Consider the following 139,848-nt stretch of genomic DNA (forward strand, 5'->3'; position numbering starts at 1 on the left):
ATATATGTGTGTGTGTATGTATGTATTACTTACATACAGCAGGTTTTGTATTATTAGGGGGTATAAACAGCAACAATTGGAGATTCTCAAGCCTTCTTCGAGCCCATTAGTTCATTCATTCTGATAGTGAGTTTTGGAATGCAAATATTCCTCGGCTGGGTTGATAAGCTATTGCTCTTTGCTCACTATCCCACCTTGACTCCTTAAGTTTATTTTTCTCAACTCAGCTGTGGCACACATCAAAGATCCCTTGCCAAGTGTCTAGTTATACTTGGGAGGTTAAGACAGGAAGAACATAAGGAACACAGGCCTGGCTAAGGCTGCATAATGTGTCCAAGGCTAGCCTGAGCAGCGTGCTAAGACCCTTTCTCAATAAATAAATGAAGTGTTGAGGGATGGAACTCAGTGGTAGGGTACTCAGAAGCATGTGTAAGGCCTAAGGCTCAATCTTTAGTTAAAACCAACAATAATAGATGTGCATACTTCAAAATAGTAACCCCAGCAGAAGGATCACATCTGAGTGTAGCTTAGGCTATAAAGCAAGACCCAGTTTATATGTCTGTGTGTGTACATACATGTATACATACACAATATCACCTTTAGAGAGAAAACACTGTCTACTGTTATCTACTTGATGTTTTGGATTAGGTTGAGGAAAACAAACTAAAACCCAGGTACCACTTCTGAAGAGTTTTCTCCAGCTGTAATGCCTAGACATCTATTCACCATATTCTTGCACAAAGTCCATGGCCAAAATCCTCCAAAACGACCACAAAAGCTCCTGAATTTCTAGGTACCCTTAAGTCCAGTGCCCTCTGGAAGGGGTCTTTAAATGTGTTCGTCACAGGATTGCTAAAAGGCCATAATATAAGCAATGAATTTTAAAGGTGCTCTTGGAGTGAAATCTGATGAATTTTGAACCACCTACAAGGGTCCTCTAAGGAGTCAGGGACAAGTGTCTCCTTGTTGAGACTAATCAGTGTCTACATTGAGGGAATAGCTGTCCTGCTCTCTAAACCCCTTCTTGAGTGCTTTCCAAAATGTTGATTGGAAGTTTCCAGTCAGTGTGAGGATAATTAAGCCTGCTCCCTGCTTCTGTCTTTGAGTTCTTAGAATGAGGATAATTGAGCTTGCTCCCTGCCCGTCTTTGAGTTCTTAGAATGAAGATAATTGAGCCTGCTCGCCTGCCTCTGTCTTTGAGTTCTTAGAAAATTTAAGTGAGTTAATATGTAAAAAGGTGTTCAGAGTTCTTTCTGAAAAAGAACCCACACTGGGTACATGTCAGTTGTAATTGTTCCACTTTGGGGGTAGCCAGGTATCGCGATGCCCATCTGCAATGCCAGGACTTGGGAAGTGCAGTCAGGAACATTGGGAGTTCCAGGTCAGACTCAGCTACATAGTAATTAATTTCAAGACCATCCCAGGCTAGATAAGACCCTATCTCAAAGAACAAACAACCCACTGAAAACCAAAGATGAGCCAGCAAGATGACTCACTGAGTAAAAGCATTTGCCACGAAAGCCTGATCATCTGAATTTGACCCCCAGATTTCATCCAAGGTGGAAGGAGAGAACTGATCTCTACTCAGAAGTGCTGGAACACATGTATGCATACAGACATACTGACTAATATTTTAAATTAAAAAATAGCCAGGCATGGTTGTTGTAGGAGGCCGCTTGTTCGTTTCCCAGCTGCCCAGCAGCTCAGGCCCAAAATAATCACACAGAAACCATATTATTTGCAATACTGTTTGGCCAATAGCTTAAGCATATTTCTGGCTAACTCATATCTTTAAATTAACCCATCTCGGGCTGGAGATATGGCTCAGTGGTTAAGAGTACTGGCTGCTCTTCCAGAGGTCCTGAGTTCAATTCCCAGGAACCACGTGGTTGCTCACAACCATCTGTAATGAGATCTGGTGCCCTCCTCTGGCGTGTGGGCATACATGGAGGCAGAATGTTGTATACATAATAAATAAATAAATCTAAAAAAAAAATAGGTTAAATTAACCCATCTCCATTTGATGTGGGAGTGATTTCTTACTAATAAAGAAATTGCCTAGGCCCCTTGATAGGCCAACCCTTAGGTGGGTGGAGTACACAGAACAGAATTCTGGGAGAAAGAAGCTTGGTCGAGGAGTCATCATGGTTCTCCCACTCCAGACAGACTCAGGTTAAGATCCTCCCTGGTAAGCCACCTCGTGGGCTACACAGAATATTAGAAATGGGTTAGAACAATATGTAAGAGCTTGCCAATAAGAGGCTACAGATAACGGGCCAGGCAGTGTTTAAAAAAATACAGTTTCCGTGTAATATTTCGGGCATAAGGTAGCCATGCGGGCGGCCGGATGCCGGGGACGCAGCCCTGCCGCTCCTATTTCAACATCCATTAATCTGTGTATCATCAGGAGACTGTGGTTTATCAGTTAAAGTTCCGGCGTCTGTCTCCAGAGGAGCTACATAGCTTCTCCTAACTCCACCTTCTTTCTCCCGGCATTCAGTTTAGTTTTCCCTGCCTGGCTCTACTCTACCCTCTCAGGTCAAGCCAGTTTCTTTACTCATTAACCAATAAAAGCAACAAATAGAAAGCCCTCCAACATCATGTGGTGACTTAGGCTTATAGTTCCAGCACTGAGGAGACAGAGTTTAAGATAGCCTGGTCTTCAGAGTTGGGGTGGTGGTGGTGGATGAAAACCTGTTTTTATTCAAGACTACTCTAAAAGACAAAAGTGTGTGTGTGTGTGTAAAGAGATCAAACAAAAAGTCTTTTTTGTTTTGTTTTGTTTTTGCACCTGAGACAGGGTTTCTCTATGTAGCCCTGGTTGTCCTAGAACTCACTCTGTAGACCAGGCAAACCTCAAACTCACAGAGATCCTCCTGCCTCTGCCTCTGGAGTGCTGGGAGTTAAGGCATGCGCCACCACCACCCAGCTGGGAAAGTGTTTTGAGACAGGGTCTCTCAGTTGGGCCTGAACTGCTGCTGTGTTTGATCCTCTATCTTCTGAGTGTTTAGATTGCAAAATAGAAACCTTTTACTTTTTTCTTTTTCTTTTTTTGTTTTTTTTTTTTTTTCTTCAAGACAGGGTTTCTCTGAAGCTTTGGAGCCTGTCCTAAAACTAGTTCTTGTAGACCAGGCTGGCCTCGAACTCATAGAAATCCTCCTGCCTCTGCCTCCCGAGTGCTGGGATTAAAGGCATGTGCCACCAACAACACCAAGATTTTTCATTTTTATTTATTTTTTTTTACTTTTTACTGTATATTATTTACTTGAAAACCTAGAAAATGAAAAGCAAATATTTAACAGCCGGGCGATGGTGGCGCACACCTTTAATCCCAGCACTCAGGAGGCAGAAGCAGGCAGATCTCTGTGAGTTCGAGACCAGCCTGGTCTACAGAGCTAGTTCCAGGACAGGCTCAAAAGCCACAGTGAAACCCTATCTCGAAAAAAAATAAAATAAAATAAAAAAAGAGAGAAAAAAACAAACTAAATAAAATAGAAAATGGAAAAACTATGGATTCCTAACAAGTTAGATTGTATTTCTTTTCGTTGTTTTTCAAGACAAGGTCTCAAGTGTCCCAGGATGGCCTTTAACTGGCCAGGTATCCAAAGATGACCTTGAACTTCTGGTTCTCCTGCCTCTTCCACTTGAACTTGGCTTGTGTCACCTCTCCTAGTGCTGAAGAGGACTTTGTGTGTGCGAGGCAAGTACTCGCATCAACTGAGCTATTCCCCAGTCTTGTCTTTACCGTTACATCTTTTTTTTAAACTTGAAAATCAGTTAGATGGTCATTTTTGTTTTGTTAAAAAGGGTTTGACGTGCCGGGCGATGGTGGCACACGCCTTTAATCCCAGCACTCGGGAGGCAGAGGCAGGCGGATCTCTGTGAGTTCAAGACCAGCCTGGTCTGGTCTACAGAGCTAGTTCCAGGACAGGCTCCAAAGCCACAGAGAAACCCTGTCTCGAAAAACCAAAAAAAAAGGGGGGGGGGTTGACGTGGAAAACTCTATAGCAATTACTTTTTTATGGTAAGAACTACTAAAACATATAAGAAAAGATTAAAGAGCTCAGAGAAATGTGCAACCAGAGAGGATATAAATGGGCACTATAAGGAAGGAAACCCATCCACTGACGACATCCCCACTTCCACAGTAGCCCAGTAGAGATGCTGGTACACCTCTTACCAACGTGTTTTCCTTATGCTTTGGTTAGAGGACAACTTCCAGGAGTGAGTTCTCTCCTCCTACCATGCGGGTCCCAGGAACTGACCCAAGGTCAGTAGTCCTGGTAGCCATTGCCTTTGCTCCCTGAGTCATCCTGCTGTCCTTTCTGTGGCCGGTACAGCAGCAAATCTACCAACAGCGGAATCCTTGGTGTGCTGGTAAATCTTCTGTCTCAAGAGACTACTCCCTAACAAATAAATAAAGGAAGGGAGAACACTAGGCTCAGGCCAGTGTCTAACCCTGTCCAGTCAGCTTTGCTTAGACGTTGGACTCCGGTTCAGTGATAAACTAAGGAGCAGAGTGATAGAGGAAGATCCTGACATTGACCTCTGACCTCTGCACACACACCAAAGTAACTAAATAAGCTGTGTACAAAGAACTAGTCCTTGCCTACCATGTGCAAAAAAAAAAAATGGTTTTTTTTGAACTCACAGAGATCCACCTGCCTCTGCCTCCGAAGTGCTAGGGTTAAAGGCATGAGCCAGCACTGCCCTGCCAAAAACTAAATTTTGAAAAAAAATCTAATTCAAAGTTGAATTGAGGTAAAAACTGGAATATACTATTTGTGGACAAACCCAATTTAGTAGTGGCTTAAATTGGAAGAAAGGGTTTTCATGAAAAAGTCCAGATGCGCACAATAAATGCCGAGACTCTCTTTTCTGTCTCGTGTGAGACAGAGCTCACTGTAGCCCAAGTTGGCCTCAGACTCATGTGCTGTTCCAGCTCAGTCTCCTGAGCGCTGTGATTACAAGCGTGGCTGCCACTGGGATCCGAGGCAGGTGCAACTGCCCTGATCCAAGAAGTCCTCAAACCCCAAACTCCTTTGAGTTCATTGCTGTTTTGTTAGCGGTTGTTTTCACTGCCATAGTTGAAGATGGCATTCTGTCATTTGTAAGTTCTAGAGAAAGCAGCCTCCTGCTGCCTGCAGTGGTGCTGGGCTTCAACCTCAAGAGACAGTTGTCTTTTAAGAAAGGTTCCCATAGCGCTGAAGAGACGGCTCAGTGCTTAAGGCCACTGACTGCTCTTCCAGAGGACCTTTGTTCAGTTCCCAGCACCCACATGGTTGCTCACAACAGACGGTAACTGTAGTGTCAGGCTACCTAACGCTCTCCTCTGGCCTTTGAAGACATTGTAAACTTTAGGTACACTTATATAGACACAGGCAAAAATCCATGCACATGAAGCAAGTTCCCAGAAGCATGTGTTACCCAGTCATAAATACAGGCAAAATGCCTATACACATAAAATAAAAGTAAATAAATCGTCAGAAACAAACAAATGAAACAAGCTATCCTGGAAGCTGTCGCACGACACCGCTAATCCTACTGCTATTTGCGGTGGGGGCTTGGGAATATAACGATTATTTATATGCCCAGCTAAATATTGTATTGAAATGGAAAGGTGGAAAAATATGTCAGTAATAATGGTTGGTTTTCTTTCAGGGCTCACCACCTGAATGTCTGACCAAGTTAGGGAATGCCAGTCAGAAACTGCAGTCTCGAGTCTGCCTAACCCTTGTATCGTGGCAGAACCTAGCACTTGAGAATTTTTGTGAACCTGTGGCAAAGGTAACACTCCTCTCCAGCACCTCAGGAGGGGACCAATGGTGAAGCCCCCCAGACCGTGGCTGTAATTTTTGCAGTTGTTTTTGGAACAGGGTCTTACTAGATAACAGGCTCACCTCAAATCCTTAAACCTCAGAGGAGGGATTATAGGCACGCTCCAACACACATGACATTTGTGTTTGTCATTTTTTCCAGTACTGAAGATTGAACCCAGGCTTCATGTGTGCTACCAAAGCCCTCTATCAACCACTTAGCTACACCCCCAGCCCATGATTGTCATTTCAAAGAGGTCAGGTTTTTCTCATTTTGTCCACTTGTGGAGACACCTATAATCTCAGCATCCAGGAGCCAGAGTAAGAAGAATTACCAAAAGTTCTAGGTCAGCTGGATCTACATAGTAAATTCCAGGTCAGCCAGGGTTACATAGTAAGACCTTATCTCAAAATTAATCAATCAACTAATTAAAAAATAGTTGCCAGGCTGTAATGGCACACACCTTTAGTACCAGCACTCAGGAGCCAGAGGCAGGTGGATCTCTGTGAGTTTGAGGCCAGCCTGGTCTACCGAGCGGTTCTGGGACAGGCTTCAAAGCTACACAGAGAAATCCTATCTTGGGGGCGGGGAGGGGGGGGGGCGGGGGGCGGGGGAAGAGTCACGGACTTGGTGATAGAGGATAGGTGGAATTTGGCCAACACGGAGGGAACTAAGTCAAAGGCTATAGATAAAGAATATATAGACGAGACCGGAAAGGTGGTTCATTTCAAGTCAGGAGCATTTGCAGAGCACATTGGTTCAATTCTCAAGCATCGATACAGTGATTCAAAACCGCCTGTAATTCCAGTTCCACGGAATCTGGTGCCCTCTTCTGGCTACTGTGGAAACTGCATGCACGTGTACCACAGACATATACATTCAGGCAAAAACCGCATACATATGAATTTTTAAAAGGAACCCGAGTGATTGTTCAATGGTTCAAGAACACTTGCTGCTCTTCCGGAGGACCCAAGTTTGATTCCCAGTACCTACATGGTGGCTCATAACCATCTATATATAACTCCAGTTCCAGGGAGTCCAACACGGTCTTCTGGCTTCTGAGGACACTGTACACATGGTGCATGGGCATAAACGTAGACAACACACACAAACACAAAAATAAAATAAATAAATATTTTAAAAGAACATATGTTTTAGACAGGCGTAGTGGTGTATGCTTGTTTCTCATTGCTTTAGAGATGGCAGGAGGGTTACAGCAAGTTTGAGGGCAGTCGGAGCTATGGAGTGAATTCAGGTTACCATGGAATAAACGGCAAAACCATGTTTTATTTAAAAAAAAACAAAAGCAAAAACAACACAGACCAGGAGGAAGTGGTGCATGCCTTTAATCCCAACACTTGGGAGGCAGAGGTAGGCAGTGAGTTCGAGGCCAACCTGGTCTACAGAGGAAGTTCCAAGACAGCAAAGCCTACATAGAGCAACCTTGTCTTGAAAAAGCAAATAAAACCAAAAAGACACAAGCCAGGCAATGGTGGGACACACATTTAACCCCATTACTCGAGAAGCAGAGGCAGGCATAGCTCTGTGAGTTCTAGGCTAGCCTGGTCTACGGAGTGAGTTCCAAGACAGCCAGAAACCCTCCCCCCCCCTCTCTCTCTTTCTCTCTCATATATATATATGTATATATATTGTGATATATGTTATATATAATAAATAAAATAAAACAATCACAACAAATACAAAGAGGAGAGATTAAGAGACATAAAGAAATTGTGTCTATGTCCTGATTTCTTTTCTTTCTTTGAGTGCAGTACTGGAAATCAAACCTAGAATCTCATGCATGTTAGGTAAGCACTGTACCACTAAGCCATATATACCCTGCCCTCCTTTTGCCTTTCAGTTTGAAGGCTGGACATGGTGATAACAAGCCTATAATCCTAGAGGTGAGAAGATCACTGTGAGTTCAAAGCCGGTCTCAACTACCTAACAAGTTGTGTGCCAGCTATAACTTGTGAGACCCTGTCATAAGAAAACTGCTGGGAGCCGATTTGAGTGGCTGTCATTACAAGATGGCATTTGGCCCTGGCCTCCCTTGATACCATAATAAAGGTTGCAGTTCTTCCACCAGAAAACAGGATGAGTTGTTGCGATCTAGCTGCCCACACTTCCCCTGACAGGCAAGGGAACTTCCTTGTGGTCTGTAATTGACAGGGATGTTCCCCTGCTTTCTTTCCAGCCCGTGGGTCTCCAGAAAAGCAATTAAAGTATCAAAGTTGCAAAGGTTGCTAAGCAGACTCCCTATATAAGCAGCTACAGCTCAGAGCTCTGGGCCCCTTGCTTTCTGCTCTCCCTTACAACCAAGAGGCTCCAATAAAGGGTGATTTGAGAAGAATCCTTGTCTGGTGGCTGTTCCTTCCTGCTGGTCAGGGAGTTCGCCGCAACTGGTGCCTAAACCCGGGACGCTGGGACAAGCTTTGGTACCGAGTGAGGGGCCAAATAGGATTCAGAACTCGACACGTGGAGCGGCGACGTCGGTGAGTCTCCCAAGTATGATGATTGCTGAGGTTGCACCTAAGGTATTTTGCTTGATCTTTGTGGCCCTCGTCATTGTCGTTTTTTCTGTGCTGCTTTTGGTTGCGCAGGGAAGGGAGGAGGGCACTGCAAGCACACCAGGACAGCCTATCAGAGTCTGATTTAAAAGGGGGGGACTTAGGCAGGTCTAGACCGAAAAGAATAAAGATAAAAAAGGATAGTAAAAAGGAAAAGGATAAAAAGATAAAGGGTATACCTAAAAAAAAAAAAACTCAAGAAAACCCTCAAAAGAAAGAATAGGATTTTAAAATGGGCGCTTCAACATCACACCTGATTTTTCTGGCTCTTAATGAGCTGTTACGGAGTGCTTTGGAAAGGTTTTTAGCTGAGAATGGCACAACTGCTTCTTGGTTTGCCATCTCTGGCAATCTTAATATGTCATCCTGGGATAAGCTTGGTAGAGAGCTAAATCTTGCCACTAAACAAGGTACGCTAAGAAAAGGAGGTATATTCATTTGGTTCGAATTACCGAGGCCTCCAGAGTTTGCAATGGAATGTGAGCAACTGCGGCTCCAAAGCCAAGGAGCTCTAAGCAGCTCCACAGCCAAGCAACACTGAGGGTCTGCAAAGCTGCAAACACCGGGTCTTGCCTCAGGACATAGAAATTTATGGAGATGGATAAAGCTTAAAAAGACTAGAGTAAAACATTTTTGTTTTCAGCCTTACCAGGAAAAAAGCTGGCTATTTTAAAATGCAGGCTTTCTGGGCCTTCCTGCCAGAAAAGATTCTGACTCTTTCAAGCAGGCAGTCCGGACTCTGGAGCTATGGATACATTGTTGCAGCTTGCTTCCTGGGAAGAAAAGGCCATAGGAGCTTTTGACTGTTGTTTACTAGTGCAGCTTGCTTCCTGGCAAAGACCTTAAAACACCATAGAGTTGTGGCAAAAAACTTCTCCATAAAGATTAAAGTATTCAAAAAAAAAAAAAAAAGAAAAGAAAGAGAGTAGCCTGGGAGGCAGAGACAGACAGATCTCTATGAGTTCAAATATAGCCTGGTTTACAGGAAAAATTCCAAGACAAAGATATACAGAGAACCTGTCTCAAAAAGCCAAAAGTTAAAAATAAAAAAACAGAGGTTAAAATAAAGCCACGTAAAGATAAAAAATACACAACAAATCTTGATACTGGATGTTATTATGCTCTCTTTAAATTATTTAAGTGCTGAGAAAGGAACAACAGCTGCTAAAAGATATTTGCTTATGGTTTGACAAAATATTGACTGTATTTTACTAATGTTATAGCTAAAAATCCCTTAAAGGATTTTATGCAAAAATTTTACAAATGGCTCTTCCAATGAAAGAACTGCATATATGGCTAATAAAAAATAAATAAATAAAAATTGTGGATCATAACAAGGCTCCTTAAAAGCAACTCATAAAAGTTATAGAAAGATCCTGATACAAATGAATCTGGCATGATAACACCAAGCTGACCTTTGCTAAGGCAAGGTGGAAAAGCCCTTGCAATGCATTATGAAAAAACCTGACCTATATATATTTGGGGTCGAGGGTATGTTTATGCTTTTTCACAGAAAGAAAAAATCTGGACCTGATGATGTCATGGCTACGGACATCCCACAGAGGAGTTCCAGAGGCGACTGGAGAGAGGTCCTTGGTCCGGACTTCCCTGCCCCCAACGAGAGAAGTGCCTCATTGGGTCCTGAGCCGCCTGACCAGAACTGTTAAAGTTCATGACTCCGCCGCTCTTCAGGATGCTAATACTGCTGATCCTGTGGAAGATGATCCCAAGCCGAGCGGAACAGAGATGGGGGATTCTGTCAGCCTACCCTAAGCCCATTCCTGAAATTGGTCTGAGAACTTTGATGTGACCCTGGAGGACCTCAGACATGCAGTGGTTCTAATCAACTCAACACACGTAGATCTAAGCCTGGCGGAGGGACTGCAATCCTGGATCTCCTTTGCCTTCTCCCTGTTTAAGGATTGGGTGGGGATGGAGATGATTTTTACATGCTACATAGGAGGGTGTGTGCTGTGCCTATGGTTAATTTGTCACCCCTGAGCTCAGACATCTCGAGATAAGGTTGTGGTTCTACGAGCGTTAGCCTCTTTGGAGAATGGCGATTCACCCCAAGTACGGTTATCTGTCCTAAAAGGCCAATAGGTTTGTTCCTTGCATAGCCTTTGCACTCTCAGGGAGAAATTCTCCATTGCACTGAGGAAGGTATGCATTTTTACTCTGAGTACTGCCTTTGCACCTCCCAGGAGTTTATTCCATTGCACGGGAGAAGGAGTACCAGGAGTTTTAGGCCTCCTTTGATCGGTCCTCACATCATGAGGTGAGGACCTGGACGGGAGTAAGACCTTCTCACTGGCCTACAGAGAAAAGCAGAAAGGGGGAACTGCTGGGAGCCGATTTGAGTGGCTGCCATTACAAGATGGCATTTGGCCCTGGCCTCGCTTGATACCATAATAAGGTTACAGTTCTTCCACTAGAAAACAGGATGAGTTGTTGTGATCTAGCTGCCCACACTTCCCCTGACCAGCAGGGGAACTTCCTTGTGGTCTGTAATTGACAGGGATGTTCCTCTGCTTTCTTTCCTGCCGGTGGGTCTCCAGAAAAGCAGTTAAAGTATCAAAGTATCAAAGGTTGCTAGGCAGACTCCCTATATAAGTAGCTGCAGCTCAGAGCTCGGGGCCCCTTGCTTTCTGCTCTCCCTATAACTAAGAGGCTCCAATAAAGCGTGATTTGGGAAGAATCCTCGTCTGGTGGCTGTTCCTTCCTGCTGGTCAGGGAGTTCGCCGCAGAAAACCAAAGAAAAATCTGCATTTCGAGACAGGGTCTCTCTAAGTTGTGCGTGAGGTATGGACCTTTCTCTTTAGCCCAGGGAAGACTTGCTGGAATTATAACTTGTTAAAATGCCATAACTTTAAAACTTCTCAATTGCACCACCACGTAATGATGACTGTCCTTCTGTATCCCATAAAGTTTATATATACATGTATATATGTATATATATGTGTGTGTATATATATAGTCTGGGGCCTTCCACATGCTAGGCAAGTGCACTGCCGCTGAGTTAATTCCAGCCCTCCCTTTTAGTTTGAGAGAGAAGGTTTTGCTAGGATTGCTCAACTGAGCTTCAACTCATTCTGTAGCACAGGCAGACATGGCGATCCTTCTGCCTTAGGCGTCTCAATAGCTGTTCCCAAGCAACTTCATATTTTCTTTTAAGACACGAAGGATCTTATGTAACCAAGAGGCTTCAAACTCATTACATAGCTGAGACTTGTTTTGCGCTACTGACTTTCCTACTGCCATGTCCCAAGTGGTACATTTATAGAAGTGCACAAGGTCAGAGTTACACAGTGGAAAAGATTGAAGTCATGATGTCATGCATGCTAGGCAAATATTTACCAAATGAATAGCATCTCAAACACTAATTCTAGTCCCAAGCATGTTTTTTGTTTATTTGTTTTTGTTTGGGGGGTTGCTTTCCCAGGCCCAGTTCCTTTAACATTTACTGTTTGTGTTTGTATTTTATGTGACACGGCTTCGAACACACTGTGAATCCCATGCTGGCCTTGAATTCAGAGGCAGCCTCCTTATTTGCCTTTCAAGTGTTGAGAAGGCAAGAGAGCACCACAAGTCCCAGGGGAGTCAATGCACGGCTTCATGCATGCTAGGCAAGCATCTATCAACTGGGCTACTCCCCAGCCCCGAAGAGTCCGTTATCATTATTAACAGCAAAGCTGGCATTTTAGAGGGCAGCAGGTTTCTTGCTGTGAGGAAGCTTTTTAAATATGAATTTTTTAAAATATTTATTTATTTATTTATTTATTTATTTATTTATTTATTTATTTATTTATTTATTTATTTATTATGTATACAATATTCTGTCTGTGTGTATGTCTGCAGGCCAGAAGAGGGCACCAGACCTCATTCCAGATGGTTGTGAGCCACCATGTGGTTGCTGGGAATTGAACTCAGAACCTTTGGAAGAGTAGGCAATGCTCTTAACCACTGAGCCATCTCTCCAGCCCTTAAATATGAATTTTTAAAAAGGCTTGTGGATTATGTTAGTGGTGACAGGAACAGAGACACTGCTCCACACTGTCACACTGCTTCAGTCTGATAAGTTCTTTTAATCTTTTAGGGACCTCAAATCAGGTTAAAACAGATCTTTGACTTCAGAATGGAAAAGAAATTTCAGGTCTAGCCCAGTGGCATTTTATTAAAAGTATTTTAATACAGATTTAAATATATATATATATATATTTATTATGTATCAATATTCTGTCTCTGTATGTCTGCAGGCCAGAAGAGGGCACCAGACCTCATTACAGATGGTTGTGAGCCATCATGTGGTTGCTGGGAACTGAACTCAGGACCTTTGGAAGAGCAGTCAGTGCTCTTAACCACTGAGCTGTCTCTCCAGCCCCTTTAATATAGATTTTTAAGCTCAAGGGTTAAGAGAAAGAAAGGTACTCAGAAGTGAATAAGACATATCCAAGTTCACTTAAGAGGCAGAGGCAGGTGGATCGCTGTGAGTTCAAGGCCAGCCAGGGCTGTATATTAAGACACTGTTAAAATAAAAGCTATATCCCTGCTTGGGTGCCAGCTCCTGTAACAGAGTCTCAATTAAATGTCTTAGGTTTGGGCATGTGTAGTGTTTTATTGGCTTGCAAGCTCTTACTGAAAGTGTTGCTATGAAATCTGACCCCTTGCTTTGGTAGGCAAAGTTAAAGGGTGGCTGGCTGTGGAGGCACCTTGAATGGGCCTATAATTTGATGAAGTAAAACCAGAACACCGGAGTTACATAAGACATTTAGGACATTTCTTTGACTGTAAGCGGGGTTTCTACTGAGATTCCTAGACAATCGCTGGTAAAGGAGGTAGGGTTTAAGCCAACTTTATTCTGGTAGAAGTCCTGATTTTCAGCTGGAGAGAAGCTTCAACCAGACTCAGATGAGCACTCCTTCCCCTTGCTATGTCTTCAGAATTTCTCCTCTCTCTATCCCGTCCTGAGTTCAATACAAGTGTGCACGGCTTTCTAATGTCTCAACAAACAGCTTCTTCTTGAGTGTGGGCTGTGTATATCTTATCTCATTCACATATCTGGTGAGGGTTTCAGATCTGAGGATCTAAAGACAAATGATCAATGTTTCTTTGTTGATAAAAGTGATTTACGTCTGGACTTTGCTGTGGTCAGCATTCCTGGCAAGTGCTGCTCTGGGTATGACATTTCCTTGGGACAGGGACTAGAAAATCTAGATGGGTCAGTGGTTAAGAACATTTTTGAGGATTTGATTCTCGCCACTCACATGGTGGTCTGCAATCTTTTGGGGGTGGGTTCAAGACAGTACTGGCTGTCCTGAAACTCTCTCTGTAGCCCAGGCTGACCTTGAACTCACTGAGATCTGTCTCTGCTTCCTGAGTACTGGGATTAAAGATGTGTGTGCTACCATTACCCAACCTGGTGGTCTACAATCTTAAGTAATTACAGTTCCATTGGATCTGATACCTTCAGAGGGTACCAAACACACCTGTTGCACTTATATTTGTGCAAGACCCAGCCTAGTAAAAATAGATATTCTAAAGAGATGTTTTTTGTGTCTCCATCTACCACACTGTTTGAACAATGTACCTCAAAGAAACGAGAGTTTCCCTGAGAATCTCTTGTGGAGAGAAGAAACACCAATAGCCAAACGGGGAACATTTGTCTCTGGGAAAGAGATTTTATACATGGAAAAACTGAGATGGAGAGACAGACTCAATTTCAACAGGACAAAACTGTTTTATTGGGACAACAAGGGCCCTCAATCTTTCCATGGGGATGACAGTTGAGCATACTTAGAGAGTCTGTGGCACAGGTACACACAAACCTGGGTAACTACCAGGAAGTTCCTGTTATTTTTTTGAGGCTTGACTAGGAGCAGGCTGGGTTGCTTTCTGTATCTGGACATACTGTTTCTGGAGGTGGAGCTGAACAGTCAGGCTGGGGCTAAGTCATTCTTTAAGGCTAGATGTTATTACTAGATACAGCCTGGCTCAATTCCTCATGACCTGAGAGTATTAGCCAGCTCCTTGTCAGACCTACAGGATGAGACTGGAGCCCAATAATGGTGAGTCAGTGCTGAGCAGGACCACACCTAGATTGGGCTGCTTAGATAGGTATTTCTTTCATCCTTTATTCAAACTTTGATTCCATTTCGGGACCCTGAAGACTGACTTGGGAGGTTTGCTGTACCTCTGTTCCTTTCCTCAGTGTGGCTATACTGAATAAATCTCATTTTCCACTTTAGTTTTTTTGTGTGTGTTTGTTTGTTTTTGAGACAAGGGTCTCTCTATAAAACCCAGGCTGGCCTGTAACTCACTATTTAGACCTGAATGGCCACGAATTCAGAGATCTGTCTCCTCTGCCTCCAGAGTGCTGAGCCACCAATGCCGGCTTCCTTTTTATTTTAATTGCCTTATTGAGGACGGGTGGCTGGTGCTGACTTGGGACACAGGTTGTGACCCCCAAGTTGAATAACACTTTTACAGAAGTGTACACAAGGCATGCAACATGGGGCACGATTGAGGAACTCCAGGAGCTGATTGCTGTCTAGTTCCGTGGGTTTCCAAAGGCAGTTTCAGTAGAAGAGGCTTTCTGAATTCACACAGTGAACAATTCTCAAGGGACTGCAGGGAAGAGGAAGCACGAGGGGCCCAGGCATCGACAAGTGACGAGGTGTTAGCAATGCCTATATCCTATTTGAAAGACGGTGCTTGCATATGAGGGCGGAATACAACAAGGAGAGCGAAAAGTTCGCTCACAAATGACAGGAAAATTCAGAAACCGAACACACCGGAAGATTTTGTGAGCTAAAAGCCCCAGATCGTCAACCTTTAGAATCCTCCCTGGGGCCATCTGAAACCCTAGTCTAAAACACCTAGCTTGAAGCGGGACCGGAAAAGTAGATGGACCTCCACCGGAAGCATGGAGAACCCGGTGGCAAAATAGACGGACTGAGCGGAAGGCCGTGCGGGGTCTGAGAAGGTGAGCTGACTCTTCTCACCTCTGGGAACGTCACGGTCTGGGAAGCCGAGAGAAGCCTGGCAGGTGAGGGGTGAGGAGCGAGGGGCTTCCTCCCACCGCGGCACCCGGTTTCCGGAGGCTGGGGGGCGGGTTCAGCTCCGCGCCAGCTCGGAACGCGAGCTCTGCATAGTGAGTGTTGTCTCCAGTGTCTGACCTCGAGTAGTTTAATCGTGGGCTCTCTTTTCCTTTTGTCTCTGTATTTGGAATAATACTAGTAGTATCCGTCTCAAGATTATTGTGGAAAGGCAATAAAAACACCCGCGGAATAGCTTCTGACGCACTGTACGCCCTAGATTTCCAGTCGTTGCTATACGTAGTAGTAAAGTGGTACTACTCTGAGCAGTGTGGATACCGTTAGCTTCGGACCGCTGTTGTCCGATTACTGGGTTTGACTCTGTTTATTACAAGAAAGTATTAAACAAAACACGAATTTGTAGTATAATTAGAAAATAAGACATCTGATTGGAAAACAGGATTAAATAATTGTTACTCAAAATCGCACCGTTTTACCTTAAGCCCTTTTCCCTCTCAAAAATTTTGCCTTAAAATTGTTATTATTTTTTTTTTTTTTGATAAGGTGCCACATAATGTCCAGCCTGGCCTTGAAGCTTCTGAGTATCAGAAGATGACCTTGAACTCGTGGTCCTCGCGTCTCTACTTCCCAAGTGCTGGGTTTTATAGGCTGCACCCATATCTGACCAGGACTTTGATATCTAAAAGGTGTTCTCCTTGCCTTAACAAGGCTTCACCCAGGAGATAGAGGAGTTCGAGACCAGCACGGGTCACTTGAGACTCTTACCAAAAAAAGAAAAAGAAATACAGAATGTCTTTGGCTGGGCACAGTAACAAACTCCTGTAATCCTAACGTGTGGGAGGTTGAGGAAGGAGGATTAGAAATTCAAGGCGTTTATCTACTCTATTAGAAACTCATTTTAATCAAAATTTCCAGGTGACTCAAAGGCACTTTACAACTTAAGAAGCCCCTTGCTAGGGGGAATTAGATAGGTGTGGTAAAAGCGGCAAGATTCTGAGCCCTCACACTATGACAGAGATACAGAAATGTGGAGCTCTTTGTTCAGTAAATCTTAAAAGTCTCAAGAATGCTGATTGTCATACTGGGACTTGGAGGGACAACATTGAATATTCAACCCTTAAGATAGTTCTAGTCTGAGCTGGAGGAGACTGACCAATGACCTGGTGAGTAAACTAGCCAGGAAATTCTAAGCCCAGGATTCACTGGGAGTGACTCAGAGGGACTTTGTTCTTGGTGGAACTGGGTAGTCAGGGACCATTATTTTCCCCCATAGTAACACGGTTAAGCTAAGTCTCAAGGGATACGTTTTCCAGGCAGAATCAGCTGAGAATGTGGACAGCAATTAACTAAGGCCTGTAGCCCAAGAGGTGTTGGTTAGATCACAAATATTCTGTCTGATAGCAGCACAGAATGGGGCGTGAGATGTGACGAAAGATGAGATTGGCGTGATGGCAAATGAGACCTGATGGAGCGGTGCCCAGTACACATTGTGCAGAAGGTGGAGCCTCTGAAGGAACCTGCCTATCGTCTCTTAATTATTTGGTGTTGGGGATTAAATCCAGGGCTTTGTGTGTGCTCAGCACACACTCCATCGCCCAACTATCTCTTTAAAGAAGGAGGGGGCTGGAGAGATGGCTCAGCGGTTAAGAGCACTGCTTTTCCAGAGGTCCTGAGTTCAATTCCCAGCAACCAAATAGTGGCTCACAGCCATCTGTAATGGGATCAGATTCTTTCTTCTGGTATGCATGAAGACAGCACTCCTATACATACATACATGAATAAAGAAAAGAAAAAAAGAAATAACCAGACTTGTGCTCTGTGCCTCTCTAGAAGCTGTGGCGATGTGAAGGGTGCAGTAATCTGAGAGAGAGGACCCGCCTGATGTAGTGAGGAAGGAGGCCATGCTGGAAACATGACTAGGTCTCTGTTGTAGTTGAAGTGACCTGGGTGGTCCTTTTGATCATGTCGGGAAAAGGTTCCACTCCAGTTCAGGCTGACCTACAGCCTCTTGTGTAGCCCAAGCTGTCCTGAAACTCATGTAGCTCATGCTAACCTTCACCTTATGATGCTCCTGCCCAGGCTTTCCAAATGCCAGGTTATGGGCACATTCTGCTATGCTTGGCTGTGGGTGCCATTTGATTAGAGTCAGTCACTAACAGGTGGGTGAGAATGTTGAGGACTTAAAATTTATTATGATTATTATTATTACTGTGTGGGGGTTGTTGGGTAATTTTATGGAATAAGTTCTCTCCTTCCACCTTTCTGTGGATTCCAGGATCCAACTTAGGTTGTCAGGTGTGTAGGGCCAGCACTTTTCCTGGTAAGTCATCTTACCAGCCACCCACTCCCTCTTAATCTTTTTTTTTTTAAATGTTTATTGGGGTTTGCCTACATGTATGAGGGTGTCAGAAGCCCTGGAACTGGAGTTACAGACAGGTGAGAGCTGCCATGTGGGTGCTGGGAATTGAACCGGGATCCTCTGGAAGAGCAGCCTGTGCTCTTATCTACTGAACAATCTCTTCAGCACCACCCCCACCCCGTCAGGGGCTAGCCTCGACAAAAATACCTTTCTCCAGAGTAGAGGCACGGAAATTTAGAAATACAGTAAAGAATATGAAGACGCAAATGAAAATAATAAAATGGAGAAACACATAGGACCCCCCCCCCCATTAAAATTTCTTGTTTGTTGCCATGAACTGACTGGTGCTGGAGACTTTTGTTTAGTGTTGTTTTGTGGTGCTGGAGATGAAGTCCACAAATTGCACATACTTGGCAAGGATTCTCCCCAGTCTCAGGTCTTAAATCTTTGCTTTTATATATATTGGACTGATCTCTGGGATTGGGACAGGAGAAAGACAAAGAAACTAGCATTGTATGTTTTATTTCCTCCCAGGACTGGCTGGAAAGGGAGGAAAGAAGGGCTTTTCTGCCTTTCTGGTTTACTCAGTAAATGTTGGGGTTATGGGCAAAGTTGTTACTTCATTAGAACCGTGGGAGTAATTGCTACTGTCTTACAGCAAGCAGCCGTATCTAGCGAAAGGACTCGAGGCCAGGGTTTCAGTTCCAGTTTGAATAGTGGACAACGTGTGACTTTAGGCAGATCTCTTGGTGTGTTTCCTGTAGAGAGGAGATACCTCACTGGTTTGCTTCACAGGACTCTTAAACATTATTTGTGAGCTGGGCAGTGGTGGCACACACCTTTATTCCCAGCACATGGGGGGGCAGAGACTGGTGGATCTCTGTGAATTCTAGGCCAGCCTGGTCTACAGAGCGAGTTTCAGGACAGGCTCCAAAGCTACAGAGAAATCCTGTCTCGAAAAATAAAACAAAAAAATATCAACAGCAGGGGGCTGGAGAGATGGCTTTTTGGAAGAGCATTGCCTGCTCTTCCAAAGGTCCTGAGTTCAATTCCCAGCAACCACATGGTGGCTCACAACCTTCTGTAATGAGGTCTGATGCTCTCTTCTGGCCTACAGGCATACACACAGACAGAACATTGTATACATAATAAATAAATAAATATTTAAAAAAATATCAACAACAAAAAAAATTATGAGCCAGTGGTGGTGGAAACGCCTTTAATCCCAGTACTCAGGAGGCAGAGGCAGGTGAATTTCTGAGTTCGAGACTAGCCTAGACTACAGAGTGAGTTCCAGGACAGCCAAGGCTGCATAGAGAAACCTTGTCGCAAAAAAAAAAAAAAAAAAATCCAATAAGTATTATTTATGTTATGCATGTATGCATAATGGATGTTTCTGGGCACATGTGCTGTGACGTAGTGTGGAGGACAGAGAACAGTTTTGTGGCGTTAGTTCTCTCCTTCCACTTTTATGTCGGTTCTGGGAATTTAACTCAAGTTGCCTGGCTTACCCAACAAGCATCTTTGTCCACTGAGTCATCTTACCAGCCCTTGTCTCACGTGAGTCTTATGTGGATTAAATGAGATGATAATGTCAGAAAATCTCTAAGTATTAACAATGAAGTTTAAATGTGGTGGCATTATTTAGGTCTACCATCTTTCTTTTTCTTTCTTGATTTTTTGGTTCTTCAAAACGGTATCATATTGCCTGGATTGGGCTTGAACTTGTTATGTAGCCAAAGATGACTTCCTGATCCTGTTTCTTCTACCTGCCCAATGTTTGATTACAGCCCTTAACCACCCTGCTTACGTATACTTTTGAGGTGCTCAAATAATAACACAAGAGCAGGCCTTGGCCTCAAGTCTGTTCCACACGAAGATCTTGGGAATCTCATGAAGTGTACTGAGTCAGAGAACCTCTTTGTGGCTGTCGTTCCATCTCGTCCTCAGAAGAAACTCTCAGATAGATAGGGCTGAATTCCTGAGGAAAAAGAGGACTCAGAAGATCACCTGGTTTCTGAGAGGGCAAACCGCTTCATTGGTTTAGAGTGTGAAGCCTAAATGCTCCAGTGTTCACAGCCTGTGGGTAAACAGCACCCGGTTCCTCTCCAGCTCTCTGATTCTGCAGTGCTCACCGCAGGCCCTCTTTTTACAGATGTAGCACTCGGGTCCAAATCGTTTGGCCCAGGCTCTAGATTGAATTACTTGACTATTTACTTTTTAGGACCTATTGCTTCTTTAAAACTCCAGAAGAAAAAAATAATAATAAATTAAACCCCCAAGAAAAACCTGCCTTAAAGTTGGCACGACCTCTTGAGGCAGCTGTGGCACACGCTTGAGTTATTTGGGGTTGATCATCAGTTCTGTGAAGCCGGGGCTTTGCTTTCAGTCATGTTGGTTGTTATTTGTTTAGTGATGGAGTCTCATGTAGTCAACTGTCCCTGAACTCACCATGCAGCTGAGATTGACTTTAAACTCCTGATCATCCTGCCTTTATCTCCCAAGTGCTAAGGTTACAGGCATGTGTCTCCATACTGAGGTATAGCGACACTCTTTTTTTTTTTTTTTTTTTTTTTTTTTCAATGCTGTTGGTTGTTATTTGTTTAGTGATGGAGTCTCATGTAGTCAACTGTCCCTGAACTCACCATGCAGCTGAGATTGACTTTAAACTCCTGATCATCCTGCCTTTATCTCCCAAGTGCTAAGGTTACAGGCATGTGTCTCCATACTGAGGTATAGCGACACTCTTTTTTTTTTTTTTTTTTTTTTTTTTGCAATGCATAGGATAGTATTCTGCTTCTAAAAGCTACTGCTGAATGAACTGGGGGAGGGGAGCCTATGAATTACACAATACATGGTCTCTGTTGAGTTTGAGCTTCTGATCCATTCATTTGTAGCTCTGCTGGTGACCAGTGTGTCTTTTGTTACAGGTGGAATTGGGCCAGTCGCTGAAGCTCATTTTCTCAGCCCACAGAAATTTTTACATTTTGATTTTTGCCCTACAATGGCTTCCATTCACAAATTACTGGCTGGTACTTATATTCATAGAAACTTCCTGAAGCCAAGGGCCGCCTTGCATCCATTTATGGGTATTCTCTCGGTAGACTATTCTTCCAGCCATCCTCAGAAACCGGTGACTTCTGCTGACAGAGTCTCCCAGCAGAAGTCTGAAGAGGTTTTACAAGAGGACCACCACAAAGACGTTGCTGTGGATATCACTTCCCCTGACAAGGCATCCGAGTACAGTTTTGATAAAGCGATCAGAGAGGAAGCATTGGAGCACCTCAGGCGCCTGAAGAATGAAATTGTGGCTCACTGGATAGGCCCCGAAGGCCGCCCACTACAAGAGGTCCTAATGGAGCAAGCCCGGGTTGTCTGGCAGTTTCGTGAGAAAGAAGATTTGGAGAAGTGGATGCTGACTTCTGATAAGACAATCGGAGGCAGGAGTGAGATATTCTTGAAGATGGCCAAGAACAACCAGAGTGCTCTGCTCTTTGGAACTCTGAGCTCTGAGGCCCCTCAGGATGGAGACAGCAGCCACAGTGGCTACTGTGCCATGCTATCCCGGGTTCGAAGGGTAGGCGAGACCTGGAAGTCAGTTTTCTAGTGTTTGGTTGTAGCATGAACTATAACAGCTTGCTTTTCTGTAAATGAACACATATGTTTTGTTATATTCTGCATCTTGCCTCTATATAGGGATAAATAACTACTTGGCCTGAGTGTAAAACGGGGCAGTCCTTGTTTCTGGGCACGGTTTTGAGTCTGAGAAGATTGCTGTGTATCTGAGGAATTCTGAGAAAATAGACTTTGAAAGGTGTCTGGGGAAATTTACATATCCAGCTTGGATGAAGTAGGAGCATCTTGTGGCCTTTGTTTTTGGTTTTGAGACAGGGTCTCAAGCAGTTCAGGCTGGCCTTGAGCTAATTGTGTTTCTGAGGATGACCTTGAGCTCCTGACACTCCTGCCTAGACCTAAATTATAGGATTAAGGGGGTGTGCCACTGTGTCTGGTACAGGTCTTAATATTTGACATTACTATGCTGGGGGCTGGAGAGATGGCTCAGTCAGTGTAGTGCCTGCCATGCAAGCTTGAGGACCTGAGTTTGGATCTCCAGCACACATATAAGAAGCTGCATGTGGCATCATGCTCCTGCACGTCACAAACGACTACATGTAAATGTTTAATATGTACCTGTTGTTGTTTCACTGTGTCTGTGTTATGCTAAATGCAGACACATACTAGTGTCCCTGACTCTAGCACCATGTGGTCCATTCTAGCCTTTCATCTCTTACTTGTGACTTCCCTAGCAGTGAGAAATCTTCATCCTCTCACCATCTGCTTACTTATTAATCCAACCCCAGTCTCAAAGAACTGCCAAGTCAAAGCAGGGCTAGCAGAGTGCTTGCCAGCCTGTGCCAGGCCCTCTACCCAGTCAGTACTCCATGTTACAAAACAACAGCAAACAGAGCAATGTTTGTTTGTTTTAGTTTTTTTTTTTTATAAATTTTTGTTTTTTTGAGACAGGGTCTCTCTATGCAACAGCTCTGGCTGTTCTGGAACTCACTTTGTAGATCAAGCTGGTCTCAAACAAACAGAGGTCCACCTGCCTCTGCCTCCCAAGTCCTGAGACTGAATGTGCTTGCTGAGAACACAGTATTTAAACACATAGTTTTTAAGTCTTAGGTTTCAGTCCCTGTCAGCCTCTGACTACTGTGGATATATACTGGCTTGTTTCAGGGCTCCCTGGACAGGCCTGTGCTTTAACTTGAGCCATAGGCTATGGATGTTCGGATGCTATGCATTAGAAAGAAGAGCAAATGCAGGAATAGTATTAGACTCTGTAAAATAGTGGGAAAAGAAAACATTCTTTTAGATGTAACCAGTGACAAATTTGTTTCTTCCATCCCCCCAAAATTGCATGTAGTTTTGGTCAGTCAGAGCAGAAAATAATTCTATGGCCAAACACCCTCCCCACCCTATGAAATAATGAAACTAGTAGATGATGTTTTTGTTTGTTTTTAAGATAGAATTCCCCTATGTAGCTCAGGCTAAGCCTTAAACTCACATCATGTTTCCTACCTCGGAACCCTAAGCACTGGGCTCACTGATGTTTGTTAGTGTTGTCCAGTGCTGGTGCTAAGCACTGTGTGTACATCTCTACTTAGCCCTTAAAACAATCCTGGGAAATGAGATCATCCTAGTGTTACTGTGAGGAGCTGAGGCTTTGGGTGGTGGTGATTCACTCAGAGTTACAGAGCTAGTCAGAGCGAGTGAGAATTAGTTCCTGTCTGAGCATCCACACCTTGACACCCAGTTGTCCTTGAGAGTGCTGTAAAGTAATCAAATGCCTATAGAAATGCACACTTATCCTTTTCTGCCCTGTGTAGAGACAGAGTCTTCCTCTGGAGCTGCCCTGGTGGCCTCAGTCTCAGGAGTCTCTTGCCTCAGCAGCCATAGTATAGGATTACAGGCAGGTGCCACCACACCTAGACCTAAAGTCCCACTTTTGAAGAGAGTGACAACGAGTTGGGACTAAGCGGTGCTTATAGTGATTCCCTGAGTACTCAGTTGTCTGTGAATGAGTAAGACATCCTGATAATATCTATATTGTAGGGCTGGGAGGAGGATTAAAGAAAATTATGCATGTGTGTGTGTGGAGAGAGAGAGAGAGAGAGAGAGAGAGAGAGAGAGAGAGAGAGAATGTGGAGGAGTTAGAGTGTCTTCCTGTAGCACTGTCTGCCTTGTTTTTTTTGAGACAAGGTCTCCCCTGAACCTGGAGCTCACTGTCTTTTTTTTTTTTTTTTTTTTTTTTTTGAGACAAGGTCTCCCCTGAACCTGGAGCTCACTGTCTTTTTTTTTTTTTTTTTTTTGTCTAGACTGTCTGGCCAGTGAGCCCTCGGGTCGGCCTCTCCCAGTGAGTGCTGGTGGATGCGGCCACACCTAGTTTTATATGTGGGTGCTGGAGATCTGAACTCAGGTCCTTACACTTTTGCAGCTAGCACTGAGCCATCTTCCCAGCCTCTTGATTTTTAAAACTTGAGCTTGATTTTGGGTGGGGTAAGACAGTTGTCATAAAATGGGCCACTTAGAAACCGTTGTTCCTTAGAACCAGGGAGGAAAAGTACATTAATTTCCATTCAGCAAGTACAAATGACTGTCTGTCACCTGGAATCATTGTCCTGGTTTATTCATGCCTTGAACATTGCCTTAGAAACATGTCAGTATTTTTTTATATGTCTGTATTTGGTACTAAAATATTGGTTTATTTGACTCCTTGTGGTAGAGAATATACATAGAATGCCCTATGGTGTTGGCAAGATACCCAAGTTCAGTCTCTGGAACCCACACGGAGAAAGAAAAGACTAGCAGATATTGTCCACTGGTGTCCATATATGCACCCCAATAATAAACAATGCTGCTGACTTGGTGATGGCTCGTGCTAAAGGAATTTAACTTTCTGTACTTCAGGGTTCTTTCGAGAGGAGGCTGTCTTACGATTGGTCCCAGTTCAATACTTTGTATCTCCGAGTCCGTGGAGATGGCCGGCCTTGGATGGTGAATATCAAGCAAAGCACAGACTTTATCCAGAGAAAAAGTCAAATGTACAGTTACTTCATGTTCACCCGTGGAGGGCCCTACTGGCAGGAAGTCAAGGTAAATTTCAATTCTTCACTGTTAGGAAAATGGGGGTCTATTGAAAATATGGCTACATTGTGTCATGCTAATCATTTTTTAAAAATTTTATTTATTTTAATTTTAGCATTAGTGTTTTGTCTGCTTGTACGTTTGTGTGAGGGTGTCTGATCTTCTGAAACTGGAGTTACAAGTTTGAAGTGCCATGTGGGTGCTGAGAATTGAACGTGGGGTCCTCTGGAAGAGCAGCTGGTGCTCTTAACCACTGAGTCATATCTTCAGCCCATACTAATCATTCTTTTTTTTCATACTAATCATTCTTATATAAAATAGAGGCAGAATGAGTAGAAGTAAGAGGACCTGGGGAGAGATTTAAAGGACAAATGGGGTTTTTTTTGTTTTGTTTTATCATTAATAAAAATGAGCCAGGCTGGGCGGTGGTGGCGCACACCTTTAATCCCAGTACTTGGAGGCAGAGGCAGGTGACGTCTATGAGTTTGAGGCCAGCCTGGCCTATGTAGTGAGTTCCAAGACAGCTAGGACTACATAAAGACCCCCTAAAGATAGATAGATAGATAGATAGATAGATAGATAGATAGATAGATAGATAGATAGATAGATAGATAGATAGATAGATAGATAGAAAGAAAGAAAGAAAGAAAAATAAGCTTATATATGTATGTGTCTTAGTTTGGGTTACCATTGTTGTGATGAAACACCATGACCCAAAGCAATATTGGGAGGAAAAGGTTTATTTCACTCACAGTCACTGTTCATCATAAAAGCAGTGAGGGCAGGAACTCAAGCAGGGCTGGTATCTGTCATCTTTTCCTTCCCTCTTCTAAGTAGCTGGGATTCACAGGCATGCTATGCTGGCTGGATTGTTGGCTGGCTATCGTGTGTGTGTGTGTGTGTGTGTGTGTGTGTGTGTGTGTGTGTCTTTGGTCTAAGGTAAAGTAGTAAAATGCTTCCTAAGACCCCAGGCTCAATCTATATCACTACAAAAACAAAACCCCTCAGGAAACTTAGTTTTAATCTAAAGAGTCAACCATTTCCTATACCTGTCTTTTTAAACTTATGAACTTACCTACTTACTGAAATAGTCTTGTGCTGTTTCTCGTGTGTTTAGCAGACTGGGGAGGACTATTCCTCAAATAGCCATGCTTCAGCTCTGAAGTAATTTGTCTCTTTTCTCAGATTCCTTTCTCCAAATTCTTCTTCTCAAATCAAGGAAGGATACGAGATACCCAGGGCCCACTCGTCCTTGACAAGGTAATGTTCTCCACTGAGAACGATGTTTTCTTTAGTGAAATACAGTGGCTGTTGGTCCAACTCAGTCTTTTTAGCAAGAGTGGCAGAGGAAAGATTAAAATTCCTATTCAGGCTTCTCTGTTGGGACAGACGCTGCCTGAAACCTCCATCCTGAGGAGCTGCCTCTGTTAGAACTGACACTACCTTGGACCTCTGGGAGGTGTTAGCGTGGTCTTTTCAGCAGACTTCGTTGTACTTTAGCTGTATAATAAGAGCTTAGAAGAACTTTAAGGAGACTCTGTTAAGAGTCTATGCTGTACTGACTGTCTAAGTGGATGACTCAAAGGGGAGAAGACAGGAAGTAAAACGTGTGGTCGGGAGGAGCAGTCGCTCAAGTGTGCTGGGACATCCTGCACATCCCAGCACTTGAGAGCTGAAGGCAGGAGGATCAGGAGTTCAGCGCCAGTTTGGGCTACATGCAACCCTATCTAGAAAAAAATGAACGCAGTCTTGTATTGTACTTCTCTAGTATAGCAAACAAAGAGTATAACATGCTGAGGGCCGATAGTGTGGTCTATTACAGGATTCCCTCGAGGAAGAACGTGGCTGCCTCAGTGCATAAGATTCTAACCCATTTCTCTTATTTTCCATTTAGATCTCTTCTATAGGATTCACCCTGGCAGATAAGGTGGATGGACCGTTCTTTCTGGAAATAGATTTTATTGGTGTGTTTACTGATCCAGCCCATACAGAAGAATTTGCTTATGAGAATTCTCCAGCTATTAGCCCAGGACTTTTCAAATAGAGAACTGGGGGCAGACTTGAGTAAAATTGAGTAGTGGTCACAAAATACAAAAATAAAGCTTTTCTGTCTCCCACCTCCCCGCAACCTTTTTCTGCTGTGCTCGGCGTAGGGTAAGAAGGGCCAGTGAAAGAACACCCTGGCCTTGAGACCAGAGCCAAGGAAACACACCCTGCCCATAACCAACGCAGGACCTGAAGTTCAGCCAACCGCTGAGCATGAGAACAATCCCTGAATACAAAATCCAGCTAATCTGAGTTTGTCCCAGACTCAGGAAGTGAGACCCTACCAACCCACATCACCTTGGAAAGTTCTAACCTTAAGAACCCTAGATAAGCCCTATGCCTGTTCAGTTTGGGGCTGGCTTTTTTCTACCCTGGCAGAGGCGGACACCCTCCTGGATTCTTCCCTCCCAATAAACTCGAGTGAGGTTTGTTGTAATGCCTTTCTTTCTCCAGAGCAGAGTGGAGCAGAGACTCTAACAGCCTCACCCTCGCTGGGCCTGGCTGTCCCCTGCTGAAGCAGTCATTACACTCCCGTTGGGGAAACCTTTCCTGGAGCAACGGCTGTAACACTTTGCTGGAATCCACCCCACTGGAATAGAGCTGTAACACTTCCTTTGGGTTACCTTTCTTTCCTAGCTGTAGGTATTCCTTGGCTTCCAACTTCCAAGTCACCTTTCCCTTAAGAGCTTTAACACTTGCACTGGGAACTGAAATTGAACCCAGGGCCTCATGTATGTTAGGCAAACATGAGCTATGTTCTTGTCCCAAAAATGAGTACTTTCCCCTCCTTTGTTTTGCTTTGTTTTGTTGTTGTTTTTTGAGACAGGGTTTCTCTATGTAGCCCTGGCTGTCCTAGAACTCACTCTGTAGACCAGACTGCCTTGAACTCACAGAGATCCACCTGCCTTTGCTCCCCAAATGCTAGGCTAAGAGGCGTGCACCACCACCCCCAGCTGGCTGAGCATTTGTTTAATGGCAGCGCGTGTTGTACATATTCCTTACGGTTAAATGCTGTTGTGAAGGGAGAGCAGGTAAGAGGAACCCAACATGAAACCAGGGCTGGGTTTTAGCTATGGAGGCACAGTGAAAGGAATGCATTTTCCAGAAAGTTCCTGAACAAGCATGTCCTATAAGGAGGCAGCTTTCAAAGGAGGCATCTCTGGGGCAGTTTTGGTTGATCTTATATCACTCTGCCCTCCTGTTTCCAAACTGACCTTTGAGGGAAGGAGTCTGCTAAATAATTTGAAGATAAAATGCCATGGAAGTCACTGGAAAATGGGATAGCTCAGTAGAGAGCTTGCTTCCAAAGACATGAACTTACTTTCAGGGGCTTCTTACATAACTTGCCAACAGGAGAGATAGACTGTGGGTGCTAAAGGGTCTTGTTCATTTAAAAACGTGAGCCTCAGAGATGGCTCGGTAGGTAAAACCTACTGCTCTAACAGAGTACCCAGGCTCTGTTCCCAGCACCCACAAGCATCTGTAAGTGGAGTTCTAGGGGAACTGAAGTCCTCTTCTGGCCTCCACAGGCACCAGTCACAAACATGGTACACAGATATACATGCAGTCAAAACACCCATGTAACCCTGTCTCTCATGAAAGTTTGTGGACCAGGCTGGCCTCAAACTCAGAGATCCGTCTGCCTCTGCCTTCCGAGTGCTGGAATTAAAGGTGTGTACCACTACCACCTGGCTTGAATGAAAAAAAAATTTTTTTTTAAAGATTTATCTATTTTTTATGTATACAGTATTCTGCCTGGATGTTTTGGATGTCAGAAAACAGCACCAGATCTCATTATAGATGGTTGTGAACCACCATGTGATTGCTGGGAATTGAACTCAAGATCTCTAGAAGAGCAGCCAGTGCTCTTAACCTCTGAGCCATCTCATCAGCCCTTAAATTAAAAATTCTTAAAGACGTATTTTTGTTTTATGTGAACTGTGGTTTTGCCGGCCTGTCTGGTCTATGTATCGTGTGTGCAGTGCCCATGGCAGCAGGAAGAAGGTATTGGATGCCCTGGAACTGGGATTACAGACTGCTGAGAACCAGAGCGCCCTGCCCTAGGAGACACAGTTCCAAATAGGATATTTTTTTGTTTGTTTGTTTTTCGAGACAGGGTTTCTCTGTGGCTTTGGAGCCTGTCCTGGAACTAACTCTGTAGACCAGGTAGACCAGGCTGGTCTTGAACTCACAGAGATCCACCTGCCTCTGCCTCCCGAGTGCTGGGATTAAAGGCGTGCGCCACCACCGCCCGGCCCAAATAGGATATTTAAGAGCATTTTTAGCACCTCTCCTAATGCCCATTTTATATATTTATATGTAATAACTCTTAAATTTTAGAAGCTAGGCTGTGGTGATACATACCTTTAATCCCAGCACTTGGGAGGCAGGATCAAACCAATTTCTGTGAGTTAAGAGGCCAACCTGGTGTACAGAGCTTGTTCCAGGACAGCCAGGGCTTCACAGAGACCCTGTCTCAACCTCCTCATCACCCCCCCAAATTTTTCTATTCAAAAATCAATTTTGAGTATCTTCATTTTAATCTCTTATAAGAGTCAGACATGAACTATATCTTCATTTAAACCTTTGGTTTCTTTTAGTAGTGTTTTATATTTAACATATGAATCTTCACTATATTTTGAGTATGAAATGGCTCTCAAAGGCCCATGTCCTAAAGGTTTGATTCTTGTCTGAGGTATTATGGGGTGTGATAAATCCTTTGGAAATTGTTGGGCATTGTTTTTGTTGTTTTGAGACAGTCTCACTATATAGCTTTGGCTGGCGTGGAGCAAACTATATAGACCAGGCTGGCCTTAAACTCACACAATCCTGCCTCTTTGCCCCAAGTGCTGTGATTAAAAGTATGAGCCACCATTAGTGGTTTAAATGGGTACCCAGTTGGTGGAACTGTTTGGGAAGGACTTGGGGGTGTGGCTTTGGTGAGGAGGTGTGTCACTGGGGGTGAACTTAGAGGTTTCAAAAACCTTAGGCTCTCTCTGCCTCCTATTGTGAATAAGGATGTAAGTAAGCTCTCAAGTCCTGCACCAGGAACATGCCACCATGCCTGCCTGCCTTGCTCAATGCTCCCCACCGTGGCTGTCATGGACTCTAATGACTGGAACTGTGAGCCCCAAACTGAACATTTTCTAGGAGCCTTGGTCATAGTGTTTTGTCACAGCAATCAAAAAGTAAAATAAGATGCCACTACACCCAGTTAGTTTATTATTTTTTTAAGATTTAATTTTCAGGTCAGGCGATAGGGGCACATACCTTTCATCCCAGCACTTTGGAGACAGAGGCAGGAGGATCTCTGAGGATTCTGTAGGCCAGCCTGGTCTACAGAATGAATTCCAGGACAGGCAGGACAGAGAAACCCTGTATCAAAAAACCAAAAAGAAAAACATTTAATTTTAAAAAATTTTGTGTGAGGGTGTATGCACATGAGTGCTGATGGCCATGAAGGCTAGGAAGGGTGTGGAATCCCCCCTTAGGTAGAGCACTCATATGTACCCACACACATGCACATAATTTAAAAATTAAATCTTTTATTTCTTCTTGGTTGTGAGCTGCATGACTTGGTTACTAAAATCTTGTCCCATGAGAGTTAGTACACACCTTAACCACTGGACCTTCTGTACAACTCTAAGGGTTTTTTCCCCACTTCTGGCACTGGAAGTCAAACCCAGGGCCTTTTGCATACTAGGAAAGAGCCCCCACCAAGTCACACCAGCTAGCACTATGGTTTATTTCTGAAAGGGGCTCACGTAGCTAAGGCAGGCAAACCTCCGATCCTTCTGCCCCTACTTCCTGAGTACTGGATCATAGGTTTATGCACCACACTCAGCTCAGCTTTATGGATTTCTGGTATATAAATAGAACTGTTGGCTATTAACCTGGTTCTCTACTGTTTCTAGTAGAAAGTGCAAGGCCTTCTTTACAGCCAGGCATGATGATATACACCTAACTCAGCAGGCACTTGGGAGGTAGAGGCCAGTGGATCGGGAGTTCAAGGTCATCCTCGGATACAAAATGAGCTTGAGGCCAGTATAAGCTACCCGAGACCCTATTTCAAGAAAAAATTGTTGTGGAAGAGAAGTGGGTGTGGAGGATGTGTAAGTACTTACAGGCCTTGGATGCCATCTAAATCCTGGACAACTTATATTTAAAAAGAATGAACCTATCACAATGAAAACATTTTATTTTATGACAATCATAAGCGTTACACACAACTCAGAATCTTCACATGGCAGAGCAAAGAACTCAAGGGTGTGTTTAGCTGCTCTCCTCTCTTCCTTACAACTAGGAAGGCTTAAGTCTGACAGAGATGGGAGCCTGGATAGCTGTAATTCCCAGTTTTGCTTTTGATGAGAATCTCAGTTCCTGAGATTGGTACCAGGGTCAAATCCAGGGTCCAATGTGTGGTACACAAGGCTGTACAACTGAGGCACACATACCCTCTGCCCTATGGCTTTTATTAACAAGTAGAAAGAGCTAAGGCATTCTGTTTTAAAAATATGAGTGACAGTTGGCAATTACATGAAATCATCTGAATAAGACTCCTATAAGCTAAGGCATGTTTTTTACCTTGATAAAAGTGATCCATAACCAAATTGACAGGATCGTTAGGTTTCCAGACAGTGAAGGCAGAGGTGGTCTCTCCAGCCTCCCTTCCCTGTGGACTGTATCTCACTCACACTTGCACGCTAAGCTTTTGCCATGGCTTGCTGCCACAATGGAACTGCTTCTGTCCAGAAAGGACGCGGGCTGTCTCTCTTAGAACTACAGGACCTTGGCATGGAAAACCCACGTCAAGAACCCCAAGGACAGGTCTCTTAAAAAGCAGAGTTCTACAGGACAATAGGTGAAAACCACTTTAGTTATGAACTTACAAGTGAGAATGTATTTTCAGAGCTATAGCACACAGAGAAAAGATACTCCACAAATTATGCCCGAAAGTTATGGTAGAAAGAGAGCTTTCGACTGGAGTAGAGGAGGTGATGAACATTTACAAAAGAGAAACAAGTTGGGAGTCAAGGGATTGGCGGATCACTGGGCTTTAGTCATAACCAGGTTTCTGCGAGCGTCCAGGACCTTTGCTTTCCTCTCCTTCCGTTCTTGCTCGTGCTTCTTCCGTTGCTCTTCCCTAAGAGGGACAGACAGGTTCTGTTAGGCTTGATGTAGGTGCTCCGGAAGACACTGTAAAGAACATACTGCTGAGGGGGTAGCTAGTTATAGCATCTACCTCAGGCTCCTCCCAACATCCGTCAGCACTGCATGCAAAGGCTGCAGGTTGCCATAGTAACTCAGCACTCTAAAGTCACGCATGAACAAGAACCAGAGGACACCTTGGTGACTGAATTCGGTGCCTGGACTTCAAAAAGCAGTTTTAAAGAATGAGAAGTCGAACATATAGTTTGGCCACAGTACTAGAACTAGGGTCCACTGACTAGAGACAAGAAAAGAAAGACCCCCCCAGGCTCATGCTATCTTATAGGGAGTAAAAGGTCTTGGTGGCAATGGATAGAGGCACGAGGTGGATGATAGGTAACCTGCATGGGGAGAGTCCTAGGCAGTAAATGTGATTCAGCCCAGACCAGCTGCAGCCTCTCAGGCCCACACCTGGCTTCGGTTTGCATGGGGCCTCACTCCTTACATGCCTAGTTTGCCTGAGAGTGGAGAACTTGTACCTGCTCATAACTGAGCACTAGTGTCTGCAGGGATAGTTACATGTGCTGTTGGGAACAGGTCCCACAGAACTTGAAGCAGTAATTCATGGTGCATTGCGAACCCAGTTTGGAATCCATTTTTCTAGAGCTGAAAATACTTAACAAAATTTATAATTTTAGATAGGTTACCATAGGCAGGCAGTGTGAGCACATGTCTTAGTCCCAGCACTTGGGAGGCAGAGGCAGATGGCTCTCTGAATTAAAGGTCAGCCTGGTCTACAGAGTGAGTTTCAGGATAGCCAGGTCTACAGAGAGAAACCCTGTCTCAAAAACAAAACCAACCAACCAACCAGACAAAAAACTTCAAACCCTTACAAAACAACAAAAAAAGGCACACTATGGTGTATTCCAGGCCCTAGCTCACTTTAAAGTAAGTTCTAATAGCGGCTGACTCTAAAGGTGACTTAAATCTGGTTTATCTAAGCTTGGTCCCTAATGTAACCAAGCTTAGATAAACCAGATTTAAGTCACCTTTAGGTGGTGGGATCCTTAGCAGATGGGGCCCTGAGGAAAATAAAATTAGGTTATGGAATTAGGTTATGGGTACCACCCTTGGAAGTGATTAATGCCAAGCCTCAGGAATAAACTAGTTCTTCAGGGAGGAAGCTGTTAAAAAGACAGCAGAGCCAGACGTGGTGTTGCACACCTTTAATCCCAGCACTCGGGAGGCAGAGGCAGGTGAATCTCTGTGAGTTTGAGGCCAGCCTCGTCTGCAGAGTGAGTTTCCAAGAGAGGCTCCAAAGCTACAGAGAAACCCTATATTTTCTTATTTTTTTAAATATTAAAAAAAAAAGAAAGAAAAAGAACAAAAGACAGCAGAACCCTTTCCCATTGCTTAGTCCGTACATCTCCCGCACAGTCAGGCCATTTGCCATCTTGTGACATAGCCTAAGATTCTACCAGCACCTTGGGCTTCCAGAACTTTAAGTCGAAACTAAACCATTCTCTGCAGAATGTTTAGTCACACACAAATGGCAGAGAGCACTCTCTTCTGACACTCCTTTGAAGCCTACCCCTCACTTTGGTACACTGTGGTTTGAAATTAGAAACTGAGATATTATGTACTCACCTGGTGTGGAGATGAGGCTGCTTGTAAGTTCTCCGGTGGAAGCTAACTCTGCTCACACCCTCCTTCAGAGAACTGTTTTCTTTAGATTGCCCCCAAGGTTTCAGCTTTCCTGGGTGAGGAAAAGGACAGGGTTAATACTCTGCTTGATAGATATTTACATGTATTTTCTGTAGTGTATCTTGATTTCACTGTGAATAGTTTCCTCTAAAAGTAATGTGCTTTAATAAAAACCTTTACCATTATTGTGTTTGTATGAGCGTGAGGACAGGTTTGGAGAGCTGGTTCTGTCCTCCTCCACCAGTTCTGGGGATGGAACTCAAGACGGTTGGAGTTATGCAGCTGGCCTCTACCCACTCAGCAGCTCACTAGCCTGGGGCATATATTGTTTTTGAGTACAAAGATTTTTCCCCCACATTTATTTGTGTGCATTGCCATGGAACACAACACGATTTGCTGCAGTTGGCTCTCTCCTTTCACCACATAAGTCCTAGGAATTGCAAATTTAGGCTGTCAGATTTGGTGGCAAGTGACTTTACCTGCTGAGCCATCTTTCTGGTCCTGGTGTCAATTTGTTTTAAACTCTGAGGAAGTCATGGGGAAAAGCCCTAATACAAGGGCTTGAGAGGGCTCAGTCCTCTCAAGAGTACTACTGTTCTCATCCCCACAGCTCCTACAACTCCAGTTCCAGGATATTGGATAACTGCACTTACATGCAGACAGAGAGTACACAGAATGTTTTTAAAAATCTAAACAAATACCAACAACTAAATTTGTTGTTAATTTAATTATACATCAGACTAAATAAAACAATTAAATCAAACAATTTATCTTAAAATTGTGCATTATGTTTATTAGCATTTAAAAATAATTTCACATGTTTAAGATTTTAAAGATGTTTTGAATTACTTGCAGACGTGTGTGTGGGTGTATAACACCTTGTGTGGGTACTGTGCACGGCAGCTCACACTAGTAATTCCACACCTTGGGAAGCTGAAGGAAACGAAAGGCCATGAGTTCACGGGTACACTGGGAGGGAGTTTCAGACTGGCTTGGGCCACAGAGTGAGACCCAGAATCAAAAGCCACTCTGCTCCCAGCCAGCACGACATGACAGCGTGGTCTTGTTCTCCTGCTGCCTTGTTGGACCGGATCTGCCTAGAGCTACTGTGACAGGCCAGCCTCATGCTCTTTCCCATCACCTTCACCAAAATGAACTGGACCCACCCCCAAATGGAAGGCACAATAAACCCTGTCTCTTAAAAAGTCACAATAAAGATCAAACAACAAAACACCATACACAAAATAAAGTCAGTCTGATATATACCTCAGAACTGCTGAGAGCAGAACTAAATATTCTTTTTTTTTTTTTTAAAAAGGGGGGGTTAAAAAATTTAAAAAGTGAAGAGCCCATCATTCTGAAGTTCAAAGACATTCATTCTTGGCTTTAAGCAAATTTGAGGACAGCTAGAACACTTGAAGTTCTATCTCAAAACAAAGGAAACTCAAACGGATATTTCTGTACCTGTCTGTCACGGGACAGAAAGGCTGCACAGGAGACCCTTGGGCTGACATCATCATCGACAAGTTATATTCTCAATCAACAAATGCCTAGCAGATCAGTTGGATTCTGCTCGGTGGGAACTCTTAAGTCAGAAACTCATGTGGAAGCAGGGGCACAGATTTCCATAGTAGGATTCTTCCAAGTCATAGAATTTTTTTCTCTTCTTTTGCAGTGTTTGGGGATCAAATTCAGAGTCTCATGACTGCCAGGAAGCATTTTGCTACTATATATCTTATAATAGTACACACACACACACACACATGCACGCACACCACACATACACACACACATGCACACGCACACCCCTCTAGGGTCTTTGATGTGTTTTGATGCAGAGCTGTTTACCATCACCCTCCAGCCTTGCCCTTCCCAACAATCCAACCACATACCTTTGTGTGGCTTGTAGTTGAGGGGCCGAGACAAGCTTGCCTGGAGATCAAAGACTGGTTTCTTACTAGAGCCTGGAGTCTGTGCTGCTTCAGCTGCCAACTTGAATGGGGTAACAACTGAAAACACAAAACAAAAACCCAAACAAATAAAACACCAAAGAACTTAATTTATTTTTTTGTTTTTTGGGACATGGTTTTGCTATGTAAGAGCCCTGGCTGTCCTGGAACTCACTCTGTAGCCCAGGCTGGCCTTGAACTCACAGAGATCTGCTTGCCTCTACCTCCCAAGTGATGGGATTTAAGGCATGCACCACCAGCACCTGACTGGATTTATTAATTCTTAATTTGGCATGATCTGATTTATTGCATTGGTGGAGAGACCCAATTCTAGGACACAGAAACCTTTCAATGGTGTCTCTTCATAGCAACAGAACAGGGACTAATACTAAGGTTTGCCATCTGAGCATGCGACTGGAACGTGAGAGGCCTCTACTAGGTCCCAGCCGCACTAGGATCCTGATTTAGCCTCCAGAGCTAAGATATTTCTTTCGCTATAACCATTTATTTATTATAAGAGGCAGAATTAATCTGTATGGGTCATTGATGTAGATGTTGGGCTCAAAAGCAGGAAAGAAGGGGTGTGAGCTCGATGAGGAACATAACCAGTGAGGTTTGTTCCCCGGTTAGCAGCCCCTGAATATTCTGAATGGTTCAACCTTTTCTAGGGTCACCTGAGTACAGAAGCCTTGAAATAGCTGAGCGCTGGGGAGATGGCTCAGCAGATAAAGGTGCTTCCAATGAAGCCTAACCACCGGCGTTTGACCCCTGGAAACCCACATGGTGGTAAGATAGAGTGAGCCCCACAGTTTGACCTCTGACCTCCAAATGTGTGCTCTGGCACACGTGCATGTGCATACATATACATACATGAGCCTTTTTTTTTTAAATAAAAAAGAGGAAAGCAGATAGCCATCACAGGGAGTGACAGGGTACGACTCTAACTTCACTTGCGAGGTGAAGGAGGGAAGACTGGAGTTCAAGCCAGCCTCAGCTGCACTGTGCGTGAGAGACAGACAGACACACAGTCAGAAACAGGCACAGAGAGATCACACACACATTTTGAGGTAAGATACACAATGGCCTGGGTCTCACCTATTGGTGACCTTAAGGGAGTTGGTCATTGTCTACATCTCCCTGGCACTGTCAACACATCCAGCTTTCTTTTGTTAAACAAAGGTTCTAGGATTTGAACTCAGGTCCCATGTTTAAAAGACAAGTGCTTCAGATGTGGTGGCACACATCTTTAATCCCAACAATGGGAAGGCAGAGGCAACCGGATCTCAGTGAGTTCAAGGCTAGCTTGGGCTATAAAGTGAGTTCCAGGACAGCCAGAAGTATTATACTGAAAAATCCTGTCTTGAAAAAAATAGACACGTGCTTTTACTCACTAAGCCATCTCCCAGCCCCGGCCCCTTGAATTTAATTTTCCTTCTTCCTATTCAGTTAGGCGATGACCCCATTAGAGGCCCTGTGTCTCCAGTCCGATTACTATCAGCGGTGACTTCTCCAGTCGGAAACCACGGATGGTTCTGGTCTAGCACCAGCTATCACCTGACATTTTCAAGGGATTCTAAGGAGAACCTTGATGTGTGTGAGTTTAGAGCTAATGTCTCTGGCATTTCCTGCACCATTGCAAATGAAGAATATGCTATGACTTTTTTGTCCTTGATTTTATACACATGAAGAGACCTTAGAGAAAGAGATATGCTTGGTTTCAGAAGTTCTAAAACTGTTTATGTATTTATTTATTACCTGCAGTAGTAGAATTCCTCTCTGTGGTCTTTAACTTAGGTGTCCTGAACACAGCCTGGCCTTTTGAAGCACTCCCGGTTAGGGTCACACATGGAGACTTTCTGGCTGGAGTCTTGGTCAGGGAGTACTTATGTTCATTATCCTTGGTAGCAGCTGAAAACCTAAATGCAGTCATGGAGAGAGAGCTGTGAGGACTTGGAACAAGAGTAACCAAGGTCACCGAGAACTTGTAGTAGAAACACTGGCCGGCACCAGGCGATCCATGAGCCTCAGGAAATACTGCTATGTGAATCGACCTCTCTCACACAAAAGACATGTTTGTGTCAACTTCCATTATTCGTAAAGTAAGTTTTGAGGGGCTGGAGAGATAGCTCAGCAGTTAAGAGCACTGGATGCACATACAGAGGACCAGGGTTCAGTTCCCAGCACACACATGGCAGTCCACAACCATCTGTGACTTCAGTTCCAGGGGATCTGACACCTTCGGGCTGGCCAGAAGCACAAGACATACAAGTGGTACACACACATGCAGCCAAATGCTTACACACATTAATAAGTCTTTAAAAATAATAAATAAAGTACGTTTGTGTAGTTTCTGGTATTCTTGTGTTGGTCGATGACGGACTTGGAGGGCAATGGGACTCAAGGTCCAGGGCAGGAATCCAGAGATGCCGTCCTTTTGCCTTTTCCTCCTGGCCACATCAAAGGGATGGGAGACTATTCTGCCAGGGATGCCATGGTAACATCTGCCTCGAACAACCTCATTTGGTGGAGTGGAGCATAAATGAACTCACTCTTTATTCATGCCAAATGTAAGACATGTATTTTTGTGATTGTGCTCTCTAGTTTCATGTCAAGTTGACACAAGCTAGTATTATCTAAAATGAGGGAAGCTCAACTGAGAAAATGCCTCCATAAAACCCAGATGTAGGGCATTTTCTTAATTAGTGATTAATGGGGGAGGGCCTAGCCCATTGTGCGTGGTTCTGTCCTGGGCTGGTGGTCCTAGTTCTGTAGGAAAGCAGACTGAGCAAGTAAGCAGCACCCTCCATGGCCTCGGCACCAGTTCCCGCTTCAGGTACTAGCCCTGCTTGAGTTCCTGTCCTGACTTCCTCCAATAATGAACAAGGATGTGAAAATATAAACAAATAAACCCTTTCCTCCCCTTTACAGCAATAGTAACTGTAACTAAGACATGATTCTACATTTCAATAGCTCTGAAAACAACAGGTGTGAGCCGGGCGGTGGTGGTGCACACCTTTACTCGGGAGGCAGAGGCAGGCAGATCTCTGTGAGTTCAAGGCCAGCCTAGTCTACAAGAGCTAGTTCCAGGACCCAGGACAGGCTCTAAAACTACAGTGAAACCCTGTCTCGAAAAAACAAGGGCTGGAGAGATGGCTCAGTGGTTAAGAGCATTGCCTGCTCTTCCAAAGGTCCTGAGTTCAATTCCCAGCAACCACATGGTGGCTCACAACCATCTGTAATGAGATCTGGTGCCCTCTTCTGGCCTTCAGGAATACACACACACATACACACACACACAGAGACAGAATCTTGTATACAGAATAATTAAATATTTATTAAAAAAAAAAAGAAAAAAAAACAAAAAACAGGTGTGGTTGTGTGGGTTTGTAATCCTAGTACTAGGGAGGTAGAGTCCATGATTCCTGGGACTGGTGAGCCAGCTAGACTAGCGTACTTGGTAAATTCTAGGTCAGTGGGAGATTCTGCCTCAAAAAATTTTAAAATAAATAAATAAAAACCAGGTGACAATTGGAGGTTGTCTTCTGTCCAACAAACCTATACGCACACACACACAAATATACACACCAAGCAAAACTGAACACTCGTAGAGCCCTTGTCTAGAATGCCCAAGGCCCTGGATTTAAGTCCCAGTGTGCACATGCACACGCGCATGCGTGCACATACACACACCTATGCAATCACTTAAGAAAGAAAACCTCTTTACCTGACATTCATCTTAGTTGCTGAAAGCACAGAGTGTTTGCCTGACCCCATCAGACACACAGTATCTTGACTTTCAGGGCCACGGAACTGGTCTCGTGAGAACTGCTGCCTGGCAGGAGTACAGGGAACAGAGAGTCTTCCTCTTGCTGGAACGGGGGTCCCTCTCCCTTTTTTCTCAAGCTGCTTTTGAAAGGAAGGAAAAAAACCCATTTAAAATCTCGGCCAGAAAAAAAAAAAAAATCTCGGCCAGCAAGGCAGCTGAGTGATTAAAGGCAGAGGCCCTGATGGCCTGCATTCCATCCCACAGCCCACATGACAGAGGCAGAACCAACTCTCTCAAATGGTCCTCTGACCTCAACATGAGCACACGCACACAATGTAACTTTCAAAATAAGAGCTTGTTCTCAAACCAGGTGGGGAGGTATATTCCCTGTAATCCTTCCATTTGGAGGGTAGAGGCAAGAAGATCAGGAGTTCATGGCCAGTCTTGTAAGCATGGGTGAGTCCGCGAGAGCGAGAGCCCGAAATAAAGGGAAATCAAATATTTATGGGGGACACTCATGAGTAGCAATAAGGTAGACAGCCACCGAGTCCTCGGCCCTGGGGGCGCTGGAAGCTGCATTCGGATCTCTGACCACCACACAGGATAGAAAGAAAGAGAGAGACCATTCCTTTCCTTTATGAGAAAAAGATCATGTCTGGTCAGGCAGTGGTAGCATACGCCTTTAATCCCAGCACTCAGGAGGCAGAGACAGGCGAATCTCTTTGAGTTCAAGGCCAGCCTGGTCTACACAGTGAATTCCAGGACAGGCCCCAAAGCTGCACAGAGAAACCATGTCTTGGAAAAAAGAGAGAGAGAGAGAGAAGCCACACTGCTGTAAGACTGGTACCCAAAAAACTATTGATGGAAAGGAATTTGTAGTGAAATTCCCATAACACAGTTTCATCCAGAGACAGTTCAAGACTAGCTTAGACTACATAAAATCTTATGACAATTAAAAACAAAACAAAACAAAAAGAACAAGAAGAGCTAAGATGGCACATGCGTTTAATCCTGTTTTTCCTGCTTCCTCCATGTCTGGCTTGCTGGAGGCTGCCTAGCTGACCCTGGGCATCTTCCTCTCTTTCTCCCTCATTCTCCCCTTTCTCTTGAGCCTAGATTCCTCCTCCTACTTATTCTCTCTGTCCACCAGTCCTGCCTATCTCTCTGCTGTTCAGCTTTTTATTAGATTAATTAGGTGCCTTAGGCAGGCAAGGGAAACAAATGTAACACATCTTTATATATAAACATTCTACAATACAGCCTTCACTAAACAACAAAAAGGCAGATAACAAATAGTTCAGTCTGAGAACATGAATTTTAAGAATTAACAAAATATTGGGGGCTGGAGAGATGGCTCAGCTGTTAGGAGTACTGACTGTTCTTCCAAAAGTCCTGAGTTCAATTCCCAGCACCCACATGGTGGCTCATAACCATCCTTTTTTTTTTTTTTTTTTTTTTGGTTTTGCGAGACAGGGTTTCGAGCCTGTCCTGGAACTAGCTCTGTAGACCAGGCTGGTCTCGAACTCACAGAGATCCACCTGCCTCTGCCTTCCGAGTGCTGGGATTAAAGGTGTGCACCACCATCGCCCGGCTTATAACCATCCTTAATGAGATCTGGTGCCCTCTTCTGGCCTGTAGGTATCACTGTATACATAATAAATAAGCATTTAAAAAAAAAGAATTAACAAAATATCATAGAGCCTTCATCCAGTAATTGATGGAACCAGATGCAAAGATCCACAACCAAGCACCAGGCCAAGCTCTGGAAATCCAGTCAAAGACAGGGAGGAGGGAATATATGAGCAAGGGAGGTCAAGATCATGATGGAGGAATCTACAGAGACAGTTGAACCAAGCTCCAAGCTCATGGAAACTCATGAACTCTGGACCGACAGCTGTGGAGCCTTCATGGATCGAACTAGGCCCTCCTTATAAGGGAGTCAGTTGTGAAGCTTGGACTATCTGAGGAGCCCCAGCAGTAGGACCAGCATCTATCCCTGGTACATGAGCTAGCTTGTTGGCCCATTCCCTATGGTGGGATGCCATGCTCAGTCTTAATGCAGAGGGGAGGGGCTTGGTCCTGCTTCAACTTACTGTGCCAGATTTTGTTGCCTCCCCGTGGGGGCCCTTACTGGTTGGGAGGAGTGGATTGTGAATGGGCTAGGTGGAGGTGGGGTGAGAAGGGACGGGAGGAGGAACTGTGGTCAGAATGTAAAATGAAATTTTAAGAAAATTAATTATTTTTAAAAAGAATTAACAAGAAACTGGGAATAGTGGGAATAGTGGCACACATCACTAATTCTAGCATTCAGGAGGTAGAGGTAAGTGGATCTCTGTGTTTGAGGCCACCTGGCTTATAGAGTGAGTTCCATGACAGCAAGAGCTACACAGTGAGTCTGTCTTGAAAAAAAAAAAAAAGAAAAGAAAAAGGAGATAGGGAGGGAGAGATGGCTCAGTGGTTAAGAGCACTAGATATTCTCCCAGAGGACTTGAGTTTAATTCCTAGCACCCACATGGCAGCTCACAACCATCTATAACTCCAGTTCCAGAGAATCCAACCCTATGTCTCACCTCCATGGGCACCAGCCAGGCATGTAGTACACATATTTACATGTAGGCAAAACACTCACACACACAAAAGAAAACAAATTAGTTCTAAAAAACAATAACAAGACATGCATTTTGTCTGCCTACCTTTAGTTCATTAAGTGAATTGTGTCCTTTAAAGTGTTTCTTTTTTCTCACAATATATTCATCAATGGATTCCATTTTCTTAAAACGAGCCTCATGAAGCTTCTTAAAGTCTAGAATGTTATCACAATATGAAAATAGTCAGATAAAAATGTATTTTTAGCCCTCCCTATGTTTTTTTCAACATTTGTTCAACTTTAATATCATCTTGACTAAAACATAATTCCAGAAGGCTCGGCCTTTGGAAACGCAGGGAATGCGTGTTCATCTCGGAAACCACCAAGTGTTCACATCTCACTGACCAATTCCCTGACGTCTTGGTTTGGAGAACAAGAGATTTGTCTTCTTCCACCTCAGCTAGTTAAAGGGCCGTTATTTAATCATTACAAGAGGGATCTTGTACACATGCACACATGAGTGGTAGGGACTAAGACAGGCCTCCTGCATGCTAAGCACACGCTCTACCACGTGAGGTGCTTCTCTAGCCTCTGAAACGGACAGCTTATGCCGAGAAAGCACTAGGTTAGACCTCTGTGAAGGCTCAAATAGTAAATATGTTAGACTAGTATGCTTTCTGTCTCATTTTATTTTAAATCCTTTAAAATTTTGAGCTGGGCGGTGGTGACGCACGCTTTTAATCCCAGCACTTGGGAGGCAGAGGCAGGCAGATCTCTGTGAGTTTGAGGCCAGCCTGTTCTACAGAGTGAGTTCCAGAACAGGCTCCAAAGCTACACAGAGAAACCTTGTCTCGAAAAACCAAATAAAATAAATAGATATATAAAAATTTGAAAGTTAAGCTGAGTGTGGTGGCACATGCCTATAAACACAACACAGGGTAGGAAGAGACAAAAAGATCAAAAAGTCAAAGCCAGTCTTGGATATACAGTAAATTTGAGGCCTCCTGGGCTACATTAAGACCCACCCAAAAGGCAAAAACTTTAGCTCAGAGAATTTAAAACTATCAAGGTGAGCAGAGAGTGGTTTTCCAGATCTACCGTATACTATTCCATTATTGAATTTCTTTTTTTAATTTACTTTATTTCATATGTATGGATGTTTTGCCTGCACGTATGTATAGGTACTGTGAGCATATCTGGTGCTCAAGAAGGTTAGAGAAGGAAGTTAGATCCCCTGAAACTGGAGTATGGATGGTTGTAGCCACTGTGTGGGTTGCTGGGAACTGAACTTAGGTCCTCTGAAGAGCAGCATGCTCTTAACCTCTGAACCGTCTCTCCATTCCCGATTATTGAATTTCTAACATATGATAACCAGTATTGTTATAAATCTATATGGGTCAGCCAGGCGGTGGTAGTGCACGCCCTTAATCCTAGCACCCAGGAGGCAGAGGCAGGCAAATCTCTTTCAGTTTGGGGCCAGTCTGGTCTACAGAGCTAATTCTAGGACAGGCTCCAAAGCTACAGCAAAATCCTGTCTTGAAAAACCAAAATAATCATCATCATCAATGTATCAAGCAACATAAGGCAGATGAGAAAATTGGGTTTTTTTTGGATGTATTGGAGATAGAATATTACACTATTAGACAGGCTGGTCCAAAGCCACATAACCAAGGCTCTAGTTACCAAGTACTGAGATTATAGCATGAACATAGTATTTCACAGTAAGTAGTGGAAAAATATTCTCCAGTTATATGCTAACCCATGAAGCCTGAAGTACAGCCATCGCCACTTTACACTGAGAAAGTCGGAGGATCAGGTTTCTACCATCTTGAGGCTAGGAACCCAAGACCGTGGAACATAAACCCTGGTCCCCATACCTGAGATTCTAGCTGATGCCAGCCACTACCAGCCACTGCCTATCCAACAGGAGTCTGAAGGAGGGCAACTACTGTTTTGTGTCTTTGTGTTCAAAACTTACTTGGTGTAGTGGCTGCAGTCCTTTTATTGTTTCCAAGTTTGGAAAACCCATCCATGCACAGAGATCTTTTTTCCAAAGGCCTCTTTGAATTTCTATTGTCTAAATATACAAACATAAAACAAATTAAAACTTTTCCCATTAAACTCTGTTGACTTAAATAATCAGAGACAGAAAAAACTTTTAAGAATGCCAAGGCCCTGGGTTCCATCTTTAGTACCACAAAGCCTAGACAAAGAAACAACAAAAAAGAGGGTAAATTTTTTCTTTTCTGAGACATGGTTTCTCTGTAGCTTGGGAGCCTGTCCTGGAACTCGCTCTGTAGACCAGGGTGGCCTTGAGCTCATAGAGTTCTGCCTGTCTCTGGTACTGAAGGTGTGTGTCACAACTGTCCAGCTAAGGGTAAATTTTTTTTTTTTTTTTTTTTTTGGTTTTTCGAGGCAGGGTTTCTCTGTGGCTTTGGAGCCTGTCCTGGAACTAGCTCTGTAGACCAGGCTGGTCTCGAACTCACAGAGATCCGCCTGCCTCTGCCTCCCGAGTGCTGGGATTAAAGGCGTGTGCCACCATCGCCCGGCCAGGGTAAATTATTTTATCTGCTTCTATGAGCTATGTCTTATTTGGTCTTGTCAGAGGCACAGTTAAACAGGAAGTGTATCTGATAGCTTTTAGTAATGGCAGGTATTATTCAACCAAAACATACCAAGTGGGAGTTGCTTCTTCTTTTGGGATAGGGTCTCTTTATGTAGCCCTGGCTGGCCTGAAACTCTCTATGAAGATCAGGCTATGAGACCAGGTTAGTCTTGAGATCGTAGAGACCTGTCTGACTCTGCCTCCTGAGTGCTGGGATTCAAGTGTTCACCACCACAATCGACAGGCAAGTCATGGTTTCTTAAATGTTGCAAGATAGAATATGGACTTATGTTCTTTGTACATAATGTAAGAACTCTCTTATCTAAGAACACCCAGAAAAGTAGTCAGGCATGGAGGTACATGTCTGTAATCCCAGCACTTAGGGCAGGGGCACAGGAGTTCAAAAAAATCCTCAGTCACATAGTGAGTTCCAGGCCAATATAGGCTACAGAAAACACGTCTTAGAAAAAGTAAATCAAAACAGGACAATAAAATAATGTCCACACCCCTCAAGCAAAGAAACACGTGTGGTAGTAAAGAGGCATCTATCTAGAATTGTTCTCAGGGCTCAAGGGGAAAAAGTGTGTGTGTCTGTGTGTGATAGAAACACAAATTAAGGGAAGAAAGGAGGGAGAGAGGGAATGAGGAAAAACTAAGGAAAACCTATCAAATGTTTACAGTTGGGAAATCTGAGTGGCATTTTGCACCATACTCTGGTAGGCCCTGTAATAGGCCATCATCTCCCTAAATCTTACTTCCTGTCTGTACTCCAGGAAGTCTCAGAGCCCAGGCAGATTTGTCAAGGGGAACCTATCACAGAGATGACCCCTGACAACTGGCAGGCTTCCTAAGCAATAAAACCAGAGAGCACAAAGTGCCGTCAGGATGGACTAATTGAATTTTTCGGTCTTCTAAAACTTAATTGAAGGCACTGCAGAGGCGGCTCAGCAGTTAAGAGCATTAAAGCTTTGGAGAACTTGGGTTCACTTCCCAGCACCCATATAGTAGCTCACAACCATTTATAACTCCAGTTCTAGGGGAGCTGATACCCTCTTGAACTCCATAGGTACCAGGCATGTACCTGGTAAACATATATACCTGCAAGCAAACATGTATACACATACATTTTTAAAGTATATTGAAAAATTTAAAGAAACAAAACCTGTTAGTTGAAAAAGTTTATAATGAAATCATTATCTATCTATCTATCTATCTATCTATCTATCTATCTATCTATCTATCTATCTATCTATCTATCGCTATGTTGCCCTGGCTGCCCTGGAACTTATTCTGCAGGCCAGACTAACCTTGAACTCTAGAGATCCACCTCCTCAGTCTCCCAAATGTTGAGATTACGGGATGACTAAGAAAGACAGGTATATACAGTGTGAAAAGTGGGTGTCACTACCCATGTAAGCACCCTAGTCGAAGCAGCAGGCAGTGACTACATCAGTCTCAAATTATGCAGAAAAGTTAAAGAGAACAAAATGGGCTCTTCTGTCACCAAGAAGAGATTAACTTTCCCAAGCTTTCAGAAACCTCTTACTCTGCTCTGGATAAAAGTTCAGGCCAGGCGGTGGAGGCAGAGGCAGGCGGATCTCTGGGAGTTCAAGGCCAGCCTGATCTACAAGAGCTAGTTCCAGGACAGGCTCCAAAGCTACAGAGAAACCCTGTTTCGAAAAAAAAAAAAACCAAAAAAAAAAAAAAAAAAGCCAAAGTTCAGACACTGAGCAGTTGTGTAGCACCTCAGGCTCCCGAGTCTGACCCCAGCATCAAACAACAACTACATATACTTCTAGGTTTTACTTTGACTGTAAAGCACATGAAAGGTCCCAGTGTGGTTACAGTGAACTGTGATCCTCCAAAGACAAGTTAGCTCCCAATCTAGCACCTATGATCTCAACTCACTTAGGAACTGGGTCTCTAGATACTGAACTAAACAGAGGTTGTTTGGTAGGCAGTAAACCAATAGGACCAGTGTCCTTAGAAGAACAGATTCAGATAATCAGTCCCAGAACTCTTAAAGTGGAGGCAGGAAGACTACAGTGTGTTTGAGGCCAGCATGGGTTACAGTGGGAGGATCTATCATAAGACAAATACATAAGACATATAAATGCCTTCCATATAACAGGAAGGGAAAAAAAAGACATATAAATGCCATGTGATAGCAGAGGCAGCAAGCAGAACATGTGGCAACAGGCCAAAAACAGACTTGCATTGCCACTACAAGGTACAAAAGCAAAGACGATACCCAGTGAGTCAGAAAAGCATGGCTTATTGACATTTTGACTTTAGATTTATAGCTCCCAAATTTAGAACACATTCTATTTCTGTTCTTTTTTTTAGGTTTTTTTGTTTTATTTATTTATTTAGGTATTGTTGTTTTGCTGGTTTTTAAAGACAGGGTCTTCTCTCTATTATGTTGCTCTGACTGTCCTAAAACCCACTCTGTAGATCACACTGGTCTCAAACTCAGAGATCTGCCTGCCTCTACCTCCTAAAGGCGTGCGCCACCATGCACGACTCAATTTCTGTACTTTCAAACTTCCTGGCTTGCATTCCTCGGACTAAAACGCATGACCCCGGCAATTTCAATTTGAAATTCCTGGCTGGCGTACCATCGGCCCCATTTCTTCCTGAGGAAGTTGCACTCCCGTCTTCCTGGCTCTGGTCTGGCAGAGAAGGAACTTGTGTAGTAGTTCTGAGGTCTTGGTTTTCCTGCTTTTCTTGATTCTGTAATGTAGTAGGATCGCTTCTTTTTATTGCAGAATGATCCTGCAACAAATTTTGAAAGGAAAAAACAAAACAAAACAAAGAGCAATTCTAAAAAAATAAGGTGTGTGGGGGGGTGAGGGTCAGTCAGAAGAACAATAGGGGAATAAGACTCCTGAGTGGTTTTGTTTGACCCAGTGTTCTGAGACTTTAATTTCAAAAATGGAGACCCTAGAGGCCACTAGGAAGAATGGAAGGTTTGTTCCCAGGAAGTAATACTGAGACGCATCTTCTTAATCCATGGGGCCATACAACTAAACGTGGGGGCAAGAATCTGGCAACAGGAAAAGCTGAACATGAAGTAACCCAAATTAATTCAAAACTGAATACGAAATAAACCTGAGTTTGATTCCTGGGAAATCCTGAATTTCTCCATGATGGAAAGAGAAAAAGACTTCTGAAAGTTATCTTCTGACTTCCACATGCAAGCCTTGGCACATGCCCCACCTCCACCACATCCCCTCTCTCCATGTGCGAGCCATGGCATGTAACCCAGCCCCACCCATCCCCTCCACATGTATGTCATGGCATGTACCCCAGCCCCACCATAGCCCCTCCCAGCACAACAGTTTAGAATGGTATTAAGGTTCTGGAGAGATGGCACAGCGGTTCAGAGTACTGGATGCTTTTCCAGAGGTTCTGGATTTGATTACCAGAACCACATGGTGGGTCAACATCATCTCTAACTCCAGTTTCAGGGAATTTAATTCCTTTTCTGGCCTTCAAGGGTACAAGGAATGAACATAACATGTGACATACATGCAGGCGAAACAGTCATACAGATAAAAAAGTAAACTTAAAATAATTAAGGCTGTGCATAGTGGCACACATTGTGATAGTTTGAAAGTAAATGGCCCCATAGGGAGTGGCACTATTAAGAGGTGTGTGGCTTTGTTGGAGGAAGTGTATGCATCGTTATGGGGGTGGGCCTTGAGGTCTCATGTGCTCAAGCCCCATGTCCCAGATTCCTTCTGTTGCCTGCGGATCAAGATGTAAGAACTCTCAGCATCTTCTCCAGCACTATATCTGTCTGCCCAACGCCATGTCCCACCATGACGATAACAGACTAAATTTTCTGTAAGCTGTCTCTTCAAAGCAATAGAAACCCTGACTAAGACATACATACATCTTTAAATACAGCAGCACTTGGGAAGCAGAAGCAGGCAGACCTCTGTGAGTTCAAGGCCAGCTTGGTCTGTAGACTGAGTTCTAGAACAGCTGCATAGTGAAACTCTGTCCTCCATTCCCCCAAAATTAAGAAAAAATAATTAAAACAACACTACAAAACAAAAAATAGAAATTAGCATAGGCATGTTGGCTCATTCCTATAATTCCAACATTTGGGTTGAGGCAGGAGAATTACTGTTGTGGGATATGTGTACACTGTGTGAAGATATATTGCTGTGATTGGTTTAATAAAGAGCTGAGGGCCGGGGGCTGGAGAGATGGCTCAGAGGTTAAGAGCACTGACTGCTATTCCCTGAGTTCAGTTCCTAGCAATCACATGGTGGCTCATAGCCATCTATAATGGGATCCAATGCCCTCCTCGGGTGAGAAAAGGGACATGCAGACAGAGCACTCAAAGAAATAAATAAATCTTAAAAAAAGAATTTTTTCTTTTTCTTATTCTTTTTTTTTTTTTTTTTTTTAAGTTTTTCGAGACAGGGTTTCTCTGTGTAACAGCTCTTGGCTGTCCTGGAACTAGCTCTTGTAGACCAGGCTGGCCTCAAACTCAGAGATCCGCCTGCCTCTGCCTCCCAAGTGCTGGGATTAAAGGTGTGTGCCACCACCGCCTGGCTAAAAAAAAAAAAAAAAAGAATTCTTTTAAAAATGCTTAAAAATAAACAATAAAATCAGTGTAGTCAAAGCAAGTGAGGAAAGTGCTTAGCTATTCATCACGACCATACACTACTGAAAGACTAAGCACAGGATGACGACCAGGCCAGGAGCAAATAAGAAAGAGAACTTAAAACTACACTTCAGGTTGATCGCAGACAACCTATGTGAACGATATATGAGCACCCACATTGATCCAATCAATTTTGGTATGAATTGCACATGGAAGTATGTATACATGGGATAGGAAGGTACTGTGTGTGTATGGACTCTCTATTACTCTCTCTGCTCCTCTGAGGCAGGCTCTCTCACTGAACTTGTTTCTAGGTTAGACTGGCGGCCAACAAGTCCCGAGATGCTGCGTCCACTCCCTCAGCGCTAGAGCTACAGCTGTGCATGAGACCACATCTGGCTTTCACGTGGGTGCCAGCATCTGAACTCCAGAGCAGCGAGCACTCTCAACCCCAGAGACATCTCTCACCTTCCTCCAGCCCCTTTAGTGAGTATTTAGTTTGTACTTCATACTCGTTATTTCTTCCCATGTGCTGGGGACAGAGGTATGGTGGGGGTACAGTAGACACAGGTATGTAACTTTTGAGGGGCTTGCAGCGTATTGTATGTTTCCAGCCATCTGGGTTGCCAGGGAAGGAAAGCGGAAGCTCACTAAAAATATGCCGGTTATGGAAGGTTATGGTCGTATGGTGACTTCTCTTCGGTTTACATAGTTCCACTCACCTGGAAGTTAGGAACTTCATGGTCTGTCTTGCGCTTCCTTCTTGTTTTGGTGACATGATCGACTGGTTCCCTCTCAGCTTGCTCCTCACAGCTAATTTGTATCTCGGCCTCATCACCGGAGAATGCAGAAGACTGATTCTCATCCTGGAAAACAAGACAGTGTGAGCCATATCCTGTATGTACAGTAGCAACTGCATCCTAAGCCAAAGTGACTTGTCAAAGTTAACAGAAGGAAGCAGCGTTTGCATTTTCATAAACGAAAAGTGAAACGTTACTATAGGTTTATAACAATGATGAGACAATTCAGTCCCTGTTCCTATTACTAATGATGATAACATCATATAATAAATAAACATATATTTTCATTTTTGCTTTGTTTTGTTTTGAGCTAGGTTCAAGATCTGGCCTATAACTCTAGTAGCCTGTGCTGGCTCCACCTCCCAATACTGGGCTTTCAAGTATGAGCCTTTACACTGTCTACTACATCTCAAATCATCACGAATTAAGTATTAATTGTTTTTTAACTAAACACAACATTTTACTAGCTAACAACTGATAAAGAACATTACTCACCTGATTTTTATTTTCTTTCCTTATTTCTGGGTTCAGGTGGGCTTTCAAGGCTCTTAACAACTTGTCTGCCTGTAGAGAGAAGAGTGTTTATTACATTCAAAGCCAAATAGGTAAGGAAGCAATGCGAGACTCCTCTTTTCTTCTGTTTACTGAATGTCCTTAGTCAGGCTGGCAGTGGCCTGGACAGAAATGAATTTCACACTCCAGGGACAAAATCAGGTCATGAAAACAGACATACAATGCAATACAATGGGGTAAGTATGTGAGCAAGCTTTGGATGTATGGGCTCGATAGGACCAATGCCAGCAGGTGATGGGACGCCCCAGATTTAAGACAGATGTCCTGGCTAGGGTTGCTGAGATCTTGAAAATGGAGAAGAGAGGTAAGAGAACAGGACAGATGATGGCCAAGTTCAGCATGGCTGGAACCCTGAGCTAATGGAAAAGTATTCAGGAGTGCAATTTTGCTAGATAGGCCTGCCTCTTAAGGCCCCTTGATAATAAACTTTGTCCTTGCAGCAAATAGCAGTCTCTAAAGGGTTGGCTTCAGGGCAGTGGGCAAACACTGGATGCTTAGGAAACCAGAACTGTGTCTGAACTGAAGAGACAGATGAAACCTTCAAAGGAATTAGCAGCAATATCAACTTGACTAGGGAAACTTCTCTGGGCCAGTTTCTCTGGTGGGCAGGTGTTACCATATAGTGAGGGTCTTTCAAGCCCTTGGGAAAAGGGAACTCACTTTCCGCTCTAGCAAAGCTTCCCTGTCTTTTCTGAAAGACAAATAATAACCTGACTGGCTTTCCTTTTTTAAAAGGTCAAATGGAGTCAGGAAAGCAATTTCCTGAGATTTCTAGGCCAACCTGGTCTATAGAATGAGACCCTATTTCAAAATAATCAAAGGTCAAGTATATTAGTTAGGTTCTTTTTTCCCCCTATTATACCCAGATTTATAGTTGAGGGTCAAACACTTTTTTGTTTTGTTTTGGTTTTTTGAGACAGGGTTTTCCTGTAGCTTTGGAGTCTGTTCTGAAACTAGATCTTGTAGACCAGGTTGGCCTTGAACTCACAGAGACTTGCCTGCCTCTGCCTCCCGAGTGCTGGGATTAAAGGTGTGCACCACCACCACCCAGCTCAACACTTTTTGAAAAATAAAAATTTTATTTATATTTTTTAAAAAAATTCTTAGCTGGGCATGGTAGCACATGCTTTTAATCCCAGCACTCAGGAGACAGAGGTAAGCAGATCTCTATGAGTTTGAAGCCAGCCTGGTCTACATAGTGAGTTCCAAAACAGTCAGAGCTGTATAGTGAGACTCTGCCTCCTCCTCCCCCCCCCAAAAAAAAAGAAAATAGAATGACTTAAACATTTTTTTTTTTTTTTCCAAACAGGGTTTCTGTGTAGTCCTGGCAGTCCTGAAACTAGCTCTGTAGACCAGGCTGGTCTTGGACTCAGAGTTCTGCCTGACTTTGCCTCTGACTCCTGAGTGTTTGGGATTAAAGGCATGCACCACCATCAACCAGCTTAAAAATTCAATTAAAATATAATTACAACCCCCGCCCCCAACCACTCCTTTCTCCTCCAACCTCTATTCATGTACCTGGACCGGCTATCTCTCATATTCATGTTGTTTTATACACACACACACACACACACACACACACACCTAAGTATATAAATACAACATGGTCAGTCCGTGTTTCTTGTATGTATATGATTCTATGCACTTAAGATAGGCTCAGCCTCTAAATTTGGCTTTCCTTCTCACACGATGTATCATTAATCAGTAGTAAATGGCAAAGCCTGAAATTTTTCTGCCCTTTAAGTACAGAAGTCTTGTTGGGGCGTGAGCCTAAGCCACATGTTTCAACTGTGCTAGAGTTCTCTGAATGAAGCCACCCAACTATTAAGAAAATTTCCCACTCAATGAACCTAACCTGAGGTTTCCTCTCAGAAGAGGTCATCCTGGTAATTTTTGTTGTTGTTGGTTTTTTTTCTTTGCTTTTTTTTTGAGACAGGGTTTCTCTGTGTAGCCCTGGCTGTCCTGGAACTCACTCTGTAGCCCAGGCTGGCCTCGAATTCACAGAGATTCACTGGTCTAAAGGCCTGCAGCACCACTGCCGCCCAGATTCACCGGTCTCTACTTCCCAAGTGCTGGGATTAAAGGCCTGCACCACCACCGCCCCGCTAGGTATACACTGTGTGTCACAGTGCATATGTGGGGTTCAGAGGACAGTTTCCTAGAGTCAACTCTCTCCTTCGGCCATGTGGGTCACAACCCCAGGTGTGTGTGCTAAGCACTGTTCTAGGAGCTGAGGACTGGTGAACAGAACAGGCAAGCCTGCAGCTGCTCCCCACTGGACTAAAGTGAAGATAGCGTATTAACCAAGTAAGCTAGAAATAACACCTCGGAGGCTAGGAAGCAAAACCTAAACCATGTGAGAGAGGTGGGCTGGGTCGGGATGCAAATGAGATTAGAGGCAGCAGATGTTGTGTGATAATTAATTACGGTCAGGCAGAGGTGATGTGGTACAAGCCTATAGACCCGAGGAGCATCTGTGGCCTCATTCCGTTCAAACCATTTAAAATCATTTGTGATGACCGAACAGATATTTAGGTTAAATATCAGTTTGCTGTACAAATCTCTGGGGTACACATGTGGGAAACCTCAACTCCAACACAGCAAGCCCCAATCTAACAAAAAATCACATTTTCCTCTACACACCTTGCAAAAGTCCTAACTAGTTTTGAAAAATACCATCACAAAAGTGATCTGTGTATGCGGGGATGGGTAGGCACCCCAATAAAGGCCCATGAGAATGAAGATACTAACAGAGTTTACTGAACAATGGTAGTTTGGAGATTTCCAGAAGCCAATTCAACTTTTCCTTCAACTGCCTAATAATCGGCATTAGTCAATATACTGATTATGTCTTATGGGCCTGCGTTTCCCATTTGGTACCAGGGAAGTATCATTGGAGTTTCCAGTAAAAGGTCTTTATGAGTTCCTGGAAAAAAAGCCTCCAAATAAAATAAGTCATAGCTTCTCTTTCGTTTAACAAATTCCAGCCACCGTGAACCAAAGCTACTCACCCCAAAACAGCGTCCCCGGGGGGTTCTCTCGGTCCCTTCGCCCCGTGTCCACCACACCCTAGGTCTCTTACCCCGCCCACCCAACTGCCCGCACCACCAGCCAGCACCGTACCCTCAGGTTAGCCCGGAGGCCCAGCTTTTTGGCTAAATTTTGCAGGTCACTGTACTTGAAGGAGTCCAGCTCCTCTGCAGAGGGGACGGTCATCGCGTTCTGCAATCCCGGCGACACCCAGAAAAACAGCCAGACAACTCAAACAACACCGTTCAAAACTGGCGCCACCCGAGGCGTTGACAAGCCGATTTTTATATTCAGTTTAAATGAAGACTGCTGTGCGTCCATTGGCTGAACGCCTCGAGGGTGGAGTTTCCGATGTTGGCCAATAAGGGCGGCTGAAACGCTCTTGTCGCACGCCTAACTAAGACGCAGACGCTCCACGGGTTGTGGGCGTGTCTTACAGGCATGTTGTCCAATGAGAACGCAGGAAACTTCATTTGGGTGGAACCTGGCGCGTGCGTAAAAAAACAGGGAAGAAAAAAAAAGAGGCGCGGGCTTCAAAAAGATGGCTTGCTCTCTGCGCAGCCCCTCGCCCCTGGAGACGCAGTCTTGCAGTGACTCTTGTGACTCGCCTTTGTCTTTTACTACCTCCATGGAGTGGGACACCCAGGTGGTGGCGGGGTCCTCCCCTCTAGGTCTGAGGACTGAGATGGAGGGGTCACCCGTCGACCTGCGGCTGCCTGTGTGGTTGGAACCCGAGAGGTGTGCCGTGTTCCATTGCGCACGTTGCTACGCGGTGCTCGCTGACACCGTGCATCTAGCCTGGGACCTGTCGAGGTCTCTTGGGGCCGTGGCCTTCTCCAGTGAGTGAGGCGAGGGCAGGAGGAGGGGCACTCCCGACGACTCGGAACGGAGAGGAAGTGGGTGAGGGAGGCGAGTTTTGTCTTCCCGAGCAGAGCCTTAAAGCCTGGACCTCGCAGGAGCTGAGCTTGCGCTTTTAACTGAGCCCCCATCCTTTTATGTTGACTTTATGACCAGGGTGAGTCTGGTGGGAGGTTTTCCTGTTTAAAACCCGTTTGTCTTTCAGGAGTCACGAACAATGTCGTTTTGTTCGAACCCTGTCTGGTTGGCATTGAAGGTTTTCTCAAATGCAGGTACGTGTGGAGAATTCCTGAGGTGGATCTATAGTTCGTGATTTAGTGATACTGAGGAGTACCTAATTATCATAAACAAGAAGAAAACTTATTTTTGTTGTGGCGTAAGTTTATTATATTCATAAATATGTTTAGATGAAATACTTTTTATGTATTTGAATCATATCAACAGGACATTAATGAAATGAAAATTAGAGTTGGGTGTATATTTTAACGTCTGAGAACCACATCCTATGAGATAATTAGGACTATTTAAATTTAACTTGGAGTTTATAGTATAAATCATGACAGGACTGATTCGGTAATAATCTCCGAAACCGGGGAACAGAGTTGAATGGTGTTTGAGTATTGGTAGTAATTTGCATCTTCCCTTGCTAATACTTTCCCATAGCAGTAAAGCACTCAGCAAATTTGTGCTTAGGAGGCTAAAACTCTTAAGACTTTGCCAAACTAAAGACACATTCCTGTCCTTAGAGGAGTCCCTTCTTACCCAGTGGCTCTTGCCTTTTAATCTCAACACTCTGTGGTGTGTATTTGGTTGGGCAGAGGGAGGCGATTCCCTGAGTTTCAGGACAGCCAGAGCTGTTACACAGAGAAACCCTGTCTTGAAAAACAAAAACAGGCACAAAATGATGTGTGTGAGTATGGTTGTGGGGTATGGCACACATATTGTGTGAGTGTGGTGGTGGGGTATGGCACACATATTGTATGTGGTTGTGGGTATGGCACACATTGTGTGAGTGTGGTTGTGGGTATGGCACACATTGTGTGAGTGTGGTTGTGGGGTATGGCACACATTGTGTGAGTGTGGTTGTGGGGTATGGCACACATTGTGTGAGTGTGGTTGTGGGGTATGGCACACATTGTGTGAGTGTGGTGGTGGGGTATGGCACACATTGTGTGAGTGTGGTGGTGGGGTATGGCACACATTGTGTGAGTGTGGTGGTGGGGTATGGCACACATTGTGTGAGTGTGGTGGTGGGGTATGGCACACATTGTGTGAGTGTGGTGGTGGGGTATGGCACACATTGTGTGAGTGTGGTGGTGGGGTATGGCACACATTGTGTGAGTGTGGTGGTGGGGTATGGCACACATTGTGTGAGTGTGGTGGTGGGGTATGGCACACATTGTGTGAGTGTGGTGGTGGGGTATGGCACACATTGTGTGAGTGTGGTGGTGGGGTATGGCACACATTGTGTGAGTGTGGTGGTGGGGTATGGCACACATTGTGTGAGTGTGGTGGTGGGGTATGGCACACATTGTGTGAGTGTGGTGGTGGGGTATGGCACACATTGTGTGAGTGTGGTGGTGGGTATGGCACACATTGTGTGAGTGTGGTGGTGGGGTATGGCACACATTGTGTGAGTGTGGTTGTGGGTATGGCACACATTGTGTGAGTGTGGTGGTGGGTATGGCACACATTGTGTGAGTGTGGTTGTGGGTATGGCACACATTGTGTGAGTGTGGTTGTGGGTATGGCACACATTGTGTGAGTGTGGTTGTGGGTATGGCACACATACTGAGGTCCAAAGGTAACCTGAAGGCATCTTTCTTCTCACCATGCTGGTCCCAAGAATTAAACTCGGCTCCTCAGGCTTGGCAGCAAGTGCCTTCACCTATCGAGTCATCTCACTGGGCCTGGAGTGACATTTTTGATATTTGTATTTAGTTACATAAAATAACTGAATCTTACAAAATCTTATATTTTTGTTTTTAGTAATAATGGTCTTGCCTTGACTTTATAATTCTGCCTCTGCCTCCCAAGTGCTGGGTTCTCAAGTATGGGGAACCTACACTAAACCTCTTTTAAAAAGCCTGATAAAAAGTTGTAATTATCTATTTGGAGATGTGCTATAGCTTAAAAATACAATGCTTGCCTAACTTGTATGAGGTGCTAGAGCTGATCTGTGGTACTTCAAGAAAAATACAAGAATAGAGTTAGATTTCTGTTTCACATTATAATCTAAGAGTAGTTTTATTATGTTTATTCCTTTAGTGTTTGTGGGGGAGATTATGTGTGTGGACATGTGAGGGTGAGAGGCGTCAGTCTCTGCTGTTGGGGTCTCCTGAGGATCAGACTCTGCTCACCACGCTTGGTAGCAGGCACCTTCACCTGTAAAGCTGTCACTCCAGCCCTGATTTCCTCACTGGGTTCATCTAATTGGTTTTTTGTTTTTGTTTTTTAATTGTTTTTATTGAGCTATATATTTTTCTCCCCTCCCCTTCTATCTACCCTCTCCCAATTTGCTCAGGATATCTTGTCTTTTTCTATTTCCCGTGTAGATTAGATCCGTGTATGTCTCTCTTGGGGTCCTCATTGTTGTCTAGGTTCTCTGGGATTGTGAATTGTAGGCTGGTTTTTCTTAGCTTTATTTCTAAAAGCCACTTATGAGTGAGTACATATTGTAAGCAAATGTGTTATAGTAGTGTTGCAGGGATACCCTGACTTATTGGGAAGCCAGGATATACTTAGAGCTGCAATAGGACAGCTCTGGGGGGGGAGGGTAGAGCCTCAGTAGGACAGCTCTGGGGGTGGGTAGAGCCGCAATAGGACAACTCTGGAGGCTGGAGCTGCAATGGGACAGCTCAGTTCTGGAGAGAAGGTGTCCTGACTATCAGGAAGCCAGGCTACTTGAAGCTGGGGCGCGGACGGGAGGGGTGGATATAGGGATCCTGTTCTCCTGGAGAGCACGGCTACAGCTGAGTTCTGCTCCATTCTCTTTAGGGAGCATCTTAGCCGAACTATCTGCTTCTTACTCCAGCCCAAGATGTTTCTTCTTACTAACACTCTGCTAAAGGAAAGCCCCCTGCAGTAATGTAGCAATCTCCTCCTGCTTGGCCTTGCTCAGCCTACCTTAAGGAACATTCTAGCAAGGTTCTTCTTTACTGCTCTGCCTTGCTGAGGTGCTCCTCCTAGCCAGGTTCTTCTGGTCTTCTGGTCTGCACTGGTGAATGAAGGTCATCACTCAAGACTCTTTTGAGAAAGAGATTTATTTGGGAAGGAGAAATCCAGGAGAGTGGCCTCCTCTGCCTCCGAGGCAGCTCCTAACTGAAGGGGTGAGAGGCTTTTATAGGGCTTCTTAAGGGTGTAGTTTTCCCAGGGAGAAGGGGGATTGGTTGATTTTTATTTTTTTGTACCTGCTCAGGGATTGGTCAGTTTAGTTGGTCAAGGGCAGAGATGTCTCTGGCTTTGTGGCCAAATTGTGTTTCTTTCGCTGGTCCTTTTCAGCTTTTTGACTCTAATCTTAGGACCAGGGCATATTTCTTTCACTGGCTCTGATTCTAGGAACAAAGTGTGTTTCTTTGACATTAGTTTCAGAGTCAGGACACATGTCTTTCGTCCTGGGTTCAGGGATAAAGATGTTTCTTTCCTGGCTCAGGCCTCAAATACAGGGTGTGTTTCTTTCACTGGCTCTGAGTTCAGAGTCAGGGTGCTTAGTGATTGGCTGGTTTCCTGATCAGTTGTCCCTTTTACCCTACACTATGATATTTGTCTTCCTGAGTCTGGGTTACCTCACTCAATATGATGTTTTCTAGATCTGTCCGTTTGCCCAAATTTGAAGATGTCAATATTTTTTTCTGCTGTGTAGTACTCCACTGTGTAAATGTACCACATTTTCCTTATCCATTCTTTAGTCAAGGGTCATTTAGGTTGTTTCCAGGTTCTGGCTATAACAAATAATGCTTCAATGAACATAGTTGAGTACATGTCTTTGTGGTATGATTGATCATCCTGTAGGTATATACCCAAAAGTAGTATTGCTGGATCTTGAGGTAGGTTGTTTCCTAATTTTCTGAGAAATCGCCGTACTGATATCCAAAGGGGCTGTACCACTTTGCACTCCCACCAGCAATGCAGAAGTGTTCCCTTTACCCCACATCCTCTCCAGCATAAGTTGTCATCAGTGTTTTTGATCTTGGCCATTCTTACAGGTGTAAGATGGAATCTCAGAGTTGTTTTGATTTGCATTTTTCCAATGACTAAGGATGTTGAACATTTCCTTAAGTGTCTTTCAGCCATTTTAGATTCATCTGTACCCCATTTTTGTTTTTATTGGATTATTTATTCTTTTGAAGGTCAGTTTCTTGAGTTCTTTGTATATTTTGGAGATCAGCCCTCTGTCTGTGGGGCTGGTGAAGATCTTTTCCCATTCTGTAGGCTGCCGTTTTGTCCTGTGACCGTGTCCTTTCATCTGCTTGTTTGTCTTCTCGTTGAGGTCAATAATCTTTTTTTTTTTTTTTGGTTTTTCAAGACAGGGTTTCTCTGTGGCTTTGGAGCCTGTCCTGGAACTCGCTCTTGTAGACCAGGCTGGTCTCCAACTCACAGGGATCCGCCTGCCTCTGCCTCCCCAGTGCTGGGATTAAAGGCGTGCACCACCACCGCCCGGCTGTTAATAATCATTTTTACTAGTACACTTGAGATCTTGAGATATCTTTTTTAGTATCTTTAAACTCAGTAGTTGATTATTACTTTATGTTGTATATGGTACAACATATATTGTAAATGAGTTTTGAAAGTTTTATTGGAGGGGCTGGAGAGATGGCTCAGCAGTTAAGAGCACTGATTGCTCTTTCAGAGTTCAATTCCCAGCAACCACATGGTGGCTCACAACCATCTGTAATGAGATCTGGTGCCCTCTTCTGGCCTGCAGGCATACATGTAGTAGACAGAACACTGTATACATAATAAATAAGTAAATGTTTTTTAAAAAAGTTTTATTGGGTTACAATGTACTGATAACTAAAGCTTTGGCCAAGCATGGTGGTTCCTTTAATTCCAGCACTCCAGAAAATGGGTACGAGTAGAGGAAAACCTTTATTCCACTTTACTGCCTCTTGCTATTATGTCTTCTTGTCTTCCAGATTGTCAGAATATTGTAATGAATTCAAATAAAATCTAATTGACCTTGTTTTATATAATTAAATAGAGGTACAGTTGTATATCTGTGTATATATTAGAAGTAAATGCCTTAAGTCCTTCAGCGTTCATGATCCAGTGGCCTAGCAAGCAATATTAAGCTAACTCTATAGCATGGAGCAACCCCAAACATCTTAAGGACAGTAGTAAACTTCTTTGTGAGGTAGGGAGACATTAACTATACAAGTGATCAGAATCAGTGCAGTAATTAATATTTTGTCATAAATTTTGTTCTGTTCTTTGTTGTTTCTTTGAGACAAGTCTTCTCTAGCCCAGCTGTCCTTGGAAGCCTGTGAATTTGAACTTGAGAGCCCCCTGCCCAAGCGTCTGAATGATGAGATCACCACCAAGGGCAGCAGTTTTTACTTGTTCTCCGGGTTTCCTCACGTTATCTTCTGCTTCTTCCCATTCCCAACAGCACATACAACCGTCTGTTCTGTAGTTCCTGTCGGGTTCCTATTGGTTTCCATCTGTATTCCACCCATGCTGCTCTGGCTGCCTTGAGAGGCCACTTCTGCCTCTACTGTGATAAAATGCTGTGGTGAGTAGACAGTGACATTGTTACCAAATAAGGGGTTCAAGTCTTCTAGCAGAATCCAGGTGTGGATAACTAAAGAAGATGCAAACGGCCAGGCACTAAAGACAAAATATAACTCTGTGATAAATACAATTACTTCAGATGTTTTATTGTATCATGTCTTAATGGTCATATGAAATAATTTAAGAGCATTCATTCATTAAGGGAAATTCTGGGAGGTATGCTTTTGCAAAATAGTGTCAGAGATAACTTGGTTTGCTGCTGTGCCTCATGCCCTTCTTATACATAGGACTTGGCCTGCATGGTACCCAGCCTCAAAGAAATATATATGTAGTTGGGCAGTGGTGGTGTATGCTTTTAATCCCAGCACTCGGGGGCAGAGACAGACGGATTTCTGTGAGTTTAAAGCCAGTCTGGTCAACAAAGCAAGTTTCAGGACAACCAGAGTTAAACAGTGAAACCCTGTCTCGAACAACGAAGGAAGGAAGGAGGGACAGAGGGAGGAAAAGAGGAAGATTGAAGATATATATATATTTATAACTCATCCAACTAAGCCAGTCAGATTTTCTATCCCAGGAATTTGAAATGAGGGCTGTATTGGTTACTTGTCTAGTGACAGGACAACATAGCATACCTGGCAAAAGCAACCTTAAGGGAGGGAGGGCTTACTGTGGCTCACAGTCTGTGGGTATAGTCCATCATGGTGGGAAGCCATGGAGGAGGTGGCTGGATGGATTGTGTCAGCAGGCAGGAAGCAGAGATTAATGCTAATCCTCAGCTTCCTTTCTCTCTCTGTCTTTTAATGACCTATATTTATTTTTTATGTGCATTTGTGTTTTGTATCATATATGTGTATGTGAGGATGTAACAAGTCACAGACAGTTGTGGGCTGCCAAATGTTTGCTGGGAATTGACCCCAGATCCTCTGGAAGAGCAGCCAGTGTTCTTAACCATGCTGGGCCGTGTCTCCAGCCCTTGCTTTCTCATTTTTTTAGTCCAGTACTCTAGCCTGTGGAATGGTGCTGCTCGCTTATAGAGGGCACCTTTGCATAGAGGCCTGTTCCCATGTCATCGCAGCTCTGTCTAGGTGATACTATTTACCACATGACCTAGAGTCATTTTTAGATGATACTCGTGCTGAGCTTGGAGAGTGAGTACTCTACACTCGGAATAACTATTTTCTGCACTTGACTCCAGACACAGAGAAAATCTTACCTGATTGAAAAGATGAATGAAATGAAGACTGGAGTATAGTAATGACTGTGTGATCTCATTTACTATTTTTTACATTGGCTATTTTATCATCTTCCTAGCTAATTAAACATTTGGCTTACAGTATTTTATTTACATGAAACTGAAAGGGCTGGAGAAAAGGCCCAGAGGTTAAAATTATTAGAGCTCTGTCAGAGTACCAGAGTTCAGACCAACCTTCCTCTTTCCCCAGTGACAGGACCAAGGTACACCCCACCCTGCCCAGCCTTCAGTGAATTGTTTACTCACGGTAGTTATTCATTTGATTCTGGGTTTGTTTTCAGTTCTCACGAGATAATTTTGTCTCTGAGAATATGAAAGGATAAGGCAGAGTTTGTGGTTTTAATTGAAAATCTATTTTTCCAAATAAAATACATCATGGTCCTTGAAGCCACTAAGGCAGGCTTTGATTCATGTGCAATGGTACTAATACTTTATATATTTTCTCTCTAGCTATGTCTTGAAAACAAAGACCATAGTAAATGCATCTGAGATGCATATTAACAACCTGCCTCTCCAAGAGAAGATTGCGGAGGTAAGCTTGATTATGTAGTTACTTAATATACACAACTTTTTCATTTTCTTTTTAGAGACAGGATTTTACTTTGTACCTGTGACTGGTCATATTAACTATATAGACCAGACTGTCCTAGAATTCAGCTATATCCTTTCACTTATATAGGCAAGTGTGTATGTGTGTGTTGTGATTTTATTTTAAAGATTTTTATTTTAAATCTGGTAACATAAGCAGCAAATTGAGGGCTGAGTGAGCTTAAGAGTATCCTCAATCTATGTCTCTTCCCAGCTGAAAGAGAAGATAATATTAACACATGCTCGTTTAAATTCACTGACAAAGATTCTGAAGGAAGTGACTCCTGATCAGTCTAACCAAGAAAATTGAAGAAGCAGGTATGAGCACAGAACTTTCTTCCCCCATCTTCAACAACAGGACCATTTGGTCGGTCTGTCTGTCTTTCTTTTCTAAGGTCTCTGCGTGTGTGTGCGTGCGTGCGTGTGTGTGTGTGTGCGCGTGCGTGCGTGTGTGCGTGTGTGTGTGTGTGTGTCTTTGGCAGATGTGTACTGGTGCTGGTGGAGACCAGAGGAAGAGTGGGATCCTCCAGCTGGAGTTGTTGCTGAGAATGAAACTCTGCATAAACTGGAAGTGCTCCTAGCAGCAGATCTGTCTCTCTAGTCCCTGCTGGTCTTTTCACTTCTTTTTATTGTTGATTTTGTTTCTGTTTTGGAGGTGTGGTCTCACTAAGTATCTCCAGTTGTCCTGAAACTCCCAGGGATCCTCCTGCCTCTGCCTCTGGAGTGCTGGAACTACTGGTGTGGCCTCGGCCCCTGAATGGCCTTTTATTTTTTTATTTATTTATTTTTTTTAAAGATTTATTTATTTATTATATATACTGTATTCTGCATCAGATCTCACTACAGATGGTTGTGAACCACCATGTTGTTGCTGGGAATTGAACTCAGGACCTTCGGAAGAACAGGCAGTGCTCCTAACCGCTGAGCCATCTCTCCAGCCCTGAATGGCCTTTTATTTTAAACAGCACTAAGGATGAGAAGACTGCAGATGTGGCCACACCGACTGTAGTTCCTGCCTTTGACATATAGGCACGAAGATCAGCAGCTCAAGATCATCCTTGGTCAACCTAAGCTTCATGAGAACTTGTCCCAAAATCTCTGCTTGCCCCAAATGAGTATTTTACAGTACACCTTTGAGCCTGTGACTTTCCCCAGCTCACCAGCCCACTCTTACTTTGGGGAGTATTGATTCTTTATTTTTTCTTTCTTAATAAATTGTGACTCTGATACTTTAAAAAAGTTGTTTTAGGCCAAGTGTTGGTGAGGCACACCTTTAATCCCAGTACATAGGAAGCAGAATCAGCAGATCTCTGAGTGTGAGGCCAGCCTGGTCTACAGAGTGAGTTTTCTGACAACCAGGGCTACACAGAGAAACCCTGTCTGGGAAAACTAAAACCACTAACAGTGCTTATCTCTGAAAACATCTTTCACTACTAATTACCAATTAGCATGCAGTGTCCCTTGTGTTCATGATGTAAAGATATACAGTTGCCATGAAAAAGAGACGGGGTTAACAGTGATGCTACTTCTACCATGCCATTTATGTGAATACTGATAAATATTTGCTTGGTTGTGTTTTGTCTTTTTGAAACAGGGTTTCTCTATGTAGTCCTGATTGTTTTAGAACTCGCTCTGTAGACCAGGCTGGTCCACCTGCTTCTGCCTCTGAAATTAAAGGCACTTGCCACCACCTCCAAGCCTTTGTTTTGAGAGGTTTTTCTATGTAGCTTTGACTGTCCTGAAACTTGCTATGTTGACCAGGGTAACCTTGAATTTATAGAGATTCACCTGATAGAATTAAAGGTGTATGTAGCCGCACCTGGCTCTTAGAAATCATTTTTGCAGTGCTGGAGAAATTAAGATCAGCAGTTAAAGAGTATTGCCTGCTATTCCAAAGGTCCTGAGTTCAATTCCCAGCAACCACATGGTGGCTCACAACCCTCTGTAAAGAGGTCTGGTGCCCTCTTCTGGCCTGCAGGCATACACACGGACAGAATATTGTATACATAATAAATAAACAAATATTTTAAAAAAGAAATCATTTTTGCAGCCAGGCGATGGTGGTGCATGCCTTTAATCCCAGCACTTGAGGGGCAGAGGCAGGAGGATCTCTGTAAGTTCAAGGCTAGCCTGGTCTACAGAGTGAGTTCTAAGACAGGCCCCAAAGCTACAGAGAAACCCTGTCTCAATAATCAAAAACAAAACAAATCATTTTTACTTATGTAAATAGATAATGCCGGTGGTGATGGTTCACTCCAATAATCCCAGCACTTGGGTAGCAGAGGCAGGTAGATCTCTGAGTTGGAGATCAGTCTAGAGGGAGTTTCAGGACAGGCATGACTACACAGAGAAACCTTGTCTCAAAAAACAAACAAAAACCCAAAATAAATCAACAAAAGATATGTAAGAAGTAACAATGAATAAATTGCATAACAAACAATTTGTACTGTTTGCTGTTTCTAGACAGGGTCTCACTGTGTAATAATCCTGGCCACTTTGAAACATGGTATGTGGCCCAGGGACTTCTTGAACACAAATCCACCTGCCTTGGCCTCCTACATTCTGAGATTAAAGATGTGCACCACAAGCCTGTTGGGCCTGCAGAAGCTGTCAGATCCCCTGGAACTATAGTTAAAAGTCAGATATGGGTGTTAGAAACTAAACTCCAATTCTCTGCAGTAGCAGTAAATGCTGTCAACTGCTGAGCCATCTCTTCAGCCCCACAGAATGGGACCTAATAAATTAATAATACATTGAATCTTTTTGCGGGAGGGATTTCAGGACAGGGTTTCTCTGTGTAACAGTCCTGACTGGCCTTGAACTTACAGAGATCCGCCTGCCTCTGTCACCACTATGCGGCAAACAATTTTGTTTTGTTTGTTTTTTGAAGATAAGGTTTCTGGATGTAACTTTGAAGCCTGTCCTGGTACTAACTCTGTAGACCAGACTGGCCTCGAACTCACTGAGAAACCCTTGCCTATGCCTCTCAAGTGCTGGAAATTAAAGGCGTGTGCCACCACTGCCCAGCTCATTGAATCCTTTTTGAGATAGGATCTTACTCTATAGCCTATATGGCCCTCCAAGGTGCAATTCTCCTACCTCAGATTCTTAGGTGCCTAGTGACCTACAGTGCTCAGCTGTGGATTTTTAAAACACATGTAAGTGTATTTACCTTAATGTTTGCATATTTCCTTAAAACTGTTGTCATTGTGTGTAGGTTTCTGGGGCCTAAGATATGGTAGGTGAAAGCTCTGCCACTTACCTACATTTCTTTTTATTTTTTATTTTCTGTGCATTGGTGTTTTGCCTGCACGTATGTCTGTGTGAGAGTCAGATCTTGGATTTACAGGCAGCTATGAACTGCCATGCGGGTGCTGGGAATTGAACCCAGGCCCTCTGAACGAGAAGCCAGTGCTCTTAGCTGCTGAGCAATCTCTAGCCTCCATACATTTCTGATTTAATAACTATTTTTCATGATGTCTGGATTTGCCATTTTGGATGAGACTTTCTATAGAAAATTAAGTGCTTGAGCCTGACTCAGATTAAGCTGGGAAGCAGTTGTGTGTGTTTATTTATATACGTGTTTACGTGTGTGTCCAGGGAATGTGTTTCCCCCATAAAATATATGTTCACTATGGAAAAGTGGGAGCCAGGTCTGTCCTGAGGACAGACTCAGGCCCTCAGCTCATCTCCTTTACCCGAGCGCTAACATGCTGTCTTTCCCTTCTCTATTTCTAAATTAGGTTTTTCTTTTAAAAGTACATTCGTGTGGAGGCACACGCTTGCCATGGCTCACACGCTTGCTGAGCCATCTCACTGGTACCTACTTCCATTTTTGAGAGGCCCAACATAACATGTTGTTAAGAGCAGATTCAGGAATAAACCTTTCAGATTTAGACTGAGAGGTACTTAGTAGTAGTAGTCTTGAACAGAAAAGTAAGGTTAAAAACAGTAACCACAGTAATGGTGAGGATTCATTAAATGAATTAAAGAATACTGGAACAAACCGGGCAGTGGTGGCGCACGCCTTTAATCCCAGCATTTAGGAGGCAGGCAGGTGGATCCCTGTGAGTTCGAGGCCAACCTGGTCTACAAGAGCTAGTTCCAGGACAAGCTACAGAGAAACCTGTCTCAAAAAACAAACAAGCAATAACAACAACAAAAAAGGACTACTGTTTAATGCACACTGGTGTTTGCCTGCATGTATGTCTGTGTGAGGGTCAGATCCCCTGGAACTGCTGTTGGTGCTGGCAATTGAACCCAGGTCCTCTAGAAGAGTAGCCAGTCCTCCTAACTGCTGAGCCATCTCTCCAACCCGTTTAGAATCTTTTTTTTTTTTTTTTTTTTTTTTTTTTTTTTTTTTTTTTTTTTGTTTTTTCGAGACAGGGTTTCTCTGTGGCTTTGGAGCCTGTCCTGGAACTAGCTCTGTAGACCATGCTGGTCTTGAACTCCCAGAGATCCGCCTGCCTCTGCCTCCCAAGTGCTGGGATTAAAGGCATATGCCACCATCGCCCGCCCGGTCCGTTTAGAATCTTAACAGAAACTAAGGATCAGGTCTTTCTTTGGATCTCCAGCTCCCAAATACAGAGACTTGTTCCCAACTAACTCTTATAACTTAACCCTTTTGTCTATGTTCTGCCACACGGCCTGTTACTTCTCAGTATCTACTTCCTGTGTCTGCCTGATTCTTCCCTTTTCTCTCTCCCTACAAGTCCCACCTATCCTCTCCGCCTTGCTATTAACAATTCAGATCTTTACTAAACCAATCAGAAAGTGCCTTAGCAGAGACACATCTTTACAGTGTACAAAAAGATTATCCCATAACAAAGTATTTATTTGAATGAAGCATGAGGTGGTCCTTAAAAGGGAAATAAGTTAAAATGTGATGTTCCTTCTCTTCTGATGATTATGTTACCACTTGGCAACAGACCAGAAACCACTACAACTAAGGTAGTAAGAAATCCAGAAAAAAATAAAAATTGAGGTGGTGATATACACTTCAATTCTGCACTCATGAGAATCTCTGTGAACTCAAGGCCAAGGTGATTGTCTCAATCCCTCCCCCAAAGAAATGGTACCAGAAAGACACTTAAAGCCTACTTAAGCCTTCTTTTCCCAGTGTAACTTACATTATCTGAAATCACCCATTTCAAAGGAACAGCACACAATGAAATTTCAGTGCATTCTCAGCTCATGCTTTATTGCTAAAAACATATACATACAGATGCAGTTTCACACAACAGTTCCTTTTCCAAAGAGTCAGATTTGTTCACAACTCCCAAGGATGCATAGATTGAGAAGCTGCCTTTGAAGGGCAGCTCTTTTCACATCGCCTCACACACCAGTGGAGCAATGGGGGTAGGGCACATGGAAGAGCGAGCGAACAGCAACACCTGTGCCTGAAGGGCAGACACACCACTCTCCAGTAGATTACTTGAGTATTCTTAATCCTTTTTAATTATAGGAATGGATGGTTTAAGGTTAATGCCCAGACTAGTAACACGCTGACAGAGTATCTGTCTGATCCTTGGGATAAGGTATCAGTGCTGAGGACTGGCCCCAGTGTTCAAGAGCTATATCCAATGCAAACAAACAAACAAAACAAAACAAAACCACATTTAAATTAAGGACACAGAACACCATTACGAAAGGTATCAAAACTGTTTTGTAAATCATCAGTAATCATACCCATAGTCTGACTTTAAAGGTGTTTATAAATCTGAGCTCTACCAAATATACAATTTTTCTGTGTGATGTTTTAATTTATTTTAATAGACTATTAGGAAGAGTGTTAGAATTAAGAACTCTGACCTTACATCTTTACTGGCCGGCAGATATCAGTAAGTGCAAAGAACATTTCTATTTGGGACACATTACACACCTCAATTCTTGTATTCTGGTGGGAGGCAAACACCACACTGACCACTCTAATCCAGTTCTGAATGATGGAAATTACCATCCTAGGTGACATCCATAGCAAAGCACCACAACACAAGTTAAAGTAAATTTCCATCATAGAACATGTAAATTGGAGTAAACCCAGTGAAAGTTTTATTTGAATTTAGGTCTTTCAAATACTTCTCATTATTTGTCAAAACTATTTGTTACTTGGGTCATTCCCAAGTCAAGAAATCTAAGAAATTCTTATGTGACCACCATGGTTTTTGGTAGTGCTGGCAACTGAACCCATTTTCTCAGGTAGATGCTCTCCCACCAGTTCACACTTCTGCTCCTTTCACTGCTATAACAAACCAATGTCTGTTCACCCATAAATGTCTTTTTTTTGGAAGAAGAGAAACTTTTCCTGCTCATCAGGAACCAAAAGTTTTAGGCAAGATCCACACGTTGACCAACTCATCTGAAGTAAAACTCTAGCTCAACAGTTGCAGATACAGCAATGGCAGTACTTCCGTAACTCTGGAGTCCCTCTTAGTGCTGGATCCCTTCTAGAACAGACGCCTCACTGCTGAAAAATGCAAGTATGTGCACACTGATACTATACACCTCCAAGATACTAATTTGTGAAGGAGTCCAGCTATGGCACTCAGGCTGGCTTCTGCCTGTTCAGGGACTACAGAGCATATGTCTGGCTTAATCTATAGTTTTAAGAAACACCAAACTAAGTCTATATAAACCTTATCAGACAAGTCCCACAGCTAGTTGTTTTGCACACTGAACACTTATTTCTGAAGTAAGGTGACCCTATTTAGGTTATTTCCCGACTCTTCTAAAAGCCTGCACCGTCCTGTTTATAGCATCTTATTCAACATGCTTAGTTTATCTTTTATTTGCAAACATGCTTGGGAGTAAATAGAGCTAGGAAACAGAGTGAGCACTGCTTGCTGTATTCCTAACAGTTTGAATGTCTTAAGATTGCCCCTTATTTATCTTGTACTTCCCATTTTTCAAGGGAAGACAATCTATAATTAGAACATAATTCAAACAATAAAACCAAGCTATTGGTTTAAGAATCTATTGCTTCATTATTGATAAACACATGTAGAAAATTGCTAGTAACTACCTAAAAATGAAAAATTTCAACCATGCATTAGAATGCTAGCATTCTAAAATCAGTTATGGGCCTGCTACTATTGCTTATACTTTTGACCAGGTCTGGCTTTAATAAACATGCAAACCCTTTGATTCAGAACTGTGGGAAAAGCAATGATACATGCAAAACTTCAACTGAATATGTCAGTCAAATTCCTCAGAGATGCAGTCAGGTACATTGTATCTATTACAATGCTGCTTTAAAACAGAAACAAGTCATATACAAAAAGACTAAACTTAAGACTTCTATTTAGTTCTAAAAGGCTTAGCTAGAAATCCTGGCCCTTTGAGGGTAAAGAATAAGTTTAAAGCCCTGGGAAAAAGAACCGAGGTGACTGTCTATACAGAGCAGTAAGTTTTGTTGACCACTTACTGAGAGCTATAGGGGTAGTGAGGATACTTAGGCAGAATGGTTTCTTTTCTGATTCACATTAATGAACAGCTCCCCGGGGAAAGTTAGGAGCAGAGTTACAACAATGTAAACTCAAGCAGTAATGCCCTGAAATTTAGCATAGCCCTCTGCATTTTAAAACTCTTGGCCAAGGGGTTCTTCCAAAATGGTATAATTAATAGCCAAGCGATGTTCTAAATAAATTAGAGACAGTTTGCTTGCACCTACAGCACCATGAGAATGTAAACTCCTGAAGGCTGGGGGGGGGTCTCTTCATATTTTGCATATCACAGGTGCATAAAGAGTAAACAAGAGACTATAGGAAGATTGAATACTAACTAACCACATACTCTGAGACGACAAAATCTCGTAACATAGTTTTACACTTAGAACATGGCTGTTAAGGGTAATCTCTGATGTAACTGAATGAAGCCATGTCTCCATGATCATGCAGCTGTCTTAATATTGCTTGGTTGTCCCATAACCTAACATGGACAGTACAGGACATTTAAAGAGAAACTATGCTCAGTATAGCCTTTTCCCCTACCCTTAGGCTTGTAATAAAATAATTCATTAGAGTCTGAGATCTACAAAACTACTCCTTTACTTTTTTCCCCTGGGAAAACAAAGGAACCCAGACCTAGATCTTTTCAGATGTTCAAGTGGCCACAATGGACATGAGGTAAAGGAAGTGAGGAGTCAGCCCAGTTCCACTCTTACGTCTTGATGTGAGCTGTGGGAGTCCTCAAATCAAGAAAGAACGAGTTTGCTGGGTTTTCCTTGTTAAAAAATATGCAGTCGCACACAGGCCATAGATAGCTTCATCACATACATATGTAAGACATACAGATAAATCCAGCCTGGGGACTGCCCAGTCATTTTGTTTACCTTTAATTCCTAACTTCCTTGATCCCAAGTACAAGGAAAAGCCAGCAAGTTCTGGAAGCTCTCCACCATGACACCCCCCCCCCCCCAATCACACAAAAACAAACTTTTCTTTTTGATAGAGCAGCTAGGAATGCAATGAACAAATGTTACAAAGCATACGTCATCCCACACAGTAAGTGACTGTTAATGAAGGTGGTTTCATTGGTACTGGAGAAGCACATCTGCTTCCAGATTAAGCACTACATGTAAACTCTTGGAAAACTGTCTTTAACGCACATGAAAGTTGATATTTTTCACGCAAATATATTCATATACATTCATAGTTTAAATGCTTTTAAACCTAGGACTTTTTTCCTTTTATGGACTCTGTAAGACTGCAGAGGCTCACAAACTCAAATAGTAATCACTCAACCATGCAGCTTTGTGAACACAATTTACTATACACGCAAAACTGTTATTGCTACTAAGTTCCAACTCTTCAACATTTTTAGTTCATTTATGGCTTTTATTTTTTGCAATAGGAAATATTCTTTCCTATATACTGTGCTACTTTATATGCATTAATTTTTCAAGCTCCCCCCCCCCCTTGTTTCTTAAACTTAAATGGTTTTCAAAAGCTAACCACCACTTGATATTCTACAAGGATCTATTCCTGGGTCCCTGGATAGGTAATACTAGATTCATACCTAGTTTGTGTGGGGAAAAAAAGTCCCATTAAAAAGTTTCACGTTTTCTATCATACCAATATAATACAATTAATAAGTCCTAGGTTCTCTTTTCTTTCCTTCTTTTGGTTTTCTGAGATAGGATCTCATGTAGCTCAGGCTGAACTCCAGCTCACTATGTAGCAAAGGATTACCTTGAACCCCTGATCTTGCCTCAGTGTCCCAAATGCTGGGATTACAGGCATGCACCACCACACCTGGCGGGACTCTAATTCTAAAATTAAAACAAAATACCCCCCCCCAAAAAAAAGAATCTTTGACACTCATAAAACTGTTACTTCCAAGTTTCCTAGGCAGCTTTTAGAGGTAGGAATTCCATTTTACAGAGAACTTTCTTTTTCAAAACAAAGCAACTACTTTATTTCCATAAGGAAAGTAGAAAAAAAGCCTAGAGTTCAGGATACTCCAAACTGCTGACAAGGTTCTGCAATTAGCACACATGCTGCAAACAGGAAAGGAAACGGCCACAAATTAATCATTCCAAAGCAATTAGCACAGCATCTTGGACATGCGAAGTAGAAAATAATTCTCTGGACACAAAATAGGGAAAATGAACCCAAGACATACAATACAATAATATAAGAACAAGCTAACTTCAAACTGAGAGAGCAAGACAATCATGGGATGAGGCCATGCTTTGAGGACTGAAAAGCTACAAAGGCAGTTATTTCTAGATACCTCGTGAAAGGCTAACATTTCCCCGCACACAATGTTTTTCAATGTGAATCCACATTTCTGTTCAGACATTAGTTGTTTTGGCCTTTATCTCCTATCCCCAGGGAGAATACATTATTTTCATACATGAGAAAAGCAAAGGTCTAGCATTTTCCACTCTTTTTACACTATTAGCTATTATCAATATTTCATCCTTAAGTTTAAAAATGATACTAAATTCATGCACTAACCCCTAACATGGCACTACAATATGCTACCAAACACTACTGCTTACAAAACTATACATATCTCAAAATGGAAGACATTGGTGATTTTGTTGTTCTTTAACGACTTGTAACACTCGTCCACAAGTATTAAAATATACACATATATATATATATTTATATTGCACATATCCCGTTTTTGTTTAGTAACTCCAAAAGAAAAACTGCCAGCTCACATGGAGAAGGGAGGAGGCACGGCTACAGGTGGAAGCACAGCTCTAAAATGGTAGTTTTTGCTGCTATTAAGAAAACCCAAGCAAGACTATAAAATGGAAATGTACCACACACCAGGCAACTACAGCTGCAATGTCCCCAGGTTGAAAATGCTATCTGGTGCTAACAATGCAGGACACAAGAGCATCTTTGACAAAGTGCACTCAATATTTGGAGGTTTAGGCTACAAACCTGAAGCATCTGGAGCAAAGGTGACATCGCCTTTGTGGTGAAAGCCCTGCCTATGGGCCTTACCCCACAAAGTTGCCCAAAAGCAAGGTGTAGGAGGAATCAGGCATCTATCAGATGCTCTCAGTCACCAGCTGGCTTCCATTTCTTCTAAATGAAAACATAAGTGGCTGGAGTACTTAAAGAGAAAAATTTAGGTTATATTTTTGCTTCATTTTTAGACCGGGTATGTCATTGAGGCTGGCCTTGATCTTGTGGCCAATCCTCCTGCCTCAGCACCCAAAATACTGTGGCTCAAAGGTGCGGGATACCAAGTCCAGCAATCTAGGTTACCTTTAACTCTTTTCTCTAGAGCTTTATCATTGTTTGATCTCACTAAAAAGTTATTTATAAACTGGGCGGTGGTGACGCAGGCCTTTAATCTCAGCACTTGGGAGGCAGAGGCAGGTGGATCTCTGTGAGTTCGAGACCAGCCTGGTCTACAGAGCTAGTTCCAGGACAGGCTCCAAAGCTACACAGAAACCCTGATTCAAAAAACTAAAAGAAAAAAGTTATTTATAATAAGTGTTTTATGAAAAAAGCTTTTAGTATAAATTCAAATTTGTTGTCCAATTTAACTAGCCATTAGATTGTTCAACATTTCCTACTTTTGATCATTTCTATGACTCAAATTCACAACACTGGGAAATAGTTCCAGAAATCAGCTCTAACAGCGCCTGTTTCTAAGTTATCTTGCAAGCTTAAAATTCCTTCTCTACTGGCAACCACCGCAAACAACAGTTCCCTCCCTTGTAAAAGCCTGGCATCCCATAAAATGGACTTCTTTGATTTGGAAGCAAAGAGAGGTTTTCATGATGGTTCCTCATAACTGTTAGTTAAAGGAAAAAACAAACATGTATCATTTCTTATGGGAACTAGTTTTCTTGAGGTCTCTCCATCCCCAAATCTGAATTTCCTTTAAATCTACAGTGACTGGCAACAAGATCCATACTTTTTATTGGACCTGCTTTTATTTGAAGTTTTGTTCAGATCCTGAATTTCTTCTAAGAATATAGTGAACTGACCATAGGACTGGGAACATTGCTTCTGAGGTCCATTTTCTGGTAAGAAAGTTCAATTCAAACTGGGAAAATTTACCTGAGTCCCAGAATTTCAACCTAAAGTTATCGCCTAGAAAAATAAATGTCTAAGTACCCATCTTGGAATGAAGGAAAAGTTATTATGCTTTTATAAAAATGCAAGTACATAATTTAAAAATGCTGAAATGTCAGATGATGCTACATAAGACATTGTTGCTTCTTTTTCTTAGAAGAAAGGATTTATAAGCCGAGTTATTTTTCCTTCACTCCTGAATACCCAAAGTTGAAGGCAAGTGACATTATCAGGTCCATCACATAACACACACGCCATTTTCTTTCCAGTCACAGTCACATGGAAAACCAAAGTCTCATTGATACATGTGATCCCACAAGAATACAACCTCGAGAAACAAAAGAGTGGTGTTTTATTTTTCTTTTCTGCTGTTCTTGAGATGGAGCCTCTCCATGTGGCCCAAGCTGGACCTGGACTTCTGATCTTGCTGCCTCAGCCACCCAAGCACAGACAGCTCGCAGCAAGCATCACCCCAGCTTATTCTCTTCCCACTTGGAACTAGCCGCAGGCCCAGCTGGTCCTTCCTGAGAAGGATGAAAAAGCAAAACAGACAAAATCCAAACACTAAAGACCATCAAACTGTCCAAAGCCTTTTCATAAATGACAGCTTTCTTTTCCAGGAGAAAAATCTTATTTAAAAAATGTTGTTTTATACACATAAAAATGTGAATCTGCACACAAACTGCAATGGTTTCACTCCCATATGAAACCAACCCTGATATCATTCTTGCCTTTTGCTTTTATCATACGGGAGACTTGTTTTCGTCCAGGAAATCTGTCAAAGGGTAAATCAGGATTTAGATGTTTCTTTCACCTCAAATAATAATGATATTTGGAATTTACTATTAGTCTTTACTGTGCTTATAATAGTGTTAAAACTGGCAGACTTAAAAAAACAAAACAAAACAAAACCTGAAGTCACCCACATTTGGTATTTGATTTGTTGTTTGGAGCTTTAAAAGGAAGAGTCCACGATGCATAACCTAAGCACCTGTTCAAATTAACCATCTTCCTTCCACTTGCAAACGGTGTCTTTCTACTGAAGCCAAGTGCAGCAGAATAGCCAGGTTGGTCGGTGTCCTCCTGAAGTCAGCAGGACAGCTGCACCCTTGGGCTTCTCAGTGCAGTCTCCATTCCAAACCACGGAGGTATCTGTAGAAAACATCCGCACTCCACTAGGGCAGTGGCTGGATGAAAGTACCAGGATGCCCACTGAGAAGACAACATAGAAACTCCTGGAAAACATATCAAATTTAAAATAGGAAGATTAGGTCAGGGACCCCTATATAAACTTACTTTTAAAATCAGTATTTAAAACATACATACACATGTGCACATGAATATTTTATTATTCATGTTATATAAGTAGTTAGGTGTGCTGAATTAACTTGTAGCCTGTAGTACTGAGGCTGAGGCACGGGAATTAGAGTTCAAAGCCAGGCTGAGGTAAGTAGTAAGACCATGCCATAAGCCAATGGCATCTTTTCTATCCTTTAAAAAGAAACCTTGTGAGGCTGGAGAGAGGGCTACGCGGTTAAGAACACTCGTGCCTGCAGAAGATCCTATTCATCCAGGTGGTGGACCACAACACAGGGCAGAGGGCCGACACACATGTAGGGAAAACATTCACATACAGATACACATAATATTTTGGTTTCTCTTCTCTCCTCCCTCCCTCCTTCCCTCCCTCCCTCCCTCTCTCCCTTTCTCTCTCCCTCTTTTTCTTTGTTTTGGCCTCGAACTAACAGAGATCCGCCTGTCTCTGCCTCCCAAGTGCTGGGATTAAAGGCATGTGCCACCACCACCCAGCTGTTTTTTGTGTTTGTTTTGAGACAGGGTTTTTCTGTATAGCCTTAGCTGCCCTAGAACTTGTTCTGTAGACCAGGCTGGCCTCAAACTCAGAGATCACCTGCCTCTACCTCCTGAGTGCTGGGATTAAAGGTGTGCACCACCACTGCCCAGCTGGTCTTTGGGTTTTATTTATTACAACAAATGTCTTGTTATATACCCCAGATTAGTTTCAAGTTCAATCCTTACCTCAGTTTCCCAAATACCAAGTGCTGGGAATAAAGGGTTGTAGTCTTTTTAATATTCATCATCTGTTGAAGTTAATGGTTTAATTTTAATTCTATCACTATAACAGTATTTGGAATGATTATCCCATTACTACTTACTTGCTATATCCTGAGTTCAGAATTCTGAGCTGAATATAAAAGCACCTACGGTCACGAAAATATTCATCCTGTGTGCTAAGGTTTCTGAAAATAAAAAGAACAGAAAGATAAGTGTCTTAACTTCTTTTCTATTGCTGTGATAAGACACCATGACTAATGCAATACATAGAAGAAATCATTTAATTGGGCTTTAATTCCAGAGCGTGAGAGTCCATGATAGCAGAGAAAAAGCATGGTAGTAGGAACAGGTGAGCTCACATCTCTAACAGCAAGGAGGCAGAGACCCAACAGGAAAGACTTGGGTCTTTTGGCCCCTCAAAGCATGACCCTTCTGATACACATCTCTAACAAGGTCAGACCTCCTAATCCTTCCCAAACAGTTCTACCAACTTGGGACCAAGAATTCAAACATATGAGTCAATGGGGGCCATTCTCATTAAACCACCGAAGCACCCTTCACTAGTACTACACCAACTCAACCATTCTAAGAAAAATGCACTCATAAGTATTCTAAAAGAATAACCAGGGCTGGAGAGCTGGCTCAGAGGTTAAGATCACTGACTGTTCTTCCGAAGGTCCTGAGTTCAATTCCCAGCAACCACATGGTGGCTCACAACCATCTGTAATGAGATCTGACTCTCTATTCTGGCCTGTAGGTGTACATACAGGCAGAATACTGTATACATAATAAATAATAATGAAAACATTAAGAGAATAACCATAAAGTCACTTTCTGTCTGCCTACACTGGAACTAATGTTTAAAAACATCAACATTTTTGGGGAAGTAGTTCTGAAGCTTTTATGCAACACTGTTCTCTTAGAATTTATGATACTATGGGGTTTTTTTGGAGGAGGGAAAAAAGTGTAATTGTGCATAAAACTTCCAGCAGTGTATAGTCACCTAGATAGGACTTTTGCTTTTATTGCAAATACACTTTCCTTTTTAAGATGGGGAAGAATGTTATATTCCTTTCCTCTGGTTGAAAATTCTTCTTTTTGTGGATCAGATTTAAAAAAGCAAAACTATTGCCAAAGGTGAGGATTTGTTTTTGTTGCTTTTTTTTCTAAGCAAGTGTTTCTTTATTGCTGTCAGCTCTGCTAAATCTAGGGCTAACAAAAAACACATAATCTATCAAAAAAGGTCACTCACATTATGATACTTGAACTGGCTCCCACTAATGTGCCAGTTTGTTTATATTTCGGTTTTTTGAGACAGGGTTTCTCTGGGTAGCCTTGGCTATCTTGGAACTCACTCTGTAAACCAGGCTCACCTCAAACTCTGCCTCCTGAGTTCTAGGATTAAAGGCATGTGCCACCACACCTGGCTGTGCCAGTTGAATCTTGAGACAAGGTTTTGATAGCTATATAGTTCAGGTCTGGGACCAACACACCAAGCACATGCCTCGCCAAACCAGAAATCAGAAACACAGACCTGCCTAGAATTGAACTCAAGAGCCAACAAAGGGGACCCACATTACAAAGGGATGCTTCATAAATTTAAATTAAAAAAATTAATTAAAAATGGGCGATGGTGGCGCACGCCTTTAATCCCAGCACTCGGGAGGCAGAGGCAGGCGGATCTCTGGGAGTTCGAGACCAGCCTGGTCTACAAAGCTAGTTCCAGGACAGGCTCCAAAGCCACAGAGAAACCCTGTCTCGAAAAACCAAAAAAAAAAAAAAAAAAAAAAGGAAACCGGTTCCCTTAATTCTGGGCAAGAAATCAACAATGGTGAATTTTATTGTCAGCCGAAATTAATGCGCCATAAAGACATCATGAGGGCGTACAAGGACAACGCTGCTTACTGTGGTCATAAAAGTTTGGCAGGTGCGAGTATGAGGCAAAGGTTGCAAGAGCCTGTCTGTGACACAGACTCAGAAGAAAATACCAGAGGGAGCCTGTTACCGCAAATCTCAAGGTCAACGCGCTGGGGACACGAAACACCCAGAGCTGCAGCGGCCTCATTGTTACCTTAACTGCTGACGCCCTCGGTAACAGGTCACGGTGTATGTTAAAACAATACGGAAATAGTCTTAGAAAAATAGGTGGGCGATGTACACGGCGGCTTCCAGACACAGCCGGCACAACTGCAATCGTGGAGGACTAGGGTAAAGCACACAGCGGCCAAAGCCAAGAGCACGGAGAAGGGCGTGGAGCGCCGGGAAGGGACGGACGCGGCCACACACCGGGAGGCGGCGCGGGCCGACCCGACGCCGCGGCAAAAGGGAAACCCTGTCGCCCTGTCTGGCCCAGGCCCCGCCGGCTCCCACGTTAGGCTCGTCGCCATCCCGTCCCGTCCCACGCCACCCCACCGGCTGTTCGTCGTCCGAAGAACGAACGGCCTCCTCGGCTCACCTCACGCGGTCCAGCACAAGTACTCCACCTCAAGCGGGAGGCCCGCCCCGGGCCCGGAGGCCAGCTGCCCGGGAAACGCCTCACTCCGCCATCTTCGCTCCTTCTCCGATCCACCAACCCCGGGGCGGAGGCGCGAAAGGTCCCGCCCTACCTCCGAGTGCTGATTGGATAGCATCTTGCTTGCGCGCTCTCCTTCCGTCGCAGATTGGCTGGAAGGCACATCAATCAGCACGCTTCTCTCTCTGGTTCTATTTTTGTTGTTGTTGGCGCTGTATGCTTCAGGTTAAGTTAATGAGGAAAGGGGTTACTGTAATTCACTTGAGGAAAAAAAAAAAGTCCGCTTGGAGGTAGGCTCACTTTTTAGTAAGATAGTGTGACAAGACCGAATGACTGTTGTTAGCTTTACTGTTAAAATAAACTGTTATTAGTGATTTCTGTCTTGACCTAAAAAATTTTTATCCCCGGCTTAACATTACACCCAGAGGAACAATTTTCAGGGTTTCAGTTCTTCTGATTTTGACCCATTTAGAATCTCAAAAGCCAGCTGTTTAAAGGTCAACACAAGACCGCCGTTTCCCTCACCTTTGAGGGCCTGTCCGCTGAATGAGACATGTTAAATGGCAGTTTTGTGGTTTCTTCCAACTGTAGGACTTAAAGATTCTTTAGCAATGGTTCCAGGAGAGGCTGGGAAGGCAATAGCGTTACTCGTCCATGCTATGCCAAGAGTAAGCTGTGGTTGCTAAACAGCAGGGTTATCATCTACCCCATTTATTAAGTCCAAATTCCCAGGCTGAAGCATCTGTGGTAAGAGCGCTATGCCGTGCACGGACAAAACCTGGCTGTGCATTTCCACAATGTCAGAGTCTATTGAATAATAATAAATTCACAAGATACACTGCTTCATTGGCTGCAACTTACCATGCACCTTGATTTCCGTTTATGGCTGGCAGGTGGCAAAGACCTCAAATTCACCTACGTAGCAGAAGGTAATTTTACCCCACTGGTTATGTCCTGCGTGCCAACTGAGCAACAATGTCCTCCGCCCAAACACGGGTTCTTTTTCCAGTGTTTACTATGTATCGGGTCATCACAGTTCACACAGTATTGTGTATATGTACATATGTAGGCTATAGAATGCCTACACAGGATTACATAAGCCTCTGTGTTCAAAGCAAACTTTGTTTTACTCTGTCCAGACAGTGTTGGTACAAATGGGAAAAAGTCGTTGTAGTTAGCTAGATATTACAGAACCCACAGCCACAGCCAACTGAGGCCAGCTGAAGGGTCCCTGAGTAGAGACAGACGGATGTACAGACAACAGTAATTCAAATGAGCAATATCAAGCAATGGTGCCTTGATCGATATCAAGGAATGGCAGTTGTGCTAAGCTGAAGCCCAGAGAAATAGTCTTATCATCCTTAACTCATATTGTCCTTCCTGTTTATATGGGGTATAGGTGAGGAATGTTCGGTAACATTCTGTAACTCCTGCCTGATTTTTCTATGTGTGTAGTGAAAACTCAGACTTTCATGCATATAAGGCAAGCACTCATCTGAGCTATAGTCTCAGCCCTCTATTTAATATTCCATATCCATGATTATTTTATTTTAAATATATTTTTAAATATTTATTTCATGTAAATGAATACTTCGTATATGCATGTACCACATGCGTGCTTGTTGCCTGAGGAGGTTAGAAAAGGGTGTCAGAGCCCACGGATCTGGAGTCACAGATCACTGTGAATCATCATATCAGTGCTGAGAATCACACCTGGGTCCCTGCATGACCAGCTCTTGACTGCCGAGCCATCTCTTCAACACATACTTTAAACCTTCAGCAATCCTCCCACCTCTGTCATCTGAATCCCAACTTATTTGGTTAAAGTTTATATTTTTTACTTTTCCTTTAAATTTTTACTTTTAAGAATCGGTGCTGAAGAATACCACAGTCTTTTTAAAAATTATTTATTTTTATATGCATTGGTGTTTTGTTTGCGTGTATGCCTGTGTAAGGCTGACAGGTACCCTGAGACAGTTGAGAGCCCCCATCCTCTCAACTGATCCTCTGGAAGAGCAGTCAGTGCTCTTAACTGTTGAGCCTACCACAGAGTCGTAATGACTGTAACATGGCACTAAGTACTCGTTGCTGCTGTTGTTGTTTTGAGACAGGGTTTCTCTGTGTAGCCTTGGATGTTCCGGAATTCACCTTGTAGACCAGGCTGGCCTCAAACTCAGAGATCTGCCTGCCTCTGCCTCCTGAGTGCTGGGTTAAAGACATGCCAGCCTGGGCTAGGGAGATGGCTTAGAGGTTAAGAGCACTGACCGCTCTTCCAGAGGTCCTGAGTTCAATTCCCAGCAACCACATGGTGGCTCGTGGCCATCTATGGTGAGATCTGGTGCCCTCTTCTGGCATGCGAGCATTCATGGAAGGAATGTTGTGTACATAATAAATAAATAAATCTTAAAAAAAAAAAAAAGACGTGCCAGCCTAAGTAACTCTTGAAATTGATTTCTCTAATATTGTTAACTCTGGTATTCTACCTTTTTACTATACCGTATTCAATTATCATCCAACTATTTTTCTTCCAATTTAACCATGTTGCTCTAATTCTAATTGTTGTTAATAATGAAAACTAGGAGTCACCTATCAGGGATGAAAGATCAAGGATCAGAGAAGCAGAGCAGCCAACACTAGAGAGTTCTCACCTCTACCAATGCTCAGACTGAAGGGGGGACCCTGTCTCTATGAAACCCCAGACTGCATCCATGGGACTGCCTGAGCTCCTGTCTCCTCCTGCCTTATCTTATCCTTTCCACACAGCCACATTTTAATTCCAGTCTCCGCCTTCCTAGTGCTGGGATTAAAGACATGCAATCCCAAGTGCTGGATCACCTTTTTGTGTTTCTCTTTGAGACAGATTCAATCTCGTGTAGCCCTGGGTGACTTTGATTGAACTCACAGAGATCCATCCGTCTCTGTCTCCCGAGTCTTGTGTGCCACCACTGCCTGGCCTCTGTGGCTAACTAGTGGCTTAGTTCTGCACTCTGATCTTCAGGCAAGCTTTATTTGTTAGATTACAAACAATATCACTACATACCGTGTAGATACTACTATTAACATCAAGAATACTGAGCCTATGCCATGGAGCTGACACAAACATGCTTTTATTTATTCACTGTTCTTTGAAACTGGATCTCATATAGAAAACTGACCTTGCGGGGCTGGAGAGATGGCTCAATGATTCAATGTACTGCCTGTTCTTTCAGAGGACAGGTCAATTCCCAGCAGCCACCCGGTGGCTCATAACTATCTGCTACTACAGTTCCAAAGGATGCAGTACCCTCCTGTAGCTACACTGGTACACAGATGTGCATGCAAGCACCCGTGCACATAAAAATAAATTTTAAAAGATCTTGAAGTTCTGGTTCCCATCTCTACCTCCCATGCTGGAATTACAGATGTGTGCTACCATGCCTGGTTTTATACAGTGCTAAGAACGGAACCCAGAACTTTGTGCACGTTAAGCAAGTACTCTACCAACTTATATCCTCAGCCCTATTTATTTTTACATTAATTTTTAGATGTGATGGGTATTTTGTCAACTTGACATAAACTAGAGTCACCTGGAAAGAGGGAACATTCTCAATTGAAGAACTGTCTCCATCAGATTGGCCTAGGGACATATCTGTGGGGACATTCCCTTGATTAATGATGGATATGGGAGGGCCCAGCTCACTGTGTATGGTGCCAATCATGGACAGAGACCTATGCTATGTAAGAAAGCAAGATTACCCAGGTGGTGATGGTCCTCACCTTTAATCCCAGCACTTTAATCTTGGGAGGCAGAGGTAGGTGGATCTGAGTTTGAGGCCAACCTAGTCTACACTGTGAGTTCTAGGATAGTCAGAGCTAGACAGAGAAATCCTGTCTCAAAAAAAAAAAAAAAACAAACAAAAAGGAAGGAAGGAAGGAAGGAAGGAAGGAAGGAAGGAAGGAAGGAAGGAAGGAAGGAAGGAAGGAAGGAAGAACAAGTTATGGGAAGAGAACCCATAAGTGACCTCTGCTTTAGCTCCTGCCCTGACTTCTCTTGATGATGGATTGAAGTAAGTTGAAATAAACCATCTCCTCCCACAAACTAGATCTGGCCAGTGTTTATCGACATGAGGTTAATATCCAGAGGTTTTTTTGTGGCAACTTTGTCTGACAGTTAAAAAGGCTTTGCAGGGTCAATGTGATAGCTGAGAGGTTATGAACACTTACTGCTCTTGCAGAGTACCTGGGTTCTTGTCTCAGCACCCATACAGTCGTTCACAACTATTCCTAAACCAAGTTCAGGGGATATAACACCCTCTTCTGACATCCATAGGCATCAAACATACACACAGAAAATATACATACATGTAGGAAAACACTCATATATATATAATATATATATAACATATATAAGAGATAAATAGGCCTTGCAATATGTGAAAAGAGCGATGTGGCATTTACTTCTTTGCCCAAAATTCAGCTTATCAGTGCTCATCAACTTGCTTCTCACAGCTTCCCCAACCACACGATTTCTTGTGAAATCTTTTGGAAAATATCACCAAATAGAAAGAGGACTGTCTCTGCAGGCCATCCTCGGCCCTTGTGCACACTGCCATTTGCATCTTCCCCTTTCTGTAGGGAACGGAAGGTCTGAGTGAGTGAAGTCCTGAGTGAACATGATTTTCACATGGACCAATAGAGCCTTCCTGGGGAATCTGAGAACAAATGCTGTTGGAAATTGATCAGGATGTACAGACTAGCAACCAGACCTTTCTCCTTCTAGATGTTTACTGCCGGAGACTGCTCCTACAGAGACCTCCTAGAGAATAGCTAAGCCCTCCATCCTGCCCTGTCATAGCTTTATCATATGTGTGCATGTGTATTTGTCTTTTGTTTCCTAGAAATCCCCTCGTCCGGACCCAAGTCAGACACAGCACCCTTTTTTCTCCAGCACCTTTTCCTCTACTTCTGACTTCTTGGTGATTACAAGGATAACAGAAATGCCCTTGGTGTTAAGTATAAATGATTTCCCAGAACACTTCTCTCGGCAAACACAAATTACAGGCTGCTTCAGCTCCCTACCCACAAAAAGATGTGGCACATAACACACTTAAAATAGCACATCCATTCTTTGAAACTGATTCAATTTTGAGAAAATGATAAACTTCTCCATGGCTAGTCTTCCTCCCGAGAAGCTGAGCACCATAACCAGGAATGCTGGCACACTCTTACTATACCCAAAGAAGCAGATGGATCTCTGAGTTCATAGCTAACTTGATCTACGTCTTGAGTTCCATACCATCCAGGGCTACACAGTAAGACTCTGCCTCATAAATAAGTAAATTAATAAGGAATTCAGCAAAATGATAGTTTTTTTCCACAGTGCTCTTTTTAGATTGCAAGCTTCCAAGTCTTATCATCAAACATTTTTTTAAAAAAAATATTTATTTATTTACTACATATACAGTGTTCTGCTTGCATGTATGCTTGGATCTCATTATGGATGGTTGTGAGCCACCATGTGGTTGCTGAACTGAACTCAGGGCCTCTGGAAGAGCAGCCAGTGCTCTTAACCTCTGAGCCACCTCTCCAGCCCTCATCAAACATTTTTTTTTTTTATTTCAAGGCCGTAACAAAACCAGACAGGAATTGGTGGGCTCTGTCCTCCAAATATGCAGGTATGATCTAGTCTGAATAATATACAGTAGCATTCAATTTCCTCTTACAATATTGCCAGGAATCTTTCATATCTTTCATTTAAGAAAATTTTCATTGGTGTTTAAGCCTATAGGCACCAATACATTTTAGACTTTGAACGTTTTTTAAAAGTTTTTTTTTTTCCCCCAATTTCTGTGAGTTCGAAGTTAGCCTGGTCTACAGAGTGAGTTCCAGGACAGCTAGAGCTGTCACACAGAGAAACCCTGAGTCAAAAAACAAACAAGAGATTTTACTTTTAACTGCATGTGTTTGTGTGTGTTAATCGAGTGTAGGTGTGAGCAGAAAGGCCAGAGCGCTGGATCCTCTGGAGCTGGAGTCACAGCACTTCTGAGCTTACCAACATGGATGCTAAGAACTAAACTCTGACCCTCTGCAACAGCAGTGTGTTGACTGCTCAGTCGTCCCTCTGACCCCACTGGTTGTTTTATTGCTTTGAGTAGGGTCTACTATAGCATCAACTGACCACAAACTTGAGTAGTGGGGCATAGCCTTGAACTCCTGAGCCTCCTATCTCTGTCTTCAAAGTGCTAGAATCACCAACTAGCTCCACCACAACGGGCTTTTGTTGAAATAGGAGCGGCGGCGGGGCTGCGTCCCCAACACCCCAGCCGCTTGGCTAGCTTATGCCCGAAATAACAACACACAAACTGTATTCATTTAAGAACTGCTTGGCCCATGAATTCTAACCCTTCCGCCCCTCCAACCAATAGCTGCTGTGATACCAGCCCATTGGGGCATGGTCTCTCTCCCTTTAAAAAAGTGGCTATTTCCTCTGCTCGCTCTCTTCACTTCCTGCTCCGCAGGAGACTAGACTCCCTTCCTGGTTGTGCAGATGGCTGTTGTCTGGGAAGGTGATCTGTAAGTTTTCCCCTTTAAATAAATAACACCCTATTAATCATAACTCCAAACTGGTGTGGCCTTGTTCGTGACTTACGCCTTCAGGCTTTGAAGCCTTTCTTTTGTAAATGTGTTGTGAGACCTGTAGGCATAGTGAATTGCTAAGATTATTGATTAATACTAGAATGTTTATAATACCAGACTTTTGTTTTCTTTTTTAAAAAATGTTTTATATAAATGAATATTTTAACTGGTGTATGTATGTGCACATGTGTGCTTGGAACCACCAGAGGCCAGAAGAGGGTGTAGATACCCTGGAACTGGAGTTAAGCCACTGGAGGTGCTGGGAACCCATCCCTGATCCTCGGCAAGAGCAGTCGGTGCTCTTAACCTCTGAGCCGTCCCTCCAGCTCATTTTTTTTTCTTTCCATGAGACAAGAAAGAAAATATATTGTATCTTACTTGGAATTAATATTAAGGGGTCACAGATGATGAGCCCCTAGATGAACATCTCTATGTCACAGGCCCACACAGAAGTAATGGATTAATGCAACTGACACTCTAAGCATAAATCTGAGAAAGGGAGACACTATATTATTTCAAGTTTTGGACTCTTGAGTTACATAAAATTGATATAAAACAGATAAAAGTCAACCAAATTCTTTTGTTTTAATGACAATTAATTTATTGATGGATTGAAGAATACAATTTTAATGGGACAATAAGGCACAACTGTGGATTAAACAGTTTGCTACACAGCCAAGGGGGGCATAATCTTAGAAACTTTAAATATGTAAATCAAGAAGCCTCTGAAGTACTTCTCAGATCAGTATCAGACAATTCTTTCTTTTTATACAATTCTTATATTACATCATTTGATCACAAAGTCAGACAGATATTTCATAAAGAATTCCCCAATTCATGTAGACTCCAGCCATCCACCCTAGCCACTCCCCTGCATCACCTCTACCCATTCCTTTTGCAGTGTTTTTGTTTGAGCTAATAGCAATTTTTTTCCTAAAGAATTGTTTATACATCTTGGATAGCCTTCCAAAGCAAAGAAGCAAGCAAGCAAGCAACATCAGAGAAAGCCAGCCAAGAGCAGATTTACAGACACAGGACAGAAGCAGCCTGATGCAGTGAGGTCTAAACCAAGCTGACACTGGCCCAAAAGTTGAGCTGGGTCACTCAACAACCTCTAGTATTACTTCAGTTGGTGTCACTGGGGCCAGGCCTTGTACTCTGAAGGGATCTGCAGTGGTCTACACAAGGAGCTAGACGGTCATGTGATGAGGACGTTCATGAGACGATACATTCACTGCTTTATGAACTGACTACACAGCTGCCAGCATTAAAGTTTGACAAGTATAAAATTCATTCGGAATTTTGTGCAAAACATTAAGACACTGAGGACAATCTAATTCTTCTAATTCTTTAGGACTGAGATGAGTCAGGCACTTCCACAACACTTGTCTTTCTGTTTGGAAATGTGAAGAGTCTTCCAGTGTACAGAACACTGAGGCAAAGCCCATGCTGCAGGGCGAACGTGGGCAGCTCTCCAGGGTGCCCTCTTTAGGAAACTACAAGAAGGCCCCCTACTGTACTGTCATAATGGCCACTCTATTGGTGACAATGTCCCAAAGAGAAGCAAACTGGCAGGCATAAGACTAATTCTGAATGTCAACACTGTACTCAGAAAAGAGGCCATATAAATATGTTGAAAATAAAAAGCCAGAGGTAGAGAGACCTGGAGAAACCACCTAGGAGATATGGCTCTACAAGCCTCACCATGACGCCACCTTTCAGGAACAGCCCTGTGATGAGAGCAGCGCAGGGGACTGAGTCACATGCTTTCCAGGAGTTGTACTGGTTGCTGAAAAGCTCCTGGACAGCAGTGCCCCAAAGACACATCCAGGAGAAGGTAGCTGTAAACTACCAGACCACTATCCTGCCAATCAGAGACAGACTTGACAGCAGAGCCTGGAGTCTAGCAGAACACAGGGAATCCTGATGAAAAGGAGGGAGGCCCAAAGACCAAATGGAGAGAAGGCTGGGTGACAGGGAAGTAGGAAGTAAAGGACACAAAAAGGAAACAGGAACATGACGGAGGCTCGATGAAGGGAAGGTAGCATGGATATGGTCTCCATCCAGTGGGAGCTTTGCTGGCTGGTTCTTGATATGAGTCCTATTTCATTTCCTCAGACAGGATGGATGCATGGCATTCAGCAGCAAAACAAGGGAAGATGATACTTACAACAGAGACCTGGTGGGTACATACTGGACAGAAATAGACCAAGGGTACCATTCTGAACTCCCTGTTTATACACCAAAGGCAAGTCTGTGTGGACAGGAGAGACTTTGGGTTGTCATGCAAGAGCAGTAGTTTTATGGGAAAAGGGAATAACAAGATGGGGGTGGGACAGACAGACAGAAGGAAGTTCCAGTTCTTAAATACTAGAAAGCAAGAATAATTTGGTCCCTGTCCTTTAGTGAAGAAACCGGATGCTCATTTTCTGTTCTACATCCACCTTCTCCAAAACCTGGAGTTGAAAACAAAAAAACAATTTATCATGAAGATTATGACCATTCTGAGCACCCTTCCTCGTCCTATGCAACAGGATTTAACTGAATACTAAATGGTAAGGGAAAAGGCTCAAAAAGGCACACCCTTCTCTGAGGATGCACAGGGAGCTAACGGGTGCTGGAAGAGACATTTTCTTCAGTAGTATAGCCCTTCATAAGTTCCCCATATTCCTCTAAGTAACCCCAATTAAACTCTTATCTTCGCCCCTTCAAAAAGACATGAACAAAAAAGAAGGTAAGTTGAGAATAAGGGAATCAGCAAGCAAGGAGGAGACAGAATGAATACGATAAAAAAATGTATAAAAATATTATAATAAAATCCACTATAAATAATTAACATATGCTAATAAAAAGAACTTGAAAGGAAAAAAATAGGAAGGTGGTGGACAAACCTTAACAAATTCTGTAAAGGATATGGCACTGTCCCCATCCTGATCAGCCTCTTGGATGGTCCTGTCCGCAATGCTGCCCAGCTGCTCGTCTGAGATATTCACTCCAACCATCATTCGTAGCACCTACAAGACCAAGAGTCTTAAAGGAGACTCGAGAAAAAGCCGCCTCAACTCTCCTTTCCTTTGACTCCTTCAAATTTACCAGCTCGAGAATGAAATCTTTAGCTTCTTATCTAGGCCATTCTAAAAAAGTGAGTGAGTGGAACTCCAGCAAAGTCACGAAGTGTCTTTTCCATATGGACAGAAACGGATTCCTTCTGCTTAGACTACAGGCATGATGTCTGCTGGCACAACAGCCATACTGGGGCTATGAGGTCCATCACAAGCGTTATAAATTCCATACCAGAACTGAGCAGAAGCTGGGAGACTCAGACACTGTAAAACCCAGACAACCTATCCCTGGGTATACTGCACCAGGCAAAGCAGTTCTTTACTGAAGTCAGTCAGTTTGGTGGGCTGTTCTAAAATCTAAAAGCAGTCCTCCATGTGTGTGTGTGGGGGGGGGGGGGATATTAAGCTTTTATTACAGGCTATAGCCACATAACTCTCCTTGAAGACTACTTGGGAGGCTGATGTGGGACGATTACAAGTTGAGTCCAGTTTGGGTGAACTTTTAAAAAATGGGGGTGTTGCCAGGTGCACGCCTTTAATCAATCCCAGCACTCAGGAGGTAGAGGTAGGCAGATCTCTGTGAGTTCGAGGCCAGCCTGGTCTAGAGAGCGAGTTCCAGGACAGCCAAGGCTATTAGCCAAGGCTGTTACACAGAGAAACCCTATCTTGAAAAACAAAAACAAACAAACAATTATAATAAAAACATGGGGATATCTGAGATGGTGCTCAGTGGGAGAATGCTTACCTAGCAACACAAGGCCCCAGTACCACGCATATGCAAACATGGTACCTTAAACTAGTAACTTCAATGTCCTCTTGCCTAAAGGCTCACGGGCCTTCCTTTCTCCACTCCTTTACATCCTCTGGAAATATTAAATTGCAGAGCAGTGGGTTTCTATTATTTACCAACTATTTTTGTTGAGGTGGGGAGCAAAGGAGGACTGTTTTTCAGACAGACTTGACTTGCTATGCTGCTCAGGCTGGCCTTAATTGCCTAGACTCCAACAATCTTCCTTAGTTTGTCAAGTAGCTACTACCAATTATATATACTACCTCAACAGCTATCAACCAATTCAAGACAGGGGGTATCAACCAATTCTTAAAAGCCAAAAGTTTTTTTTTTTAAGTTATTTTTTTTAATATTTTATTTATTTATTATGCATACAATATTCTGTCTGTGTGTATGTATGTCTGCAGGCCAGAAGAGGGCACCAGACCTCATTACAGATGGTTGTGAGCCACCATGTGGTTGCCGGGAATTGAACTCAGAACCTTTGGAAGAGCAGGCAATGCTCTTCCAAACCACTGAGCCATCTCTCCAGCCCCAAAAGCCAAAAGTTTTGTTGGAGGGTGGTGGTACATGCCTTTAAACATTTTAGAGGCAGAGACAGGTGGATCTCTGCGAGTTCAAAGCCAACCTGATCTACAGAGCAAGTTCCACAACAGCCAAGGCTACACAGAGAAACCCTATCTCAAAAAAACAAACAAAACCCCTACAAGCTGTGGCTCAGTGATTAAGAGCACTGGCTGCTCTTCCAGAGGAAGAGGGGATTTCATGACCAGCACCTACATGGTAGCTTACAACTGTCTGTAATTCTAGTTCTAGAATACCCTCTTCTGGCCTCCCTGAGAACCAGTCATGGACATGGGTTAACTCATTAGATGGTGACAACAGTCCCTTAACTCTGATACCAAGTCTACAGAGAGACTAAACAGAATTGACTTCAGAGTCCTTGGGATTAAATTATTGCTATCAAGCCGATCTGTTAGTAACCGCCCTAGCCACACTGTGTATTCCCCCGTCACTCAGCCCCGCAGAGACAGTCAGGTGTTCAGTGGTGGCGACTGCCCATCCATGAAGACTTAGTGACCCATTTCCAGGGTTTCCAGGACTTCTCTGCTTTTTTTCTGCAACAGGATTCTCTCCAAGGCAGGGACTAAATGATGGTTACTGAAAAGAAAGAACTGCTGCTCATGACAGTAAAGTCAGGGCCCCAAAGACACACTGTTCCGAAACTGGTTTCTCACATACCTGCAACAGCTCATCACGGGAGATCTTGTCATCTTTATCCAAATCATACAGTCTGAAAGCAACTGGGAGGAAAACACAAGAAGTCAGTGGGCAGTCTGCAGTGCTTTGTCCTTTCTCAAGGAGCAGTAGACAGAAGACTGACATCCAATATAGAACTTACGTCAGAATTCAGATTTCCTTAGGAAAGAACTGGAATGCTTTTTCTTTTTGCTTTTTGAGACAGAATTCTCATGTAGCCAAAGCTGGCCTTAAGCTTGATTCTCAGCTACAGCTTGAACTTTAGAACTTTCTATCTCCACTTCCTAAGAGCCCAGCAAGACCCAGAGTTTTTAATAAAATCAACAAGACTCTGATGCCTGTATATCCCCACCATAATGCTATGGTAAAGCTCAACAGTATTTTAGCACTTTTGTTAAAAAATTTTCCCTGGTTCTAAGAACAAGATTCACTTCAGTGATTCTCAAACGGAGCCATAAATGCCAACAAAAGGGAACATATATTCTTCCCAAGAAGATGAGCAAAAGCTAACAGCCACCAACTAGAACTTAATGAGGCATTTGTTAAATATATGAAATGCAGAATTATGTAATCTAACTTATTTGTATTTGTTCTAATATTTAAAAACCTCTAGTAGCTTTAAATCATCATGGGCTCCATTTAATCTGTGGCTTCACAAACTCCTGGGCTCCACCATGCATTCTTTCAAGGCAGGGTTGGGCTCAATCAGTTTCATATAATTTCAATATCAACTTGTGTTGAAAGAAAGTAGCAATTCAACTTCAACTTCCTGGAAAAGTGTTGTAAGATACTGGGCAACAGTCCATGAACTAACAAGGGCAGAAAGAAACCTAGTAAGTATCTAAAGAAAGGAGGCAAGAGGTAACAGGCAAAGAAAATTAAACATTGCCTCTATTACTGGAACTTTAGTCAAATCCATAATCTACCAACAGAAGAGATCGAGGACCAACATAATCTTTCATAGGCAGTGCCGAGGGCTTGATCCCATGCTCCCCGTTGTCATTCTAGTACCTTCTACAGTGCCTGGTGTACAAGAGATAATGAACTATAATAGCGGTAACACTTACTGAATATATACAGTACCAGTATATACAAGGTGCTGTTTGAAGCACTTGACATACATTAATTTTACAAGAGGAAGAATCTCTCAGTGGGGACGACGGGTGTGGCTCGGCAGTCAGAGTGCTTGCCTGGCACACTTTATGCCTTGGGCTCTATTATAACCCCTCAATAAGGTGTGGTGCTACATGCCAGGAATTTCAGCACATGGGAGGTGGAAATAACGGAAGAAGAAATTCAAACCAGCCTTAGCTACATAGTAAGTTTGAGGCTAGCCTAGGAAACATGTGTTCCATCTCTAACAGCACCAAAATCAATGAATGAGCTATGAAAATGATCTATAAAATCCCTTAATATCTTATTTTCCACAAGAGAAAACTGCAGCCCAAAGATCTCAGGTAACCTGTCTCATGGGCAAAAAACGGTAAACCAGGAATTCCCACTCAGCTTAGCTCCATGGTCTGACCACTTAGCACTCTGCTTTTATAAAGCTGACAGAGTAAACGAGCTCACAGATGATGGGGATGAGGAAGAAATACGGTAAGCCACACAACTGACGCTCCTTACAGTGCAGTTTGTTGCTTCGGCTGTTGAGTGGTTCAGGTCCATTCACATCTTTGCTTTTTTCGTTATCCTCAATGGGTCGGAAATGAGCCAAAGTTCTCATGAATCCTCGGAAGTTTACCTGGTCCTCTCTATTTGGAAACAGAACAGAACACCATGGGCTCAGAAATTCAGGGGCACCGATGACTGAGTTTAATCCTCAGAACCCACACAGTGGAGAAAACTGATTGCTGGAAGTTGTCCTTTGATCTCCATGTATGTATGCCTATAACGCACACACATACACACGCACACACACATACACACACGGGGGGGGGGAGGGAGAATGTAATAAAAAAATAAAATAGCAATAACACAAAGGAAATAACTTTAAAATTGAATAAATGAATATTTAACAGTTAAAGGGTGACCCATGTGACTTGTTTACTTAAGACAATCATATCAGTCTCAGGCGGCCTGCTTCCTAGAGCTACCCAAAAAAATTCTGCCAGGCATAGTGGTACATAACTTTAATTGTAGCATTTAGAGACAGAGACAGGTAGATCTCTATAAATTCAAGGCTTGCCTGATCTACATAGTTCCAAGCCAGCCAAATCTACACAGTCCAAGAACCTGTATCAAAAAAACAAAAACAAAACAAAATCCCAGTCTTAGCTGGATAATCTCAGCATTTAGGAGGCGGCAGTAGGAGAATTCTGAATTTGAGTTCATTTTGTACTGCAAAAGGGACCATGTTTCAAAAAGAAAATAGAGGGTTAAAAAAAAAAAAGCCTCTGGTCTCTTAGTGTAAATGTGACAGGTAGTGAAGTGTCAGGTAGACACAGTTTGGAGACCTACTAATGGGAGAGATCAAGGGAAGGCTAGCTCAAAAGGGTGAGCTTTGTTTCCTTCATGGAGCCACACTCCTCATGGAGTAGAATAGTATCTGCACCAAAATGTAAGCTCTGAGCAACCAAGCAATATGGATTAACACTTGACCATATGCCTGGGGCATGGGGGTAATGCTATTAGCACAATATCTATGTAACAGAATGAAACACCTATGTTCTACTATCAAATTTTAATCTGAACAAAAGAAAACAAAACAAAAAAGAACAGAAAAATTCTTCCTTTTTTTTTTTTTTTTTGTTTTTTTGAGACAGGGTTTCTCTGTGGCTTTTGGAGCCTGTCCTGGAACTAGCTCTGTAGACCAGGCTGGTCTCGAACTCACAGAAAAAATTCTTCCTTTTTAAGACAAGAAAATACAAGCCTGGGAGTCAAGCAGCCATGTCTGATAAGAACAGGAAGCAGTGGCACAGGCTGTGTGTGCCTGGCCACAGGGGCCATGATACTCTTAGCAGCAGACCAGAGAAGATGGCAGGTAGTAACCAAAGTCAGAGGAAATACAGCTTTGCCTTTCAAAACAGACTTCGAGGGTTGGTGAGAGGACTCAGTGGGGGCAGGCTTTTCCAAGCCTTGGTGATCTGAGTTCATTCTCCAGAATCCAGCTGGTGCAGAGGAAAACTGAGTCCCGAAAGTTGTCCTTTAATTTACATAAAATAAATACATGCTTTAAGAAGAAGAAGAAGAAGGAAGAGGAGGAGGAGGAGACTTCCACAAGATATTTCTTCAAGTAACTGATGGTGACTAAGGAACTCTGAAAAAGAAGTTGACAAAATGACTGTAGTGAATTTACCTGACGCTGCAAACGGTTTGTGTATAAAGTACATCTACGAAAAACGTGTCTGGATGGGGTGCAATGCTCTGCCGGCTCGCAAAGCACACATGACAGTGGTTCAGGTGGCAAGGAAGGCAAAGTGAAGAGCAGAAGACTGTTCAGATTCAACAGGACTCTGAATTGAGTGCGTCTTGGTCTGACTGGATTCCTGCCACCCTTTCTGATCTAACTGGCCTTGAGTTTTACTACTTGATTAAAAAAAATAACAGCAAAATTTTTATGTTTATGGGTATTTTGCTGGCATGTACGACTATGGACCGTGTGTGTGTACCAGCTAGTTTTTTGTTTGTTTTTCGAGACAAGGTTTCTTCTGTGTAACAGCCCTAGCTGTCCTAGAAATAGCTCTTGTAGACCAGGCTGGCATTGAACTCACAGAGATCCGCTTGCATCTGCCTCCCTATAGTGCTGGGAAAAAGGTGTGCATCATCACCATCCAAATCCTGGCTAGTTTTTATATCAACCTGATGTAGACTAGAGTCATTTAGGAAGAAAAAATCCCAGACTGGCCTGTAGGCATGCCTTCGAGGTATTTTTAAAATTAGTGACTGACATGGGAAGGCCCAGCACATTGTGGGTGGTGCTACCACTAGGCCCATGGTCCTGAATAGCATAGGAAAACAGACTGAAGCCTCAGTGGTGGCTCATGTCTTTGGAGGCAAAGGCAGGCAGATCTCTGAGCTCTATGCCAGCCCACACACAGTTTCAAGACAGCAGGAATATACAGAGAGACTCTGTCTTGGGGTGGGTGGGGGTAGGGTGGTGAGAAAGCAAGCAAGCAAGCAAGCAAGCAAGCAAGCAAACAGCTGAGTAAGCCATGGGAGCAAGCTATATGTGTGTGTATAGCTATATACAGCTACGTACACCCATGCATACATACATACACACATATATATGTATACATAATAAATAAATCTTAAAAAAAAAAACCCTCTATCTCAAAATAAAAGAATAGCCGGGCGATGGTGGTGCACGCCTTTAATTCCAGCACTCGGGAGGCAGAGGCAGGCGGATCTCTGTGAGTTCGAGACCAGCCTGGTCTACAGATCTAGTGCCAGGACAGGCTCCAAAGCCACAGAGAAACCCTGTCTCGAAAAACCAAAAAAAAAAAAAAAAAAATTAAAAAAAAAAATAAGTTTTAGAAGGGATGACTTCTAAGCAAATACTGAAGCATTCAGAGGTAAATGAATGCAATTTACCAAATAGTTAAAAAAAATAGAGTATATGAACATACACACATTTCTGTAATATGTAATGTGAAAAAAGACTATGTATACATGTATTATATGCCTGTGTTTATGTATATATGATCTCAAAAATATCAGCGGGAGAAGACCAAGGAAAGGAGAGAAAAAAGAAGGGAGAAGGGAGGGTGTATTTATGAGTATGTGGGTAGAGGGCTAGGGAAATGGCTTAGTGATAAAGCATTTGTCTAGTATACATTAATACATATGCTTGATCCTCAGCACCACCAAAAAAAAAAAAAAAAAAAAAGCAGATATGGAAGAGCAAGAACATACTTTTAATACCAGAACTCAGGTGGTAGAGGTGTGCAGAACTCTGTGAGTTTGAGGCCAGCCTGGTCTATAAAATGAGTTCCAGGTCACCTAGGAACAAGAAAGCTCCCATCTCAAAAACAAAGGAAACAACCAGAAATAGCTTGGAGGGGAGGCGGTATCAAGGGAGGAACAAACGACCACAAACTCAGATGCACTGTCCAACACTTTAACAGCAGTAATGTGCTGTGTGCTGCAAATTATGTGCTAGACTTTATAAAACAGGGAGCCGCACAGATGACTAAATGGTTGAGAGCACTTGTGTTTCCTGCAGAGGACTAGGTTTGATTCCCAGCACCAACATGACAGCTTACAACCCTCTACAATTACCGTTCGAGCAGATCTAATACTCTCTGATGGTGCTATATGGGCGGTTTACACACACACACACACACACACACACACACACACACGTAATACAAGAAAAAAATCAAGGAGGGTGGAACAAGAGATAATCTAGATATGAAAATTAGGGATGTACAATTTAACTCTGGGTAACCACGACCTAAAATGATAACTATCATTATTCTACATTAGCAATTAATGGAGGCCAGACAACAAAGGAAGGAGCCAAACCCAAGGGCTGTCCAACCACAGCCATTCCAACTCACCCCTCTGAAAAGAAAGCATTGATGATCCGGTCACCCAGTGGGTTAATGGCAAGTTCTGGAATCCTCTGGAAATCTTCCCGGCTGCCAAGAGAATCACCTTAAGCTAGAGACCACTGGCCTCTGACATGAACTTCTTAAAGCCAACAGAATACAACCCAGTAAGAATAGTGCCTCGTGGAATTACTTCTGAGGCACATGATACAAGTAATTAGAATATCTGCCAAGTGGGTTTTGCACCAACTCAGATGTGAATGAAACTAGATTTAATCTTGCTACATTCCAGTAAGTTCAGCAAACAAGTCATAGCAATAAACCAAACAATGAGCAAATAGTTAAGTTGTTCCTTAGTAAATGATTTTTTGAACATTACCATTCTGTAGTTGTTAATTGGCCCTGAGAACAGCAAACACACAATCATCTACCGCAGAGCTTGAATGGAGAAGCAGGCAGCTGGAGGAGCCTGAAGACACTTGCTTGGGAAGAGCTAAATCACCTATGAAATGCAAGAATTTCTATCCTTTTTTTGCTTTTCAAGACAGGGTTTCTCTGTGTAACCGCTCTGGCTGTCCTGAAACTCACTGTACAGACCAGACCGGCCTCGAACTCAGTGATCCACCTGTCTCTCAAGTGCTGGGATTAAAGGTGTGCACCACCATCGCCCAGCAAGATGCAAGGAATTTTTGAGATGTTTCCATTCAAGAAAAGAACTACAGGGTATGGTGATATTTTGTCTGTGCTCTAACAAATAAAGTTTGCCTGAAGACCAGAGAGAAGAGCTAGCCACTAGTTAACTATAGAGGTCTGGAGGTCTGTACAGACAGACAGGAAGTGATATGGCTGGGTGGAGAAGAATATAAGGCGGGAGGAGACAGGTGCTCAACCCTTTTTCAGCTGAGGAGTTAGAAAGGTAAGAGTGGGCTGTGGCTTGCTCCTTTGTCTCTCTGATCTTTCAGCATTTACCCAATATCTGGCTCTGGGTTGTTTTTTTTTTTTTTTTAAATTTATTTATTATGTATACAGTATTCTCAGTATTCGGTCTGCAGGCCAGAAGAGGGCACCAGATCTCATTACAGATGGTTGTGAGCCACCACGTGGTTGCTGGGAATTGAACTCAGGACCTTTGGAAGAGCAGGCAGTGCTCTTAACCACTGAGCCATCTCTCCAGCTCTGGCTCTGGGTTTTTATTATTAAGACCAATTAGAACTCATGCAACAACAGGGCATAGTGGATCACACCTATGGTCCCAGAACTTGGAAGCCAGCCTGAGCTATATAAGTGAGTTCTAGCACAGTTTAAACTACAGAGCGAGACTCTCTCATGGTTTCCCAAGAAACAAACAAAAAGAGAGAGAGAGAGAAACAAGGAAGGAAGGAAGAAAGGAAAGAAGGAAGGAAGGAAGGAAGGAAGGAAGGAAGGAAGGAAGGAAGGAAGGAGAAATAATTCTTTCAAGCATGAGAACTGGGGAAGATTTAACCTTGAACATGGTCAGAGCAATCAGCTTCACATAACACAGAGGCTATGACATTCATTATACACACATCCTGCGCAGATCTACTGCTCCAACTTGATATAGTATCACACCCTTTTTCATGCCATACTTTATCTGTGCCCTTGTAGAGCTGAGGAAACTGAATTAGAGAAACAAAGTAACTTGCCCTCGCCACAACTAAAGGCAGAAGTGGTTTAAATCTAAGACTTTAAGTCAAAATTTTTTTGAAAGAAAAAGTTTCTCACATTGTTTTTTAATTAGAGTACTGCGGATCAGTTTCCTGCCTCAGCCTCTGAGTACTGGGATTACAGGCATGTGTTACCACACTCAGCCCACAGGACTAGAACAGAAGCCACCTAAACTTATAGGGAGTTGGAAGAGAGCAGCAAAAGTCTAGCCATGAATTAGCATCACTGGTCTGGCTTATTTAATTCCTCGGTGGACCAATGATCTGTAGACACCATGGCCCAAGTGGTCCTTGCCCTCAAAATGCAAGACACTTAGTGTGCCTACCCTTAGGATAAAGACAGCTGCTAGGGAGTTCCTGGTTTTGGGGGGGAAAGGAAGTACTCACCTGAGAGTCCCATTCTCCCCTTTGTCCAGGCTGGTGAACCGGCTGTACAGGCGCGTGATCTGACTGTGGGAAACTAAAGAGCACAAAATTAGTACCAATTGAAGAAGCAGACAGGCATTTACACTACACCCACAGCCCGCCACATGCTTTAGTGTGGGGGATAGGAGGGGCGGCGAAGTTTTTCTAGAATGTCAAAACAGCAAATTAAAAAAAAAAAAAAGAGGAGGAGCTGGAAAAGAAACTAAATCAAAAGCAATGAAAACTGGCTCTAAAAATGAAGTGTAGGCAGCCAGGCAGTGGTAGCGAAGGCCTTTAATCCCAGCACTCAGGAGGCAGAGGCAGGCGAATCTCTGTGAGTCCAAGTCCAGCCTGGTCTACAAGAGCTAGTTCCGGAACAGCCATGGATACACAGAGAAACCCTGTCTTAAAACTTCCCCCACCTCCCCCATCCCACCCTGCTACCAGAAGAATAAGGAGGAGGAGAATTATAGAACTTTTTTTTAAAAAAGTGTTGAAGGCAAAGACTACAGGTCAGTTGCAGAGTATTTGCTTAATAGTATGATCCCTAACACACACACACACACACACACACACACACACCACTCCACGTGAAATAAAGTTAAAGGAAAAAAGACAATCCAACTCAAACCTATTAGTTAGCTTGGCTCTTCCGACTGCAATTTCTAAGTAGATAATATTGAACTAAATATTGGGGCACATCAAACAATTCTGTTTTTAAAGTCTGGTTTCCTTCTGCACCAAGCATCTACAACGTCACCTCTTCTTCAGGACTTCATCAGGTGACAGACCACCACAACCTGGAATCGGCTTGTTTGCTGTGACCAAATGACACCTACAAGAGAAGGTGGTGCTCATCTTGTATGACTCCAGGACAGCTAAGAGCAGTCTCTAACTGCAGACGTCCAACACAACAGTGGGAACGCACTGCTGGGAAACAGTCTTCTAGCAGACTGAGGCAAGGGGAGAAAGCGGTGACCACAGGCGAAAAGACTACAGCCCAGTAGTCACAGTTTCAGACTTTGTCTCAGCTGCACCCCTGCAATAAGGGTTAAGGGAAGTGTGGTTCTGTGGTTGTCCTCCTGGACCTTAAGGAACAACACTGGACTCACTGTGTTAGGAACAATGAAACAAAGTAAACAAGGCAGGGGGTGAAGCAGGAAGTGAATGATGGGGCAGAGATGAGAGGAGAGGGCACACTAGGTCAGCTGTGACCTCTTTGGCATTAGCTTCCTCTTTGACATGGAGCTGGGAGAACTAAGGTGTGCAGAGAGCAGAGGAGGAGGCAATGGGCTCCCCTCCATCAGGGGTATGGCTGCTGAAGGCTTCAGGTGGAGATTCTGTTGCCAGGCAGCCAGGCCGGCAGATTCTAAGTCCATTCATGGCGCCACACCAGGTAAGTGAGTGGGGCACACACTCAGGACAGCCAGGTAGACAGATTCTAAGTCCATTCACGCACCACAGGGGGAGGTGAGCGGGAATGTGAGGAGCTGATGAAAGGAAAAGGCTTGGCAAAGCGCCTGGCATTCGGAAAGCACACCAAGTTAACCATTAGTGTCACCTCAGCACCCCTTCAGGAGCGCCGGAAGGGACAGTTTATACTGCTATGCTAACTTCGCTCCACTTTCTTGACCATGCCAGGCACAGCTGCTTTCTTTAGGAATCTGATCAATTTATCCAGGCCTGGCATCTGGCCTCAAAGGCCAGATGGTCTGTCACCTTACTACTCTTGTAATAAATTCCTTAGTTGAGCAAAACTAAGCCAGTTAAATAATAACTATATTTCCCAAAAAGTTTGGAAAAAGAAATCTGTTTACCATCTCAACATTTTTTCCATTTTATTAATTTTCCATCTAATATCATTTGTGTACTTAAATCTGATAGCTTAATTTCCTTTTTTTAATAATTTATTTATTTTTATGTTATGTTCATTGGTGTTTTGCCTGTATGTATGTCTATATGAGGATGTCAGGTTCCTTGGAACAGGATTTACAGACAGTCATTAGCTGCCATGTAGGTGCTGGGAATAGAACCTGGGTCCTCTGGAAGAGCAACCTGTGCTCTTAACCACTGACTATCTCTCCAGTCCCCTAATTTTCAATTAGTAGTTCATGACCTTTCACACTGATGTTGAGTATTTTAAAAATGTTTATTTTTTATTATGTTTCTAGGTCTGTGCAAGTGAGTGCTGATGCCCTCAGAAGCCAGAGGAATTGGAGCCCCTGGACTAGAGCTACAGGTGGTTGTGAGCTGCCCAACATGGATGCTAGGAACCAAACTCAAGGCCTTCTGGAAGAGCAGGATGCATCCAACCATGGAGCCATCTTTTCCATCCTGGTTTTGCACTATTTTCTCTGTGTGTAGTATGTACAGTATGTGTGGTGGGTGTGAGTGCATGTATCCATGTACACACATGCAGAAGCCAGAGTGGGACTCCAGGAACTGAGTTTTTCTCTGAACTGGAAGCTCACCACTATGGCCAGACTGGGTGGTTGACTGGGGAACTCTAGGCAGTTACAGACATGCCTGTCTCTCTACGTGGCTGGGGACTTGTACTGAGGTCCTGTTCGCAGAGCAAGTGCTCTTACCCACGGGGCTCCTCTCTAGCCCTGAGGAGTTTTAAGTAATTATAATGTTTAGTTCACTAAGTAAGATTTTAGTGTTTAGAGTCTCTCTCACATTTCAGACTATGAGTTAATATAAAAAAAAACAATCAAATTACATTAATGTGTCAGTTTAGGGTATTTTATATTTACACATTATTTTAACATTATACACACGATAAAATGTAAATGGAACAAACACGCAATGTGGTTTTCCTAACACTCAAGCCCTCAATCTCCCATGCCAGGACCATGAAATTATGGCAAATGTCACAATCTAATACAGCTCCTAAAACTAATAAATGAATTATTAGAGATTTGTTACAGAAGAACATAAATAGAGCCCTCTTGCTCTATGTATGTTTTCTAAAAACTCCTTTGGTAAGGACTTCATTTTTTATGAAGAAAATCAATTTACAGCTTTTGGAAGTCATAATTTGTTGATTTATACATAATAAGCATGCACTTAAAAGTAGCTTTATGAGTGTAAGAAACTGCTATCTTCCAGGACAAACTCGCTCATGTGGAAATCAATGGCAAAACATACAACCAAATGTCAACTATTAACATTCTCAGTATGCTCATATCTGAACCTATCACTTATATTTTGAATATGTTATGATGGTAAGACTAAACACAGCTTTGTAAATATCAAGGTGCTAATAACTCAGAAGGCAAAGGCAGGTGATCTCTGAGATTGAGGCCAGTCTGGTTCACAGAGGGAATTCTTGGACAGCCAAGGCCACACAGAGAAACCCGTCTCAAACAACAAACAAGGGTGCTAAATGCCCTGGGACAAAGAATATAAAGCAGCCTCCAAAGTAAACTGACCTTAAACTCACTCTATAGCACAGGCTAGCCTTGAATCGCAGCCCTGCCTCTGTCCCCACAGTGTTAGTATTACACACATGGACCACCACACTGGGCTTCATCTACCTTTAAAAGAGCTACACAATCCACGTGCATGAAAGTATTAGAACTGACAGGAATAAAGACAGGACACGTGTCCAGTAAAACCAAACTCACTGAAGGGGCTAAACTAACCAGACAGACACCTAAAACCTCTAACATTCTTGGAAATTCAAAGGAAATCTCAGGAGGTAGCAGTTTCCCTTAGAGAAGACTATACTACGAATATGCCCCGAATGAAGCTGCAGTCACTCTGCTGATGAACAAGTTATTTTATACCGAAAGACTGAAAAGACCCTGCTCACCCCAAGTTCAGCGCTTTCTATTATTTCTGCCTCGTGTTCACAGAAGAAAGGTAGTTCACGGACATGAAAGCACCAAGGTGGTCTGGCAATGGGAAGCATGAAAAGTTAAAAAAGAGAAGTGGAATTATTTTGCCATCATTTTGATCCTATCTAAATGAAGGCAACAACTGGGTTGAACTGCAGGCAACAACAGCTCTGGGGAAAACTGCAGAGCAGAGCCTGCACTGCACCCCTCACCAGTCCTCTTCATGTTTCATATCCTGACATTTCTCCAATATAAGGATGTTAAGATTTAACCTATTCTCCTAAGAATTAAGAGACCACTGTGCAGTGGTGGTGCATGCCTTTACTCCTAGCACTCTGGGAGACAGAGGCTGTCAAATCTGAGTTTGAGGCTGCCTGATCTATGATGCGAGTTCCAGAACAGTCAGGAACACAGAGAAACCCTATCTCAAAAACCAAAAAGGTATTTTCTAAAATAAGCAGGGGATGGACCTCAGTAGAAGTGCTTCAGGGCATGCTCAAGGAATGGCTTCTAAACCCAGTCCAACAAAAGAACAAAGTGAACCAAACAAACAAACAAAATGCATCTTCTCAGAACAGGGCAAACTTTAGTATTACTGACCAGCAGGTGATAAAAAGTCACAATTAACTTTCTTAGGAACAATGACAGTACCGTGGTTAACAAGTTACATGTTTCCTCTTCCTACAAAACACCAAAGTAATTAAGGGTAAAGTACTGTGAGTTCAATGCCAGCTTGACTAGAGAGTTCCAGATCAACCAGGGTTACACAGTCAGACCCTGTCTCAAAACAAAACAAAACAAAAAAAACAAACCAAACATCAGGGCTGGAGGTAGAACTCAATGGTACATCCCTTTCTAAGCATGCATAAAAGCCAGACTCTAGGTTCAATTCCTTACACCAAAAGAAATAAAGAGGTTAATGAACAGAAAATGACATAAAACAAATACAGCAAAACAAATAACACTTACTAAATAAGAATAAGTAAGGGGACAGGGCAGTGGTGGCACACAGCTTTAATCCCAGCACCCAGGAAGCAGAGGCAGGTGGATTTCTGAGTTCGATACCAGCCTGGTCTACAGAGCAAGTTTTAAGACAGCCAGAAACTCTGTCTCGAAAAACAAATAAGAACGAGTATTGGGCATCATTCACTGTCAACTTTTCAGTATATTTTAAAGTTCATAGTACAAAATCTGAACACCTGAGTTTTTGTTTTGTTCAGGTGGTTGTTACTCCTGCTGTTTTGTTTGTTTGAGACTGTAAGATTTATTTCTCTTTATTTTAAGAGTGTTTTGCCAGAATGTATGTATGGGTAGCATGTGTGTGCTCTGTGCCAAGAGAGGCCCAAAAAGGGAGTTACAGATCATAGTGAGTTGACATGTGAGTGCAGAGAACCAATTTGGGTCCTCTGTAAGAATGGCGAGCACTCTTAATTGCTGAGCCACCTCTCTGACCCTTTTTTATTTTAAAAATTAGAGTTATGTGTATGTATGCACACACATGTCCACATGCATTTGTGCCACAGTCTACACATGACAATTTGGCAGAGTTTCCACCATGTGGGTCCTAGGAATCAAAACTGGGACATCAGGGCTGCTGGCAAGCACCTTTACCAGAGGAGCCAACTGAGCAAAAGACAGTATCTTGCTATGGAGTCTAGTCTGGCCTTGAACTCAGAACCCTAGTGCTGGGGTTACAGGCATAAAATAAGCTACCACATCTGGTATGAATTCTAATCTTTTGAATCTGATGCATTCAGGCCAGGTCACGATATGTGACATACAACCTCAGGTATCTGCTCACGCTCCTCCGTAATAGTGTTTACTGCAGGTTAACATAAGTATTACTATTTTGTAGCATAGTGTTTTTCTGCTTAAACTCAAAAGACAGCTCCTATCTCTGCAGCTGCTGCTAGGGTCAGTGAATACCTATGTAAACTTCAAGTAGTCTGTGCTCTGAGCCCCTTCCTCATTCATAAGGCTCTACTCCTTCAGAGTTCTGTTCTCTACCCTACCTTGAAAGAGGTACCTACCTAGCCAGAAAGAGGAATCCTGGAGAAAACTAGAAGGGCACAGAACTTTACAAATTATTCACAATCTGCTATAAGGTATTATCTGTGCATTTCCAACTCAGTTAGACGAAACAGGACACAGGAGGTTCCTCTGCCCACACAGATCTTCTGACAATGTGGGGTGACAGAGAGAGGACAGGATGGGACTCAGAAGGAGGCAGGAGCACCCAGAAGCTCAGCTTCAAGAAATGTTCTCAAGCAGCTGCCTCCCTCGGTTGTCCTCCTCTGGAACTAGAGAAACCCACCCCCTTCATACACTACACCCTTCCAAACAAACAAAACCTCACCAGTCGGTCCAACTCACTTCCTACCCTGTTCAACACCCTGCCCATACCCACATGACACACACCAGAGGGCAGAAACTAAAAATAACCAATCTGCATTCACCACTATTTGGCTGGAATGAACCTTTGCTCAAAGTTAAAGCTTTTTGGCAATCCACAGCCAGGCTGTTCCTCTGGATAAGTGAACTAAGGGTCATTACAGAAACTTCTGTATTGACCAATTCAGTAAGAGACAAGATAGAGACGTGGTGACCTCCCTCCAACGACATCATTCATTCAAATGTACTGACTTATAAAAATGGAGAAATGTGAAAAAAAAAAAGGGGGATAGAACAAAGGCTAAATATAGTACGTGTTTTACAACAACAAAGTGTTTTTTTTTTTCTTTCTTTTTGAGACAGGGTCTCACTATACAGCCATGGTTCTGCCTGGAACTTGGAGATCTACCTGTTTCTACCTCTACATCTGGTCTTTTTTTTTTTTTTTGCTTGCTTGTTTTTTAAAACAGGGTTTTTCTGTATAGTCCTGGCTGTCCCAGAACTCACTCTGTAGACCAGGCAAGCCTTGTACTCAGAGATCCACCTGCTTCTGCCTCCCGAGTGCTGGGATTAAAGGCGTTCTGTGGAGTTGACACACTTGTAATCCCAGTACTTGGGAGGTTGAAGCAATAGGATCTTAAATTTGAGGCCAGTCTCGGGTACAAGAGAACCTGTTAAAGGAAAAAAGAAAAAGAAGGAAAGGGCGGAAAGGGCCGCGGATGGCTTTAATCCCAGCACTCAGGAGGCAGAGACAGAGGCAGGCGGATCTCTGTGAGTTCGAGACCAGCCTGGTCTACAAGAGCGAGTTCCAGGACAGGCTCCAAAGCTACAGAGAAACCTTGTCTCGAAAAACCAAAAAAAAAAGGAAAGGAAAGGAAAGAAGCCTCTGCTAAGGGTGCAAACTATTTAGATAAACTCACAACCCAGCCCCGAGGGTAGAGGACTGACCCAGTAGCCGACTGGGCTAACAGTTGCTGGGACACAGAGACACTCTAGGTTAATTTATCCAAAATGAATCCATTTTTGCATCAAGATCCTACTCCTATACTCTAAAGGCCAGCTTGTGACTTTCTTCCCTAAGTTCTGAAGGTGGGTGCTGCAGGATTTGGGCTTCCTTATGTCCTGGCGCCAATCAGAACTTTTTTGCTTATGTCCCCAGCCAGGTTGTGGGTGTCTTCTGTCACCATCTGCTTTGAACACCTAGCATAATACTAAACAGACACCACAAAGTTTCAGTAAGGGCTTGTTTCATTAGGGCCTTCCCAGTCAATATATACATGGGCTTTGGGGACAATCATTCTCATACTTGAATCACTCTTGGGTGACCAGGATAATAGTTCTCCCATGATGACCTAGGGTTTGTCCATGAGTCACAAGGTAAAATAACTCAGCCCTACAGCCAAGACTTATGAAAAGAAACTGGAATGACATTACTGTGCCATTTACTATGAAGCAAAACAGCTTTCCCTCAGTTGGCATGATGGCTCATACTTATAATCCCAGTACCCAGGAAGCTGAGGCAGGAGGACTGCCATGAGTTTGAAATTAGCCTGGGCTATGTAGAGAAACTTTGTTTGTTTGTTTTGTCTTGTCTCTAAAGACAGGGTTTCCCTGTGTAGTCCTAGCTATACTGTTGTTTGTTGCAGACCAGATTGGCCTTGAACTCAAGAGATCCACCTGTTTCTGCTGGGATTAAAGATATGCATCACCAGACCCTGTTTGTGTAGTAAATTCTAAGTAAGTCTGGGCTACAGAATAAGACCTGTGTCAAAAAACAAAGGACAGCAAAACAATGGCTTGTGCCACACTCACTACACTCCCTCATGACGTGACTCTTTAAACACAGATGCTTTAACCTGGCTGTCATCCTAGGTGTAAAGAAGTCATGATGTTTCCAAGTGTGATCAGAGGTCATGGCCACAAAATGTAGTAAAATGCTTGCTAAATCCAGTTGCCTGTATTTCTGCCATGGAATCAGAATAGGTCACGAAATATCCATAAAGGTGAGTAGTCAAATAAAAGTTATAAAATGCTAAGTGATTTCTGCCATTCAATTGAAACTGAGAAAAGGATCACCTTGGCTAAGTAGGTGGGTCAGCGTGGTTAAAGATCTCGGTGAAGCTTAGCAGCCGTGGGTGTGAGCAGGGTATGGGAAACCAATGCGGCAGGAGGTGGGCTAGCTAAGGCTTCCAGCCTGAACACTCTAGGAAGCCAACTTGTCAGTCAGCAGGAGGTGGGCTAGCTAAGGCTTCCAGCCTGAACACTCTAGGAAGCCGAACTTGTCAGTCAGCCAGGACAACTCTTAGGATTCTGTTCACCCAGTGATCCCTAGGCACTACTTCCTTTGTGTTACTTGATGCCAAAGACAAGTATCGTGGAGACACAGCTTACAAAACTCAAAGAGTCCAAAGGATCACCGAGAAAGCATGGTAGCAATACAATTGTATCCTACCTTATCAAGGCTTTTCAAAGCTATGGTGTTCTCAGTGCTTCTGAATTCCTAAAACCCCGTTGCTCCTTCTTTCAGAATAACAAAGAAGAACCTAGAGCATGTGTGTGTGTGTGTGTATTTAAATCTGTTCCTGGTACAAACTCACTGATTTTGGAGTACATCCAGTTTCAATATCAACTGTATAAGATACAGCAACATGGCAGAAATCAGTATGTATGAAAACAGGATAAACGCCCTCATTATGTCATTAAAAATCTGGTCACTATACCCGTGCCTTTTCTCCAACGGTTCAGATTAAAAAGTCTCAGGTTTTCAGACTCCTGATTGCTTACAGGTCTCGAGTCCCCGGTATACGATCTTTTTTTTTCTGAGTTCATACTTCCCTGCGTGTGATTTTAATAGTTTTAGGTCCTTGCTGAGAAACCTCACTGGAATGTATTACGTTTTCTTCAGGAACCATTCAGGTTTCCTGGATTTGCTTCTCCTTTACCTACTGCTCAGGTGCCTCCTCTATGAGAGGAACGATAAAGAAAGAAAATTCGCGGACTTGGGTGGGCAAGAGTGGAGAGTGGTGGTGTCTGTGCTCTGCGGCTGGATCGAGATTTCGGGCTTCTGAGGCAAGACAGCACCAGAGGGACCACATCCCGGCTCCGGGAAGCTACAGATGAACGCACAGGTCCTCTAGCCTTCGGTTACCCAAAACACCGGGCGCTGCGCGGGACCCTCCCAACAAAGTCACCGCACCCAGATCAAGACCTCAGCGACGTTCGTCCTCAGTACCGAGGCCGGCCGGAGACGCCCGGCCGCCTTCCCACCCCCCAACCCGAACTCACAGCCAGTCTCCTTCTTGATCTCCTCGAGCTCTTCGTCCCGCAGTAACGTGGAGGCCCGAGACCCCATCACCGTTGGCGGCGGGTGCTCCTCCGGGAGCGGCTGCGCCAGAAGCGACGGCGGCGAGAGGGAAGGAGGGAGGGAAGGGCCAGGGGTCAAGAAGGGAGAGGGCACTGTTTCTTCTGCGGCCCGGGGAGGGAAACCAGGGGTGGCGCGCGGGGGAGGGCAGCCCGACAGCAGCCAATCGGGAGCGAGGCCGCGCCCTGCGCAGGCGCTAACGTCAGAGCTTGGCGCCCGAGCCCGGCATGAATCAGCCCCGCGGCTGCGGGAGTCCAAAGGGAGACAGACCCCGCCCCCGGAACCCCAGCTGCCGCCGGCCTTAAAAGGGCGACGCCACTGTGGCGCTGGCGACCACAGTTAAAAGGGCAGTGCGGCCTTGCCACCGTTTTCCGACAAACCAAAGGGCAGGTTCACCGCGTAACCCACAGGTTTCTCTGAGGACCCTCGCACCAGGCATCCCACCCCACAGGTGACAGGAACTGAGGGGAGAACAAAACCGACATAACAAGTGGGGAGTCCCAGGGTGGATCCCCAGGCTGGGCCCGGCGCAGCCTTTCCTGCTCTGTCCCTCCTTCTGCCTCTCCCTCCTACTTCCTCTCCCTCTCCCACTGTCCAGCGGCCCCGGAGTAGGTTGACGTCGGCTGCGTCTTTCCGGCGCTCCCGCCCCCGGCCGCTGGAGGGCGCCGGCAGTCGGCTGGGGCTGCAAGCTGATTGGCTCCTCTGGAAAGCCGCAGGGCGCGAGCAAGGGTAGTAGTAGGGTCTGCGCGAGCTTTTCAGTTTGTGTCAAGGCTGTGCCAAGATAACTCCCAGATTTCTTCTTTAACAGCAGCCCCTCTTCAATTCAAGGAGCGCGCCATCTGACTGAGATTAAGGTCCAGATTTCCCAAATTTCTTTGCCCAGGGGTGGGTGGGGGTAGGTGGTAGAGGACCCTAAAGGTGAGAAGGTGAGGGAGAGTAAATACCCTGGGCAGGTACTGTCATTTATTTATTTGAAATTTATCTTGTTTTTAAAATGGGAACTTTTAAACCGTGAGCCAGCCCTTGTTAGGTGAAAGTAGGGAAGTTGGAGGTTGAGCAAGTCTAAGAAATATTGGGAAATCCTGTTTAAGGGCTTCTCCCCGCCCCTTCATCCCAGGAGGTGGAGGCTAGAGGATTAGGAGTTTATGCTTCAGCCTAGAAGCTGGGAAATGGTTTCCTTCGGTTTTCCAGAGGATACCTGGCTGGTCTCGGCCTGGGATTACACACTTGAGCCTCCATGCTGGTCTTACATTTTATTCTCTCCCTCTCTCTTTTTCCTTCTCCTCTTTCCCCTCTCTCTCCCTCCCTCTCATTTCTATTGTTTTATTTTTGTTTTTCGCTATTGGGCCTTTCTGTGTACCCCTGGTTGTCCTGGAACTTACTATGTAGACCAGGCTGGTGTCGAACTCAGATGTTTGCCTGCCTCTGCCTCCTGAGGGCACCACCACTGCCCAGTTTGCGTTTTATTTTTATGACATTTTTTCGTTTGTGCTAATGAAAAGGTTAAAAGCCGCATGTTTGTATACAGCCTCTCAAAAGGAGCGGTAGCTTTCCTGCGGCATCTCGTGTCTTGCCCCTTCACCCCTTTGTTTAGAACCAGCTTGAGAGATGGAAGAAGTTAATTAGTAAATTAATTATTACTCAGTACCCAGATATCTTAGCCCCCTTTTCAAATGACCTTAGGCTCCCAGCTTCAGTTGCAGCTGAGCCCGAGTCCCCAGGGCTTCCCTGCCCACTTGCTTCCTAGTCTGACTCCGATGTTTTCATAATTAACCCCTCTCAGTTCACCCCATCTGAGATGACCCTTCCTAAGCTGGTAGTAACATTGGATACGGCAGTTTAAGAAGCCCATTAATTGCAGTATGGAACTCTTGATGTCAGGCATATATACGTGATCCCCTGCTCAGCCAGCCTAGAAGCTCGTCTCTTCCTAATTTTCTTTTCTTTTTTTTAATATTTATTTATTATGCATACAATATTCTGTTTGTACGTCAGCTGGCCAGAAGAGGGCACCAGACCTCATTACAGATGGTTGTGAGCCACCATGTGGTTGCTGGGAATTGAACTCAGGACCTTTGGAAGAGCAGGCAATGCTCTTAACCACTGAGCCATCTCTCCAGCCCTTTCTTCCTAATTTTCAATGTAAGTTTTGATGACTGTATCCAACTAAACCGTTTGTGTGAGGTCTGGTGGCTGATGTCTGTAGTCACAGCACTGAGGGAGCAGAGGCAGAAGAATCTTCACAAATTCAAGGTCACCATGGGCTAGATAGGGCAGTCCAGGCCAGCCAGGGCTACTCAGGAAGAACTGTCTCAAAACAAAACAAAACAAAAAAAAAAACAGGGGAGCCGGGCTATGGTGGCGCACGCCTTTAATCTCAGCACTCGGGAGGCAGAGGCAGGCGGATCTCTGGGAGTTCGAGACCAGCCTGGTCTACAGAGCTAGTTCCAGGACAGGCTCCAAAGCCACAGAGAAACCCTGTCTCGAATGTCTCGAAGACCAAAAAAAAACCAAAAAAACAAAAACAAAAAAACGAGGGGGAAAAATGTCTTTGCTATGTGGGTTTTTTTTCCCCTCTGATTTGTTTTAACCTTTAAAAATGGTATTTAGCCAGGCGGTGGTGTCGCACACCTTTAATCCCAGCACTCGGGAGGCAGAGGCAGGCGGATATGAGTTTGAGGCCAGCCTGGTTTAACAGAGTAAGTTCCAGAACAGCCAACAGCACACAGAGAAACCCTGTCTTGAAACAAACAAACAAACAAAGTGGTATTTGTGTGTGAGAGGGGTGTGTGTATCTCACCAATGGAGGCAAGAAGAGGAAGAGGGCCTCCTTTCCCCTGAGCTGGAGTTAGAGGGGCTGTGGGCACTGAATGTGGATGCTGGGAAGCACCAAACTTAGGGCCTCTGGAAAACAAAAGGCACTCTTTGTTTGTTTTTATCGAGCTACATATTTTTCTCCACTCCCCTCTTTTCCTCCCCTCTTCGCTTCTCCCCTCTCCTGTGACCCCTATGCTCCCAATTTACTCAGGAGAGCTTGTCCTTTTCTTCTTCGTATGCAGATCCATGGGTGTCTCTGTTAGGGTCCCCATTGTTGCGTATGTTCTCTGGGGTTGTGGACTGTAGGCTGGTTTTTCTTTGCTTTATGTCTAAAAGCCGCTCAGTAACCTCACTCAGTATGGTTTTTTCTAGATCACCCGTTTGCCTGCAAAATTTAAGATGTCATTTTTTTAACCACTGTGTAATACTCCATTGCGTAAATATACTACATTTTCTTTATCCATTCCTCGGTTGAGGGGCATCTAGGTTGTTTCCAGGTTCTGGCTATTACGAGTAATGCGCTCGTTGAGCACCAGAAAGCACTCTTAACTGCTGAGCGTCTCCTGCCCCATTTGGTCCATCTTTCATTTTCTTACTTCCTAAGCATTTCATAACTTTTCAGGTTTGAACATCCTAGCCTTATTAATGTAAGTATTGTCTATGTCACAGGGCTGCAGAGATGGCTCAGTGAGTAAGAGGGCTTGCTGCTCAAGCAGGAAACCTCAAATCAGATCCCAGCACCCACTCAGACACTAACCTGAAATCCCAGTGCTATGGAGGATAGAGACGAGAAGAGCCCAGCATCAGTGAGATACCCTATCTCAAAGGAATACAGCGGAGGGTGATAGGTCCTCTGTTTGCTCATCTGTGGGTTAGGTTCTGGTTGGTGCAAGTATCAATATTTTTGAGAGCCCTTCCTTGAAGTATAAAAAGATAGCTGGGCATGGTGGCACATGCCTTTAATCCCAGCACTTGAGAGGCAGAGGCAGGTGAATCTCAGTGAGATAGAGGCCAGCCTGGTTTACATAGTGAATTCCAGGACAGACAGAGCTACATAGTGAAACTCTCTCTCAAAAATACAAAAACACAGCAAAACAAAAAACAGGCAAATTAAACAACCAGAATAAAACAAAAAGCACAAGAAACGCAATGTCCATAAAAACACAAAATTGGAAACTGTAATATAAAAGTCCTGGAAGGTAAAAAATTCCCAGACAAAGCAATAAAAGAAAACATTTCTGAAAATATCACTGAGTTCATTTTTCATAGGCCATGTACTGCTGAATACAGGGTTTGGCCTTAATACAGGGTTTGTATCCCCAGTGAGGCTCCGTTGGAGAAGCTGATCTTTCCTCTGTGAGCAGTTGTCAGCTGGAGTTGGGAGCTTGTGTCCACTTCCCCTCTCAATGCGGGGACCCTATCCAGCTCGGACCTGTGCAGGCCCTGTACTTGCTGCCCTAATGTGTGAGTTCATATGTTCCTCAGTCTCCTTGTGTCTAGAAGACACTGTTTCCTTGATGACATCCGTCCCCTCTGGTCTTAAAAATCTTTCAGCTTCCTCTCTTCCTCTGCTTCCCTCTCCATGCCCATCTTAGAAGTAAAGAAAGCTAATCTCATCTTGCATATAGCTCTACAGTTTTGAGTTTCCCATATGAATTAAAATTGTGGAGCTGGAGAGATCAGTGCTTAAGATCTCTTACAGAGGACACAGGTTTAGTTCCCAGCAACCGTCAGTAACTCCAGTTTCAGGGGATCTGGTGTTCTCTTCTGGCTTCCTTAGGCGCGGAACTAATGTACATGCATGTACCTGGAGGCAAAACACCTGTCCACATAAAATAAAAATAAATAAAATTGTATTGCTGTTGTTCTTTGCATTCATTCTAAAGTAATGAACATAACAAGACTACTGTTCTTATCCCTTAGAACAGTGCTTCTCAACCTTCTTAATGCTGTGGCCCTTTAATATAGTTCCTCATAATGTAGTGACCCCCAACCATAAAATTATTATTGTTACTTAAGAACTATAATTTTCATGCTGTTATAAATTGTAATGTAAATACCTGACATGTAGAATATCTGATATGTGACCCTGTAAAAGGGTCATTTGACTCCTCCCCCCACAAAAGGATTACAGCTCACAGACTGAGAACCATGGCCTTAGAAATTTGGAGAAATGCTAATAACCAAACTTTGGAAACTGTTTATGAGACAAGGTCTCCCTGGCTGACCTGAAACTAGCTATGTAGACCAAGCTGTTGAAGCCAGAGATTATCCTTACTTCAGTCTTCTGAGATTAAAGATGTGCACCACTATGAAAATGAAAAAAAAATAGTCTTTCCAAAATAATGATCTTTGTTAATTTTCAAGTGTTTGGACGCTCAACGAAGATTCTCTGAAGTCTGCTTTTGGAATCAAAGAGCATGGATCCCAGCAGTGACTACCATTTCCTCAACCACATTTTGTGGAGAAGAGTGAAACTCACATTGGTTTCTGGCATCTTCGAGGGCGTGCTCCAGCATGTAGACCCTAACAAGATTGTTGTCCTAAAACACGGTTTGGTTCTCTTTGTCATTTTCCTTTGCCTCCTTAAGGGATTAGCAGCTGTGTGTGGGTGATGACTGTGGGCAGCATTAGTAGCTGAGAAAGCAGTGTTGTTCCTATTTTAAGAATGGTCTGAGAAAATAGTAGAATACTCTTCCCTAGCGGAGCAACATGGCTGCCCATGTTGACCCGTCCTCACTTGTATACTCTCGCTGACATTATAGTGGAAATTTTCTTTCTTATTATTTCTTTAATGTATGTGAGTGTTTGGTCTGCATGTATGTCTGTTTGTCTTATGCATGCTCAGTACCCATAGATGTCATAAAAGACATAGGACCCCTGGAGTTACAGATGGTTATGAGTTGTTACATGGGCGCTGGGAATCAAACCAGGTCCTCTGGAGCAGCATTTAGTGCTCTGAACTGCTGAGCCATCTCTCCAACCCTGAAAGTGTTGATTTTCAACATATAGTTTTTAAAAATTGGGGACTTCTCTTAATTATATGAATATTGAAATTAATCTTGTTATTGAAATTTCTTTTGGCTTCAACAAAGGGGAAAATATCATAGATGTAAAGGATTAATTTGTTTCAGACAAAAAGAAGTCCAGAAGTCAGGAGTCCAGGGCCAGCCTAACTAAATAATGAATTTGAAGCCAGTCTGGAATATGTGAGAACTTGTGTCAGTGTAGCTCAGTTGGTGGAGTTCTTGCATAACACACAGAAGACCTGAGGTTCAGACCCTAACCCCACATAGGGCTGCCTCCTGGGTCCTGGGATTACAGGCATGCACTGCCATTGCCAGCCTGGCACATGTCTTTAACCCCAGCAGTTGGGAATTTTTTCCTTTTAGTTTCTTCTCTTTTTTTCTTTTCCTTTTTTGGCAGGGTCTCATTATATAGCCTTGACTGGCCTGGAATTTGCTATATAGACCAGGCTAGCCTGGAATTCAAGAGATCTACCTGGCTCTGCCTCCCAAGTTCTGGGTTTAAAGGTCTGTAACCATTATACCTGACTCTCTATAAGGTTTTTTGTTGTGTTGTTTTTTTTTGTTTTTAGAACATTCTGAGCTTTACTGTTTATTATTAGTCAGCTGTAGGATGTAGGTTTGTAATTTAACTGACTCTCCATTTCTCTGGGAAAGAAAAGATTTTTTTTTTTTTTTTTTTTTTTGGTTTTTCAAGACAGGGTTTCTCTATGTAGCTCTGGCTGTACTGGAGCTCCCTCTATAGACCAGGCTGGCCTCGAACTCATAGAGATCTGCCTGCCTCTTCCTCCCGAGTTCTGGGATTAAAGGCGTGCAACACCACCATCTGGTGGCAGGATTTTTTAAAGGTTTATTTATTATGTATATAGTGTTCTGCCTGCTTGTATGCCTGTAGACAAGATGAAGTCAGAGAGACTTCCCAGTTTCTTGCAGCTTGGGGAAGTAGTATGCAGTAGTAACCAGATGGGTTATTTTCTATTGCAGTGAAGAATGTAGAGACAGGCCGGAGTGTCCCAGGAGTGAAGATGTTTTTTGGGTATGAGATTTTGAATGGTAAGTTTTGTGTTCCCTGATTGCTGATTGGAATCTGCCATAGAAAACTCACTTCTCTGGCTCATTTAGGCATTTGAAAGAAAATAGGATTGGTCTTGTCTTTAGTGCTGTATATATGAATTTTCTTTTCCTGCTTTCAACCCATTATAGTACGCAGTTGGGCACGGTGTATGTGTGCGCTGCAGTGGCTAGTAACTTTCCAGCCGGAAACTGTTGAAAATCTTCTGGTTGTTTTTCAGTGGAACTAATGGATGAAGCAGAACAAGGTGCATCTGGGGAGAAGGCGTCTTCCACTAGGTATTACAGGATAGTTTTTCTCTGTGAGGTTTTCCAGGTGAGCACAGTAGAGGAGAAAGACTTCACTCTAACCCACTAGCAGCAGCGTGGCTGTCTCTAGGTGGCGCCCCCAGCAGTGCTTGTTGCTGTCAGTGGGCAGGGAGGTCTGTTACGAAGGACAAGTTCACCTGAATGTGATTGTTTTGTGAGGATAGCATGACCGCAGAAAAGGCTGGAATGGAGAAAATGAAAGATGAAGACCTAACAGTGTGTGAGCCTGCGTCACCTCTGCCAGAGGCACCAGCCAGCTCTCTGCTCAGCGACCTCAAATACTGCCCATCAGGTGGGTACTGGAACTCTGAATTTGCTAGGCTGCTTTTATTGTGCCTCATAATAAAAATTGTGAATTAAGGTAAGTATTATAAATTGTGTGTTTAGTTGACGTGGAATGCGTAGTGTGTGCCAGGATTAGGAATGCTACCCTCATTGAGTCTGATACCAAGATGCTAAATAAGATGGATGAGTGGATCTGAGTTGGAAATATGTGTGGCACTGCACCTGCCATCTCACCACTAAGAGGTAGAAGAAAAGGACCAAGAGTTCAAGGCTACATAGCCAGTTTGAGGACAGCCTCGGGTATATGAGATGCTGTCTCAAAAAAAAAAAATTAAAACTGAGTAAAATATATGGAATGCTAGTACTCTATCAGCAAAAGCTGAGATAGAGAAATAGCAGGCCAGTAAGCTTGTGGGTCATGTGCTTTCAGAGGTTTTGAGTGTCTGGGGCAGGTCTTCCTGAAGTAGTGACATTCGCATAAAGGCCTGAAGGAGAGGAGGCACTGAGCTATTTGGATGTCAGGAGAAGTTCTCTTTGTCTTGTTTTCAGTCACAGTCTAGTCACAGATAGCCCTGGCCACGGTGGTGCTTCTTACGTAGTCCAGGTTGGCATCAGTTCCCAGGCGGTATGATTAACAAGTGCCAGTGCTCCAGGGCTTCCGTACACAAACCTGCGAGAACCAAGCTGGCCTTAAACTCAGAGAGCCACCTGCCACCATGCCCAAAGCATAAACTGGTTAGTTTTTGTTGTTTTGTGATAGGGTCTCACTCCGGTAGCCTAGGATTCATTCTATAACCCAGGCTAGCCTCAAACTCTCAACAATCTTGCCTGAGCCCTTAGGCTCAGATTATAGGCTAAGGCGAGACTGGACTACAGAGACCAACACACAAACAGAAAAAATCTAAACAGCTTTGTGAAGAAATAATTTTTTGTTTTTCATTTTTCGATCTCACACTGTAGTCTAGGATAACCTGGAACTCAAGGCAGTCCTCCTGCCACAACCTTCCAAGTCCTAAGATAACAAGTAAGGGCCACCGTGCCTGATCTTGCTTCTCAATGATGTGTATGTATGTGTGTGTGTGTGTGTGTGTGTGTGTGTGTGTGTGTATTGTAGTTTTTTGAAACAGGGTTTCTTTGTTTCTTTGGTAGCCCTGTCTGTCCTGGAACTCTGTACATCAGGCTGACCTGCCTCTCTGCCTCCCGAATGCTGGGATTAAAGGCACGCGCCACCACTGTCCAGTTTATGTTTTAAATTTTCGGTTACATTTATTTGTGTGTGGGGATGCATGTGCGTCATGACATGCATGTGGTGGCAGAAGAGCCAACTTGAAGGAAGGGTCTCTCCTTCCGCTGTGTGGGTCCTGTATTGAAGTCTGGCTGTCAGGTTCTGCAGTGAGTACCTTCACCAAGTGAACCATCCCTCGGCCTTGAAATACTTTTAACCAATAAGGACAATGCCCTAGACTCCAGTGGCAGCGGTAGAGGAGATAGAGGTGCTGCACTTGTAGATGTGTGTTAAAGGTAGTGCTCGTGGAGTGTGCTGACAAAGTAGATAGATGGGGTGAGAGGATGAAGAGGAATCAAAGAACCTCAGCATCTGCAGATATGAAGGGAGTCGTGTAAACTAAGGTGAGAAGACTTTCATGTAGAAAAGGTTTTGGAGACCCAAACATAAGTCCATTGAATTAATCAGGGTTCTCTAGAGGAACAGAGCCAATGGGATGAGTGAGTGAGAGAGAGAGAGAGAGAGAGAGAGAGAGAGAGAGAGGGAATATGAATTTGTTAAGTTAGTAACAACAGCTAAGTCACAGCTGAGAAGTTGAGAACCCCGTAGTTACTAATTCCATGAAGTTAAACGCCTCTACAGTGGAGTATACCACAATAGCTTTATCTCTCTGGTTTGAGGGGGGTGGCAGTCTACAGAGCAGGGGGCCTCAACAGTCCCAGTCTGCTGCTGGAAGCCCAGGAGTTTCCTGGTGAGCCTCTGGTCTGCTAGTCCATGACGAAAGCTTGGAAATACTGGTTCTGTTATCAGCGAAGGAATCAGCAGCAGCAGCAACAGGGTAGACAAACACAGTAGCAGGAGGGAAGACCAAGCCAGCAAAAGACCGCAGAAGATCCCACTACAATTGGGTGGGCCTTCCTCTATCAGTCAAGGCAATGAGGACAGTTGTTTGGTGAGATACTCTACTCAGGTGATTCTAATATGTGGTAAGTTGACCCTAAAACCAACTGCAGCATTCAGCTTGGGTCAAGTTTGAATAAAAGTCTAGGGATGCCAGCAGTCAGGTGATACATTCCTGGGAAGATTGTAAGTGGAGGACAGCATGGCTACATAGTGAAGGCCTGTCTCCAAAAATGCAAATGTAGCCTAGAGAGAATGATATGGAGAGAGAACTTGAGGAGTCAACCAATAGACTGTTTTTAAAATCTTGAGACCAGCTGAAGTCACCAAGTGAGCATGTATAAATGCAAAAGAAGGACTGGAGAGATGGCTCAGTGGTTAAGAGCACCTGTTGTTCTTCCAGAGGACCAAGGTTCAATTCCTAGCACCCACATGATAGCAACTCACAATTGACTATAATTCCATTTCTGGGGGATCTGATACCTTCACACTAATGCATATAAAATAAAAGTTAAATAAATTATTAAAAATAAATAAATGCAAAAGAAGAGGAGGATTGCCCTTGCACTAGAGAGACTAGGAAATAAAGATGTGTTTGTGTGTTTGTGTGCATGTATGTGTGTATGCGCACCTGTGAAAGCATGTATGCACACTCAGGCTCTTGTGGAAGTCAGAGGACAACTTTGAAAGTTGCTTCTTGCCTTCTACCATGTTGGCCCTGGGGATTGAACAGATCACCTGCTGCCAAGCCTTTAAACTAAATGAACTACCTGCCTTAGTTTGAGTTTCTATTGCTGTGAAGAGACACCATGACCATGGCAACTTTTATAAAGGAAAGCATTTAATTGAGGTGGCTTGCTTACAGTTCAGAGGTTCAGTCCATTATCATCATGGTGGGGAGCATGGTGGTGTGCAGATAGACACGCTGCTGGCTACATTTTTAAACAGAAGGCAACAGGAAGTGGACTCGGACGCTGGGAGTAACTCAAGTCCTCTGGAAAAGCAGCAGAAACTCTTAACCATTGAGTGGCTATGCCAGTTTGAGTGAGAACGCCCCAGTAGCCTTGTGTATTTGTGCACTTAGTCCCCAGTTGAACTGTTTGGAAGGATTAGGAGGGGTGGCCTTGTTGGAGGTGTGTGTGGGGGGGGGCTTTGTTTCCAAAACCCATACCAGGCCCATTGTCTCTCTTTGCCTGCTGCCTGTGGATCAGAATGTAGAATGCTCAGCCACTGCTCCAGCTCCATACTGCTGTGCTCCTTGCCATGATGATAATGGACCAAGCTCCAGTTAAATGCTTTCTTTTATAAAAGTTTGGTTGGTCATGGTGTCTCTTCACAGCAGTAGAGTAGCAATCATAACCAAGACAGCCACCAAAATTCAACTTAATTCAATTCTTGAGTTGAATTAAGTTGGTTAATAGTGCCCATCACTATTGTTCCTGCTACATTGCTGTGTGCTCGAAGACAGCTGACCCAGAGCCTCGGGGCAGTTCTGTCTCTAGCGCCCATGGCTCTTTAGCTATCCTGTAGCTCAGGATAGGATACTTTCCTCATGTTAACCATGACCTGGGTTCCATCCCCATTATCATTAGATGGGTACACTGGGGAAATAGAGGCAGGAAGATCAGAAGTTCAAGGGCATTCTCAGCTACTTAGTAAGTTCAAGGCTAGCCTGAACTGTGTGAGACCTTATCTCAAAAAAAACCAAATAATAGTAATAATCAACACTTAAAAACTCCAACAGTGTGTGTATTGTTTCTTTTCCAGGACTCATTTATTTTAAACTATTACTTTTTATTGCAAAATATCTTTTTTAAAATAATTTATTTTTATTTCATCTGCTTTCATGTTTTACCTGCATGTATATAAGTGTGAAGGTAGTGGATCACCTGAAACTGGAGTTACAGTTTAAGTTACAGTGATAAGCTGCTATGTGGGTGCTAGGAATTGAACCTGGGTCCTCTGGAAGAGCAGCCAGTGCTCTTAATCACTGAGTCATCTCTCCAGCCCCCATGAAATATCTTTTTAACATGCTTAACTTTGGCAGACAAGATGGGTCAGTGGGTAAAGACGCTTGCTGGGTGGTTTAGGTTCAACCCCTAGAACCCACATAAAAGTAGGAGAGAGAGAGAACCAGCTCTACCAAGTTGTCTTCTGACCTCCACGTCCATGTGAGCATGTGCGCACACACTGTGCACACCATACATGTGCATACATAATAATCAACCTTTACAGAACGGCCTCAAGGTATTCATATGTAAACTAGGAAGAGAGAATCAGCTCTAGCTTATGACAGGAAATGATGAGACCATCCAGTTTGTAAGATTATCCTTGGTGGGACTCTGGTTTCTTCTCAGGTGACAAAACAGGACAGTAATTAGTACTCAATGTGTTTAATGAGGACTGGTCAGGTAATAAGGGGTAATTCTGAAATTAACAAGAGGGCTATTCTCTTGTCAAGGAAGAGAGATACATCTTATGCCATCCTTCTCTTGTAGAGGAAGAGGAGGTGACATACACCGTCGTTGATCAATTCCAACAGAAGTTTGGTGCTGCGGTTAAGTACTATCAATCATTCACAATGTGGTCTTCTGTGTAGATATCATGTCTGTGTCTTACAAATTGATTTTAAGATCTTTGATGTTTTCCCTATGAACAGAGCATTTTGGTGGTTTTGTTATTTTTAAACAGTATTTAAAATATTGTATTTGTGTGTATAGGTGTTTCATTTACGTGTATGTTTATGTGTCCCATTCACACGGTGCCTATGGAGTCCAGAGGAGGGTGTCAGATCCTCTGGGACTGGAGTTACCGATGGCTATGAGCTGCCATGTGGGTGCCTGAAATCAAACCCAGATCCTCTGCAAGGACAGTCAGCATTCAACCGCTGAATCATCACTCCAGCCCTTTGGTGGTTTTATTTATGTGTGTGTGTGTGTGTGTGTGTATGTATGTATGTGTGTATGTATGTGTATGTATGTATGTGTGTATGTATGTATGTATGTATGTATGTATGTGTGTGTGTATGTATGTATGTGTGTGTGTGTGTGTGCGCAAGCACGAGTGCCATGGCATGTGAGTCGAGGTCATCAGATCTCTTTGAGGAGTCAGTTCTCACCTTCCACACTGTTTCTGCTACTGTGCTGTGTGCTCCAGGACAGCTGACCCAGAGTTACTGGGCAGTTCTCTTGTCTCTGGCTCCCATTGCAGAGTAAGAGTGCTGGGATTACAGATGTGCATACCTTTATATCAAACTCAGGTCTTTAGGCCCGCCCAATTAGTGTTAGCCCAGGGTAGCCTAGAACTAGCTCAGGTCATCAGACTTGCATGACGAGTACTTTTACCCTCTGAGCCATCTCACCGACCTTATTTACTTGTTTTTGAGAGAGGCTCTAGCAAATAACCCATGCTTGTCTTAAATTCAGATCTCCTATCTCAGCCCCTTCAGAGTAAGATTATAGGGGTGTACCACCATGCCAGGCTAGCCAACATTTTAGGGACAGCAGTTGGATTTATTTATCTATGGTTTTTCAAGACAGCATTTCTCTGTAACCCTGGCTGTCCTGGAACTCTCTGTGTAGACTAGGCTGGCCTCAAACTCAGGCCTGCCTGGGCCTCCCAGCTGCTGGAATTAAAGGCGTGTGTCCCCATGCTGGAATAGCAATTTGATTTTTAAGACACAGTCTCCTGTACCCCATGCAGCCTCAAATTTCCTATGTTGCTGAGGTTGATCTTGAACTCTTGACCCTCCTGTCTGCATCCCTGTGGATTACAGAAGACATCACCACACCCAGCTCCTCACTCACATTCTCAGAGGACTACTCCAGATGGTATTACCTCAGTGAATTTGAGAAAGTGAAGTAAATGTGGTCATATTCACAGATGGACTTCAGGAGAGTCGCTGACATTTCTGTTGTATATAAACTTAGAATTGGGGTACGTGGATCATTTTATTTGTTATTGGTTCAGAGACAAAGTCTTCATAATTTTCTCAGCCTGTCCTCCTACTCAGTCCTGTGCTAGCTTTCAGAGTAACTGGGAAGACAGATGGACACCCACCATGCCTGTCATATATATGTCTTTAAAGGGAGAGCTGACTTTTTGCAGACTTTTTTCATTAGCATTTAGGGTCTGAGTGATTTATCTTACAGTTATATATTTATACTTTTTCCAAAACTGAGGAGCAAATGTGTTTAGTGGTAATTTATATGTATAAGTGAAACAGACTCTGGTTTGTGTTAGTCAGAGCTGTAAATGTAAAATGATGGGGAAATAATGCCCAGAAGTGGTGGTGCACACCTTTAATCCCAGCACTCAGGAAGCAGAGGCAGGTAGATCTCTGAGTTTGAGGCCAGCCTGGTCTACAGAGTAAGTTCCAGAACAGCTTAGGCTGCACAGAGAAACCCTGTCTTGGGGAAAGGAACAACAACAACAAAACCATGATCCAGGAGCTGGGAAGACACCTTCATCAGCAAAATGCCTGCTGTGCAAGCATGAAGGCCTGGTTCGGATCCCCAGCACTGAAGTAAAGCAGGGAGCATGAACATCTGTACCCTCAGACAGAGACAGGAAGATTCCTGGGGCTGCTAGTCAGCAAGTCTCAGCTAGTCTACCCAAATCAGTGAGTTCCATGTGCAGTGAAAACCTGTCTCAAAATATAAGGTAGGCAGTGACTGAGGAAGACACTAGACATGGATCTCTGTCCTCCACATGAATGTGTACACACATACTCACAAGTGAACATGTACACACACACACACACACACACAGAGATGACCCAGGTTGGGTGTTTGGTACATTCCTATGATCTCAATACTTGGGAATAGAAATAGAACACTCAGGAGGGTAAGACTAGCTTGGGCTATGTGGCTTAGTTGGAGACCAACCTGAAGGTATATGAAAGCCCATTTTTTATTTGGTTATTTATTATTTCGAGTCAGGGTTTCTCTGTGTAGCCCCAGCTATCCTAGAGCTCGCTCTATAGACCACACTGACCTTACACTCAGATCTGCATGCCTCTGCCTCGCAAGTGCTGGTAGTAAAGATGTGCACCAGCCACCCTGACCCCTCAAATCCAGTATTTATCACCATCAAGTTATGGCTGTTAGCCTCAAAATATCATGAAAGATGTTTATTCCCCTCTCCCCCACACACATCCTTTGAAACAAGGTTTCTCTGTGTAGCCTTGGCTGTCCTAGAACTCTGTAGACCAGGCTGGCCTTGAACTCAGAGATCTGCCTGCTTCTGCCTCCTGAGTGCTGGAATTAAAGGTGCGTTCCTTTTCTTAACAGATGCTCCACATCAAGAAGCAGAGTGTCCTGAGTGTGGCTGCAGAAGGAGCCAATGTGTGTCGCCATGGGAAACTCTGTTGGCTTCAGGTGAAAGATCTTTTCTAAACTGAAGTGTTTTCTTTGGTTTTGCTTCTGGCATGGTGTTATGGAGCCTAGGCTGGCCTTGAACTCTCTTGTGTATCTGCTAGCCTTTGAACCTAGTTCATTATCTACTTCCCAAATGTTCAGTATATGTGTATGTGTGTACGTGTATAGACACAGATATGTGTATATGTGTAAATATGCATGTGCACATATATGGATACACTGATATTACATACATACATACATACATACACACTACATACATGTATATTGGTGTAAATGGAAGTTTCTGGCCCGCCTGGTCCCACAGCTGTTCAATCTCAAAGAAACACATGGAAGCTTATGTTAATTATAAAGTGTTTGTCCTATTAGCTCCGGCTTATTATTAGCTAGTTTTTATAACTGAAATTAACCCATAATTCTTACCTATGTTTAGTCATATGGCTTGGAACCTTCCTTAGTAAGGCATTCTTATCTTGCTTCCTCTCCTTCTGGATGGTGTCTGCATCTCTGCCTTTCCTCTTTCTAGAATTTTTTTAGTCTGTTTGCCCCACCTGTACTTCCTGCCTGGTTACTGGCCAGTCAGCATTTTATTAAACCAAAATGAGTGACAAATCTTTACAATGTATTATCCCACAGGATATTGGTTGTCCTGGAACTTACTCTGTAGACCAGCCTTGAACTCAGAGATCTGCCTGCTTTTGCCTCCCAAGTACTGGTATTAAAGGCATTAGCCGCCACCACCTAGCACTGTTTATATATTTTTAATAGTCTTTCTGTCACTTAAGAACTCACTTAGAATATCTATTATTGGTTTCCTTTTTTTCTCTGGAAGTACTGGGGTTGTACCTAAAGCCTCCTGTATCCCAGTTAAGCCTAGATAAGCACTCTTTCACCGAGCTACAGCCCAAGCCCTTGGAATATCCATTCTTATATTAATTACCTTTTAAATTTAATTAATTAATTAATTAATTCTTTTTTAAAAAGGCCAGTGGGTATTGGAAAGATGGATCAGGGTAAGAGCTCTTATTATTCTTACAGAGGAACTTGGTTAATTCTCAGTTCCCCCAACCAATGGTAGCTCACAACTGCTTGTAACTTCAATTCCATGGAATCCAGTGTCCACTTCTGACCCTGGAGAAAACCAGGCATGTATGTGGTGCAGACATACATGAGGCAGAACATCCATACACATATTTTAAAAATTAAAAAATAGCTGGGTAGTGGTGGTACATGCCTTTAATCCCAGAACTCTGGAGGCAGAGGCAGGTAAATCTCAGAGTTCAAGGCCAGCTTGGTCTACACAGTGAGTTCCAGGACAACCAGAGCTACAGAGAGAAACCCTGCCTCAAAAAAAACAAAAAACAAACAAAATTTTAACCTATATGTATCTGTATCTGCTTTAGGGGCAGAGCAGTATTCGAATGTGCCACAGTATGTGTGGAGGACATTGGACAATTTGCAGGTTTCAGTCTGTCCTTCTGTCCTGTGTGTAATACAGATAAATAAGGTGGATAGTGCCTGAGTTTGTCCTCTGGGCTTCATGCACATGCACACACATGAAGAAATGCACGCACACGCACACACACACACACACACACACACACACACACACACACACAGAGTATTTGATGTTCAGGGAAGGGGTTTCCAAGGCCTACCCCTGTTTATTGGCAGTTGATAACTCCTGGGAGTGAGAGCAGCTTCTCTATAGGAGCGGGAGGGCCTTCCTTCCCCAGTGGATGGCTCCATGCTCCAGTGTCTACAGTCAGCACTAATTTTATTCAGTGGGTTAAATAAAAAAACAAAAAAGGAGGACATGAGGTTGTGAGGGCGTTCTGAGGGAGTTGGAGGTGAAGAGTAAGGGGTAAATATGACCAAGATACATTGCATACATATATGAAATTTTGAAAGAATAGAGAATAATGTCATAAGTGATAGAAGTGAATACATATATTTGTCATGCTTACTGTATCTTAAAAGAACAAGACAAAATCCACAAAGCTTTCCTGGTTGACACAGCTAGTTTACTTGTTTACCCTTTTCTTTCCTTCTGAAAATCCTAGTAATTGTGCCTTTAAACGTATTTATTGCAGTATCTGGATCAAAGATATCAAAATTAAATCAAAGGTAAAACCAGAACTTCACCCATATTAAGCAAACACCCTACCACACAGCCACCCCCGAGCCCCATTGTATCACTTGTATGACTGCTGCCAGCTTAACCATGAGGATGCTCACCACTTTCACCTGTGCCCTGTGCTTTTGGTCCTCAGATGGCCTCCTCTGGTCTTTCCTCATCCTGTGTTGTCTGTTGTAGGTGGCCACAAACAGCCGAGTTTACTTGTTTGATATTTTCCTTCTGGGAAGTCGTGCTTTCAACAATGGGCTTCAGATGATCTTAGAAGACAAGAGAATCTTAAAGGTGGGCATAGAAGCAGATTCCTGTAGGAATGAGGTTAGCGGCCAGGTTCTAATGACTCTCTCCATCTTCCGACTCCTAGGTCATCCATGATTGTCGATCGCTGTCTGATTGCCTGTCTCATCAGTATGGCGTCATGCTGAACAATGTCTTTGACACACAGGTATGAAGAGGATGCTGGAGGTAGCCAGCACCCACAGATCCTAGTAGACAAGATTCCTGTCTGAAAAGTGACGGTGCCAAGTGTGGTGCCCATGTCTTTACTCCAGTGTTGAGGAGCAGGGGCAGGTGGAGCTCTGTGAGTTGAAGGCCGGCGTGGTCTATGGAGCGAGCTGCGCATCTCCAGTGCTGCACAGGGAGAGCCTTAGGAAAGATTGAGCCTGGTTTCCTGGCCCATTCCTGCCTGTCTCTCACATGGATTATGATGTAACTTGAGAAAACTATAAAAATTGTGTAGGAAGTTACTTAGATTCATTTGAGATAAAGTCTTCTATTTCTGTCTAGAATGTAAAAGTAGGAAGGAGGCTGTGTATGCCATGACATAAAGAAACTTAAGAAATCTGAGGCCGTTCATAAGTCTGATGTGGAGAGTTAATACGAAGTGAAAAAGCACATCTCTCCTCTATCACGTGTTTACCTCAGGGGTGTAGGTTGTTACACCCCTTAAAAAGCCCCATTTATGGAGCTAGCGAGATGTAGCTCGAATTCTAATTGTTCTTAACAATAAAAACCCAGAGTCAGATATTAGGGGGTGAAAATTGAGAGATAGAGAAGCAGTGCAGCCAGCCACTAGAGAGACCTTTTACTTCTGATGAATCCTCAGGCCAAAAGGGCAATCTTATCCTCAGACTGCATCTGTCTCCACCAAACCTCAGGCTGCACTGAGCTCCTGTCTCTTCTCACCTTATATTCCTCTCTCCACCGAGCCATATTACTCCTGTCTCCAGCCCCCTAGTGCTGGGATTAAAGGCATGTGATCCCAACTGCTGGGATCACCTTTATGTGAGCTCTGTTTCTCTTAAAGACTGTATCATTTTTGTGTAGCCCAGGGTGGCCTTGAACTCACAGAGATCCATCTGCCTCTGTCTTCCGTGTCCTGGGATTAAGGGTGTACGCCACCACTGCCTAATCTCAGGTGGGTTAGCTCTGCACTCTGATCTTCAGGCATTGCGAACTACAAACAAAAACTCACAACAGTGAGATGGCTTAGTGGTTAAGAGCACTAGTGGCTATTGCAGAAGACCTGAGTGTGTTCCCAGAACCCACATATCCATCAGTGACTCTGGTTCCAGGAGAATGGATGCTCTCTTCTGACCTCTGCAGGTACCAAGTGTATATATACACACACGTGCATGCAAGCAAACACATATAAAACAAAGTAAATAAAGTATTTCTTAAAGTTGAAAAAACCCTATCTGGCTCAAGATAATAACTTGATGAAATCTGATTTGAATCCTGCAAGGGGCCTGAAGGAAATGAGAAATTCTTTGTCTAGCCTTACACCTAAACTCAACTGGTTTCTGATTTGACCCTGAAAGCACTAAAACCACCTCCTGGCTCCACTGTATTTTTCAGTGGCTAGTAGCTACATACATCCATTGTTTGTGACTCTGTTCTCCCTCTTCAAAGTATGTCATTCTGTAGGTAGGAAGCAGGAGGATTCAGGATTTCAAGGCCAGTCTCAGCTACATAGTGAGTTCAAGGCCAGCCTACACCTGTCTCAAAAAACTTTTTAAAGTATGTGTGTGCAATCTTGTGCAATGCATGGCTTGTGCAATACTGGATAAACAGTTCATCATTTAAAATTGCTTGCTATAGACAGACAGTGGTGGCACACCCTTTTAATCCCAGCACTTGGAAGGCAGAAGCAGGCTGATCTCCAATGCCATACAGAGAACATTGTCTCAAAAAAAACCAAAACATAACCAGGCAGTGGTGATGCACACCTTTAATCTCAGCACTCTTGAGGCAGAGACAGGTGGAGTTCAAGGCCAGCCTGGTCTACAGAGTGAATTCCAGGACAGCCAGGATTGTTACACAGAGAAACCCTGTCTGGGAAAAAAAAAAATCAAAAAAAAAAAAAAAAAGAAAAAGAAAAGAAAAAACAAGACAAAAAAAGTTTGCTATATAATGACGAGGATTGGGATTGGAATCCCAGCACCCACACAACAAGCTGAGTGTCCCCATAAACACCTGTACTGCCAGTTCTGAGGGAGGCAGAGACAGCAAGCTCACTAAGGCTTGCTGACTTTCAGCCTAGCTGAGAAACCACGAGCCCAAGGTTCAGAAAGAGGCCCTATCTTAGAAGAATAGGCAGTGAGTGAATAGGCAATGTCTTCTGACCTTCACTTGCACACATAGATGCAAACATCTGTACACACATGTGCATGCACTCACATAGACACATGCATGTCCATAAACAGTATGAGAGGTGGCTTAGTGGCTCAGAGCATTTGCTTCTCTTGCAGAGGACGTAAGTGTGGTTCCAGGAACTACATAGAGGGCCCTCTTCTGGCCCTCTCAGGCAACAAGCATACATTTAGTGCACATACATACATGCAGGAAAAATGCTCATACACATGAAATAAAAATAGATACATCTGTTTAAACCTCAGGCCATGAGTGGTGACTGTCTTTAATCCCAGCACTTGAGAGGCAGAGGCAGGTGGGTCTCTGAATTTGAAGCCAGCCTGGTCTACAGAGTGAGTTCCAGGATAGCCAGGGTGAATACATAGAGAAACCCTGCCTCACCCTCCATTCCCCCCCCCCCCAAAAAAAGGAAGAAAAAGAAAGAAAATTTTTTTAAAAAGCAGGGCTGACAAGATGTCTCACCAGGTAATGGCATTTTCTGCCAATCCTGAGCACAGTTTACTCACATGATAAAAGGAGAGAAACAACTCCCACAAGTTGTCTCGTGGCCTTCACCTGTGTCCCGTGCCTAGGGATAGATAAATGTAATACAAATACAGAAGTAAAGAACGGTGTCATCGTCTGTGTCCGCTGAGTGTGATGGCACAAGCCCACAGTTCTAGCACTGGGGAAACCGAGGGCAAGCCTTCTTGGGCTACATTTGAGACCCTGTCTCAGAACAAAACATTTAGTTTTATTTAAGACCTACCCAAATGATTCAAGATAATTCATATTAAGAACTTAATGAGATTCTAGGGATTAAGAAATTGATTTGTGGCCTGGAGAGATGACTCAGAGGTTAAAAGCACTGGCTGGTCTCCCAGAGGTCCTGAGTTTGATTCCCAGCAACCATCACAACCATCTATAATGAGATCTGGTGCCCTCTTCTGGCATGCAGGCATACATGCAGACAGAACCCTATACATAATAAATAAATCTTTAAAAAAATAAGTTAATGCCAGGCGATGGTGGCACACGCCTTTAATCCCAGCACTTGGAGGCAGAGGCAGGCGGAGCTCCTTGAGTTCGAGACCAGCCTGGTCTACAGAGCTAGTTCCAGGACAGGCTCCAAAGCCACAGAAAAACCCTGTCTCGAAAAACCAAAAAAAAAGAAAAAAAGAAAAAAAAGAAGTTGATTTGTTTTATTTTGTCTGTTTAAAGACAGGGTCTCACCCAGACTGGCACCAACCTGAGGATGACCTTGAAGTCCTGATTCTCCTGCCTCCACCTCCCAAACACAGGGATTACTGGCAAGCTCCACCACAGCCAGCATAGACATAGAGAGTGTAGAGTCGTTATTCAGCCTGTGGCACCCAGATAAACTGTTGTTGCAACTTCTTAAAATATCAGTATGTGTGATACGTGTGCATGCTGTGTGTGGGTGCAGACACGTGTAGAGGTCAGGAGACCACCGTGGAGATGGGTCCTTGCTTTCTGCTTTGCAACAGTCTCTTGCTGTTCACCACTGCATATACCAGGCCTGTGAGCTTTTGGGAATCCTCCTGTCTCTGCCTCCTCTCTTGCCCTAGGAGCACTGGGATTACAGATAGAAACCCTACCTGCCATGTCCTGCTTTATGTGGATTCCAGGGATCTGGTTGAGATGTCACACATGCATGGCATGTGCTTTATCCACTGAGCCATCTCTGACCCAGTATAGCAATTCTTAATTTTATTCATGTTCCTTACCAAAATGTTGTCAGAGTGGCTGTTAAGTAATAAACATAGTTCTTGAACGGCTAGCTTTGGTGCTTTTGTCCTGCCTACTTTCCTTGCTGTAATTCAATAAACTTACTTTTTCTAATCTGAAGAAAAAATTCTTAAATTCTTTTGTTTTCCCATTCTCTAAAGGCACCAATGTGTAATAACAGAAAGATAAAACATGCAGAGCTGTGTTATCTCCTAGGTTATTATGTTTTTTTCAAAATAAATTGACTGACATACTTAAATTTACCTATGGCATTTTTGGCATGACCTCTGGGAAAATGGTTTTTAAAGATCTAAGATCTGTCTCTCTGTCTGTCTGTCTCTCTGTCTGTCTCTCTGTCTCTCTGTCTGTTTCTCTGTCTCTCTGTCTCTCTCTCTTCTCTGTCTCTCTGTCTCTGTCTCTCTGTCTCTGTCTCTTCTCTGTCTCTCTCTCTATATATATATATATATACATACATACATACATACATATATATATATATATATATATATATATATATATATATCTTTGTGCCTCTGTCTATCTGTTTCTGTCTCTTTCTCATCTCATGTAGTCCAGGCTGGCTTCCAATTTCCCATGTCTTAGATGATGATCCTCTTGCCTCTGCCTCCCAAGAACTGGGATTACAGGCTTGTACCAGAAAGTCTAGTTCTTGCTGGGGTGGAGCCCAGGGCCTAGGGCATGCTAGGCAAGCGTGGTAGCAGCAGAGCTACATCCCAGCACTTACAGGGAAGTCTCGCAGAGTATTTCTGACAAGAGATAGTTTCTGTGTGTTGATTAATCTTGGTTTGTTGTAGATGTGGGATTGATTGTTTTCTGTTTCATGCCTCAGGTAGCAGATGTCCTTCAGTTTTCCATGGAAACTGGTGGTTTCCTTCCAAACTGTATCAGTACTTTGCAGGAGAATTTAATCAGACACCTTAAAGTTGCCCCCAAATACCTCTCCTTTTTAGAAGAGAGACAAAGATTTATTCAGGTAAGTATTAAAAGATGTGTCATTTAAGCTTGCAGGTGTGGTCTGCACAGGACTGTTAGCCTGTTTGATAAGAAAAGTGAGAGATGCCATGTAAGAATGGGCGTTGCCAGAATCTAAGCTGTGCCACTGAGGAACAGTTTGTGGTTTCAAGTGGATAAAAACAGAATTCAGATTTGTTGATTATAGATTAAAAGTACTCTGAAATATATTTTCAAGTTGGCATGGGGGGAGATTTTTATGGAAATTCGAATTCATTAGAACCAAAATCATCTTAGTTGCTTTCCCCAAAGCTATGTAAATTTTCCTTAGTGCATGTTTTAGGGTTCTATTGTTGTGATGAGACACCATGACCACATGACCACAGCAACTCCTATAAAGGAATCATTTAATGGGGTGGCTTATTTTTTTTTTTTTAAGTTTCTAAAGACAGGATTTCTCTGTGTAACCTCTGTGGCAGTCCTGGAACTAGCTTTGTAGACCAGGCTGGCCTTGAACTCATGGAGATGCCTCCTGCCTCTGCCTCCCAAGAGCTGGGATTAAAGACGTGCACCACCAGTGTCCTGGTCATTTTTAGTAGTTTGGTCCATTATCATCATGGCAGACATGATGCTGGAGAAGTAGCTGAGAGTTCTACATCTTGCAGGCAACAGGAAGTAAACTTTGACACTGGACATGGCTTGAACCTCAAAGCCTGCCTCCATGGTCAGACACTTCCTCTGACAAGACCACACATACTCCACCAAGGCCACACTTCCTAATAGTGCCACTCCCTTTGGGGGACATTTTCTTTCAAACCATATTTCACTCCCTAGTCACCAAAGGCTTGTAGCCATATCATAATGCAAAAATGCATTCAGTCCAACTTCAAAAGTCCCCGTATCCATAACAATCTCAAACTTATTTAAAAGTCTAAAGTCCAAAGTCTCTTCTGAGATTCATGCAGTCTCTTAATTGCCTATAAAATCAAAGTCAATAAGCAGATCACATACTTCCAACATAAAATGGCACAGGATATACATTACAGGCAAAGGGAGCACAGTGAAAAACACTGGACCAAAGCGAGACCAAAAACCAGCTGGGCAAACTCTAAACCCTGCATCTTCACATCTGATGCCAGAACGCTCTTCAGATCTCTGACTCCTTTCGTCCTTGTGAGCTGCAGCATTCTTCTTCCTCTTGGGCTTGTTCCTCTCCCTGTTGCAGCTCTCCACAGGTATGGATCGCACAGTTCTGTTATCTCCAACACCTTCACAGCGGCACGCAGTGGTCTCCAGGCCTCCATTCAGGGACACTGCTGACACAGGCCTGGCCTTGGCAGCTTTCCGTAGTCGCAGAGGGAGATTCCATGATCCTTTCTTCTATCCTTGAAGCTAGAACCGCATGGCCAAAGCTGCCAAGTCCTGCAGTTTCCTGGGGCTGGAACATGGCCCCTTCATCCAATTACATCGTCACAAGCTTTCTGTTTTTGGTAGTTTCCTTCACTGCCTAAGCTTAGCTGTTCTGAAACTTTCTCTGTAGACCAGGCTGGCCTTGAACTCATAGAATTGCTGTGAAGAAACACTATGACCACATGACCACAGTAACTCTTAATTTTTTTTCTTTTGATTTTTCAAGACAGGGTTTCTCTGTGTAACTTTGGAACCTGTCCTGGAACTCGCTCTGTAGACCAGGCTGGCCTCAGTCTCACACAGAGATCTGCCTAAGTGCTGGGATTAAATGTGCCGCCACCACCACCCTGGCTTAATGGCAGTGCTTTAAATTAAGTTTGATTTTTGTTTTTGTGTTTTCAAGACAGGGTCTCACTGTATAGCCCTAGCTGTCCTGGAACTTGCACCTCACCACCTGCCTAAATTTTACTTGTCATTAATTAAGAATTGCTTGGCGGTGGTATTGCACACCTTTAATCCCAGCACTCAGGAGGCGGATCTCTGTAAGTTTGAGGCCGGCCTGGTCTGCAAAGCGAGTTCCAGGACAGCCAGAGCTGTTACACAAAGAAATCTTATCTCTGGGGGGAAAAATGGTTTTGTTTTCTCTAGGAAAATCCAGAAGTATGGCTGACACGGCCTCTTCCACCCCCTTTATTGAAAATCTTGGCCCTGGAAACAACCTACTTGCTTCCCCTCCGCTTGGTGCTCTTGGATGAGATGATGTTAGATTTAACCACACTAGTAGACGGGTACCTAAACACCTATCGAGAAGGTTCTGCAGACCGGCTTGCAGGCACCGAGGTAGGTGCAGCTTTCTGTGGTGTAGTTGTATTCTCTGTGTCTTCCTTGCATTGAACAAAGTGCTATCCACTGTTGCTGTGGCAACTCCCTGTGTGTGTATGTGTTTGTAGTGCTGGAGATCAAACGCAGGACCTCATACATTCTCAGCAAACTCTGTACTAATGAAGTACATGCATAACCCTTCCTAAACTTTTTGTTTTAAGATAAAGGTCTGACCGAGTTGTCTAGGATGGCCTTGATCTCTGTCCTGCCTCCTTCTGAGCAGCTGGATTACAGTCCTGGGACACCAGATTTGGCTGTGGTGTCTACTCTTTCCACTGTCTACTTCACGCTCTCTACTCTTTGCATCTGTCTTGGGAGAGCCTTGTGGTAAATCTTTTTTTTTTTTCCTACAACAGAGACTGATGTATCCTCAGCTTTCCTCAAACTTGCTATGTAACTTCCTGATCTTTCTGCCTTTACCTGCCCAGTGCTGGGTCGCAGGCCTGTGCCGCTATGCCCTGTTTTTGTAATGCTTCATAGCAAACTCGGGGCTTTATTCATGCTAGGCAAGTATTCTGCCAACTGAGCTACAACCTAGGTCCCCCTCTTCTTGCCTTTAAATATATATTGTTTTGTGACTCTGTCTGCATGTGTTTATGCATGTGCATGAGGGAGTATGGATGGAGGCCAGCAGAGGGCGCCAGATCCCCAGAAACTGGAGTTAATGGCTAGCTGTGAGCCATCAGGTAGGTGCTAGAAACCAAACCCCCAGTCCTCCAAAAGAGCAACAGTTACTCTTAACCAATGGACCTTTTTTTTCCTGCTCCTTGTTTTGTTTTTTCAACAATGTCTTAAATATCCAGGATTGACCTTGAATTTACTATGTATCTGAAGATGAACTCCTGATCCTCCTGCCCCCCGCTTTTCAACTGCTAGGATTACAAGCATGTACCACCACATTGCAGTTCATACATGCTGTGTGTGTCTGTGTCTGTCTGTGTTGTGTGCATGCATGTCTGTGTACTGTATTCCTATTTGTACTCATATGTGGAGTGCTAGCCTATGTTTGAGATTATGGAGGCCAGAGATCAACATGTATTTTCGTCTGCTGTTCTGCACTTTACTCCCCCCCTCTGGTATTTCGAGATAGGGTTTCTCTGTGTAACCCTGGCTGTTCTGCACTCACTGTGTAGACCAGACTGGCCTTGAACTCAGAGATCCACCTGCCTCTGCCTCCTGAGTGCTGGGATTAAAGGCATGCTCTGCCACTGCTAGACTAAAACAGATTTTTAAATTAAAAATAATATGATAGTAGAGCTGGGGGTATATCATTTGGTAGAGTATTGCCTAGTATGCATAACGTCCTGAATTTGATCCCTACAACCACATAAAGTGGGCATGGTGCTCACACCTGTAATCCCAGTACACAGAAAAATCAATTTGAATGTCATGTGGAGCAATATAATGAATTCTGTGCCAGCCTGAGCCACATGAGACCCTGTCTTAAAACAGACAGCCACAAATTACCCCAAAATATACGCATATGCTATCACAGTACACACTTGTAATTCTAGGCTAAGGTCAGGGTATGGTGAGTTCCAGGCAAGGATGGGTTACACGGTGAGACCCTGCCTCCCTAAAAATGATACTGAAGAACTATATAAAACTATGTTACCATTTGGGCAGATTAATTTTAGAAACTTATAAAAATTCATACTTGAGGGGGTTGACATGTAATCTAGGACTTGGGATGTTGGCCACTGTAGAGCACTTGTCTGCACTGTACAAAGCCTGGGTGATATTCCAGTCACCACACACATGGATCGTCATCAGTGCAGACAGCCGTTTACAGAGCCAGACACACACACACACACCTGAGATCACACATACACCGACTGTACCTGGATGTTACAGCTTTTCAGAGGGCGCACCTTCTAAATCAACCTAAGCCAGGCTGGGAAACTTATGCTTCCTATGTTTACACACACACACACACAAATACTAAATATTTAAATTTCTCCAAACAATCCAAATTTGAAACTAGCATTCTGTTTGAAACACTAGAGGGCACTGCTGGAGCGCATTTGGATGAACTCACTTTAGGGACCTTGTTGGGGCATCTTTGTAAACCTGTGCTTGTTTCTTTCCTAGCCTGCGTGTATGGAGCTGCCCGAGGAGCTACTTCAACTCAAGGACTTCCAGAAGCAGCGCCGAGAGGCAGCTGCAAAGGAGTACAGAGTGAATGCGCAGGGCCTCCTCATCAGAACGGGGCTGCAGCCAAAGAAGCCAGGGGGTCGCACAGCAGGGAAAGACGACCAGATCAAAGGCTTTTTATTTTGTAAAACTTCTGGCATAGACAAAGCTCCACGTTTTCTATGTCATGAATCTGATAAGGATGAGAATTTTTTGGATAAAGAATGTAAACAGACTAGAGCAAAGTCTCATAATCTGCCTCCCATGAAGGAGGCCAAAGCCAGCGAGGAGTCCGAAAACAAGCCAGCAGGGCCAGAAGACCCCAGAACCCAGAGAACTCACTCCCTGACTCCCACGCATGAGTCCCAGGCACATTTTTCTTTGAAAGAGGAGATAGAACAGTTGCTAATGGTAGACAGTAAGAAAGCTGTAAGAAGCTCAGATGAAGACACTTTGGTGTCTCCTTCTCTTCCTCAGGAAACCTGGGTGGCACCAAGTGACCCCTTCCATCTTTCTGGAGAGCCTGTGGGTTCTACACTTCCACCCTGCCCAGCCCTGGAGAAGACAGATCCATGGATAAGTCCATCTCCAAATCTGTTTTAGGAGTTAAGGTTTCTTGCTGAGTTCATGAAGGGACTCCTCTACCCTGCCAGCAGAGTTCCTATTCGTTTCTCCTGGGGTAGGGCGGTTAGGTCTCTGCCACAGGCTTCTGGGAAAAGGGCCTTTGGTTTAGTGTGTCATCCTGGTGTCTGGATTCAGGTGGGAGGAAAAAGTGAAATAATGGACCATATCAAACTTCTGATTCCGTCGATATATATAGAAATGTTCCCAGGAGCCTGAGTGATTACCTCTCATAATTCAGCTTTAGAGAATCTGGAGAAGTGAACAACGCTTGGGCTCAGTATCTGGAAGGATCTAGTTTAGGAACATTGTGGACAGCTCCTGCGGGTGCTGGGGCTGGTGCAGCCTGCACAGGCCATGGGTTCAGTCTGCAACATCACCGAAAAAAAAAAGTTGTATTTTTATCTGTTTGCTTGGGTTTGGTTTGGTTTTTTTTGGCCTTTAAAGTGAAGTAAATATAAAAACCCTTACTTATAGTTTAAAAAATGTATATCATCCAACTTCACCAGTACTTTTCTCCTTAAAATATTACTTGAATTGTGAATTTTTGTGTATTGTATTCTAGCCTGAGAATAAGTAATGTCATTATAAGGTTCAGTCTCTCAATTTTCTCTAAATCTCATTAGCCTTGAGGTTTTGTTCATTTTCCTAACAAAGCAGGGTGCGCTGGCTTCTTTGTTAATCCCTTTGTGGAAAAGTAACATTTGAGTCAATTGGGTTTGCATAGAGCTGTCACATTTCCTTAGAGTGAAGAAAAACAGCTTGCAAGGAGGGCATTTTGTGTTGAGTGCTCAGAAATCACACATGTATGTAAAACAACCAATAAACTTGTTTTGGCATCAGGATCATCTCTTTTTCCCTTTTTGTGTGACAGTGTGGAAATTTTAGAGTAATATCTGAATGCCTAGATCTGGAGTCTTGTTTAGAAATCTGTATTCTAGCTAGACACAGGTGCACACCTGTGATTCAATCGCTAATCTAGCCGGACACGGTGGTGCACACCTGTGATCCCAGCACCACCTGTGATCCCAGCGCTACTCTGGCCGGAGGACGCGTGGTGCGCACCTGTGATCCCTGCCCTTGGGAGGTGAGGCAGGAGGCTAGCAGTTTGAGGCCAGCCTAGGCTCTATGGGAGACCCTGCTTCATTAATTTTTCAAATCTCTCTCCCACCTGTTACAGGATGTTACTGCACCTTGGGGATGTGGGGATAGTCCATGATCATCAACGTAATTGGACAACCAGTTGTTTTATGAGTGTTAATAAAGGAATTGGTGGTCACTCTCAGATTCCAGACCCAAAGCAGGGTGTAGTGGCCCACTCCTGTAATCTTAGCACTTAAGAGGAAGAAGCAAGCAGGGGGATCTAAAATTTAAAGTCATTCTCAGCTCTGTAGTGAATGCCTGCCTGGGCACAGGAAATCCATCTCAGCAACAAAGAAGACTAAATGAAATGCTCTTAAATGAAGAAGAAATTCTAGGGCTGGAGAGGTGGCTCAGTGGTTAAGAGCACTTGGCAGCTCTTCTATAGGTTCTGAGTTCAATTCTCAGCACCCACAGGGTGGCTCACAACCATCTGTAATGAGATCTGGCGCCCTCTTCTGACAGCAGTTATGTATGCAGAGCACTCATACATAAAATAGAAATGAATAAAATTTCAAAAAAAGAGGTGAAAGGACTTTCAAATGAAAATTTTAATTTTTACTTATGTGCATGAATGTTTTGCCTGCATCTGTGTACCATGTATGCTCAGAAGCCAGAGGAGGGCACTGGATCCCAGCCCTAACTAAGACATTTCTACCTTTTCCTCTAAGGCTCAGAGAGCATTGCAGAATAGAAGGTAGAAAAAGATCAAGAGCCGCGTGGTGGTGGTTCATGCCTCTAATCCCAGCACTAGGGTGGTAGAGGCAGGCAGATTTCTGGAAGTTTGAGGCCAGCCTGGTTTATAGAGTGAGTCCCAGGACAGCTGGAGATGGTTACACAGAGAAACCCTGTCTTAAAAATCAAAACAAAACAACAAAAAGCAACAACAAAGAGCCAGAGACAGAAGGGCTACAAATATCACTTTCTGGGCAAGACAGCCATTGCAAAACAAACTCACATCTGTAGATGACTGCACAAGAATGCACCAGTCAGTCAAGCTTGGGAGGAAGAGGGCCTCAGGGGCCTACAACCACTGATAGATTCATGAAGCAGGAAATCATTGTTGTTAGCTGTATACCTGCTAGTGACCGCACCAGACTCTGGTGGGCAGTTCCAATTCAGTGGTCATGAAGTTGGCCCCTGGTTCAACTAAATGGGTCTAAAAAAAAAAAAAAAAAAACCCACCAGAAGTCATGAGTCTGTGAAAGGCACTGGTAGAGAGGAGGAGGTACTCGATGAGGGGAGGGAGATGAGAGAGTCTGTGGGGAATATGGGGGTATTAATCAGAATATACACGTATGGAACTGTCAAAGAAGAAAATTAATAAAGCAATGTATGGATAGCAGCGCAACAAGTGACACAAAGAGAGAAGCCCCTCCTTCTTTCCTCTCCCTTCCTGGAACAGGTTGTGTCTGCCTTGGTTTGTTTTTATTACAGAGTCCTTACGCACAGTTCTTAGTATTTACTTGTCAGGTGGCTTTCAAGCTGTAAATAGTGAGGCCCGTGGGGGAATTTGAGGACTCCAGAATGCAGAAGTAGTCACTGAGGCTACTGATGTACTGTGGAGGCATCAGAGCCCTGGGCTTCACTTCCTGGCCTCTCGTTTGTAGTCAGAGGATTCTCATCAACTGTTTACACTAGTTGTCACTAGTTCATCACGAAAAGAAGGGGGAGGGGGCGTTAAGAATTAAAATTGTTCGGCACCAAAAAGAGAGAGAAGTGGGCTGCGGGTGGGACTCTGGCTACTGTTTAGCTTTTTAAATTACGTGTTTATTTTTATGTGTAGGAGTATTTTGCATGCACGCATGTCAGTGCTCCACATGCATGTGGTGCCCATGGGGGCCAGAAAAGAGCACGGGATCTCCTAGGACTGGAGTTATAGATGCTTGTGAGCCACCGTGTGGATTCTGGAAATCAAACTCAGGTCCTCTGGAAGAGCAGCCAGTATTCTTAACTGCTGCTCCATCTCTCCAGCCCCCACACCTTGTTTTCCTGCTGTATGCTGAATTAAAAAGAGAAAAAAAAGAAAGAGGACTGGGTATAGATGGCTCAGCAGGTAAAGGTGCTTACTACCACGTCTGATGACCTGCGTTCAGTCCATCAGTGGTGGGCGCTGCAGGGTCCTCCTCGAAGACAAACGAAACCCCTGAGGATCTTGTGGGAGACAGGAATGCAAACGTGTAACTACAATACAAGTTAACATTCAGTGTGTATCAGTCCTTGATGATGGTGAGAGAGGCAGAGAAGCTGTAGAAAGAAGAAGATGCTTATTCTGGGGCTGAAGTGTGTGGGCACTGCCTCTTGAGAGCTAGGAGATTTCAGTATTGAGAGAGGAGAGGCGAGGCGGGAGGAAGATGGCATCCGTGTGTCTGCTCTGGATTTTTTTTTTTTTTGTTTTGTTTTGGTTCCAAGCCAAAGAACTGACTCAGCTAATGTAAGCAAAAAGAGAATTTATTGGAAAGATGTGTGGCTCTCAGAAATGATGGGAAATTTAGAGAAATAAACTTGGAACTAGAATCAAGGATGTTACAGAGCTGGAGATACTCAGCCTTTGAGTGAATGCCAATATGAATGTTTCTGCCACGGAACAATCCGATTCGGGATTCAAAATCTTGAGATGGAGCAGGAATGGGAACTGGGATCAATGGTCGGTCATAGTTAGATGGGTGTTCTTGTTACAGTAGGGACTGGGTGACGTAATTTAGTACATGTTACAGAAAGCCATGGGCTTATACTAAGATTTTACCCTTAAAAGGGATGATGTGTGTGGTGGCTTGTGGAATTCCAGCACTTGGGGGATGGAAGCAGGAGGAGTTAGATTGCAAAAAGTCTAGGGGCTGGAGAGATGGCTCAGGAGTTAAAAGCATTTGCTTTCTTTCAGAGGACCCAAGTTCAAATCTCAGCACTCACATGGGGCTCAGAATCATCTGTAAGTCCAATTCCTCTGGCCTCCCTGAGCACCAGGAACACAGATGGTACGAAGACATATGTGTGGGCAAAATACTCTTAGAGGGAGAATACAGAGTCAGGACTACATAGTGTAGACCCTGCTGCCAGGGGGATGAATGCCTGGAGCTGAGGACATGGCTCAGTGGGTAAAGTGCTTCCACGCAAACATGAGCACCTGAGTTTGTTTGTTGTTTTGTGGGTTTTTTTTTTTCCAAGACAGGGTTTCTCTGTGTAGCTTTGGAGCCTGTCCTGGAACTAGCTCTTGTAGACCAAACTGGCCTTGAATTCACAGAGATCTGCTTGCCTCTGCCTCCCAAGTACTGGGATAAAAGGTGGCATACACCACCAATGCCCAGCGAGGACCTGAGTTTGGAACTCCAGGACCCATGTAAAAAGCTGGACATGGTGGTGGTTCCCTGAGGCTCACTGGTCAGTCGGTCTATTAATTGGTGAGTTCAAGTTTCATAAAAGAAACTTTGTTTGAAAACTTTGCTTACATGCAAAGAGCTGGGCAGTGATAGCACATGCCTTTAATTCTAGCATTTAGGAGGCAAAGACAGGCAGATCTTTGAGTTCGAGGCCAGCCTAGTCTACAGAGCTAGTTCTAGGACAGCCAGGACACAGAGAAACCCTTTCTCCTAAAAAAAAAAAAAAAAAAACCCACAAACACACGTATACACAGTGGAACGTGTCAAATGGTCTGCATATAAACATGTACCCTTACCTACATGCACATACAATCAAAAAGAGAGAAAGGAAGGAGGAAGGAGAGAAGACAGTGACTACGAAAATGAATATTATATAGGAAGAAAAACAGAGTAGTATCCTTTTCTGGTGGTTTGAGAGAAAATAGCCCCCAAAGGGCACTATTGGGAGGTGTGGCCTTGTTGGAAGAGGTGTGGTCTTGTTGGAGGACGTGTGTCATTGTGGAGGCAGGCTTTGAGGTCTCATATATGCTCAAGCCGCCCTAGTGAAACAGGTCACTTCCTGTGACTGTGGGTCAAGATGCAGGTCTCACAGTTCCCTCTCCAGCACCATGTCGCCTGCATGCCACCATGTTGCACCGTGATGAGAATGAACTGAATCTCTGAAACTGTAAGTCAGCCCCATCAAATGTTTTCCTTTATAAGAGTTGCCGTGGTCATGGTGTCTCTTCACAGCAATAGAAACTTTAGCTAAAACAATCCTGTAAAACAGACGTGGCAGCATAGACCTAAAATCTCAGAACTTGGGAAGTGAAGGGTGGAAAATCAGGAGCTCGAGATCATCCACTGACAGCAAGGTCAAGGCCAGCCTGGGCTACCTGAGACCCTGGCTCAAAAAAAGAAAGAAAAGCCAGCAGTGGTGGCACACATCTTCAATCCCAGCACTCGGGAGGCAGAGACAGGCAGATCTCTGTGAATTTGAGGCCAGCCTGGTCTACAGAATGAGATCTAGGAAGCCAGGACTACAGAGAAAGCCTATCTCAAAAAA

The 139,848-nt window shown here is 43.6% G+C and overlaps 5 protein-coding genes and 1 long non-coding RNA gene across 16 annotated transcripts; 3 read left to right on the forward strand and 3 right to left on the reverse strand.

The window, feature by feature from the left end:
* Positions 1–15,235: 15,235 nt before the first annotated feature.
* Ndufaf1 (NADH:ubiquinone oxidoreductase complex assembly factor 1) lies at positions 15,236–26,563 on the forward strand. 3 transcript variants are annotated; one of them, XM_050134165.1, is made up of 5 exons: positions 15,236–15,369; positions 20,732–21,378; positions 24,270–24,455; positions 25,632–25,706; positions 26,341–26,563. In XM_050134165.1, the coding sequence occupies exons 2-5, from the start codon at positions 20,806–20,808 to the stop codon at positions 26,488–26,490; spliced, it is 984 nt and encodes a 327-aa protein (XP_049990122.1). In that variant the 5' UTR covers positions 15,236–15,369; positions 20,732–20,805; the 3' UTR covers positions 26,491–26,563. The 3 variants fall into 3 exon arrangements, with proteins under 3 accessions (XP_049990122.1, XP_049990121.1, XP_049990123.1); XM_050134164.1 differs by having other exon boundaries at positions 15,293–15,432; XM_050134166.1 differs by having other exon boundaries at positions 15,357–15,537.
* Positions 26,564–31,349: 4,786 nt separating this feature from the next.
* Positions 31,350–53,572, reverse strand: Nusap1 (nucleolar and spindle associated protein 1). 5 transcript variants are annotated; one of them, XM_050134161.1, is made up of 11 exons: positions 53,369–53,572; positions 50,168–50,236; positions 49,595–49,738; positions 46,870–46,984; positions 43,625–43,723; positions 41,753–41,862; positions 39,018–39,199; positions 37,049–37,209; positions 35,237–35,353; positions 33,288–33,396; positions 31,350–31,635 (listed from the first exon to the last, which is right to left on the reverse strand). In XM_050134161.1, exons 1-11 carry the CDS (start codon positions 53,459–53,461, stop codon positions 31,539–31,541), a joined length of 1,296 nt encoding a protein of 431 aa, XP_049990118.1. In that variant the 5' UTR covers positions 53,462–53,572; the 3' UTR covers positions 31,350–31,538. The 5 variants fall into 5 exon arrangements, with proteins under 5 accessions (XP_049990118.1, XP_049990117.1, XP_049990115.1 ...); XM_050134160.1 differs by having other exon boundaries at positions 39,018–39,196; positions 46,870–47,026; XM_050134158.1 differs by having other exon boundaries at positions 46,870–47,026.
* A 233-nt stretch (positions 53,573–53,805) lies between these two features.
* Positions 53,806–63,228, forward strand: Oip5 (Opa interacting protein 5). Of its 2 annotated transcripts, none has more exons than XM_050134167.1 (6): positions 53,806–54,114; positions 54,339–54,405; positions 59,742–59,864; positions 61,566–61,647; positions 61,918–62,021; positions 62,538–63,228. In XM_050134167.1, the coding sequence occupies exons 1-5, from the start codon at positions 53,817–53,819 to the stop codon at positions 62,011–62,013; spliced, it is 666 nt and encodes a 221-aa protein (XP_049990124.1). In that variant the 5' UTR covers positions 53,806–53,816; the 3' UTR covers positions 62,014–62,021; positions 62,538–63,228. The 2 variants fall into 2 exon arrangements, with proteins under 2 accessions (XP_049990124.1, XP_049990125.1); XM_050134168.1 differs by having other exon boundaries at positions 62,669–63,228.
* Positions 63,229–66,871: 3,643 nt separating this feature from the next.
* Positions 66,872–78,083, reverse strand: LOC126496274 (uncharacterized). Its single transcript, XR_007590322.1, has 3 exons — positions 77,778–78,083; positions 75,424–75,507; positions 66,872–74,484 (listed from the first exon to the last, which is right to left on the reverse strand). It is a non-coding gene; the product is annotated as an uncharacterized lncRNA (long non-coding RNA).
* Positions 78,084–85,024: 6,941 nt separating this feature from the next.
* Chp1 (calcineurin like EF-hand protein 1) lies at positions 85,025–106,807 on the reverse strand. Its single transcript, XM_050133264.1, has 7 exons — positions 106,665–106,807; positions 97,129–97,201; positions 95,066–95,146; positions 91,188–91,315; positions 89,544–89,605; positions 87,341–87,463; positions 85,025–86,905 (listed from the first exon to the last, which is right to left on the reverse strand). The coding sequence occupies exons 1-7, from the start codon at positions 106,729–106,731 to the stop codon at positions 86,852–86,854; spliced, it is 588 nt and encodes a 195-aa protein (XP_049989221.1). The 5' UTR covers positions 106,732–106,807; the 3' UTR covers positions 85,025–86,851.
* A 220-nt stretch (positions 106,808–107,027) lies between these two features.
* Positions 107,028–135,131, forward strand: Exd1 (exonuclease 3'-5' domain containing 1). Of its 4 annotated transcripts, none has more exons than XM_050133237.1 (12): positions 107,028–107,191; positions 111,925–112,110; positions 113,568–113,636; positions 113,876–113,933; positions 114,128–114,255; positions 118,872–118,930; positions 121,665–121,751; positions 124,069–124,173; positions 124,253–124,333; positions 129,119–129,262; positions 131,299–131,490; positions 133,624–135,131. In XM_050133237.1, exons 2-12 carry the CDS (start codon positions 111,978–111,980, stop codon positions 134,266–134,268), a joined length of 1,701 nt encoding a protein of 566 aa, XP_049989194.1. In that variant the 5' UTR covers positions 107,028–107,191; positions 111,925–111,977; the 3' UTR covers positions 134,269–135,131. The 4 variants fall into 4 exon arrangements, with proteins under 4 accessions (XP_049989194.1, XP_049989196.1, XP_049989204.1 ...); XM_050133239.1 differs by lacking the exon at positions 107,028–107,191 and adding an exon at positions 107,390–107,594; XM_050133247.1 differs by lacking the exon at positions 107,028–107,191 and adding an exon at positions 110,903–111,021.
* The last annotated feature ends 4,717 nt before the right edge of the window (positions 135,132–139,848 follow it).

Source organism: Alexandromys fortis, unplaced genomic scaffold (assembly GCF_014885135.2).
Source record: "Alexandromys fortis isolate MF-2015 unplaced genomic scaffold, M_Fortis_MF-2015_v1.1 scaffold_6, whole genome shotgun sequence".
Classification (NCBI taxonomy): Eukaryota; Metazoa; Chordata; class Mammalia; order Rodentia; family Cricetidae; genus Alexandromys; species Alexandromys fortis.

Excerpts from the sequence above, each read along its gene's own strand:
- Exd1 (XM_050133237.1), top strand. The coding sequence starts at position 111,978 with ATGGATCCCAGCAGTGACTACCATTTCCTCAACCACATTTTGTGGAGA. Across the intron at positions 113,637-113,875 it reads TGGGTATGAGATTTTGAATG|TGGAACTAATGGATGAAGCA; the intron begins GTAAGTTTTGTG and ends GTTGTTTTTCAG. Across the intron at positions 129,263-131,298 it reads AGAGACAAAGATTTATTCAG|GAAAATCCAGAAGTATGGCT; the intron begins GTAAGTATTAAA and ends TGTTTTCTCTAG.
- Oip5 (XM_050134167.1), top strand. The coding sequence starts at position 53,817 with ATGGCTTGCTCTCTGCGCAGCCCCTCGCCCCTGGAGACGCAGTCTTGC. Across the intron at positions 54,115-54,338 it reads TGGGGCCGTGGCCTTCTCCA|GAGTCACGAACAATGTCGTT; the intron begins GTGAGTGAGGCG and ends TTTGTCTTTCAG. Across the intron at positions 54,406-59,741 it reads GAAGGTTTTCTCAAATGCAG|CACATACAACCGTCTGTTCT; the intron begins GTACGTGTGGAG and ends CATTCCCAACAG.
- Nusap1 (XM_050134158.1), bottom strand. The coding sequence starts at position 53,461 with ATGACCGTCCCCTCTGCAGAGGAGCTGGACTCCTTCAAGTACAGTGAC. Across the intron at positions 47,027-49,594 it reads ATGAAGTTCCTAACTTCCAG|GATCATTCTGCAATAAAAAG; the intron begins GTGAGTGGAACT and ends AATTTGTTGCAG. Across the intron at positions 39,200-41,752 it reads ATTCACTTAATGAACTAAAG|CAGCTTGAGAAAAAAGGGAG; the intron begins GTAGGCAGACAA and ends TCCTTTCAAAAG.
- Ndufaf1 (XM_050134165.1), top strand. The coding sequence starts at position 20,806 with ATGGCTTCCATTCACAAATTACTGGCTGGTACTTATATTCATAGAAAC. Across the intron at positions 21,379-24,269 it reads TGCTATCCCGGGTTCGAAGG|GGTTCTTTCGAGAGGAGGCT; the intron begins GTAGGCGAGACC and ends TCTGTACTTCAG. Across the intron at positions 24,456-25,631 it reads CCTACTGGCAGGAAGTCAAG|ATTCCTTTCTCCAAATTCTT; the intron begins GTAAATTTCAAT and ends CTCTTTTCTCAG.
- Chp1 (XM_050133264.1), bottom strand. The coding sequence starts at position 106,731 with ATGGGGTCTCGGGCCTCCACGTTACTGCGGGACGAAGAGCTCGAGGAG. Across the intron at positions 95,147-97,128 it reads GGGGAGAATGGGACTCTCAG|CCGGGAAGATTTCCAGAGGA; the intron begins GTGAGTACTTCC and ends TTCTCTTGGCAG. Across the intron at positions 87,464-89,543 it reads CCCGTGATGAGCTGTTGCAG|GTGCTACGAATGATGGTTGG; the intron begins GTATGTGAGAAA and ends TTGGTCTTGTAG.